Here is a 108550-nt window from a genome sequence, read left to right on the forward strand (position 1 = left end):
GTGATATTTTACAATTTGTTTTCAAAGAGTGTAGAAAAGTCACATCTCTTAAATAACATAATAATACTCAACAATATTAACTGACTATATTTAGTTAAATTTCATATAGAAACAGGAGAACCACATTGAATTTTCAATGTTTAAATGTGATGTTTAAAATCTTGACCAAGATCAGTGTCTTCAAGGCACTGATTATGTAAGGCCAAGAATGTCCTCCATTGTCCTTGTTTAAAATGGCAAACCACTCTTGACTTCCTAATGCTTCCTTTCTGTGTCCCCTTAGCTTTTATGACTGTTTAATGCTTATTTCAGCATCTTTTAAAGGATTTATTTATCCAAAAAGTGGAGTGACAGACTGAGGTGGGGCTTGGAGACTGAAAGTGAGTAATCTTCCATCCACTGATTCACTCTCCACATGGCTGCAATGACAGGGGCTCAGTCAGGTGGAAATCAGGTGCTAGGAACCCCATCTTCTGTTTGAGGGAGAGGGGTTCAAGCACTTGGGCCATCTTCGATTGCTTTCCCAGCCACCTTACTTGGGAGCTGGGTTGGAAGTAGGACAGCTGGGTCTTGAGCTCCAAAATAGGCTGTTGGTGTCACAGGTAATGAAACCTACTGTAGAACAGCACCGGTCCCTTAATTTGGTATCTTATGTTTATTTTCTGTTTCTACCAGAATATGAACTCCATGAAAACACAGATTTTGCACGTTTTGTTCATTGTTGTGTTGCCTTTCTGCACAATAGTACTTGGCATGTAGTTTGCTGAATGAATGAGTTGTAAGGGATCCAGCATTCATCCAGCAGACATCTGTTAAGCTAGACTACAGCATGGGGCCCCAAGATGGCTACTTTGGAAGGCATCACCGCCTTCCCAGGCCACAAGCAGGGAGCTGGATGGGAAGTAGAGCAGCTGGGACACATGGGATCCTGGCATATGCAAAGTGAGGATTTAGCCACTAGGCTACCACACTGGGTCACATAGTTTCAGTATTGAGAGCATCTGGTAATTAGCCTGACTGAATCACATGGTTTGAGAAAGTGGGAAGGAACTCAAGAAAATAAATCTTCATGTCCTACAGGTCATGACACACTTGGGCAAATCAGATGACATCAGTTTTAAGAGGCTGCTAAGGTGATGTTGGGAACGCGTGCCTGGCTTGAATGCTGCCTCTGCTGCTTACTCACTGCTGCACTTTGGGTGTGTTTCTTATCCTTTTTGGGTCTCTGCATATAAAGAACTTCCCAAAGATTGGCGGAAATGCAAGCATGAATTTTCAAAATGTTTTTGCTTCAAAATAAATCACTGTTTTTCCATTTCATTTTCCACAGACTTTTTGAAGTCCCCTTATAATATATGTTCATTGGTATCAGCACTGGTCTTAGTGCTACCAGGCTCAATCAAAACAGTTTTCTGCATCCTGCTTATTCTTGTATGTCATTCACTTGGATTTGGAGAAAGGGTTATGATGTTTTTCTCACAAGTGCTGGACTGAATAGGAACTGTTTCAATGCATAAGCACTCCCTTTTACAGAGTATATATGTGTTCGGCTTTTAAAAATTAAGTGCTGTGTCATTCATCCTCTCTTGTATCTTTGCCTTGTTGCAGAGGAAGAAAGAATGATAATAAAATGTTGTTTAAGTATCTTTAGACTGTTTTCACTCCAGGAGAGCCAGGCATATTGCACACTGTGTACGCTGTATTCCAGAAATTAACAAGCTAAAGAAAAATTAACAAGCTAAAGATTTTTAGTTTCAAAGCAGAATATGGGAACGGGGTACAGTTTTCAGGTACATCACATCCTGGGGACTTGTATCTGGCACAGTCCCCTTGGGGTGAGAGAAGAGAAGCCACCAGGCGCCCTGAAGACTCAATGCTGCAATATGATCCAGCTTCCTGGCCACGTGATCTTGAATTCGTCATCGACTTCCTGGAAAAGCGTGGAGCACAAATGCATGTTGGCAAAGACTTTGCAGGGAATTCCACTGCTCATCAACTGGTTGCGGATTTGGGGCCCGATTGCTGCAGCTGCGGCATTGCTTGTTGCCTGCTCATGAAATGCAAGCTTTAGAGGATACAAGAGGGACCACTAAACAAATACCACACCATTAATCTCCTTGAGAATCTCCACTAAACACATATCCACCTATGCTGCTGCCCTTCTTCCCAAAGACGATTACTCAAGGGCTTAAAAACCCCAGAATCCTTAGGCTAAATAGAATTTAGTGCCACAGTAGCGTCAATGCAACTTAGCAATGTTTTGTTTCTCCTGCTCAGGGTGGACATAGATGCTGTCACAAACATTATCACTTAGTATGAGTAATTCAATTTAAGTCATGCACACATATACACACCCAGACATAGTAACTGCAGGGTGATTTGAACAATTCATGGGGATAAGTATTATGGAAAAATATTCATTTAAAAAATCATTTTTTAAAGATTTGTTTTATTTTTATTGGAAAGGCACAGTTACAGAGAAGGCAGGGCACTGAGATGTTCCTTTTGCTGGTTCACTCCTTAAATTGCTGCCATGGCTGGAACAGAGTTGATCCAAAGCCAGGAGCCAAGAGCTTCTTCAAGTTCTCCCACATGGGTGCAGGTACCCATGAATTGGAAGGATCTTTTGTTGTTTTCCAGGCCATAAACAGGGTCCTAAGTGGGGCAGCTGAGACATGAAATGGCATCCACATGCGATGCTGATACTTCAGGTGGAGGCTTAGCCTACTACACCACAGCACCAGCCCCTCCATAATTTTTGACTCCCAAATAAACGAATCTTTCAGTTCTGTTTGCCATGAAGTGTTTGAAGGTCCTGGACAGCAGGGCAGGTGTCTGATGTTCTGGAAGGCACCTGCTGTGGCCATAGTGTGCTGTGTGTGCATCCAACCCCACCACGGCTTTCCTGTGTTTTTCCTGTGTAGCTTTTTTCTTTTTCTTGCAGCAGCCCACACCTTTCTGTTTGCAGAGAGCACAACTGAAACCAGGCAAAGCCAGTGATTTGATTATAGCTCACACAGTGATTTGGCAACGGAGTGAAGGTACAAATCCTGATGTTTGCATCCCTGGGCTCCTGTTGTTTTTAATCTATTTAGTTGAAATTCAAGGAAAATCATTATTTAGCCAGAGGTAGGTGTTAAGGTTTTTTCTTTGTTTTTTTTTTTTCCCCTGTTCAAGCATCTATCTTTCTCGATAAGATGATGAACAAATGAAACAAATCCACAGGTTTGATCATTTTCTCTTACGCCATTTCCTTCTTCTGTCTGAGGGCCCCCAGCCATGCCCTCTGCACCTGTTCCAATTTTCTAAACAATGTCTAATGACTAATGGGAGACACCATCCATTCAAGGGCAGCAGACACAGAAGGCCTTTGGGAACAAGCAGTTAACTGAATTGTGTGTGTCTGGCTGTGGTGGCCTGGAAGCTATCAACCCTGGAGAAAGAACACACAGCCGACCTTCAATTCCCAGTGGGATTTGGCGTGGGTGGTGGTGGTGGAGGTACAGTGGGCTTGTGGAGGGGGTGGAGGTCCTGGTGGTTTTGGTTTTTAAGAAGCACACAAGTCAGGATTTTCTATGAAATCCGTCCGGCTTTGAATCTGGCCATTAATTTGCATGTGCAAAGCAGACTGCTTCAGGTCAAGAGATCAAAAGCTCAATAGTTCACCCTTCCTGCCAAGAGGAAGCCGAGGAGGAAAAGTCACTCTGGAATATGCAGGGGGGGTCTGTAAAAGGGTCATGGAAAATGCATGTAATGGAAAAACTTTGCATGGATCGCAAACAATTTTTTTGTGTGTGCCAAAATAAACCTATTTTTTTTTCATTCCATAAACTTGTTGATCCAAACTTTGGTAACCCTGGTTGTTGAAGCAGCAGAGAGATGCAGACAGAGCATATGCTGTGAGCTCAGCCAGGCTTGGGTTTAAATTTCCGTCCTACCTCTGCTGCTAAAGTGATGCCTACCAGATTATCTCATCTCTCAGATTTCTGAAAGGCCTTCCTTCATTTTACCTTGGGAGTTGATCAAAAACCCAAGGAAGATCATAGTAACTTTTTTAAAAAGACTGACTTGTTCACTTGGAAGGCAGAGTTGCAGAGAGAGGGAATTTTCCATCTGCTGGTTCACTTTCAAGATGATTGCAATGACCAGAGCTGGGCCAGGCTGAAAGCAGGAGTGGGAACTGCATCTGGGTCTGCCGTGCCGGCGGCACAGGCCCATACATTTGTGCCATTTCTTTTGCCTTCCAAGGCACATTATCAGGTTGCTGGAATTGGAGTGTGATCTGTAAGACTCGTCTACATGGGTAGATGCTGACACAGCAGCAGCATCAGTTGCTGCACCTGCACCTCCCTGCCTATCTCCATAGAGAGAATGTAGGTGTATTGCTTGGTTCAACTCCCCTCTCCTGTTGATGTTGTCATCTTGGCTTTTGCAGGATGATGCGCTGGAATTGAAATCTACGTCCTCATAACTTCATTTCTTCTAGTTCCGTCTCAGAGTTCTGTGAAAATGGTGGTGTGAAGACTGCCCCTACTTTCTTAGTTCTCTCATGCTTGGGCCCTCAGATTCATGACTGAAAATAATCCTTTGGGAAGAGATAAACTGTATTGAATGTTACCCATTGCAATTAAGAGACATTTCAAACAAGATTTTATTTATAGAGTAAGACATGAATCAGTAATTAAATACACTCATAAATGGTATTGCAAGGTAACAATTTACTCTGGTGGTGGGGCGTGTGGCCCATGCCCTATTTCCAGGCAGCAGTTCAATTAAAAAAATATATATATATATATATAAAACTGAACAATCAAGAAATGCCAGAAAATTCAGATTTTCCACTTTATTTTTAGACATATGTTAATACTCATGGGAAAAAGACATTTTATAGCTTTTTTACTCCCGCTAGATTTGGATGAACTTTAAAATAATTCTAAATGTCTTTTAGAAAATTGATTGCTATTTATTTAAAGTGGAGACAAAGAGAAAAAGAGAGAGAGAAAGAGAGAGAGTGAGAAAGGGAGAGATGAGAGAGAGAGAGCGGGAGAGAGGGAGAGAGAGAGAGAGAGAATGAGTCAACTTAGTGGAGAGAGGGATTGCATCCTTTGGTTCCCTACCCACATGCTTACAAAAGCCAGGGCTAGAGCCAAGGAACCTAAAAACAAACTGAGATCTCCTTTGTGGGTGCCAGGAACCCAGCTACTTGAGCCATTGCCTGCTGCCTCCCGGGGTGCATTAATAGGAAGTCGGAACCGGGACCCAGTTCTTGAACCAGCAGCTCCAATATGGGACACTGATACTCCAAGTGCTGTCTTAAGCACTGTACCAAACACTCACCCCTACATGTCTTTTTGAAGAATGAGTGCTGCTAAATGGAGGACGGAAAAATAAATGCCCACCTACTTTCTTAATATCTGCTTTGGTAGCTGAAAGGCCTGGGGCCAGGACTGAGGCATGTAGGGGCAGGACCTTTTCACGAGCTGACTGTTAGACCCTGGCCTGAACTGTTGTCAGCGCAAGGCTTCCTGAAGGCTGAAGGATCTGCTTCCTGGTGGCTCACACCCGCAGAGTAGCTGCTGAGTGTGGAGGTGTGCTGGGGGGGAACTCTTGCACTTCTCCCTGTGATTTTGGGGGCTCAAGGTGAGTGAGTACTGTGCACGGAATTGTGGATCAGAGCCCCACCTGTTGACTGTCATCGTCCAATTAGAAACTCCTAATTGTAAAGTCGTTGAATTGAGAAAGGAAATACGGACCGTCACAAAGAGAGACTTGAAGTCAGGGGTGACCGAGCCAAATGTACCTCAATCCTTCTTCATCTTCTGTCTCTCGCTGTGTCATCTGATTATATGCAATGGGTTTGTTCTTATCAAACAAGGGATACTTCTCCATACGTCCAATTATGTTGGGGGGCTGGAGGTGAAGAATTGTGAGGCTATTGTCAATTTCCTTAGGTATGCCCAAGTTTTAGGGGAAATATTTCCATGATAAAGATAAAAAGCTACTTGATAGAAAAAGTTTTGATATATTTCCCTATAATTTGTGTGTGTGTGTGTGTGTGTGTGTGTGTGTGTGTATGTAGCTTAGAAGTGGTTTAAGAGTTATGTGATGTAACTGTTGCTAGGGAAACTTGCTTTTCAGTGAGCAGCAATTTGGCAGAGCAGATGCTTGTCCTCTAACTAATGAGTGTGTAAATGCTACCTCGATTGCTTTCTGCCTCCGTATTTTGGAAACAACTTGAACTATTTGCTTAGGACAGCAGACATCTGCTTTATAGAATTGGAGTAGATTCTTGCTATGCCTTATTTATATGCAACTTTGCTGCATACTTCAGAAGCGCATTTGCTGTTTGCGCTTTGCTGTGAGAAGGTGCTTTATACCTGTTAATGGTAGAAACAATTGCTTATATATATATATATATGTCATATATATATATTAAAGTCTTCCCTAGAAGGTCTAACTGTATTTGCACTGTGCGTTTCATTCCCACAAATCTACCCATGGCATAGGGAACATGACTGAATTTGAACAGGCAAGTGGGCTGCATAATAGCAACGTGAATATTGTTATGCAAAGTTACGTGGCAGCAAGGCTATTTCAGAGGCAATAACATTTCCTTCCAGTTCACCGATCCACTATTTTCTATTCACTTTAAACCACTCTTGTATTTCTTAGGGAAAAAAAAAAAAAGAAAGAAAAGAAAAGCTATTTTCTACCATTTACACTGCTCTAATCTTTGGCTTTGAAAAAATTTGTCTGGATAACAAGAAGGCATGGTCAGCCTCCCGCCTCTAGGGACAGCTGGCTAAGGGTTCAAACACATGCAAATAAGGAATATAGCTATTTCCATAAAAGGTGGAGCCCCAGGCCCTTTAATTATGCACTGTCTGAATTTAGAAGGAAGAGAAAGACAGATTTAAGAAGTCAGAAAAGGAAAAGACCAGAAAATGAGGGTAGCAGTTTAGTATTGTCTGAACAAAAACAGTGTACTCACACTTAATCTTACTACCATCCTTTTCTGAGTCTTCTAGCAGTTTCTACATTTGGAGGTCTTTTTTTTTATAGTGCCATTGAAATGAAAGAATATTCATCAATTTATTAGTGTAACTTTATAAGCATACTTCTCTTAATGTGACTATGCAAGACTCTATGACTTTTTTCTGTAAAAATATTATTTTTTTAGTTCTATGAAGGAGTTAAAGTTGTGTTGGTGTTAACATCAGGTGTGCTAGTGAATTATTTCAGTTCATTCAAGTTGGAGATGAAAACATTACGCAAATAACACAGTGTCTTAGTGTAATACACTTTTGAGTTGCATTGGTAGGGTACATGCAAGAAGGGAAGTCATTTTTCTCCCTCTAATATGTCTTAGTTGGAATGATGTCCCCAGGGAACTGGGAAAGTCACAAAGCCAAGGACACTGTAGGCTTTCCTGCTCTGCCTAGAAATTCCAATCAACTCCCTGGGAAAATCTGTTGGAACACGTGAAAGCTCGGCCTCAGAAGGTACTGCGCTGACAAGAATACTTTGGCTGCAGTCTCTGAAGTGCACAGCCTGCACCTGCCCCTTTCCAGCGAGTCCAATCAATCAAAAGCTGTCTGCTCTGACCCACTCTTACACATCTCATGCAAGAGGCCTCAAGCGGGTTCTAATGTACGTAATACGAGAGCCAAACTAACAGGTGTCTGAACGACAACAGGGCCTTTCTTTGTGGGTTTGGTGGTGATATATAAGCCCTCTTTCCCATTTGTGTATTGAGAAGATGAATTGTTTAGTTCTAGGGAATAATTTTTTAAAGATTTATTTATCTTTATTGGGATATATATATATATATATATATATATATATATATCTCAGATATGTAGAGAGGAAGAGAGACAGAGAGGAAGACCTGCTGATTCACTCTGCAAGTGGCCACAAGGGTCAGAGCTGAGCTGATCTGAAGCCAGGAGCCAGGAGCCTCCTCTGGGGTCTCCCAAGTGGGTGCAGAGTCACACAGCTTTGGGCCATTCTTGACTGCTTTCCCAGGCCACAAGCAGGGGGCTGGATGGGAAGCAGGTCTGCCTAGATTACGATGGTGCTCATATGGGATTCCAGTGTGTGCAAGGCAAGGACTAAATTTAGCTGCTAGTACGTATCAGAAGTACCTATCAGAATTAATGGAAATTTTGTGTTTTTTAAAATTATTCACGTGAAAGCTCGGCCTCAGAAGGTACTGCGCTGACAAGAATACTTTGGCTGCGGTCTCTGAAGTGCACAGCCTGCACCTGCCCCTTTCCAGCGAGTCCAATCAATCAAAAGCTGTCTGCTCTGACCCACTCTTACACAGAGAGAGAGAGAGAGAGAGAGAGAGAGAGAGAGAGAGAGAGAGAGATATCTCCCATTCAGTGGTTAACCATCCCACTGCCTGAAATAGCCAGGATGGGTTCAGAATGAAGTTAAGCTCCTACAGGGCTCTTAGTCCAAGTCTCCCACGTGGTTGACAGGGACCTAACTACTGTTTGACTCACCACCTGCTGCCCCCTAGGATATGCATTAGCAGAAAGATGGAGTTGGGACTTGAACCCATGCACTGGGACATGAGGTGGGGGATTTCCTAAGTTCCACCATAACTGCCACACCAAATGTCTACACCATGTTTTTTCAAACTGGATCCCAGGCTTTCTCTGAATTCCCCTTCCCATCAGTGTTCTCCTTTCTGTTCCAGGACTAGAGGTAGGATGCTCTGCTCTGTCTCTCAGTCTCCTCCACCTCCTGTTATTTATATATTTATCATTTTTTTTAGATTTTTTTTTTATTATTATTGGAAAGCCGGATATACAGAGAGGAGGAGAGACAGAGAGGAAGATCTTCCATCCGATGTTTCACTCCCCAAGTGAGCCGCAACAGGCCGGTACGCGCCGATCCGATGCCGGGACCAGGAACCTCTTCCGGGTCTCCCATGCGGGTGCAGGGTCCCAAGGCTTTGGACCGTCCTCTACTGCTTTCCCAGGCCACAAGCAGGGAGCTGGATGGGAAGTGGAGCTGCCGGGATTAGAACCGGCGCCCATATGGGATCCTGGGGCTTTCAAGGCGAGGACTTTAGCCGCTAGGCCATGCCGCCGGGCCCTATTATTTTTTTTAAATAAAGAAATTGAAAGTCTTTGGGAATTTTGGCCTGGTATTTGCAAGAACATTACAAATCTGGGTTTGTTCAATTTTATTCTTCCATTATCAGATCAGGATGCTCGGCTTTTGGAAAGACTGTCAGGTTTGAAGTCCCCTTGTCCCATGTTATTAGGGAGAAGTCTGTCCATCTGTCATCACTGATGACCTTAACCTGCATCTTCAGGGTTAGGTTGTGTCTGCCAGGCTTGGACACCATGAACTCTGGGAAGGAGTTGCCTACACCTGGCCAACACCCAAGAGTGTGGAGCAGGAATTAAGCTTCACTCCTTCAAATGGGGAACAGATCTGCATATATGACTTAGAACTCTCCTGTGAGAGCAATTTGTCTCTTCACCCAATATAGTTATTCATGTAAAATTTTGTTTATGTCAATAGAGATTCAAGTTACTTGTTTGATATGTTGAGTTGTAATCCAATACCGCTTTATGTTGTTACTCAAACTGTTCCTTCCACCTTTGGCTGTCAGGAACCCAGACGTCGTTGCTTTTTTGTGCTGTGAGTTATTCTGCCCTGGATTTTGCTTTTTTGTGCTGTGAGTTATTCTGCCCTGGATTCAGCTGAAAGGCATTTTAAGTTAGCTGACTTTTTATTTATGTTAAGAAGTCCAAAATAGGCAGTGTGAGCTTGTAGCAGCATATGCTAATGTCCTGAATGTCACAGAGTGTAGCAGTCGTGACATCATTGTGTTATTTTTAGCTCATCAGTTTTTACTTGGACGATGGTGTGGTATATATCCTGCCCCCTTCTCCCCAGATCCACATCCTGAAGTCTGTGTTTGGAGATAGTTAAAGTAATTAAAGGCACCATGAAGTAAGCCTTTTCCTTAGTCATTGTGGGCAGTTGTAATAAACTATTGCAGATTTAGTAGTTTACACAACAGACATTTATTTTTCATAGTTTCTGAAGCTGAAAATATGCATAACATCTCCTGTATATTAGAAACCTCATGTGGGAGAAAGGCATTTATGCAGTAGCGATGAGGAGATGAACTGAGAGATGAACAATTTGGAAGGACAGAGCATAGCTGGCCAGGGCAGAGTGACCAAGAGGACGTCGACAAGGTAGAAAAGCACTTTACAAAAACAGGCTCCTGTGCACTCAGCAACCTGCTTTTTTCTGGTTGGCATTTAGGATTATATTGTTATTCAGATTTTTCTTAAAACAGTCTTTCAAACAGAGCACCTAGACTCATGTTTGGCCTGGAGTGCACCATGCCATGGCCTGGCCATGCAAGACTGAACCACTTCCAGTTCAACTGCCACCCTGAAACAACGCTTTTGTCTGTGCAATCATGCATGTGATTTCTACGGAAACAAAGTGTTCTTCCCAGAAGGGCGTTTGAAAAATCACTCTTGTCATTCAGGTTTTTTTTTTTTAATGATAAATGCTCATCTATTTTGTGTGTGTGTGTGTTGTATTTGTGCACTGATTTGTGCAATATGATTCTTTCCTCAGACTTCTTTTTCCGTATACTTTGTTCCTAGGAGTGAAATAACCAGTTAAGAGGGTGTATCAGTTACAATGTTATGTGACAAGTCACTCCAAATCTTCATGGATTAAAAATAGTCCTTTATTATTGGGGCAAGAACTGAGGAATATCTGGGTAAGATCTTTCATGAGCCAACTGTTTAGATGTTGGCCAGAGCCGCTGTAGTCAACACAAGACTTGATCAAGGCTGAAGGATCCACTCCATGCTGGCTCACACTCCTAGCTTGTAAATTGGTGCTGAGTGTGTGGTGGGGTGTATACAGTGGGGACCCTTGTTCTTCTGCATATGTGCCTCTCCACAGGGCTGGTTGAGTGTTCTTACATGTAGGGGCTAACTTTCCCAGAACCAGATAATCCAGGGAACAAGACAGAAAATTCAATGCCTTTTATGACCTTGCAGAGGAAATCGCATACTTTCACACCTGCTGTAATCTATTGTCTATATCATAATCTGTGGATATAGTTTCCTAGATGACAAAAGGAGACGGAAGTATAATCTTGAGATGAGGAGCTCATTCCAAATTGTTCAGGTAAGTCAAGGTAATTGTAAGAGTCCTTACAATTTAAAATATAGACTATAGGAGGATGAGTATTAGGGAATGAGATATGACCAGAGCCCTGAAGGGATGGAGAGAGGTCAAGAGGCAAGGAATGCAAGCAGTCCTGAAGGGATGGAGAGAGGTCAAGAGGCAGTCCTGTGGTGATGGACAAGGCCAAGGAGCAGCTTGTTGTTAAACCACAGGAAAAACACACAGCCCAATTGATACACTGATTTTAGCTCAATGTGACCTATTTTGGGTCTATGACCTCTAGAACTCTTAAGATAATACAGCAATGTTATTTTAAGCCACTAAGATGGTGGCAATTTTTAAAGCAGCCATGGAATACTAATGTATTCTAAAGCAGCTATAATTCACTGTGGGAGGGAACTGCACAAAGGCATGAATGCCAGCAGGCAAGGATTTTTTGGGGCAAAGGACATACCTGTCATCAAGCTTATACCTAGCAACCACAGCAAGTCTACCTACCACGAGTGGGATGGCTGTTACTAAAGGCTCACCTATCCGTAAGGGTCTCATATATCTTTAGCCACAAAGTGCCCCTCGAAAGAGGGCATGGACTTCTGCATTGAGAAATTTGAATACATACGGATTCAGTGCCATCAGAGAAGATGTCTTTCGAGTGACCTATCTTTCTGACTCAAGGGTGTCCTTGTGGAGGAAAATATAAAGGGTATAGGTTCCTGAACGGCTTGGTGTCTTGCCTTTCGACATCGTGGGAAGGAAGGTGGACAGTGGGAGGGCTAATAACAAAGACACCGTCTCTCACCACAGCATGTTCTGATGCCCTCCAGAAAAGGGAGTTTTTCCCCCTGTAAATTCCACTAATCTATATTCATCTGAGTGGATTTAAAACTGTGCCAGAGGGTAAAGCCACGAGATTTTTAAGTAAAGCTGGATTTTCTGCCTTCTTTAAGCACTATGGATCTCCAGAAAGTTCATAGAAATGTGAATTAATAATAAAAAATTATGTATAGATTTCACAATTTTTTGCATCAAATTTAAATACATCTTTCATCTCCATTTCGTGACAAAGTTTCTAAAGCCCTTTAGTATAATTCTGAGGTTAGTCTTTCAGTTATGTGAGCAATGTTATTATGCTGTTCCAAAATCAGGAGTGTGAAGCGCAGACATATGTGTATTCAGAAGAAACAAGTGTTTTCTATGACAGCTAAGGTGAGATTATTTTTACAGAACGAAATGTCTGCTTAGGGAAAATTTAAAATGCCTTTGATCCCCTGCTTATTGTGCCTAATATATGAGTATGTGTTTGTAAAAGCTGCCAGTGTAATCTTGGGCCACAGTGAATGAGAAAAGACTTACTTTTCCTACAGAGAATCTACTACTTCACCTAGAGACAAAGAGGGGGAATTTGTTCTCATTTGGAAACGTACATCTTTCTCTGGACGATAAAAAGAAACAAACCAAAAAATGGAGCTGTGCATGTAGGCATGTTATTTCCAATAAGGAATGCCAGATTCCTTCTTCAACACCCCTGCCCACCCCAACCCCGGCCCCTGCCAACACACACCTTCCCAGCCTTTCTCTGATAAACGCATTGACTTCCTCTGTCAAGGGGATTTAGAAACCACTTAGTTTCTCTTGTTGTATAAATGCTGCATCTGAGGCCTCACGGATTGATCTTCCATGAGAACTCAGGATATGTGAGTACCAGACCCAATACGAGACTAAGAAATGTTATATTTTATTTATTATTCAAGAGGTGTGGGGATTTCCTTTTACTCTTTGTGCTTCCCCACTTACCCTATAATCAGACAAGAATCTTCCAGTTGAAAATTCAATCCAAGCTTGGGCAAACCAACCGGATATTTATTGAATAATGTAACTAAAAAAAAAAAAAAATCCGAGAGTGAAAGTCCTTCTGCAAGAAGCAGTTTATTTTAGCTGCTATAGAAACCGCTTGCTTCCCCTTAAACAGACGTATGTCTGTGTTTCAAGCTTCTCACATTGAATCCAGCCCTAGACCAGATCCTAGTGCTTGCCCGGCACCAGATTATCCTCCCCATGCACTGATTTTCATCTCTTTTGTGTCAGATTCACTTTACATATCTTGCCCTTTTGGTAACATTAGCCTCTCATTCTCCAAGTTTGTGTTCAATAAAGTGAGTGTTCATCTTTTATCTGCCCAGCAAGTTTCCTTGCATTGAACTGCTCCTGATTGCATCCAGCATCTATTATTGAAGCAGTTACAGTGGCCAGAATGTTGTGCTGCTTTGCTTTCATTTGTCAGATCCGAGCTGTGTGCCACACTCCTGAATCCAGAGAGGAGAGGAGAGCTTCATTATTGCATCCTTAGAATCGAGGGAAGTTCTAGGGGATGCAATAATGAAGCTCTCCCCTCCTCTCTGGATTGGGAGAAAAATAGGCAAGGTTTTGCCTAGGCCTGTTGGTGCTGCTTTATTAGAATACCCAATACTGCGTAATTGATGAAGGAATAGATTCCCTGAAAGTTCCGACATCTGAGAAGATCAATATCAAAGTGCTGGGTGAGAAACATTGTCCACATGTATTTGGAGAGCAGACATGTGCAAAACCCTCTGGGGCGAGCTCTGTTGGTAGCAGCACCATTAATCCACACACGAGGGACCAGCATTCGATATTATAATTGTTTTGACACCATGAACTTCACCCATGTGAGAGGTCAATTGTAACCCATCCATGTTGTGTGCGTGCTCTGACCACTCTACCAACTGGTTGTTCTCCCACCTTTCTTCCTTTGCTCAGGTCTCTCTATTCTCTGAGACAAGGTGACATTGAAATTAGACTAGCTGATAGCCCTGTAACGGGCTTTGAGAATTTAAACAAGTCAGAGACGCACATCTCTCATTTTAAACAAAGGCAAGAAGTCCTTCCGCATGAGGAAGGCATTTCACAGCTGTGATAGGCCAGAGATAGGTCTGTCTCAGACCAAATAGTTAGCTAACTTGTGAAGGCAAAAAAAAAAAAAAAATTTCTTGGAGGAAATTAAAAGTGGTGTTACAGTGAAGGCAAAACATGATGAGAAAGCAAAACAGCCTTGTTGCTGAAAGGGAGAAAGTCTTAGAGGTTCGGAGAGAAGATCAAACCAGTTCCATAAACCAACACCTAAGCCAAACAAGGCCCCAAATCTCTTCAGTGCTCTGAGGATTGAGAAAGGTAAGGAAGCCGCAGAAAAAAATGTACGAATGTAGCAGAACTCCGTGCCTGAGGTTCAAGGGAAGAGGTCATCTCTAAAACATGAAAATGCAAAGTGAGGCTGCAGGTGCTACTGGAGAAGATTTGCAAGTTACGTAAAAGATCTGAGATCATTGACCAAGGTGGCTGTGCTAAGCAATAGATTGTTCAATGTAGACCATACAGCCTTTGGCCTGAAGAAGAGGTCATCTAGGACTTCACCAGATAGAGAGACGTCAATGCATGACTTCCAAGCCTCTGAGAACAGGGTGGCGTTCCTGAAGGGGACTAACGCATCTAGTGATTTTAAGCTGAAGTCAGTGCTCACTTACCATTTCAAAAATTCCAGGGCCCTTAAAAATTATCCTGAATCTACTCTGCCAGTACTCTATAAATGGAACAGCAAAACTTGGATGACAGTACATCTGTTTCCAACATGGTTTGCTGAATATTTTAAACCTAATGTTGAAACCTACCACTTAGGAGGAAAAAAATGACCTGCGCAGATATTAGTGCTCATTGACAATGCACCTGGTCATCCTGGAGCTCTGATGGGAGATAAGCAATGAGATGAATGTGGTACTCCGCCCTGCTAACGTGGCATCCAGTCTGGGGCCCATAGATCACAGAGCGCTTTCACATTTCAGGTTCTATTATTTAAGGAGTTAATTTTGTCAGGCTTTAACTGCCACAGAGAGTGATTCCTCTGTTGTATCTGGGCAGAGTAAATTGAAATCCTTCTAGAAAGGATTCACCACTCCAGATGTCATTAAGAACATGTATGATTCATGAGAGGAGGTCGAAAGATCAACAGTAACAGGAGATTGGAAGAAGTTGATCCAACCCTCATAGATGCCTTTGGGGAGGCAGTAACTGCAGACATATTGGAAATAGCAAGAAAGTTGGATTAAGAAGTAGAGTCTAAAGATGCGAACAAATTGCTGGGATATCAAAATTAGACTGTAACAGTTGAAGAGTTCCTTCCAATGGGTGAGAAAAAAGGAAGTGGTTTCTTGAGAATGTATCTATTCCTGATGAAGATGCTGTGAATATTGTGAAATGACAGGAAAGGATTTGGGATTTTATATAAGTTTAATAGACAAAGGAGGGATAAGGTGTGGGGCCATAAACTCTAATTTTGAAAGACATTTTACCCTGTGTAAAAGGTGATCAAACAGCACTCAACGTGGAGAAACTTTGTTGCTACATTTTATGAAATTGCCATCACCACCCCAATCTTCAGTCATGACCACCTTATCTGTCAGCAGCCATCAAATATTGACAAGACCCTTCTCCAGCAGAAGGGTTATGATATGCTGAAGGTTCAGGTGCTTGTTAGCATTTTTGATAGCTATAATGAACTTCAAAATTAAGACATGCACAGTTTGTAGGGAAATGAGTATTGCACACCCCATAGGAATCTTTTATATGTATTGTAAACCTCAAAATCTCTGTGACTTGCCTTGTCACAATTTTTGTTTTATTGGGGAGGAGTGGAATCTCTGAGGTATGCTATTTCTAAGGTATGCCTGTAACTGCACAAATGAGTTATGTAAGAAACAAAAAATGGTTAGTGCTTATCTTGAGAAATTCATGCAGCAACAGTCACAGATAAAATGATGTGATGTCTGAGATATTTTCTGCAAAGTTGTCTGGATTTGTGGGTGTAGGGAGTGGAGATGTAGATGAGATAGAATTGGGCGTAGGCAGATAATTGGTGAGGCTGGTTGATGGGTGTGTGTGATCTATCATTGTACTCTCTACACTTACGTGTGTACTTGAGATTTTCTGACATAAAAGTTTAAGAAAACAATCCCTCCGATAAATATGCTATTGGGTAAATGCCATGAAGGAAAAACTACGTAAATATTTGCAATGTATAAGAGTATCCAGCCAAAGGTTTTCAAGGAAGCCATGTGTTCTATTCTGCAGCATGACTAATGCCGAGATATTAGCACTTGGTGCGTTCAATCACTTCTCCAAGCACCCCTGTTTGGTAAGACTCTTCTTCCTGGGACAGAGGAGTGAGTTAGAGTGGAACAAAAGGCAGACACACCGTTCCAGGGACTCTTCAGAAACGCAGGTGTGAAAGATCCGTCACTGGTCCCCTTCTTAACAAGGGAACGTGACTATGTTAAGGAGTTGGGTGGATGGTAAGTGGAAGATTGAAGGTGTTGGGGCAGATGCAATAGTATGTGTGAAGCAGGCACTGTGTCTGCTGAAGGGGTCCCCTTGTATATGGATGGAGGACGTTTAGATCTCAGCCTCAACTTCTTTCTTTATGCAAGCTATAAGCATAGCAAGAACCAACAGTTGTAAGCAAGACACGGACACAGTCAAGTTTAATTTAGAAGCATAAGTATAATACAGATTGACATTACAGAGGAAATCAAGATGAATTCTGTCCACGTCCTACTGTGGAGAGGGAGAAGCAGGAGAGGGAAGGAAGTGAGGGGTTGGAGTAGGGAGGCGTTCCTGGAGAAGTGTGGCCAACCATTCCAGGTGAGTAGACTTCCCATAAAAGGAGGGGATGAGGAGGAACATTGTGAGCAGAGTGCTTCCTCTGTTGTGTGGTTGTCCAGCCTTCCCAGCTGCACAGTTGCCTAGGCACTGCTCCTGCTGGGGCAGGGGCAGGGGCAGGTTCTACCCATCACCTCTTTAGGCTTCAGGGCAACCCCAGAATGAAAACCCGTCTGTCTTCCAGGGATCCACCCAGAGTGACCCCACCCTCAGCCTTCCTGATGCTGTGTAGGAGGGAAGCAATCAACAAGCCAGAATATGTGATGTTTTATTAGTTCTTAGAGGTCAAGGACAAAGGGAAGCAGAATTTTCCTGAGTGGAAGGAAATGCATTTAGGCGAGTGGCAGTTTTCATTGACTGCTACAGCTGACACATCGAATGACGCTATCACCCACTTTTCCTGCCTGCTTTCTAAGGCTTTTACAAGAAATAGGATTGTGAGAGAGCCTCTGTAGAAGTGAGAGGTTTGATGGGAGAAGAGCTCTCTCTCTCCCTCTCTCTCTCTTGGACGAGTGTAGGTTGTTGTTAGCTGTCATTTGCAGAAATCATGGGATGCACACCTTAGAGTCTGATTCTTGGGAATTACACTGTGGCACATAGAGTTAAGCTGCTCTCTGCAACACCAGTATCCATATATACCATGTGGGTGCTGCGCCGAGTCCCAGTTGCTTCACTACTGATCCAGCTCTCTGCTAATGTGCTTGGGAAAACAGTGGAAAGCGGCCTAAGTTCTTGGACCCCTAGACCCATGTAAGAAATATGGATGAAGCTCTTGGCTCTTGGGTTCAGGAAGTAACTTTGTCTTTCAATAAAATAAACTAATATTAAAAATTATTTGTGTGTGTTTGGGGGAGGGAAAGAGAGAGAGAGAGAATGAAAATATTCTCTTCTGCTGGTACATATCTCATATGCCAACAATGTCTGTTACTGGGCAAGGGGCACCAGGGCTTCCGTATGGGCAATTGGGACTCAACTATCTGTACTGTCATGCTGCCTTCCCAAGTCGGCTGTAACAGGAAGCTGGAATATGGAGAGGAGAGTCCCAGCATCTCAATGTGAAACACGCTCAACCTGTGCCCCATCATAAGGTCTAGGCCAAATGCCATCTCCGAGGAGGAAAATTTTTCATGTATTTCATTTTGGAAATTGGTCATGGTCCTAAAACTGTTAGCTTGGGATATCCTTCCCTTTTTAAAGTAAGATATTTTAACACGACCGAAGAGGGAAAATAGATTCCATGAAAACTTTATTTACATGTTTATTAATTTATTAACTCATCTATCAAGTGCTATGTACTTGAGGTAAGTGTTGTGAGGAAAGTAGAGAATGCTGTCCATGTTTTAAGGTACCTACAGCTCACTTAGACAAAAAGGCATTTTGGGGCATTTTGGGGCATTTTGGTGCACTTAGACAAAGTCCAGCCTGCAGACCTAGTATCCCATGTGGGCACCAATTCGTGACCCAGCTGCTCTGCTTCCCATCTAGTTCCTGCTTATAGACTAGGAAAATAGCATTCTTGCGCCAAGGCCTTTGGAGCTTGTGCCCATGTGGGAGATCTGGAAGAGGCTCCTGGCTCCTGGCTTTGGATCAGCTCAGCTCTGGCCATTGCAGCCATTTAGGGAGTGTACCTGTGGGTAGAAGATCTCTTTCCCTCTCTCTCTGTAGCTCTGTCTTTCAAATAATAATAAGATACACTAAAAAATAAGCATTTTATTATCTAAGGGACAGTGGGTCTAATAAGTGCTGTAAAGTTCAGGTAAGGCAGATATTCCTTTTGGCTGACAGGATCCAAGAAAAGCTTGATGGGAGTGACTTTCGAGCTAAGGGTCAAGAATGAATAGGGTGATAATGGGTTAGATAATTACAGACTCATGGTATGGCAAAGCACAGATACTACTGGGGCAATATGCACTCCTACTCGATTGAAGCATATGTGATGATGACTTGATGCTAGCAATTATTGCTGTGTGCTTACTGTCTGCATACATAGCTTCTAATCTATATAGTCCCACAAGATAGACACTGTTATTCCCTTTACAGATGGAAAGGTCTTTATCTCAGAGAAGTCACTGAACTCACTTGTAAGTCTTGAGCTATTCCGTGGTGGTGTTGGAGGTCAGCGCAAAGCTGTGTGGTTCCAAGTCTGTAATCTTGGCTATAATCGCGGCTCATGTTCATGGAGGAGAAAGTGAGAAATGATGCTAGGGGACTAAATTACGAAGGCTGAACTTCATTCAGTGAAAATGTAGGGCAAAGGGCGGGAGGAATGTTAGGAATAGGGGTATCTTTTGAGAGCAGATTTACTCATTAGTTTGGATTCTCAAACCTGAGTTCTATGTCTCACTCAGGAATACAGGAGGGGGCAAAGATTATACTTTACCTGAAAAAAGTCTTGTTAATTGTTTCTCTGGCTAAAGAGTGTTCTTGGGGGGGGAAGGAAATGATGATAGTGACAGTAAATCAGGTGTCATCAACCGAATGCCACTTATTGAATGCTAAAATCAGGCCAAAACTTACACCAGACCTGATACTTTCAATTACATGTAGCATGGTTCCATGGGTTGTCACCTTGAAGTGGTATAATGTACAGACACAAACCCGGAAAGAACTGGTTCAAATCCTACTTCCACCCTTTTGTTATTTTCTTACTATAGGCAAGTTAATAATTTGAATCGCACACTCTTCATCTGTAAAATAAGTATACATACATATGTCACTGAGTTGTGAACGACAGAGAGAATGAACTTAGAATGCATTTTATGGCAACCAAGTAGCAATCATTACATAACAGAAATGACATTTTGCTGTAGAGCTTGGGTATTTTTGAGTCTGCCTAAATTGGGAAGTGTGATAATAATTCAACAAAAATATGAATAGTCATAGTATCAAAATTTAGCTTTTTTTAAAATGAGGATTTTCTTTCCTTTACAGATAGAATAATCTACCCAGAGTGGCAACTCAGTACATAAGCTTAAATCTCAATGTATTCAGAGAACTGAGAGGGTTTGTATTAGTATATTTAATAGCCAAATACATTGAAAATGATTGACTGTGGAGCCTTACGAAAAATACAACTCATTCTTACTACCTTGAAATGAGCTTTTACACCCACTATATTAATGCAGTTCAGTCTGACTCTTTTTAGTGATACTTTTTAATTCTTTTTTTCAGAAAAAAATTCAGCACATCAAAAGTAGGTCACATTGTGCACAGACTTCTTTTCCTAGCATGATATGGGCTTGCATAGTAGATTGTGAGAGAAGCCTTCTTGGAATATAAAACGAATCTATAGCAAGCATCAGACACACTATGAATTCTGCTTATTGAAAGGATTATTTCAGTTGCTTTGAATAGAATATTAGTGCAAAACCACGCTTCTCTGGGAGAACGACTTGGTTTTTTAACACTCTTCTAATTGAGGCTCTGGTTGAGAAATCTCCCAGGGGAAGATCTGAAATTGGTGAAAGAAGCAGCCATGATAGCCTGCCACACAGTTGGATCTTCCTGAAGGCCTCACCCCTCAAGCTTTCATTGGTCTTACATCTTCCTCAGGACACATCCCTCAGTCTAAGACACAGGACATTGATGAACCGATACAAAGAAATATTTGCAATAACTTTTCAGTGTATACAATTAGCATTGATTTTAGGATCTATTTGTGCTCATCCTGTAAAACATGGAATAACTGTATCTAGGATGTATTCTGAAGATCTCTATTGAATTATAAATGACATCACTAGGTTATAAAGCAGAAAAAGCGCATAATGCTTAAATCAGGAGAATATTCTTTGAAAGAATTCTTTTTAGAGTTGGTGTGGTAGCACAGCATGTTAATCCATAACCTACAGTGCTGGCATTCCACATGTGCACCGGTTTGAGTCTCAGCTGCTCTACTTCTAATCCAGTTCCCCGCTTGCGGACTGGGAAAGCAGTGGAGGATGGCTCAAGTTCTTGGGCACCTGCACCCATATGGGTGACCCAGAAGTATTTCCTGGCTTTTGGCTTCAGATCGACTCAGCTCTGGCTGTTGAGGCCATTTGAGGGGTGAACCAATGGATGGAAGGTCTCTCTCTCTCTCTTTCTCTCTCTCTCTGTAAATCTGCCTTTCAAATAAAAATAAATAGCACTTTTTAAAAAAAAGGATTATTTTCAGGCCATTAGGATAAAGTTTTGAAACATCAGTCCATTTCGCAAAATATTTTGTCAGTAATGTCAATGATATTTGAATACAGTATGCTTTTGATACGGGGTGAGTAGCTGGGTGGGATTCCTGTATTCATCATTAGGATGCCTGGTTTGAGTCTTGACTGCTTTTGCTTCCCATCCAGCTGTTTATCCCAGGAGGCAGTAACTAAAGACTCAAGTCTTTTGGATCCTTACCATGCATGTCAAAGATCCTAGATGGGATTTCAAAGCCATGGTTTCCTCTTGGCCCAGCCCTGGCTGTTGTAGAGACTTAGGGAATTACCCAGTGAATGAAAGAACTCTGCAGCTGTTTTTGTGTCTATTTCTCTCTGCCCTTCAAGTAACAATGAAAAGAAATAGAAACCTGAAAACTTCGAAATATTGACTAAATGTGAGCAGTGAAATGACCAGTCGGGTTGACTTTCGATACAGTGTTTGAAGCCACTGCCTGTAGTGCCACACATCATATTTGGGTGCTTGTTTGAGTCCTGGCTGTTCCACTTCTGGTCCAGCTCCTTGCTAATAATGCATCTGGGAGAGCAGCAGAAGATAATCCCAGTGCTTGGGTGCCTGTACCCACACGAGTGACCAGACAAAGCTCCTATCTCCTGGCTTTGGACTGGCCCAGCTCTGGTTGTTGTGGCCATTTGGGGAGTGAATAAGAAGACTGAAGATATGTCTCTGTGTCTCTGCTTTTCTCTCTGCAACTCTGCCTTTCAAGTAAATAAATAAATAAATAATATTTTTTAAAAGAAATGATTACTCAATCCCTACATGTATTCTAAATCTGAGCCATTATCCCTGTTCTGACATATCTATGTGTTAATGATGTCATTCACTCTTCATATTTTCCTGGTATTAGATAGTCTAAAAAACCTTAAGCATTTTAATCCTAGAAATGATCTGATTGTAGAATTATCTCATATTTGGTCATGCATTTGGTTGCATTAAATGTGTAAAAATATTCACTGTGCATTGCTTACAATGGTAAGCATTTTAAGAGGAAGGTTTATACTCATAAATTAGAACATCAGGTAGCTATTTAAATAGATTTTCCAGGAATTGTTAGCAACCTCAAAAACTTCTCAGGATTTGGTGAAAGAATTCTTATTAAGAATATATTCATGATAAGGATATGTTAAGAATATAATTTAAATAAATTTAAGTTATAAAAAGATTAAAATGTTTGCACTAAAATTATTGAAAAGAAAGAAGACATCATTAGGTAACTGTTTATGTTGGAGCAGTGGAATTTTTGGTGATTTATTTTTTTCTTTGTCCATTCACTTGTCCACTAACTCATTTAGCAAAACTGTATCTGGAACTTGGCAGAGACTATCCTACGTTAGCAAGAGGGTGCTAACGTACAGTGTTCTCTGTCATCATCAGGCTTACAAATTCACAGGGAAGACAAATAATAATAACATTAACTCCCACCCAAGTGAACACAAGATTACAAATGTGAACAATGCTGAGGAGAAAAGTGGCCACGATAGTGTACCCTAGGAAACAACGTGATTTGGATTTAGTTCACTGAGGAACTGACAGGTGAAATAAAATCGGACGTGTGGGTAGGAAAGCCAAGCAGGTGTCTGGGGAAGGAGACTTGGGAGTTTGCTTCCTTTCACAGTAGCAGCTCTGCCTGTCCCTCTAGGGGGATGGAGCAAGGTATGTTTGAAGCTAGGAGAAAAGGTTGAGTATGGCGATGTGGAAAAAAGATTTGAGGAGTGATATTAGTTTTGTGTTTTAAACATTTCACTCTTCTGCTGTATGGAACAGAGATGGCGTGAAGGAGGAAAAGCACCAACATGGAAATCAGGGTAAAGTTAGGTCAGTGATGAGCACAAATTGGGTCAAGGAGATGAAGATGGAGATGGCGAGCCAGCTGTGTGGATCCAAGCTGTGCTGCTGTAGTTTGAATGTGGTGTGTATCATTGTAAGTTCAACTCTTGGGTCAGGGAGAAGAGAAAGGGAAATTTTTATTATTTGCAATAGCCAGGATTTTGATTTTGCTTGAATGTCTTTGGGACTGGTGAGTTGAGACTGTGTGTGTGACTTCAAAATACAAGAGTAATAAGAAGTGACTTTTACATAGATTTCTTAGAAATATGAAATTAAACTTCTTTGTAACTTCTGAAGGAATCTTGGGGGTATTATAAATAAAAGCCAGGGTAGGGGGTTTGTTGTTAGGTAGGAGATAGGGCATGGCATTTACTTTATTTTATTATTATTTTTTTTACCAATTGAAAGTGAAGCTTGTAGAAGGAAGAGAGGTGGTAGACAGGGACTCAGTGAATGAAAATGAAGGAATTTTATTGATTTTTATTTACTTAGTTTTCATTTTATATGAAAGATGAAGGAGAGAGGGAGGGAGGGAAGATAGGAAGAGAAATACCTTACATCCACCGGTTCAATTTCCAAATGCCTGCAATTAATTGAACTTGAATCAGGACTAAGCCAGGGCCTAGGAGCTCAGGCCAGGTCTGCTACAGGGGTGGCAGGGATGTAGGTATTTGGGTCATCTTCTGTTGCCTCCCAGCATGTGCAATAGGAAGAAAGTACCATTGGAATGGAATCAGTACTCCACTGTGGAATGCAGGCATCTCATGAGGTGCTGTGCCAAATACATGCATCCATGTGGGCGCATTATAAAGTCACTTGAGTTGGTGAGCAGGATGTTGTCTGGGAAACACTATAGGGAGGCCAGGAGAGAAGATGTCCTACTTGGAATTCATGGTAATGTGTGCATCAGGAGATTATTTTCAGTAACAATTCCCAACTATTCAGGGCAGGGACAGACTAAGAAAAGTTGAATTCCTCCTTTTTTTTTTTTTCCCCAGTACAGACAAATAGCAACATCCTTAGGAAAAAAAAGCAGTGTATAACTATTTTTAAAATATGTTTGAAAGGTCAGCATTTGTTGTAGTGGTTATACTCTGGCTGGGGTACTTGGAGTACATGTCAAATATGATGGGTTTGAGTCCCAAGTTAGCTCTGCCAAAGTTAGTTTCCTGCCAATGTGGACCCTGAGAAGCAGGTGAGATGGCTCAAGTACTGAATCTCTTGCCACCACCTGTGTGGGAGACCTACACTAAGTACTCAACTTTGATCTGGGTAAGGATTTGGGAAAGAGAACCAGTAAGTGAGATGCCTCTCTCTGTCTCTGTGTCTCTCTTTCTTGCCAACTCAAAAAATTTTTGAGGTTAATATTTAAAGAGTTCTTAACCTCTTTAAGTTATGTGATATTTTTGATATAGCAGAATTAGGGTCACGGATTCAAACCAAATCTTATTCCTATTAGGGACTTAGAGATTGTTAAGACCAGCAAATTTATTTTCAGACAAAGAAATCGGGGCTTACAGAATGATTTAATCAGCATGCTAGTTTCTTTCCCCTGCCTCCATCCTGGTGAGGGAGCACGATGTGTTTAAAAAAAAAAAAGAGTGAGTCTATTTCACAATAAAATATATAATCTTAAGGGATTTTCTAACATCTGTTCCCAAATCCACAGCAAAAATGGATATGTTCTCTGCTTTTGTATTTTCTTGTCCTGGTAGAATTCCCTTCCAGGTTCAAAGGCAACACCTCAGAGCACCACTCCTTAATCCATGTTTTCACCGCCAGTGGTAAGAGTCCTTCATTGTTGTGTGACTTATTCTCACTTCTAGAATTTAGGCTAGCACATGAGGAATCACAAGCACCGACAGGAACTTATTTAACACTGTATTTAACATGGCCAAGTTCATGCCAACTTTAAAGAAGTTGTTGTGATGGCTGAGCGGGAACAAACCTCAGGCACTTACTTAGAGTAATGAAGTAGGGACGGCCAGGAACGTACCTGTATGGAGAAACCAATACTAACACTTATTGAACCTTGCCCACCATCCTCCCCAAGGTATTGATTAACCATGGTCTTCTAGGGGTGGGGAGGTGCACCTCAGTACAGCAAGTGGCCTTGGAGAAATTTGGAAACAGGGCAAGTTAAGGCAGGCACAGCAAACAACAGGGTCACATTTACATGCCCCATCAATATAATAGGGCTTCAGCTGACGAACATCGTTCCCTGCAGCAATCTTCGTATTTTTATGATGGCTGTTGTTAAAAATATACTTTTTTAGAATGTAAAGGGTGACAGATTAGGAGGGAATGTTAATGTATGATTGTGCAAAATGGTATTGCTGAATCTTAACGTTTCTTTAATGATTCTTTAACAGTATGTTTCGATAAAGATTAGACCATCCAAGCAAAGCGTTATATAAATAAAATACAGTGCTGTAGCACCTGTTCTTTCAAATAGACTTTATCCAAATACTATGAAATAACTGTTGAAAGTGTGCAACTCAGTGATTTATGGGATTTTAACAAAGCTATGCGATCATTACCAATCTGATTCTAGACACTTTTATTACCCTAAAGTAAAGCCACATTCCTATTAGCAATCACTGCTTTTTCCCAGACTCTGACTACAGCTAATCCTTCTGTCTGAGTGGATTTGCCTGTTCTGAACATTTCCTATAAAAGGAATTGCACAATATATAACTTTTCATGTCTGTCTTCTTCCACTTACCGTAATGTGTGCAAGGTACATCCATGCTACAGTATGTGTCAAGACTTAATTATTATTAATAGCTGAATGATATTCCTTTATATGGATATACTGCATTGTAACTATTCTCCATTCCCTAATGGGCATTTGGATTGTTTTCACCTCTTGGCAATTAAGAATAATGCTATGATGACTATTTCTTCACAAGGGTTTGTGTAGATATATGTGTTCAGTTTTTTTGGGGTTTATCCCTGCAAGTGAAATAGGAGAAGGGTAAATATGTGGAAATTTTGGTGAAATCTCAAAATGCTTTTCAAAGTGGCTATGCCATTTTACACTCCCAGGAGCAATGTAAAAACACTCCAGGGAGAGATGTTTAGACCAGCAGGTAAGGAACTGGCTAGGGACACTTGGGTCTCGTCTAAGGGAGACTGGGTTTATGTCCCAGTTACTTCAGCTTTGAGTTTCTTGCTAAGGTGCATCCTGGGAGACATCAGGTGTGGCTCAAGTGGTTGGTTTCCATCACCCCAAAAAAGGTCTGGATTGAGTTTTAGCTCGCAGCTCCAGCAGCTGCATCCGTTGCGGGTATTTGGTGAGTGGACCAGTGGATTGGGTCTCTTGTCTCTGCGTCTCAAATAAATTAAAGATGTTCTTTTAAGGTTTCAATTGATCCATGTCATTTGTTTGCAGCTGCTCTTGCTTGTTGTTTTGATTCTAGGGATCGCCAGGCAGAGACGTGGGATTTCATCTTCGTTTTCGTTTGTATTTTCCCAATGTTGAGTACCTTGTGCTTATTGGCCAATTGTGCATTTTCTTCAAATAAATGTGGATTTAAGTACATTTCCATTTTGAAATTGGCTATACATATTTTTAAATGTTGAGTTGTATAAATTCTTGATATAGTCCAGATACTGTTAGTTCTTTACTGGATACGAGTTATGGATATTTACTCTTAAGAACTGCATTTTTTTTTAAGAATTATTCATTTTATTACAGCCAGATATACACAGAGGAGGAGAGACAGAGAGGAAGATCTTCTGTCCGATGATTCACTCCCCAAGTGAGCCGCAACGGGCCGATGCGCGCCGATCCGATGCCGGGAACCTGGAACCTCTTCCGGGTCTCCCATGCGGGTGCAGTGTCCAAATGCATTGGGCCGTCCTCAACTGCTTTCCCAGGCCACAAGCAGGGGGCTGGATGGGAAGTGGAGCTGCCGGGATTAGAACCGGCGCCCATATGGGATCCTGGGGCTTTCAAGGCGAGGACTTTAGCCGCTAGGCCACGCCGCCGGGCCCAAGAACTGCATTTATTTTTATATCAGCTATCTTAGATCTCAAAAAACAGAGGCAGTGATGAACAGGGAATAGCAATTTAAAATAAATTTGTTTTAAAATAGATTTGTTTTAAAATCTCAAGAACATAAGGTTTGGGAGGGATTTTTTATCTTCATAAATTCAACCATCTGGAAATATTTTCCCATTCAAACTTTTGAAGTGGGGGATCTGCCTTTTAAACCAAACTCTTGATTTCATTCTGAAGACAGAACATGATGTCCTTGTCTTTGTTCATTTCTCATGGCACTGGCTTTTCATTGTACTCTTTCCTTAATAGGCCATGTGGGAGGAAGCTAATATCACATGTAGGCATTAAGATGTGTACGGAATACTGATAATGCCACTGATGCAGTTAGTGTCCCCACATCCCAAGATCAAAGTGCTCCTAGATGGTTTTCCTAACGCCTTTTAAAAAATTATGCATTAATAAGAATAGAAAAAAATAGATACATATGGCCTTAACAAGAGCATGTTGCCAGAGCCATCTGAGGTCAACACTTTCTGTCTCGAGATTAATATTTCCCCTTTCTAGTGGGAACAATGGCAAAGATAATGGTAAAAATCTTTGCTGCATTAACTCTAATGACCCTAAAATATTCTCTTTCTCAGATGAAAGCAAGTAATATTGGACAGGTTAGATAACTTGCCTTAGATGGCTTATCTAGCTAATGGCCAAATGATGGCATCAAAGTTGGGCTGATCTGAAGCTGACAGCCAGGAGCTTCTGCTCGGTCTCCCACATGGGTGTAGGGGCCCAGGCACTTGGGCCATCCTCCATTGTTTTCCCAGGCCATTAGCAGGGAACTGGGCTGGAAGTTGAGCACCCAGAACTTGAGTCAGCACCCATGTGGGATGCTGATACTGCAGGCAGAGGATTAGCCTGCACACCACTGTGCTGCCTAGTGAGACATAGTAAGCTTTTTTAAAATGCAACTAACTATACTGTGAGAAGACTCATAAACATAGAGAGAAAGCTAAAAGAAAATCTGTTACAGTGGTTCCCCCCGACTGTCTTCCAATTTCTACCTTCACAGCAACACTAGTCCCAGTTTCCATTTGGGAATCAAGTGGATATGTGAAGGTGGCACTGTAGATGGCATGAGTGAATATAAATCAGACAGGATCCAATCCAGTGAGAGATCTGCATTTTCCAATGTGCAGTAACTCTCACTGGCTCACAGATGATCTGATTTACTCCAATCAAAATGAAGTTAGAACATTTTTTAGGGGAAACTGGAACACAGATGCTGCTGTCTGTATGCAGGAATGGAACCTTAAACTGCCACTGCTACCATTTTTGCTGTTGTTATTCTGAGGACTGGCAGGTGGAATGAGGAACTCTAGGTATCCACTCCAGGAAGCTGACCCAAGTCTCTCAACTCCATCACAAACTCTCCTCTGGAAGGATAATTGGCCTTTGGGCCTTTGTGTCATGTAAATCAATAATCTCCATTTATCTAATAAGCCAATTTTGACACATTCTCTTTTCCTCCTTTTTACAAGAAATCTGGCATTATTTTATTTAATTTGAAAGGACAGGTGATAGAGATAGAAATGTTAGAGATATTCCATCTGTTGATTTACCCCCACATGGACAAAAACAGAAGAATTGACTAAGTATCAAATGTATGAAAGCATTTCCCTTCATCAGCCAGTTAAAACCTGGGTTAATTATGAATCATAGGTGGGGATTGTGAAAAAAAAAAAGGATTGAGTAAAGAGATGCTTTTGGTGATGATTCTGATTTGTTTTTGTTTCTTATATTCCTTTTAGAGCACATATGAAGGCTGCATTTTTATAATAGGATTTTGTAATGTGCCTTTTATGAAATGCTGCAGGTGTGTGTGTGTGTATGTGGTGTTTGTTGGTATGTGTAAAGGATTATTATGTATTTGTAGTCTCCCAAAATTCCTGTGCTGAAACTCTCACTTTCAGTGGATGGACGTGAGGTGGTGGGATCTTTTGGTAGTAATCGGATTTAGACGAGCTCATGAGGGTAGGACCATCAGGATATGATTGGTGTTCCTATAAGAAAGGAGAGCAGAGATTCTCCCTCATCTCCATCTCCGTCCCCTCCTTCATCCCCCTTTCCATTTCTATCTCGTCATTTCCAGCTCCATCCACGTATCAACAACATGTTCAGCCCTATGTCCATCTCCACCTCTCTCTGCCGTTTATAAATTAGCAAGAGGTTCCTTCCCAGGGAAGCGATTTGTTTGTAGCCTCCAGAGCTGTGAGAAATAAATGGCTGCTGTTAAAGTCACCCTACATTCTGACACTGGCAGTGAGGGCTTCACCATATGGTTGGTTATATAAACAGCTGCCTGAAGTAACACTACCATGTGGGTGTTAAGAGTGTGTGTTGTGTGTGTCTGTTACCATTGGTGTGTGTGTGTGTGTGTGTGTGTGTGTGTGTGTGTGTGTGTGTGTAGCAGTTGACATGCAGCCTTGTGTGTGGGGGGGTGGTATGGGATGACTGTTGGAGTGTGTGTGTGTGTGTGTGTATGAGTGGTGGGAAGTTTGAGCTGAACTTCTGCCAAGGCATGCCAGTAAATTCTTATCTGACCATTTGAACAAATGAAACTGGGACTTCCTTGCCTTATTGAGAAACACAGGTCTTGCTTTCAATTCTTTATCCCTAAGCAGTGCTGGTTCCAGTGGTATTCTATAGAGAGTTGTTAAGCTCCAGTGAAAATCACCCCTTCAGTTCTGATGGTTGCCAGCCTGCTCCCCTGCCCCCCACCACACATACACACATTCAAAAGATCTCCTCAATCCACTTTAGGAGGAGAGAGTGAATGAAATAGCTGAGTGGGAATGAGAGAATGAAAAGAAGGTGAGGGAGACACAGAGAATAGAACTTGTGCTGGAAGGTTCTCTGTTGCTCATCTTCATATAATGTGTGTTTTTTTTTCTACCTGAAACATTAGTGTGGCTTCCCAGGGCTAAAAGAACATCTATGGCAGATCTTCTGTATTTGTAACTTGTCTAAATTAGCCAAGAATGAATGTACAACTCAATAGCCTCATGTGCTAGCAAAGATCAATTTCACAGCCAACCTCATTGGGGACAAAATGAATCAATGCATCACCCCAACACCTTGGCTAAAATGCCCTTATTTCCACTAAACCACAACATCTTCTTTTGGACACAATCACCTTCCATCCTCAGTGTTTTGGTTTTTTTTTTTCCTAAAGCTAATGTGACAGGGATAGCTATCCTTACCATTTGTTACCTGGTGTCTACATATAGGGACTCCACTTCCATGGCTGCAATTTCCAGAGATACATTATTCCCTCCAGGATTCTATGCCTCTGTTCTGTCCTCAAAAGTGTTTCCAAACACCTCGATGTCACCCAGCTGTGCAGAAAGTGTTTGTAATGGACCTGTGGCTGCCAAGTCTCCCTGGGATGTTTGGTCAATGTCTGCACCAATGACAGAAGCGCTGTGACTTCAGCAGTTTGTCTGTGGTGCTAGTTTCAAGTGCTCAGCCAGGTGTTACAGATGAGTGAAGCAGTTAAGTATGTGGCAATGGTGGATTTGGGAGGCCGTGTGGAACTGAACATCTCTCATAAGAAGGTGGCAGCTACTCTTCATCCAACCTGTTGTTGTCACGATACAGTGAGAGTCTCATGTTGCAAGGACATCTACGTTTCCATGAGAGCATTTCTCATAAGGTTTCTGTTCCAATTATGGATATGAGGGTGGAGATGCCATGCTGCACCCAGTCTGCCTTCTGCTGAGGCTTGCGGCTTGAGTTTCTGTGTTCTAGTCTCCTTCAGACCAGTAGACAAGTATGTATTATCAACAAGGGGGGATAGCACCAACATCACATATGCAGCATTTAATTAATGGTTTTAGCTCATTCTTAGACAATCTCCATAGTAACTTGTGATTAGGACAGATTATAAAGGCTTGCTGGAGACAGTATGCAAATATTTGCTTCTTGCAACAGGATCAACTTTTGCATCAGTGTGAGCCTTGTTGCATTCTGGAGATAATACTGTTCTTAAATAGTAATTGGTACTTCAGAGCAGCACATCTGTGAGGAGAAATGGCAGTACACACTTTCCATGTGTGTTCAGCCACTGTCTCAGGAGTCTAAGATGGAGGCATTCATGTTGATGATGGATGGGACTTCTCCACAGACTGCTTTCTGCTTTATCCTGGAAGTAACAATAAGCTTACTCCTTGTGAAAAACAGCAAAAACAAATAAAAAAGCAGACTAGCAGCAGAATATCTGAAAACACTGCTTGACATCCTTCATTCTACAAAAGTATATGTATTTTGTTGTTTTTGTTGGCTGGACTAAAACCCAACAATATTGAATAAATAATTTGAGACTTTAACTCTGATACACACAACTCTATAGTCAGGAAATAAAGAATTTGTTTGGAAAATGGGCAAAAATCCTGAACAAATTTTTTCAATAAATGATCAACAGGTCTATGAAGCACTGTTCAATACTACTAGTTATCAGAGAAATGCAAATCAGTAGCTCAATGAAGCATAAAAATCACACATATTAGAATGCTTTTTATAAACAAGACAAAAAGTATCATGGGGGTGTGGAGAAAATGGGACCCCAGTGCACTTCCCTGGGAATTAAACCTAGAACTACCATCTATGTTAATTCTGTTTTTGTAAATCTCCGAAGGAAATGAATTAAACATCTTCAGGGTACATAGACAAATTCATGCTCATTGAAGCATTACTCACAATAAGCTGGCTATGAAACCAATTTAAGTGTTGACAGATGATTGTATAAAAAATGTAATATTGCATTGGTCCCTCCGCCTATGGGTTCCACATACTAGGATTCAACCAATATCTGGTTAAAAATATGCATGAGAAAATTGTGTCTTGTCCTGAACTTGTATGATTCATTTTTGTCACTCTTAAAAAATAAAGTAAAACAATTATGTTTGTAGCATTTACATTGTATTAGATATTACAGATAACTCAGCAATGATTTAAAATATACAGGGAGATGTAGCGAGGTGTATTGAAAATGATACCATTCCTGGGGAGAATCCCAGTACCTATGAAACTGTGTCACATAATACAATGTAATTAGTGAATTAAAAATAATAAATAAATAAAAAAAGAAAATGATACCATTCTATATAAGGAACTTGATCATTTGGATCTACAGGGGCAACAAATGCCTTGAGGATTCCAAGGGATAACTCCATGTACAATGTGATATGCTTTCTCCCAGTAACAAAAAAAGAAAATCTTCAATGCACATTATGAATAAATTCAGAACATATTAAGCTAAGTGAAATTAGCCAGACATGGAAAGAGCTTCTGGATGACCTCACTTACATGTGGAATCAAACCCAGAGAAACAGAGTGGGATAGTGACTAGTCAGGGATGTGGGAGGGCAGAGGAGATTGGTAGATTGGTTCAGGATTCAGGGTTCAGATTTCAGTTACAAGATGAACAAACATAGGAAACAGGAAGGGAAACCTGGAAATTATAAACGCATTAATTAACGTGATTGTAGCAGTCATTGTATAGTATCTTGCATATATACTGTCTTTGTCAATGGAATACTGAAAAGACAATTTGACACTGAATAATTTCATTTCATACTAATGTAACTGACTTAATTACTGGATGATTCAAAAATGTTATTGTAAACCCTAAAGCATTTTTTTTGCCATTCTATGGGTAGAAATCAAAATGTGATATCACATGTAGGAAAGAAGATGTGTTAATCCTTTTTTGTTACAACAGAAAAACCAAGAAGGGGAGTTTACAAAGAACTGGTTCCTTTCTTTACAGTTCTAGTGATTGACAATTTGCATTTGTTGAGTGTTTTCTTATTATCTCATACCATAAGAGAAGGCAAAAAGGCAGAGAAGGATGAGAGAAAGAAAGGATAGACTGAATTCCATTTCCATGACACAACCAACCTTGTGACAATGACAATCTATTTATGGAGGCTGACTCCTCACGACTTAACCAGCTCTTGAAAATTTCACCTCTTAATACTGTTGCATTTAATAATGTATTTCTGACACATGGCTTTGGACTCACATTCAAAGCATAGAGTTTTCAGGAAAATTCATAGATGGAAAGCATCTGGGGCTGGATACTTGACGTAAGTTTTTCCACTGAAATAATTGTGGATTTAGATCTAGAGGTTCTAACTCAATCCCATGGGGAGTGAGAGAATAGAAAAACAGCTTGCAGGAGGATTGTCATATTTGGGTTACATGCACCTCAAGGCAGAGAGTTGGTCTGCAGAGAGCAGGAAGGATACGGACAAGGCAAGAAAACTGGATATAATGGCCTCTTCATTCCTACAGCAATGACACGACTGCAAATCCAAACTCCTTATGTCTACTGCTAATATGCCAGGTATAATTTCTGCTCTTAGGTTCAGTGAAGTATCAATGTATTTTCTGGCAATCAAAATACAGTGCAGACCACAAAAAAAGTAATCCATTGTGAGAATCATCTAATTCTGAATAATCATCCCAAATCTTCTGTTTTTTTTTTCTAGAAAATTATCAATTATAATGTTTCCCTCTAATTTGTACTCTGCCCAAGTTTTGAAGAAAAAAAAATATAATCCTTTGTCCTTTGTGTATGTGTTTTTTTTACCTTTGATCAGATTTTCTACAGTTTGGATATTTTATTTCTGAAATATGAAAACCAAGCTATGCTAATTCTACTAATAGAATACTGACAACATTGTTGGCTCACACCTGACCCTCAATAAATACCTGTGGATTGACTCATTTTCAAGTTCTGCTTGAAGTCTTCCTGTGTTGTAAAGATTTCTATCTGGAGTAATGTATCCTGGCCTGGTTTCTAGGTGAATATTGACCTGTTCTGGGTTACAAAATGGCAATATTAACACTAGCACAACTAACCCACTCACCACCTGGAGTGAGGTACTATTAACATATCTCCAATTTTATGTTTCCTTTTATTTGTCTGCTGTGGAATGTACAAAAGTGCTTTCTGAAGGAGTCTAGGATTTGTTAAGATTCATTTTCTGGGATAAACTATGAGATGTGCTGCTTAATTAAATATATGACTTAGATATCTAATGCTCTACAAATACAGTGCTCTAAAATCACCCAGTATAAGAAGCTCATTTGATAATCTGGGCCATTGCTAAAGTAAACTGCTGATCAATATCAAGTGTAAAGCTCACACTCTATTTTTTTTAACATTAAAAAGAGGTACAGTGTGATGCACTTGCTTCTTGGCAAAATGCCTTAAAGTTACTGTGATTTGACAGTTCTGTCTTCGATTCTAGAAGTTGATGTCAGGTAATTAGCGGTGCACTCTTAGGGCAACCCCTGTATAACTGCTATATGCAGTGCAAGCAAGAGCATAGCTTCCCGAAGTCAGAAATTTCTTAATCCTTTTTAACAAACCAAAGACATACATATATGTTTATGCAAAAAGTGACTGTGTATTATAATGCGATTGTACATAACATCACTGAAACATACTCCTAAACATGGTTAAGAGGAAACATTCTGTGCTGTGTGTGTTTTAACACTATTTTAAAGAAAAAAGACAACAAAGACAGCTACTGATGGTATTCTTACTTGTGATTTTTCCTGAGGCTGTGGGTGGAGTGCCTATGTAGGTTAGTATGTCCCTTTGGTTTTAAATCTATATAAAATATTTTCTTGAATTTAACCTTTTCAACTACTCATCCTGAGCATTAGAGCTTCTTGGTGATCTACTAAACACCTATGCCTTCCTCCTGTTCTTTTTCCCTTCATAACTATTTATTCTGAATCTGAGCCCAGATAGAAGCATGAGAAATAGGATTTGTTCTGTGCCCTCAAGGAGCTACAGTGGTTGGGGATGAATTACTGACAAGCAAATACTGGGACGGAACTTCTGAGTCCAAAGTCTTTATGTGAGGCTTAGGGAATCCTGGGAGGGTCATCCAGGCAAGCTGGTATTGAGGGTACAGGGTGGCTACATGGGTTTAACCTGAGGGAGTGAGGTCTGGAGTTAGACTGTGTAGGAGGTAGATACACAAGGAAAGGAGAGCAGTGCACTGGAGACAGAAAAGTTACGTCTGGCCATGGGCAACATAAAGTCCTGCTTGGGATTTTGAATCTTTGTGGACTAGTTGGTATGTGAGAGGGTCTGGGCAGAAATTGGGGAAGGCAGGGAAGTGGCAGGAAATGAGGCCATGAAATGGAATCAGATCCACACTCAGAAGATTGGAGTTTATGCTAAAGCTTCCATGCGATGTTTGGGGAAGAGTCTTAGAAGAAATTTAAATCGGAAATGACATCAGAATAATAATTCACAAAAAAGTTATCCTGACAGTGCTATGGGAATGAATCAAAAGGGAAAAAGCTGGAGAACTGTCTAGTAGGTCAGGTGAGAATTGACAAAGGTCTGAGCCAGAGCTGGAGGGAGGAAAAAAGGGAGATGAGTAATGTAGAAGGTAGATTAGATACAGGAAGGGCAGGGAGGGAGAAGGAAGAGCCAGGAATAAATTGGTAAGTAGCTGCTTGGGTCACTGAAGATTCGTGCATTTCACTCTATGTAAATTCCACCCCCAACCAATTACAGTCGGTAAAAGGCATACCCAAATGGTGAGAGATGAGGTGTACCCATCCCTGCAACCTATTTTGAAATAAGATGGATTGATACAAAAACAGAATGAATTGATAAAAGATAAATGAAATCTAGTACAAATTGTAGTTACTGAATCAAAGTGTGGGTAGATAGGTATTCACTATAGTTTTCCTACAAGATTGACAATTTTATAATAAAATACAAGGTGAAAATGCTGGTCTTAATGTAGGAAACTTATGCCTTATGATGTAAAAAAAAAAGCCTTTTGAAGTGTTTAAGTTTGTAAAAATGCATTCAACAATACAAAACAGCATCACTTACACTGCTTTTGTACTCTGTGGCTCTCCCACATGTCCATATGGATGAATTAGTGGCTATTTTACTTCAATTTGTTTGCTTCTGTGGGCAAAATATCCAGTGCAATGATAAGCAAAAGATTGGAGAAAAATTCATAGACATTTCTTTAAATAAATACATGAATTTCTGTGTCAGCTCGTTTTGGTTCCTGATTTCATATTTAAGCAAGTGAGGAATCTGTGGAAAAAACTAGATCTAGGGTGGGAGGGGACAGGCAACTTAATTTTAGGTTTGGCCATCTAGAATGTGTGCGTTCACAGACAGTTCAACTTATAATGTTGAATTCTGGTAAAGGTGCTGTGTTCAATGTGGGCAGACAATGGGTGAATCCAACTGGTAAAACAGAAAAGCTCCTGGGAGGGTGAGTGGGTGGAGTGCGGGAGAAGAAAACTGGCACTGCTTGCTGGTGTACCAGGTCAAATCCCAGCCTTCAACTGCGGCATCCCATTCTGGAGAATCAGAACAAGTCCAGCTGTTCAGTTTCTAACCCTGCTTCCCGCAAATGCATCTAGGAAAGCCGCAGAGGGTGACTCCATTACTTGGGCCCCTATCAGTCATATGGAAAATGAGGATGGAGCTCCTGGCTCCTGACATCAGCCTGGTTCAAATCAGGGTTTTTGAGAGTGAACCAGTTAATGGAAGAGCTCTTGCTCTCCTACTCTTCCTATTTTTCCTTCTCCCTTCCTTCTCTTTCTCCTTCAGTCACTCTTTCAATTAAATAAAATAAAACTTAAAAAAGATCAATATTAGGATTTTGGGGGACATTTGAAGAAAACAGAAGTGGAAAACAATGACTCCAAAGAAGGCATGGTGGGCAGTAACAGGTGCTCTGCACAGTCTGAGGAGTTCCCTCTGGGTTTTGCAGTGCTAATGATCAGAACCTGTGGTGACAGATGACAACAGTTTTGGTAGAGAAATGGGTTGTAGCATAAAAAGCTGGGGTGCAAATGGGTTCAAAAGGTGGATAGAACAAGTGTATGTTATTCTTTAAATAAGTATAAAGAAGTATAAATGAGTTAAAATTTATTTTGTTGAGATAGAAGGACACAAGCCTGCTTCCTTGGAGCTATATTGAATGAACATGAGAGAAGGGATAATAATGGAACCAAGCTCAGGGATGGCTGTGAAGAGAAAAGAGCCAGAAGTGAGGTGAGGGGATTAGATCTGGAGTGCATAGGAAGCCGTCCTGTCCTCCTGCTGCGAGGGGGAAGGAGGTGAGGACAGGTGTGGATATGTTGGTTTTCAGATCTGCCCTCAGCTGTGACTGCTCCAGGTTCATCTCAGGCCGAGGAGATCTGGGACATCATTTTTTGTGTTTTTTTCCATGTACAAAACTTAAAGCAAATAAATACAAACATACAAGTTTAAACACTTTCCCCAGGAACTTAGTTTGAAATTTAGGCCATTTTCATGTTTTGGTATTAGTTTTCTAAACAGATTGACTCATACCAATAGGACCATGGAACCTGGACATGACCTAGGACTGATATCACAGCTGACAGCTTATCTTCTCAGGTAGGCAGCACACTCTGTTTCTGCAGAACCTGGGTGTTCTTTGTGGCAGGAAGTTGTCACATGGAACCCTACTCCCTCACACCTACAAACGAGTGGGAGTCACGATTTCCCAGACTTTAATCAAGGTTTCACTGTTGACTTTCAGTTTCCCACCGGCCAGCTGGAATCTCAACGTTCCACTTTCTAGAAACACAGCTAAACAAGTCTGATCTTTACTTTTTCAAATAAGGTTACAGGGTAGGAATCAGTAACAGCTGTCACAACCTCTGTGTGTGGCTTCTTGTGTAGCCTTCAGATGCTTCATTTTGACACCTTGGTTCTTGTGCTGACTTTATCACAACCTCTATTTCACACTGAGGTCCTTCTGGCTTCTCTAGTGGCCACATTCCATGTTGCTGCTCACTAGCACTTGGAAATCCCACTGCTGTGTCTTTCCTAAGTCCCAGTGACTCAGACGAGAGGATGCTCTGGGGCACAGCCAGTCCTTGCTTAATTTTCCACAATGGAAGATTTCTCATGTTTTCTGAAGCAGTTTGAGCATTGACCCAATTCATGACTGAACCCAATACAATGTTTTTCTTCTTTTTATAAGATTTAATAGTCTTCTCTGTTCTTTGACCATCATTCAGAGAACTCTACTTCTTTGTCTTCCGCATAAGGGGTTGGGGCGGGCAGTGTTTTTTAGGGTCAAAGTTGACATAGATTTATTGATCATGTACTCAAGCCTGTTATTGATAAAGAGATGAAGAAACTATAGAACCAATGCCCACAATTTGGTGAGAGTTGAAAAATTAAAATCTAGCAGCCATTTTCAAAATACGGCATACAGAATAATCAGCCGTGTGATTCAATAATATTCGAGCCCATTCTTAGTGACATGTATTCTTCAAGTTTGCAAAAATATGTGCACTTTTTGTTATGAAACAGAGAGAGAGCAGATGCTAAGCAGCATGCATGCACTGGCTCACTTCCAAAGTACGTCCAAAGGCCTGGACGAGGCTGGGCTGAAGCCGGGACCAGGAATGCAATCTAAATCTTTCACATGGGTAGCAAGGACCCAAACACTTGACTTACCCCCTTTGTCTCCCAAGGTACAAGTTATCAGGAATCCTGGGTTAGGAGTCAGATCCAGGATGCAAACACAGGCACTCTGATGTTCAACATGAGCATTTTAACTGGTGTGTTAACTATAAAACCAGAGTTCTACCCCCAAGAATCTTCATTTTTAATAAGCCTGTGAGTGGATAGGGTGATTAGTGGGCACTTGATGAGGGTGGAGATGAGTCTGATGCAGAGGGTGTGATAACCACATTCCACCCCTCCCCCCCAAAAACCACCAAGAGACAATGTATGAAGGTTAATGGTCACAGAAAGGTTGATTGACTTAGCCAAGACATGCAGTTCAGGGTCAGAGCGGGCTGAAGTGGGGGTGGTTTGTGACTTCCATGTCTCGACACATGATTTGTGAACATAAGGTCATTTCCACCTCCCTGCCCTTGGTCTTTTATCTCTAAAACCTCCTCTGAATGTTTTTCTACTTCAGATGCATCCTTATCTCATATGTATTTTTGTGTTTTCTTTTTACAAGACTGTTATACTGTCTGCAACTTCATGGGTTTTGTGCTTTCCTTCCCATTTCCAGGCACGTTGTAATTAAGTAGCAGTTTCCTCCAAAAACCACTTTGCCATCCTTGGCGTCTTATTTCTGAATTTAAGTTACTTCATTTTTTTCTTTAGTAAGCATGTTCTTTGTCTTGACCTTGAGCTGAAAATACAGCTCTGCTCTCATCACTGGATGCATCACTTGTGCCTGTCTGGGTGAAAAAAAAAAGGTGTGAATATTGTTTTCTGAAACTGAACTTAGAGGAAAGTGTTCAACAAAGAATGAAACATTTTCTTTCTGGAAATCCACTAGCTTTAATGGATATGAGTCTATAGGCTTTACTCATGGGAATTTTACAGAGAAAATGATACAACTAGGTTGGGTAGAGTATTATGTGTGGTCATTGCTGTATAATTCAGCACCTTCACATCTGTGTCTTTGAATTAATACTTTGAGATGGAGTAAGTGAAAGGTGTATGGTGTGCCAATTGCTATGCAGTTAGTCTCTTAAATAAGTCATTCTTCAGAAATGAGAACACAGATGAATGTTTGATAGAGTGGCTATGATACCACTTATTACACCTGTACCCCACATGGTATACCCTGAGTTCAAGTCCTGGTTGCACTTTGATTCCAGAATTCTTGCTAATGTGTAGTCTTGGAGCCCAGAGGTTAGAGTTTCCATGTGTGAGACTCAGACGATCGAGTCTTGACTCTTGGCTTTGGCCTGACCTAAGACCTAGCCCTGGTGTTGTAGGTATTTAGGAAGTGGGGGAAACAGGGCAGGTGAGGGGAGGAAGATTACTGTGTGCATCTCACTGCCTTTTCAAAATGAAATGAAATAAAATAAAATAAAATAAAATAAGACAGTGTCAAGCTGTAAAGTCATTGAAAGTATTATTTCCATCAAATTAAAAGGGTGAAATATTAGGAAGAAAGTTGGGGGAAAGACGTGGAAAAAGAATTGCCATGCATTTTGTGAGAGCAAACGCTGTAGACTGTTGAAACCCTGCTTTGAGTGGGACTGTATTTTGCTACTCAGATGCTAGGAGGTGGGTAAGATTACATGAGGTCAAAAGGCAGGGAACTTTACCTGAAAGGACTGGTGAGTTAAGGAGAAGAGGAAGATTCGTATCTGTTGATCTATCAGTCTATCTACCTATCTATCGTATCATCAATCTACCATTTCTACCTTTAACTGTCTTTCCTTGTCTTTCTCTCCATAGCTACACACTGGGATAGAAGGCCAAATGGATCCTGGGTTAGAATGCTGCTGACTGCAAGGTGGGAAGTGAGACCTTAGCAGAACCCAGCCCTTCCAACACCCAGATCACCAATTTCCATTCTCCACAACTGTAAGAGAATAAATTGCTGGTGTGTCAGGCACTTGGTTTAGGATATTTTCCATGGTAGTTGGAGCTAGCTAAGACTGAAGACGTCCTTGGCCACAGGAGGATCTCGGAGTCCTGGTTGTTGTTTTGATTTTACCACTCTTAGCCCTTGTGGCTGTAGACAGTTCACGAGACATCACATTCCTCTTGGCAGGATGAGCCAGACTTATGGATTCGTATGAGCTTTTCCAACTTGGGAGATCTTTGATTCTAATTGAATCAAATCAGTTGCTTTGTTGAGAATCACATCAATCATGTTGAGCTTGAAGCAGACTTCGAAGTTTTGTTGCCCAAACCACATCTAGAGGGGGAGGAAAGTAAAACACTTCACAGATTTCCCACACAGATATTTCTAACAACGTGTGACAAGTATTGTCTTCCTTGTACCTCTTGCTGTTGTACCACTGAGTTCTTGTCGGGTATTAAACATGAGTAATACTTTTTTTTACTAGGGACCTGTTTCTCTAGGAAGATGTTAGTAAGCTGGAACGTAATGAGCTTTTCAGACAAAAGGACCTATTATTGCATTGTGTGCTTTAAGATGGCAATATTCCATAAATGGTTTCTTTTGAAATTATCTGTTATTACATGTAAGTACTTTTTGTCAAATGTTATTAATAAGTCATGCCAATATATGTACGTGGCAACATTTTCCTGATTAATTTCCTACTTGAAAGTAATATGTAAATACGGCAAATGTTCCGATAATACCAACAAGCTTATAATGAAAAGGAAATTTTAATTTATTCTTCCTCATTTCCAATTTTACTCTCCAAATGCCACATTTTTTTAGCTGCTACTAAAAAAAATGGGGTGGGTATTTCCTTGGTGATGTTAGATAATATTCTTGTTCCCATGTTCCTCCACAGGTAACATATCACATTCATAGACTTTTCATTTAAAAAGTTAAAATTCGTTGCTTATTTACGTTATTCTCGCATCCCTGTCTTTCACACTTAAGCTCTATCATTAACAATTAGAGCTGTTCTATAGTCCAGTGAAGTGACTGAAAAATCACAATCATGTATTATCTACAATATGAAAACTAGAAGACTAGAGATGGTGGGATCCAAACACAAAGATAAAAAAGAGAATCATGATTGTTTGATTAGTTTGCACTAGGTGTATATGTTGAACTATTGTGCTGTGGCCTGTGAAATAGATGGCTACTGTATGTCAAGCAAAAGTTAAAAACAGTGTGGTTAGCCTAGTGGTTAAGGTGCTCGCATCTCACATCAGAGTATGTGAGTGTATTGCTTGGCTCAGGCTCCCAGCTCCAGCTTCACACTTTTACAGACGCCTGGAGGCAGTGGGGCAGCTCAGGAACTTACAGTTCTGCCTCCTGCGCAGAAGACCTGCATCAGGTTGCTGGTCTTGGCTCTGGCAGGCATTTGGGATGTCATCTCTCTCTCTCGTTCTTCCTGCCCCTCAAAAAATAAACCCAAATAAAACCAAAATGGAAGACCAAATAATTGGAAATTATCTATTTTTATACCTTTATAATTTTAGTTAATATTATAAAGCTGTTCTTTTGACAGTTTCTTGATTTATTGCTTTGGAAAATTAGTACATCTATGCAGTAGGACCCTACTCTATCCTCACTTCCCTTTTCCTGTTTCTGTAGCCTCCTTATAGAAGCTATACTCCTGTGTTGACCATGTTAAGGTTAACGTTTTCATTTCATCCCGCAAGCACAAATGTGTGGCATCTTGGCTCTAAATGTGGAGGGGTGGACATTTGGTTCAACGGTCAGAAGGCTACCTAGGACACTGATGTTCATATTAGTATGCCTGCATTGGACTTTCAGCTCTGCTTCCGAATACATTTCTTGCTAAATGGATAATACTCTTGGAGGCAGCCGTGATGGCTCAAGTACCTGGGGACCTGCTGGCCACGAGGGAAACCTGGGTGGGATCCTGACTCAGGCTTGGATGCCACAGCTGTTTGTTCTTCCATTTCTTTCTCTTTACCTTTCAAAATAAAGGTAAACAACTAAATTAAAATCAAATGCTGCAAGCCAATGAAGCAATATTTAACATATTGGTAATAATACAACTTTCAACCTCAGATATTCTGTGAAAAATACATTTTCTGGAAAACTAAAATAAAAAAAATTTCATTTAGAGTCATGTTGGATTAAAAATAACAATTATTTGAATTATTATGGCATATAAAAATGTCACTACCCTCTGCCTTTTTTGAAATTACTTAGCACAAATATGATGACAGTGTCAAGAACCTAATTTAAATAATTTTTTGAAAAAGTTTTATTTTTTAAATTAAAACACAATTTCTGGTTTGGTTCTAAAAGAGGTTTGATTTGATGCTGCATTAAATTATATTGATTTGGGTATCTTTCACTATAACTGGTTTAGTTACTAAATTGTGTAATTTTCTATCTTTACTGTCATTCTGCCTTGTGATACTCGAAGTTATTTCATCTAACTCAGAACCTCACTGGAAATCATCTCAGAGTCATAGTACAATGACTGTTACTGTTGAAAATGTGTGGTTATGGGGAGGAGACTGTTAACCTTAATCTTTGTACTGAATACTGTAATAGCCAGTGAAGCTTGTTGGAGATTTTTGTGGGCTTTAGGTCAAATGTGTCTGTGTTTTTAATTATGCTAACTCCACTGCCTCGCATTTTTCTAATAGATTTCTTACATGACTGATAGGAAGTCATTTGTACAGCAGTGATTGCAACTCTATGTCTTTTTGCTGAAAACATATTCTTCAACTTCCTTGGCTACTTAACATTTTGTATCTCGTAGACATATATATCTTGGAGCTGAACCGAGCTCACAAAGTTGTATACATTTTCACCTCCCAAAGGAAGCTCTATCACTTTTAAAGTAAGGAGATCGATACAGAATAGAAGTCTCTAAGTAACACCAAATATAGCACTGCTGAAGCATTTAGTGGCTTCCTGCTTGTGATATTTATCCAAGCTAGGCAGCTAATTCCAGGGTTTGCACCCTCTAGGAGAGTTCATGATTGCAAAATATTTGACACATCCTTCAAACTTGTCATGGTGTGTGAAGGTTTCTGCTTTTACAGTAGTCTGCAATGAAATTTCATTCAAAGCCCCTAATTCCTGATTAATTCACATTTCTCTGCATGATGTAGGGCTGCTGTAGTTTTTGCAGTTGTGGCTGGATTATGAACTCCTGAAGAGCATGCATTCTACTGTATTGTTGTATCTTCCAAGTGTGAACAATAGGGTGCTGCTTACACATGAGACCGTTGACAAATGTTTCTTTTCTGCCTGATGGGCACCACAGATTTTTACATATGGTATTTTGTTTTCAAGTTCCACAACCATGTGAGAGAGGCAAACTTGAGCCCTAGTTCTCAGATGAGTAAGTCGAGAAAAAGGAAACAGACATCATTTGCCAAAGACAAACAGCTGGCTACATGATAAAGTGTTGGATCACAAGCATGAATTCTTCCAGAATGTCATCTCTTTGCATTCACACGGTGCATAAAGCATTTTTAGACAGTTTATTTCCATTAGTACATGTGTTTAAGTTTCCTTGATGTACTTTCAAAGCTTCCTGGCTCATCTCTTTTTCATTGCCAAATAATACTCCACTGTCTAGATGTGTCACAATTTATCCATTATCTTACTGTGGGATATCTGGATTGTTTCCAAGGGTTGGAAATTACAAATAAGGTTGCTATAGACACATGCAGGCTTTGGTGTGCACATTAAGTTTTCAATAACTGGGTAAATACCAAGGAGTACAATTGTTAGATTTTGTTGTGAGGCTGTTTGGTATTATAAGAAGTTACCAGCTTGTGCACGGTTTTGCACTCCCATTAGCAATAAATAAGGGTCGGTTGCCCCATTTTCTCATCAGTCTTTGATACTGCAGGTGTTCGTGAGTTTGACCTTTCTAATCAGTTTATACTGGTAGCTTTCTGTTGTTCTAATTCACAATTCTCTAATGACCTACAATGTTGGACATCTCGTCAAATGCTTACTTGCCACCTCTTTATCTTCCTAGGTGTTTATGGAAATATTTGGATTACTTTTATAATGAAGTTGCCTTTTTCCTTATTGTTGAGTCTTAAAAGTTCTTTTATTGACTATGTCAGATGTGTCTTTGGCAAAGTTTGTGACTGGTCTTCTTTTATGTAACTTCTAGGTATTTTGCAGCTCTGTATTTTATGCAAAATTTTTTAACTATCTAAAAATCTTTTATTTTTATTTTCTGTGATACAAGTCCATAGGCTTAGATCCAGATGTCCCCGTTAACTTTCTTCATTGGACTTTCCCCTCCCTGTTTCTCCCCATATTATTATAATAGTGTACTCCTTCAGCGATAGTCATAAAAACATTATGTGTAGTGAAATAAGTCAATCCCAAAAGACCAGATATCATATATTCCCTCTAATATAAAGCAACCTTCATGCAAAATGCAAGATCAATAGATACATAGGTAAACATGTGTACATATATTACCTAGAGGAAATACATAATGGAGATTAGCATACTGAGAAGTGGAGTTGTTGCTTTATGCATCTTTAGTTCCAAACAAAAGAACTCCTAATGAAGCTGTTAAATATATCTTGATAATAGGGTGCTTTCCACCACTGTCCTACCTACAGTGCCATGATACGCTTAAATAGAAGAATTCTTTTGAAATATTTTTTGGTGAAGTGTGTATGATTGGTGTCTAACGTTAACCTTTTGCAGGTAGGTGTTTTTTCCAGCATCAATTGTTGAGAAGGTCCTCTTTGCTCCGTGTAATGCCCTTAGTCTTTTGTTGAAGGTCATTTGACTATGCTTGGCTCTGTTTCTCGGTTTCTGTTTTGTTCCGTTGATCTATGTGTCTGTTCCTTTCTCTAACAGCACGTGGTCTTGATTGCTGTGGCTTCACAGCAGTTGTGAGTAGTGCTAACTAATTTCAGTTATCCAACATTGTCCTCCTCCAATATTATGTGATTTAATTCGAGATCTCTTGCTTCCCATACAAACTTTAGTTACTAGTTAGAGCTATTCCACAAAATAACTTTCTTGAGTTTTTGATTAGTATTGAACTGAAACTACAGATAATGTTGCAAAGAATTGGCTTTCTTGGAAGTATTGAGACTTGCTTACAAATATGCAATATTTCTTTTATATTTTGATTTCTTTCATTAGACTTTTAATGTTTTTTCTCTCATAGATATTATATTGTTTTGTTAGATTTATATTTAAATGCTTCATTTAAAAATTTATTTTATTTTTGTTAGAAAGGCAGATATACAGAGAAGAGGACAGAGAAAGATCCTCTGTCCAAGTATTCACTCCCCAAGCAGCTGCAACTCCCTGAGCTTATAAAGCCAATCTGAAGCCAGGAAACAGGAACCTATTCCTGGTCTCCCATGTGGGTGCATGGTCCCAAGGCTTTGGGCCATCCACGATTGATTTCCCAGGCCACAAGCAGGGAGCTGGATGGGAAGCAGGGCTGCTGGGATTAGAAGTGGCACCCATTTGGGATCCCCGTGCATGCAAGGCAAGGACTTTAGTGGCTAGGCTACCGCATCGGTCCCCTCCATTTTTTTATTTTATTTTATTGCATTAATTACGACTTCAGTAATGTTATAAAAATCAGTGGTAACAGGAACTTTTAAAATGTTTATTCCATTTTTGTTTGAAAGGCAGAGTTACCTAGAGAGAAGGAGAGACAGGGAATAGATCTTCCATTTGCTGACTCATTGCCCAAATGGCCACAATAGTCAGAGCTGAGATGATCTGAAACCAGGACTCAGGAGCCTCATCCAGTTTTCCCATGCAGGCTCAGGGTACCAGTGACTTCAGCTATCCTCCATTGCCTTCCTAGGCCATAAACAGGAAGCTGGATCAGAAGTGGAGCAGCCAGGACACCAATCATTGTCCATGGATGCTTGACATGCTGCGCCACTGCACTGGCCCTGGGACTTTATCTTTTTATTATTTTATTTATTTGAAAGTCAGAGTTAGAGATAGAGAGGGAAAGATGAAGAGAGAGATGGGAATATGTTTCATCCATTGATTCACTCTCTAAATGGCTGCAATGGCCAGGGTTATGTTAGGCCAAATCCCAGAACCTGGAGCTTCTTTGGTAGGGCAGTGATTATCTCACTGAAACAAGTTAGAATGTCCTTTGCTTTTATTGTCTAAAGTGATTGTTTGGTAGAATTCACTAATAAGCTTATCTGGATCTTGTGTTTTCTCTGCTGGCAGGTTATCAATTATTGATTCAATTCCTTTAGTAGACATAAGTCTATTCAGGTTGCTCATTTCTGTGTTTGAATTGGGGCAACTTCTGTTTTTTTAAGAATTAGGCCATTTTGTCTAGATTTTCAAAGTGCATAGAGTTGTATCTGGTTTTCCTTTAACATCCTGTTATTGCCTCTTGAATATTCAGTGGTACATCCCCTTTAATTTCTGATAGTAGGAATTGGTGTCTTCTATTTCTTTCTCATTTAGCCTAGCCAGAGATTTACTAGTTTTACTGATCTTTCAAAAAAGCAGCTTTTGATTTTGCTGATTTTCTCAATTGAGTTTTGCTCTTATCTTTATCATTTATTTTCCTTTCCTTATTCTGTATTGAATTTGTCCTTATTTTTACAGATTGAAAAGGAAGACATTTATTCTATTGATTCTTATTCTAAAAATGCAGCCAAAGATATAAATTCCCTTCCATACATTGCTTTTTGCTCATCACAAAACTTTTGACAGTTATGTCTTCATTTTGGTTTTGTTTGAACTGTTAAAAAAGTTTTTTTTTTATGTCTTTTGCTGCATAGGTCATTTAGAGGTGTGTTGTTTAATCTGCAAAAATTGGGGATTTTCATCCATCTTTCACCATTCTGTTGCTCATTGCTAGATTAAGCCCATTGTAATTTAAAAAATTTGTTACGATGTGTTCTGCAGCCCAGAAGTAATGAATCTGGCTCAGTGAATATTGCATCTGAGCCTGATAAAAATGTTCATTTTTCTGTTGTGGGATGAATTACTTTGGTAGATATGAACTGTATCTGGTTGATTGTTTCATCCAATCAATTGGACTCCGCTGTTTAGTGGACCCGCCTGTTTTTTGACAGAAGTCTGCTAGATTTTCCAACAGTAACAATGGACATTTCTTTCTCCTGGTGGTTACACTGATTTTTCACTTCATGTATCTTAATAATTTTATCCTCTTGTGCCTTTTTATGGAAATGTTAGGTGTATACACATAAACGGTTGTTACATCCTTTCCAATTTGGACTCTAATTTATTATGTGATGCTCTCTTTATTCCTTATAACTTTTCTAGTTCTGAAGTCTAATCTGTTGGAAGTAACGTGATGATGCACTCACTCTCGCTGTTTTTTATTATTGGAGTTGTGTATCTTTCTTCATTCATTCACTTCTAATATATATGTTCTTTTATATAGCACAGAATCTTCTTCCGGACCCAGCACTCTCGTGAACTGGTTAATATTATGACCCAGCCTAACATGGTCCACACTGCTCTGACACTCACAGGCAGCACTATGGTTCAGCCTTGCCTTGTGTGTCAGATGGCAGTGGTTGATACTAACAAGCCCAGCTCAGGTCTCCCACGTGGGCAGACATTGTTTTGGCCTTCAGAGTTCATCCAGTTTCCCTTCTCTGAACCATTTGACCTTGTACCCCTCCTTCACCTGAAAGTGTAGTAGCTTGGTTGGTGGAAATCCCCCAGGGACTCCTCACTTATGACATTCTCCCTCCCACATCCCATACCTGCTTCCTTGAATAATCCACAGTCCCCCATGCCTGTGAGCATGCAGAGCTCCAAGACCCATTCTCCGGCGTTGTGCTGTGGCAGTCTAGGGCCCTGCTTGCCTATCCAGGACCCACGCATGCTTATACCTGGGTCCTCAGACCCTGTCTGCTGGCGTGCCAGCAGCTGCCCTCCACAAACCTTAAAAAAAATAAAATAGACTATGCTGGCACACTAGGATAAATACCACAAATTTGTCACTAACCAGGCCCAGACTGCCTCTCAGCTATTAGCTGTTTTTCTCCCAGCAGTGTAACACTTGTCTAGGTTCAATGCAACCTAGGTAGTTACCTATAGCTGGGGGCTTACCAGTAAATCCTATTCTTAACTTTTTAAGCTTTTGTGGCAGGCTGGAGTTGCAATATCCTTGAGAGTGACTGGGTCTGCTTTCAAATAACACTTTATAATGCTTTGGCATAGGTGGTACAAGTACCTTATTAAAGCAAAATATTACTAATTTTTCCGTTTTGTATACTTGTCATTTCCTCCACGTGTGTGGAGCATATATATGCATACACATATGCTTATGTATATGTTCATCCATTATTGAATACAGAATTAAACTATTGTTATTTTGAGCAAACAATTGTATATCAGAGTAACAGAAAAGGAAAAATAAAAATTTAGCTTTTGTTCACGAATTCCTGTTCTGATCCTATTCTTTTCATTATGTAGATCTGAGTTTCTGATATATACAAGTTGTCCATGTCTGAAAAAAATCTTTTTAAATAGATTTGTTTAGTTTTTATTGCAAAGTCAGATTATACAGAGAGGAAGATTTTTCATCCAATGATTCACTCCTCAAGCGGCTGCAACAGCTGGAGCTGAGCTGATCCAAAGCCAGGAGTCTCTTCCAGGTCTCCCACATGGGTACAGGGCTCATAGCTTTGGGCTGTCCTTGATTACTTTTCCGGGCCACAGACAGGGAGCTGGATGGGAAGTGGAGCTGCCAGGATTAGAACCAGCACTCATAATGGATTCTGGGACTTGCAGGATCCTTGCAGTGGCTGCTAGACTATTGTGCTGGGCCCGGAAAAAAAAAAAACACCCACATCTTTTAACATTGATTACAAGGCAAATCTACTGATAAGATACTCTCAATTTTTATTGTCTGAAAAAGTCTATTTCTGCTTTACTTTTGAAGGGTGATGTCTCACAAACACAATGCTAGATGTGTGTTTCATCTCTAAATTTGTGAAGTACCAGGTGTATGAGAAACCTGCTGTCTCAGCTTTGCTCTTCCATAAGCAAGGCGTTTATTCCCTCTGTCTTTCAAGGTGTTTTCTCTTTTTTTGAGGTTTAATTACAATATGCCACAGTGGGCTGAGTATGTCCTCTTTTTTTTTTTTTTTTGCAATCATATTCCCACTGTGAAGGGTTCAGGTGTTAATAAGGCAACGAAGACAAAGTACTCATGAGAAGCATTAGTGCCTTTGTAAGAAGAGACTGGAGAGAGCCAGGTCTCTTCCTTCTGTCTTAATGCCACCCAAGTACAACAGTGAGAAAGACTGCAGTCTGCAACCCAGAGGGGGCTCTCACTGGAAAGTGACTGTGCTCCGCCCCCATCTTAGACCGGCAACCTCCAGAACTGTGAGAAATAGGTGTTTGCTGTCTAAACTACTCTGCCTATAGAATTTTATTATATGAAGTTGACATCATACGCCTCAATGTGGTTTGGGAGCATATTTGCTGCACATTGTTCTCCGAATTTCCTGTATCTGTGGTTTTGTGTCTGACATTAATTTGGTGGAAATTCTCAGTCATTAATACTTAAGCTATTTCTTAGGCTTCCTTTTTTTTTTTAAACTCCCTTTTTGATCTTCTCATTATGGGTACACTACAACCTTTATGCTTGTTCTTAGATATCCTATTTTCAACCCTGGAAGTTTCTTTTGTTAAATTCTTAAGCTTCAAGATTCTTTTCTCAACTGTGCAGAGTCTGTTAATGAGATCACCAGAGATAGTCTTCAGCCTTGCTTCAGTGATGGCGTTCACTGGCTTTGTTTGCTCTTATTAGAGCTTCTGCCTCTACTTAATACATCTGTCTGTTCTCACATCTGTTCTGTTTCCTCCAAACTTGTGAGTTGGGCATGGTTTCTTAGCTTGGGTTTCTATGAAAGAGGGAGCTAAATGGTTTGCTTGCAAGCAGTTTATTTGGAAATGGAAATGAGAGTTGGTAGGTGGAGGGGAAGGGAAAAAGGCAGCATTTGGGATGCTACCAAGGTCTCTACATCCACAACAGTGGCTCCACTCTCTCTGGAGCTCTGAGTGGCAGACAGAGCAACACTGAGCTTTGCTTCTCCAAAGGATGGGAGGCTAGGCGATCCACCGACTGTCTCCCATTCCCAGTTATTGAAAACTGTCCTTAGGGCTGTCACTCTCTCCCTGTTCTGGGCTAGGCTCAAAAGTGCGTTTTGGTGGTCATGTAGAACTTAGAGGATGATCCTATCTTGAGAAAAGCAGGGAAATTTAATATGGCAGCCTCAGTCTGAGCTTGCATACAACTGCCCACAATACACTGGATCCAGGAGTTGTGGAGTGGGTTATCTGACGCCTCAAGGAACAGGGAAGTCTTGATGTGGGTGGTTAGAGCAGTATTTCTTTTCTGGGATGGTACAGGATTAGGTCCCTGAAATGGCACGGAATTGCTGATTTGGGATGATTCATGCTGTTTATATAATCAGGGGCCTTCCTAATGTGTTTGTCCAGGACTTCACACACCCAATGGAAAACAATGCTGTGATGAAGTAGGTTGGAGCTGGACAAAATGAACTGTAGTCCCTGTAGTAGAAACAGCAGAAAAACAAACGGGGGAAGTTTCATGGTGACAGGAGGCAATTATTCTCCTTGGTTAAGAACTTTAGAAAAGTTTACAATTTTACTATGCATGTAACGTTTATTGAAGAATGTGCTTGGAAAGCCTCATGATGGTATGCACATTCTTCCCATTGGAAGGTAGAATTTACTTTTCCACCTTTTTTTTTTTTTCAAGGATCTACTTATTTATTTGAAAGGCAGTGTGAGAGAGATACAGATGGTAACAGAGATAGAGACATCTCCCATCTGTTGGTTCATTTCCCAAATGGCCTCAAAAGGCAGAGTTGAACCAGGATGAGGCCAGGAACCAAGAACTCCATCCAGGTCCCTCACATGGGTGGCAGGAACCCAGTTCCTGGGCCATTATCCCCCTTTCCCACATGCTTGAACAGGAAGCTTGATGGCAAGCTGAGTATCCATGACTTCAACTGGCCTTCTAAAGTCGAATGCAGGCATCCCAAGCAACAGCTAACCTGCGGCACCATGTTGCCTGTCCCTCTCTACTCCTCGACTTGGGACTGACAGACAACATTTTCCTTTCCTAGTTTTCTCGGAGAGGTTCTACCACTGGAGTTGGCCTTATGGCTTCTTCTGACTGATAGATTGAAGTGGAAATGATATTTTGCACATCCTCTAACCTGTGGCTCAGGAAATTCTGAAAATTCTATCCTTACTTCCTATTGAGTCCACTAGGAATAGAGTCTAATTTAGGTTAGGCTGAGAGGACATGGGGAGGAGAAGATGGCTAGCACCCACTCTGAGACACATGAGGGAACCTTTGTGGGTTGTTCGGTCTGGCTTCCCTTCTCACTCAATGCAGTCACCTAGTGAGTCCAGGAAAAGTGGAGATGTATAGGGAAAGACTGCACAACCAAACTACAGAATCATGAGAAATGATAAATCACATTGTGAGTGGTTTGTTACACAGCAACAGATAATTAATAAGCATGAATCAAATCCTAATAGTGTTTGGAAGAATTTAATGCTCCAACTAAATGGAATACTAAATTAAGTGTGTTAATAACTTGGCAAATACTAATACACTTTCAGGGTGAATTTTGGAGCTGCTTCTTCTGTCTTTTAGCGATACAGAAATCAACACGTAGATGTTACCATTTCATACCAAGAAGTAAACTCAAGCAATTTATTTAGTGAAGTAAAAGAGTGAATGGTACCTCACCTCGGGTAACTACAATTAACCATTCATATTATGAACTCTTCACTTGTCAGGGAAAATTATAGCCCTCTTAGTTACTGTCATTATGTGCAGCTAGGTACCGTGACCCAATTCTATGTGCTTTTGTGGATGATCGTAGTTACTAGTATTTATTGAAAGAATTTCTGGGAGGAGAGCTGTGTGGGCTGAGTGGGAACTGAGTCATTCTTGTGCTGCTCTGAAGGCATTCAGAAATGTCAAGGATTAAATTGAATGGGAAGCCCAAGAAAATAGATTCCTTATCTTCACGCCTTCACTTGGGTCTGCAACATCACAAGTGCTGGAGCCACCAAATTTCTTTGTAATGATGGGAAATCTCACATCCTGCTGTTGTCATTTGCGGCAATGGATACTTGAATCTGACCACAGAATGGAAAAATAGAGGCTGTGAATTTTTCACAGGGAGACTGATGGAAAGAAATTCCTGCTATAGATTATTTGAGACAGAACACTCATTCTTTAACCAAGTGGTAAACTCTATCAAGATTATGAAATTGATAACTACCCTAATTTGGTTGAACATGTGAGTTATGAACACAGTATTTATAAAAATGGAGTTACAACCTGAAAATACAAGGGCTTTCATCATCTATTCAAATGTGGAGCTGGCCACTGGTCTGCAGTGAGGGCCAGCACCCACTTTGCTTTCAACAGAACTATTTGCTTGCAGACTAGCTCCCGTAGGCATATGCCAGTCTGTGTACTCATGTTTCGAAGAGGGAAAGTATCCTGGTGGTGTGAAGTTAATTGACTCTAATACTTTGATTTCCTGTAGGTCCAAAAATGATGAGGAAAAAATGATCTACTCATAAAATGTCCAGTTAAAATCATTTCCACCACAAGAAACCGAACAAAAACCAAAATAAACCCTGACCAGGTAGAAGACACACTACTTAGGTAAAATGCCTTGTTTGTGGTGATGACAAAGAGATTAGCACAGCTGCTCCACTTCTGATTCAGCTCCCTACTTGTGCTCTTGGGAGGTAACAGATTATGGCTCAAATGCTTGAACCTGCTACCCAAATGGAAGACGCAGATATAGTTTCAGTATCCTGGGTTTGGTTTGGCCCAGCCCTGTTGTGGCCATTTAAGGAGGAAATCAGAGAATTAAAATATGCATTTTCTCTCTCTCTCTGCCCCCCATTTGATCACTCTTTCAAATAAATAAATCTTTAAAATATATATATTCCAATAAACACAACAGTACCTCAACATGCTCATGAAAAAACGAGATTCAAAGTATGAGTTTATTTTAAACAAAAACCTTTCAGTGCACACACAGATTTAAAAATTGTTCACTGGTATAAACTAACACTTTAATCTCACGTTTCCATAAACTTTTTGAAGAACTCTGTTACAAGTACAGACAGTTCATTTATTCCAAATATTGTTATATTATCTCACCTAGTAATGTTTAATTTACAAAATATAACCTGAGATTATGTTCTTGATTATTTTGTACTAAATATTATAGTCATGATCTTGAGAGTTAATTGTTCATGTTCAGACATTTGTTGCTAACCATGTCTTTCTTTTTAAGAACATCTTTGGGCCCGGCGGCGTGGCCTAGCGGCTGAAGTCCTCGCCTTGAAAGCCCTGGGATCCCATATGGGCACCGGTTCTAATCCCGGCAGCTCCACTTCCCATCCAGCTCCCTGCTTGTAGCCTGGGAAAGCAATCGAGGACGGCCCAAAGCTGTGGGACCCTGCACCCGCGTGGGAGACCTGGAAGAGGTTCCAGGTTCCCGGCTTCAGATCAGCGCAGCACCGGCCATTGTGGTCACTTGGGGAGTGAATCATCGGATGGAAGACCTTCCTCTCTGTCTCTCCTCTCTGTATATCTGACTTTGTAATAAAAATAAATAAATCTTAAAAAGGAACATCTTTATGTTTGTCCTTCTCACCAGCCAGAAATGTTTGCAACAGCTGTGCACAGGTAATGGGGCTTTAAATTACTGTCATTTGGTCATTTTGCAGACAGGTTTGTTCAAGAGTTAGCAAGCCCTCAGGACCCTCAAGAATTGCTGTACAAACAAATGGATCTTCCCCTGAGCGTGTGGACTCAGAACCCACTGAAAGCCGTCCTACAGTTCCAGGTTTTTATTTCAGGACAGTGAAATATCCTGTTGTTCTTTATTATCCTAAGCTGAGAATGCAGTTGTAAGAGCGGGATAAGTAAAACATTTTTCTGAAAGTCAGGCTGCAAATTAGGAGAGTAGCATTTGGGAAGAAAAGAAAGAGTTGAGAGAAAGAGAAATTTCCAGGAGTGGGTGTTTTGTACGGTGCTTAGTATGTCATGCAGAATATCCACCTACCATAGCAGAGGTGTTGGATTCTAGTCTTAGCTTGGCTTCAGTTCCAGGTTTCTGCTAATTCCTATGCTAGGAAGTGATGGCTCAAGTAGCTGGGTTTCTAACACCCACATCAGAAACATGGATGAGTTCTGGTCTCCAGGCTCTGGGTTTTGTCCGGTTCCTGGCTATTGCAGGCACTTGTGAACAAGTTGATGGAAGATTTTTGTTTGTCCTGTATTTTTCTCTCATTGATACAGAAGAAAAATTAGTTAATTAAAAATAATTCCAGCCATAAACTAAATATATGCCACCTAAACGTATGCTTTCAAGGGCTGGATAGAGGTGCTGCTCGTTTGCCTTTTTTTTTAATCTCAGTGCAATTAATTAAAATCAATTATAATTCTGTTCTGGCAAATGTGTACACAATGTCCAAAGCATGAAGGTGGTCCATGAAAATAACAACATGATTGCAGTCTTATTTAGTGACTCACTGGAAAGTGAGGCAGAAAAAGGAAACGAGTGCAAATTTGTCCACATTATCTTTTCGTAAATATTATGATAGGTGTTCACTTGTTCCTGAAATAAATTGCTTATTCATCTTAACTTTGACAACTCCTATGGCCTCACCTGAAATTACAATGAATGTAAACCTGTTTAGAGTTCCCCGTGGGACGACAAACTTCAGCCATTAGCACTCAGCTACCTACTTCAGTGGCTAAGAACAGTTATGAAACTTACCAGTGCGTCTGTAAAACCGCACAGTGCCATATTTGATGCCAGAGCTCCCACAATCAAGTATCACAGCCCAGGGGGCTTAAACCATAGGCATTTATTTCTTACAATTCTGGACCCAGAAGTCTGAAATTGACAGATTTGTTTTTTTCTGGGGTCTCTTTCCTTGGCTTACAAATGGCCATATAAGGACTCCATGTCGTCACAGGGTCTTTCTTCTGTGTGTGTTTGTGTTCTCTTTATAAACACATACTCATTTTATTAGGTTAGGTTAAGGTACACATTAAAGATTCCATTTTTAATTAAACGGCATGCATGCAGTTTTAAATCAAATCCTATCTCCAAATACAGTCACGCACTGAGATACCAGGGATTTGGATACAGGAATTATAGGAGGACATAATTTCATCCATAACAATTACTCTTAAACATTTTAGAGTAGTGGGTGTTTAGGCTAGTGGTCAAGGGACCTATTTTCTATCTAGGTTCCACTCCTACCTCCACTTCTATGCTCGGCCAATGAAGACCCTGGGAGAGGGTGGTGACAGTGCAAATAATTGAGCTCCTATCACCCATGCAGGGAGACATAGATTGAATTCCTAAACCCTGACTCTGGCTGAGACCCAGTCCCTGCCATTGGGAATTCAGAGAGGGATTTAGAGAGGCAAGCAGCAGAAATGTGTGTGTGTGTGTGTGTGTGTGTGCGCACGCGTTCTCCCTACTTCTCAAATAAATAAAAATATTTAATTTGTATTTATTGAAAGCAAAAGAGATTCTCTTATATTATCATGTTTTCTATTCTTTATATATATATATATATATATATATAGAGAGAGAGAGAGAGAGAGAGAGAGAGACAGAAAGAGAGAGAGAGAGAGAGAGAGAGAGAGAGAGTGGAAGAGAGAAAGATTGCATTGAGATTGCATCAGTAACAGCTGGGGCAAGGCGAGGTTCAAGGCCAGGAGCCAGGAACTCCATCTGAGGCTCCCATGTGGGTAGCAGAAATGCAAGTACTATTTCTATGGTTTGCTGCTTCCAAGACAAATTATTTGGAACCTAAATGAAAGTGTGGAGTAGCCAGGACTGGAACCAGGCACTCTAATACAGAATATGGATATCTTGCTCCAACAACACCTTCCTCTCCATCCAATATTAAGTTTCAAAATGTGTGTATATTTTATTGCAGGAATATTTTTAGCCACTAACAAATGTGGTTAACACATTTCACAGATTCACTGATGGATTCAGTAAAAACAAAAGACGTATTCATGTCAGCCACAAAATCATTGAGAGCCTTCTCACTGATGGGTGGCAGGCAGTCTAATGTCAATATCCTTTTACTTTGAGACTGGAAGGGTCCACTGTCTGCTTAGACCAATAGAATATGGCAAACGTGAGGCTGTCCTGGCTTCCAGCTGCAAGACTGGTGACGTTTGCTTCATGTTGCTTGGAATACTTGCTCCAGAAACTCTTTCCCTGTGAGGAAGACCTCACTGCCCTGAGACTGCCATGCTAGCGAGGCTGTGTGTAGATGGTCTGATCAAATGCCTTTTCAATCTTCTTGGGAATAAACCCAACTAGGTTCTTTGATCCTCCAACCAAATATCACTCAGGAGTCTTGGGTTGTTCCCATAGGGAAAATGACAGTTGCAGACCTATTTTCTAGATTTGTTTCTTACAAATGAAGGCAATAAGTATAGTCATAATTTCAACACATGGAGCTGCTTGGTAATGCATCAATATTCAGGGTGAAAGTATCAGTGCAGACAAACAAACTAGATCTCATTCTTTTAAAAAAGATTTATTTATTTTTCTTGAATGTTAGAGTTACAGAAAGAAGGGGGAGAGAGAGAGAAAATGGGGAGAGAGAGAGAGATTTTTCATCTGCTGGTTCACTCTCTAGATGGCACAACAACCAGTGCTGGACCAGGCCAAAGCCAGGAACCAGAAGCTTCACTGGGATCTCCTACATTGTGGCTTAAGCATTTGGGCATCTTCTGCTGCTTTCCCAAGGCACGAGCAGGGAGCTGGGTTGGTAGTGGTGTAGCTAGAATGTACTGATGGCCATATGGTATGTGGGCATCTTGGGTGGAAAATCCACCGGTTACACCACAATATAAGCACTTTTGATTTCATTTCTTTTAAAGATTTATTTTTTTTTTTAATTGACAGGTTGACTGATATTCTGCTGCCGGTTCACTCTAATGCTTGTGATGATTGTATCTGGGGCTGAAGCCACTAGTCAGGAATTCCATCAGCAGTAGCCTGGAATTCCATCCTGATATCCTTCTTGAGTGGCATGAATGCAAATCCTTAAGCCATCTTCTGCACCCTTGCCAGGCACATTAGCAGGGAGCTGGATCAGAATAGTAAAACTCATCCTGGCACTCTGATGTGGTAAGTTGGCATTGAAGGCTGTGGCTTAACCCCCTGCCATAACACTGGTCTTAGATCTTGTTTTGTTGCATGGAATAATTGTATCCAAACCCAAAGGCAACAATTATATTGTATACGCACATCTTACGCTTACTGTCATTGCATTCCCTAGAGAAAAGGAAGCCAACCTATACCAGATAGAAAATACCAGGCACCCTTGGTTACAGAGAAGTTCATAAATGCCTTAAATTAGGACTAGTGTGCTTGGAGATTCTCCTACTTCATGGAGTGATGTTTGTTCTTTTATATTTAACTGCTAATAATTAATTTAGTAGACATAACTTTTCTAGTTGAGCATCAGAATAATAGTTTCATTTTGGAGTGAACATTATTCTTTTTAGATGCACATCTGAGAACAAGAGACAAGAGCTGAAATTATTACTTTTGCAGTCATCCTTCCATTTACACAAAGGTGGCTTGTAAGTGTGGAATTTGATGGTGATTGTCAATAGCTGTCACCATTCTGGTTCCTAGGATTGGAGCCTGTACATTTCCTGCTACTACATGGATATCTGCGCTGCTACATCCAAGGGTGTCAGGAGCAGGGTGTGCTGCAGGCAGTATTTCCTTTCTAAGACATGGCAGGAAGCCGGCCAGCATTAGGAGTGCTTTGTGGTAAATTCTGAGGATGGGAAAGAGGAGTAGATACAAAACTGTGTGGAGGATGAGTAAATAAAGGAGCAAGTAAAATGCAACAATTTTCATTTCACGTAGTTGTACAACTTATGTGGAAAAGTACAAATGTGATGTGGCAGAATGGGAAGGATTACTTGATCTACTGCGGTTGGGACAGGCTCAGCGCCTGTGCGGTCGGCTGGCGAGAGCCAGGGCTCAGGCTCAGCGCCTGTGCAGTTGGCTGGTAAGAGCCAGGACTCAGCACTTCAGTTGGATGCTTGCCTCAGGAATCTGGCAACTTGTCCTTTTCCTAAACACATGCATGAGCATCTAATTGACTAATGCTTGATTGCCTGCATTCCACGGTCAGATTAGTGACACTCATTACAGAAATCACATCATTAACTGCCCTGTTTGTAGACTCACTTTCTTTATCAATTTATTTTGAAAAACAAATTCCTAAAAGCTCAACTAAGGGTAATGTAACAATTATTTTAAATACATAAAAGATAACTCATATTTAGCCAGCATTTCTTAGATGTTTAACACTGACTCAGATAGTCTAGATGTTTCGTGTTTACAATGATCTATGAAATTGATGACAATGTGTTCATGCTGGGGGTGAAGTTAGGAGAAAAGAAGAAAAGAAGAAAAATTTGGCATCTAATACTCAGCTAGGAAGTGCAGGAGCTGTGAGACAAAACCTTCCATAGCCGGAGTACTTTTGTCAAACTCTGTACGCTGTCTTCATAGACTGGCTACTTGAAATTTTCAAAAATTCAGTGGAATAGTATCAAATTGAGAATTTTGTTTTAATATGATACGTGCTGCTTTTGTGGTTCTGGAGGATGGTACTTTACTTTTTCCAGGGCCATTGATAATCCTTAACTTGATCTTGGGATTCAAAAGAAAATGAAGATGCGTTTTGTCACAAAAAAATTTCCCTGAGGAAATTGAATTATATCCAAGGTGCATTCTGTATAAACAACTAATAGATCTGTAAAAAGCAAATGTGAGCAGTAACCTAGCAGCAACTGGGGTGTTTGGCCTGTGGTTCACAGATTCCCTGAAGATGTGAATAATTTATTTTAGGCAGATGAAATGATATGGTTATGTAATGTGTGGTGAGAAAGTGCAGTCATAATTGGAGAAATAACCTCTCCTTAGCAGGGTCGCCAGTGGAGGCAGGATCTGCTCCCAGGAGATCATTGTCTTTGCTGAGAACCCTGGCGAAAGCGCTCTGTCCAAGTGGTTGAGGCTTATCAGTTAGGGTAGCCGATGTCCACCTCCTCTTCCCAAGGTCTCAGAGACTGTGAGTAGCCATTGTTGGAATGCTATTTTCTTTATTCTTATCTCTAACATGTCATATTGGTACAATACAGTTTTCACAATCAATGAACCATACACACTTTTCTCTATTTTTAATAATCTAAATACACTCTGGTCATCAGTATTGTGTGCTCACACAGAGGGCTTGTTTGGGTGTTTTTATTTCTGTCTCTGGCTTATTTTACCTTTTAATAAAATTGTTTACTTGAGAGGGAGAGGGAGAGAGAAGGAAGTAATAGAGAGGAATGAAGAGAGGGAGAGAGTGCTCCCACCTGCTGGTTCACGACCCAAATGCCTTTAATTGTTGTGAGTAGTATTGGTGAAAATTGGAAGGTGGTAATGCAGTCCAGGTCTCTGCCATCGGTGCCGTCTGCCAGGGTGTGCGTTAGCACGAAGCTGGACTCTTGACCAGTATCTGAACTGCTAGGGCAAATGTTCTCTCTGTTGGTGCAACTTTCTAGAGACTGCTCCAATGGCCCCGTCCCATCCTGGAGCTGCAGTTAAAATTTTCTAGGCTTGTGGAGATGTGAGGTTCTCGGAGAACTAGGAAAAGCTGTCAAATTGTAGAGCAGCTAGATTGCTTCTTGGGATTTGCACCCTAAGGGGCGAGCACTCCATAGAGCACTTTGAAAGCTGACAGCTTGATATTGGCAGCTGAATTCTGACATTCACGCTATTATCAAAACTCTCTCAAACAGCTGGAACTGAAGGCACGTGGCAGTGCAGCCTTCTGTGCAGCACATTCCGGCAGGAAGAATGCTCTCAGCTCACTGCTTCTTCTATGATCTTGTGTTTCAGTTGCTTTAATGCCAATCAGCTAAAATGGGTGACTTGTTGGGGTATCTAAAATGGTAAGACAGGCAGCCACAATTTGGATTTCAGCCTCAAGACCATGCCTGTGCTAAGAGACGACCTTACTGTGGCAAAATATTTCACTGGAAAATTTACTACTGAGTTTCTGAGAAATGTAAATGGCTATACACAAACCCCCACATTCGGTAATCTCTGTAAATCCTACACCTAGAGCTTCCCCTGTCAACTTAGAAGCAAGTAATGGAAAACCATATTTCAACCCTAGCCAGAGATGACATAATTGGAAGCATGGGTGTGAGGAAACATATTTGATCGTATTTAGGATTTGAAAGTTGAGACTCTTTTTTTTCAGATGCAATGTGACTGTGATCAGGTTTAGTTCATTGATGCTGCAAAGTATGTAACATTTGAAAGATGAAAATAGACAGACTTGCATGGACTGTTTGGAGGATGGTGTGTCATAATGACACACCTGTAGCTTTTGTTACTTCCTATGCAAGTTATTTTTATCAGCGAAAATGAAAATGAAATTGCATTATTTATGATAAAAAGCATAGGTCTTTCTGGCTTCTACAAAGCGATTAAACTATAATCTTTTTTTTTTTTCCCTTTGGAATCCTCTTCTGTCCCTCCCTGCCACAGTAACCCACACCTCACTCCTGCCTTCGTGCTAACCGCCAGGTCACACCCACCACTGAGAAACTCGCCTTCAGTCCCCACAGAAGCCTCACAAAAACTGCAGCTTAAATACTGGAGAAGGACAAATTGAAATGTATTATTAAAGTAATTATCCCTATGAAATGCTCAATTGATACAAATCGAATGTGCGCTTGTGCAAATCTTTGTTGTCTTCAGATTTATGAGTGAGAACTGAATTTGATGGAATAGGTTTGAGATGAGTCATGCTCATGTTTTCTGTGAGTGTACTCAACCCCAAACAGGCAAATCCGTTCAGTAAAGAGAAATTTCCTCAAAACAATCCTCAACGGAAAAACAATAAAAAGCAGAAACTCAAAATAGGCTTAGTAAGACTGCCCTCATGCTTAAGATTTTGGGAGGCACAGCTTTTGAACTCATCAATGTTTCGTTTTGATCCACAGGCTCAGCTGTGTGTGGCTTTGTAAAGATGATAATAATATGTATAGGGTTGGCTCTGTGGCACAGTGAGTAAACCTGCTCATTCCATACGGGTAACCATCGAGTCCTGGAAACTTCGCTTCTTGTCCACCTCCCTTCTGGTGTGCCTGTCTGGGAAAGCAGCTGACATAGCCTAGTTTCTTAGGCCCCCGTACCCACGTGGGAGACCCAGGGTAAATTCCTTGCTTCTGATTTCAGTGTGTTTACTGTGGCTATTTGGGGAGTGAACCAGCAGATCTCCCTCTGACTCTTTCTCTCCCTCTGTAACTCTGCCTTCCCAATAAATAAAATAAATCTTTAAAAATAAGACAACAACAATATTTCACACTTGTAGAATGTGTATCATGATCTGGATGTGGCTCTGTGCTTGTTTTTACACATGCATCCATACACATTACCTATATGTACACACATATTTGTGTAGCTTCTAATCCTCTTTGAGTGTTTACATCCTTGGGGTTGGTAGATGCTCTCCCTTTCTCTTGTTTGCAGAGAAGCAAACAGAGGCTCTTCAAATAGAGAGTAATCTGTCCCTGGTCACAAAGTGATGAGAGTGCCATTTACATTGACCTGACTAGCCGACCGGGAAGCCTGTGCTATATGCTGATCACTGAATTCTATTTCCCCTTGCTTGAGTACCCAGAACAACTACCTACTCAAAAACAATCAAGTAAAGTTTATCTACAGCAGAGAGACTTCAAAATTCCAAGTGAGTTCCTTTGCAGTGTGTGGTCAGTAAGGTGAAAAGGAATAACCACACTCGTCATGGGATTCTCAGCTTCCATGCGGAGTCTGGGGGCAGTCTTGATAATGGAAAAATATTGTTTGCCAGGTGAAAGGGTGATGAACTTCAGGACTTAGAACCAAATTTGTATCTTTGGTTTGCCTCCTGTGTTTTCAAATCCCCCTTCCCACATTGGAAAAGTTGGTTTTCTGAGGTGATGACAGAAGTATCACAGAATCAGCCCTAATAACAGCTGTCAGCTCAGATTAGTGCCAGTAAAAAATTCTCTCAGTTTCTGCTACACATCTGTGGTAGGTTTTTTTTTTCCCCTCCTAAATCTGTGGATAGCATGCTGTGGCACGGAGTACAGAATGTTTTTCCATATTTTAAGTATTTGTCTGTCTTTTCTGTTGAACTGCGTTACTTCCTTTTGGGAAAGTCTTTCCATTAGTACAGGGTAAATGCAGCTCGCAGCAGGCACCAGGGAGTTAATGAAAATAGGAATGCTTACTTCAAGTGAAATGTGAATTTATGGGTACTTAAAATGTCTTGGACTTGTTATTCTTACATATAATTTTTTTGTCCTTATCTCGCCATGCACCTGTGAGTTTTAAAAGGCTTTATTACAGCTTTTTGTTGCAAAATTTAAGATAAACTAGATTTGAAATGTAATTTCTCTTACTCTTTCCTGAGACTTCTATGTCTTGGGCCAAAAATTATATGACCTTGTCTCATTTATTTTATCAGTGATTTAAAACAAATCAACCCGTAAGAACAGAAACAATGGGCAAGCTAACAGGGTGACAAAAAGTAAGACTTTTAGACTGCTCAGTTACGTCTTAAGCTGAGGGCTTTGCGTACATACCAGTAAGTGTATTATAAGCATATATAAGGGTACTTCAAGTTCAAGGAGAATTGAATTGAAAGATAGGTTTATTTGGATGCCAAAATAATTTAAATTCACGCATATGCAAGATCTTCACAAAGTTCATGGAAAATGTAAGCTATGTGAAAACTGTGCATGGATTTGGAAATGTTTGCACTGAGATTAATTTGTTTTAATTCCGTTTTTCATGAGCTTTTTGAATTACCTCCAACCTAAGTGTATGAACACGCTTGCAGTTTCCCGTTTGCCTTTCTCACTATTGGAACAGAATAGAGCTTTATTTGCAATTTCTGCCAGAGAAGGGGACTTGGTATCAATCTCCTCCAAATCGCCAAGTTCACTCAGGGTTGGCCACGGCCATTATTTTGCCAAGTGCGAGCTGCCTCGGGTCATATGTGGTCATCAGAGAGGAGAGGAATAACTGTATTAGAGATGGTCCTTCCAATGTTTCAGATACAAAGTTGTCTGTAGACACAACTGGTAACAGGAAAATATTGCTGTCTGAGCTGAACCTCCTCAGGACCAACAATGACCATTGTTACAGGCCAAGAGCTTCCACGAAATCTTTCACTCATGGCCTATTTTGGCTCTGTCTGGTTCTGCCTGGATCTTTGAACAATCGGTGTTAGAATCATTCAGGGTGCTTCATAAAAAGCCAAATTACTTTTCTCTACCACAAAGAACCTAAATCAGATCTCTGAGGTAGGCACCTAGGTAGTCACAACATTCCTAGGAAACTTTTTTCCCCAGCATTAAAGTTAGAGAAGCATGGGCTTACCATAAAATCAGTGCTTTATACATATCAAATCATAAATTACTTTTATGTTTCTGTGGTCACCTGACTGTCAAAACAGCAGATACCAATTCTTTCCTATAGATAGGCAAGTAGATCTGGAGCAGCTTCTGCCCAGAGCCAACAGAGGGTTATGAGGTTGGGTTTAGGGCTGCCTTTTAGGTTTCTACTCCAGTCCTTCCACTGAGTCTCATCTACTCCCTATTACATGGGAGCACGGTCACTGAGGACACTCTGAGTCATGCGGGCCAGTTCCTACAACACTTTATTCCATATGAAATGGAGATACAGCACGGCCTGCTAAATACTAGAGTGATTTCATCAAACATGCATTGCAGGCAGCCTAGAATGATTCGGAAAGCACTGTTCTCTCCAATACATTAGTGATGTTGGCCAGATTATCCAAACCAACAGTGCTGGATTGGAATTCCAGAAGCGATCAGAAATGACATATATTTCATGATGAAAACATATCTATGAAATCCATAAAAATGGCTCTTTATGGCACTCATTGAATTTCAACATTAATCACATTAATATAGCTTCTTAATAGGAACTCTTTCAAGAACTCTCAGCAAAAAAAATAGTCTTGTTCTATTATTTTTTGTTACCTCAGAATTTAATATAATGTCATCAGTGCAGTCTCATTATTGCTTCCATTTGGGTAAAAATATTAAAACATTTATAATGGCAATTGTAAATAATTTTATATACTTAGTTCATAGTTTTCACACTTAATGTATACCAGCCTACAGCTTTAGGTGTCTTTGTTCTTTTGGTCACCAAAGTCACTTGCCGTACCAGTTTTAAAAAAGGACATTTACTTATGTATTTGAAGACAAAGAAGGAGAAACAGAGAAATCAGTCTTTGTTCACTCCCCAAGAACTCCATCCTGGTCTCTGACATGCGTGGTAGGGGTCCAGTGACTGGGACCGTCCTCTGTTGCTTTTCCAGAACATCAGAAGCAAGCTGGATTGGAAGTGGAGCTGTTGGAAACTGAAACAGTGCTCCATTAGAGATGCCAGTTCTTCAGGCCACAGCTTAATCTTTTAGATCACAATGCCAGTCCCCCCCAACACTAGCTCTGTTACTATTAATCACTATTTTCCATGCAAAAATTACAGAGTTGTTAAGTGTATCATCAGAGGTTAGTAATTTGTTGGGAGTCTAGACCTAGGTGAGTTGGGTTTGACTTTGGTCATCTGGTTCCAGTGCTCCACTATGCTGCATAACACATACATTTATTATCATGCTTCAAATGTTTATAATATCTAATATTATATAATGCTATTTAATATGCACACCCTATGCTGATAGTAAACAATTATGGTATTAGTGACTTGGTCCACTAAAAGCTTATTTTGTGCTTTAAGTTTGATGGAGCTGAGGTGACTGCTGTGTGACTGTAATTCAAAATGATAACTCAGCAACTTGGATTTTTTAATCTTCTAACCATGCCAGCTGGAAGAGGTGTCTTTCAGAATTAAGCAGGCAGAGAAGAGAAATAAAGAAGGAATATTAGCTTTCATTGTTCCTGGTCCACAAAATCAGATCTCATTCACGCATACCTCACCTGGCAGCACTGTTCACAAAGCCCAGCTTCACTGTCTGGAGACCTGGGAAAAGTAAAAAAAGAAAAATCTGCAGGTCTTTGGTGAGCACTGATGTTTTCTGCCACAGTAATGAAGAAGATGGCAATACATATAAAATATACAACACCAGGAGTGAGCGTTTGGCTTACAGTTGAAGATGTCACTTAAGACACATCCCATGTGGTAATGTCTGGTTCCTCCCTGGCTGTAACTCCTGACCCCCAGCCTCCAGGAAGTGATCATGGTCCAATTGATTAGGTCCGTGGAGAACCTGCCCTGAGTTGCTGGTCCCTGGTGTTCATCATGGCTCAGCCTTGGCTGTTGAGAATATTTGGGAGTGTGAACTACTGATTGAGAATATGAACATACTCTTCTGCACAAATTCCTCTATGAAAAACAAAATAGAAAAATTGGGAGTAATGCTTTTGCTTTTTCAGGACATAGCTCTATCACTTATCAGCTCAATGGAGTTAAAAGGCAAAGTACACTTGGCCATGAAACTTTCGAAGTCCTTTCATAATTGTGGTTCATTTGTTCTAAATATTATATGGCATGTGACTGTAAGCACTGTTTAAGTGTTTTCCAGAGAAACAGGATGGATAGTATATATAAATATGGATATGAGAACAAATATTACATTTATTTTTATAAAGGAATTAGCTCATATGATTATGGGGGGCTGGAAAGTCCAAAATCTGCACTTTGAATCAAAAGACTGGAAGTTGCTGCAAAATCAAGAAGAACAGATGTTCCACTTCAAAGACAATCAAGTATAATGTTCTCTCCCGCTGAGGTCAGCCTTTGGCTCTGATTGGTCCTCACACTGATTGAATGAGGCTCGTCCACACAGTAGAGGACAATCTGCCTTCCCTCAGTCTATTGATTTCGACGTTAATTTCATCCAAATTCACTGTTTATGAAGTCCCCATAAACAAGATTTGAGCAAATATCTGGGCATTTGGCCCACTCAGGTTGACACACAAAATTAGCCATCATGACTGCCATTATTATTATTATTAGTAGTAGTAGTAGCCATGGCAGGTGAGCATGTAGCCCACCTCTCATGTTAGTGTTTCTGGGTTGGATTCTTGATTTTTGTTTCTGCCTTCCTCTTCCCTCTAATAAACACTGTGGGGGCCACTGGCAGTGACCCTAGGAGTTGGATTCCAGACACCCTGCAGGAAACCTGGATTTTGTTCTTGACTCCAGTCGTAGCCAGGGCCAGCACCAGATGCTGTAGGCAGTGGGAGAATGAGCAGCTGCATGGCAGCTTTCTGTCTTTCAAGTAAATAAATAAAAAGTACACAGTAAATGTTTACCACTTCTTCAGTAAAGTTGATTTTTTTTCCTTCTTGAAGATCCACATTAAACATTATTTTTTTCAGATTAGCAATTGGTTATTCACACGGGTTGAATGACTGTGTGTGCAGACAAGATACTCATGCAGGTAAAGGTGACGACCCTCCCAGCAACAGGATTGCCACCTTGACAGTGAAATAGTCACCAGGAAAAAGCCACACAAGTAGTCTTTTCAAAAGCCATTACTTGCAGACCAGGAGGCATATTCTACAAGGGCTTGTCTTTTTGCGACAATGTCCATGTTGTGTCTAGTTCTATTCTAGCTAGGCTTTTGGAGTGTCGTGGACGCTAATCAGTTGCAGAATCCTCAGTCTTGACCTGAGTGAACTTTTCACTGGTGTCTTCTCTACACAGTCATCCCAGGCATGGAGGAAGACAATCTGCCCAAATCATGTATTTTGTTTAGAGGAACCATCAGCTGGTGAACTGAATCCTCACTTTCCCCTGGTTGATATCCCGGAGGCACACACGGAAAGACAGGTATTCCAGAGCCAACTTCATGTCTGAGGTATGCTGGACAGACACAGAAGCTCTGGACAGATGTTCTTGAAGCCCAGATGTTCTTCATACCCAGACACACAATGTTTTCCTAGAAAATTTCACCAGAAAATTTCCTGTAAGAGAGTTTGTGAGGCCAGCTATGCAGATTCGCATCAGTCAGCCCGAGGGACTGAACTGTGCAATCCATTGGTAATTATTACAGTTGTTTACTTGATCAGCAACTGATGGGGGCAATGTAGGTAGTGTAGCCAATACAGGAGGATTTATTCCTACCAAATCTTGTTTCTTAGCACACTCCCTCCAAACTGCCCATCTGAAGTGGGCCTACCAGCTAGGAGACCTCAAAGTAAAATTTTGGGATCATCCACACTGAACTAAGCTACGTGAACTTTTTTTTTTTAAATGAAAGATATAATTGAAGTGTTTGTGTTCTGTTCTTTTTCCTAAAATGAATTAGAGATGCAAATGCTGAAAGTAGCACAGTGGTGTGTATCCTGGTCAATGTCTGAGAAATCGTTAGGGAATGGCTCAAATCCTTGGGTCCCTGCACCACATGGGAGACCCAGAAGAAGCTTCTGGCTCCCAGCTTCAGACCAGGACAGCTCTGATTGTTGAGGCCATTTGAGGAGTGAAGCAGCAGATGGAAGATCACTCTTTTTGACTCTCCCTCCTCTCAATAATTTGATTTTCAACTAAAATTAAAAAAATATTTAAAAATTACAAAACAAATGCAAATCTTTTCTCTCATTTGAAAATAACATAGCTGTGACATAATAGCTATATACATTGAAGCATTTGATGACATATTCTACAAATTTTAAGCAAAGCAGGTATTTGAAATGTCTTGTCAATTACATGGTCATGTTTTCCTGTTTTTAATAGCCAGCAATCTTTGTTTTATTGTGTTTCATAGTAATTATCATTACCGAGATTATAAACAAGAACTAACCTTAAAAAATCCTAATTCTTGATTTGCACATGGATTCTATAACTCTTATGGCTCGTTGTAGGATCCTACACAATGCAGCAGGAGGAATGGAAAAATGGGAGTGTTACACAATAATACACTATCCACTTATTTTATAGTTCTGTTGGTTTATCTCTGCAAATCTGAATAGAAGACATTATTAACACAGGCAGATAATAAATCACTTCAGGGTAATTCATTCATATTCAACAAAGGAAAATGTATTACTCCAAAGTATTCATTTTCCTTAATATGTGGGCAGTTTATCATATTATGTATTTTCTGAAGTTCGCTATGGACTCCTAGACATGGATGTTTTTAAGTCTCTCACACAGAAAGTTTTGTGCAAATCTGGGTTACAATGTGACTCAGTTTACATGGATGATAGAGGTAGTGTGGGCAGCAATGTGTTACAAATATTGGAGTCAGTCTGTTGAAAAATGCATGCAAGTTTTGATATATGTGAATTTACCAATCTTACTGAGATAAGGGTGTATGTAGCACATTATAAATATTAAAACATGCAATACTCTATCATAAATTCCATGTATCTAGAATACTTTCATTGATTTTTGCCAAACATTAGTATCCTAGGCAAATTATGGTTGTAGTTGAGGAGTAGTTATGTGAAAGATGATTGGCATTTCCTCCCACTGAAGCAACAAAGTTGCATTTTGGAGTTTTGCTCATTTCTCAATGATTTGTAGGCTTCCTCTGCTGACTCAAATAGTAGTTGGCAAACACTGGAGGTGCACTTTGTGTTTTCACAATGTAATGACTGCAGACACGACAATTAATTTTCATTAACACTACTAACATTTCTTCCCACAGTTTCTTATGTCTCAACATCAACAAAACAGTACAGCAAACCCTGATTTGTACCATTTGCTGTATTTCCATGGTGTAAAAATTAACAGCATGGCAGATTTCTGGTCTCGAAAGTGACTTCATAGAATGTGGAGCTGGCAAGAGATAGTACTATCTACATATTTTTAGCCTTTTTTAAAATCCTATCCCCAACTTAATAATAGCCGTAAGTAACTGAGAGCATAAATAATAGTCTAGAAAGTCATTTTAAGTACAATTTAATTAAATTTAAATATTTGATTCTTGATGATTATGCTTAATGATCACTTTGCAAAATTCTTGCAAAATTATTTAATTTTTGTATTTTATGTTGTGGCTCTTATCTATGCTGGGGACAAGCATAAAACCTCTTACCACCAGATAGAGCCTACATCCTCTCTGATTTTGCCACAATTACCTATTCTTTTTTTTTTTTTTTACTTTTGAAGGCTTAAAAATTTCTTTTTAAAATGCCCATTCTGGACACTGCAAACAAGATTACAAATCTCATCACTCAGTACTTCTATTACTCTAGCATTCATAGCTTTAATAGCTCCTACTACAATACTATGGGACAGATACATATATTAGACACTCAGCAAATACTGACTGAATATAAATAAAAAATGCAGGACTATCTAAAGGGAGGTACACTTAACCTCTTGGTGAACAGTGTAATCATTCTAACACGGGTTCAGCGGCAGCGGACCGAAAGCAAGGACCGTAAAGCAAAAATGAGTGGAGCGGGCAGGGGCAGTGCGGGGTCCCCCGACGGAGCTGCCTTCCCCTGTGGTCTCTTTCAATAGTGATCACACAGCAACATTCTCACACGCTTCACATTTAGAGGCATGGAAGCTGGTTAATAAACCAGATTTGGTTTGTTAAAATTCATTATCTAATAGTGCCATTCTGAGCATATTTTAGAATGTTCTAGGCACCAGGGGTATAGCATCAAAAAGCTTAAAGCCAATGCCTTTAAGGTGCTTGAATTTCTGTTGGGGAATGGTAATTAAAAAAAATAACTGGGGCATATACAGTGTATCATATAGTAACAAACACTCCTGGAAAAAATAAGGCAACAAGTGGATTGAGGGTAAGCCAGGGGATTTCTGGAGGCTTTCAAATCAAATCAAATTATCTTTCTAATAATAAGACAGCATTTGCACAGAAGACTGACAGAAGCGAGTGGACTGGTCATACAATTATCTGTGCGGAAGACTCACAGGCACAGGAACCAAGTCCAGGGTAGGAGCAAAGCTGATGTCTGTGAAGTCAAGCAAGAAAAGTCCTGCTATGATTTGGCCCCTTACCACATTCAAGCGTTTAACCCTCAGAGTCAGAAGTTAACGAGTGTACTAACACAGTGGAAACTTCATTAAATTATGGCATGAAGATGTGGGGCCTTTGGGAAATGACTAGATTAAATTATGAGGGTTTAGGTTGAGGGGACCCGGAGAGGGAGGGAGGCGTGAATGAATCATCAAGTTTTTAATGAGACAAAGAGGGAAACCACATAGATGAAGACAATGCACTCCCTTCCTTGTTTCAGGTGATGCTCTGCATTGCCCTACCAGGCTGCTGCTGCTGCGGTTTCCTGAACCTTGTACCTCCAGAAGGATGAGCCAAAATAAGCTCCTGACCTGAAGAGTTAGCCTGCCCAAGGTAAAAACTACTGTGATCACATTCTTTAGCTTTTAATAATCTCCATTCAGTATCTATAAAGATCCTCTGTTCTGTTAGGCTGTGAGATGCCCTGGAGGTTCCAGAAATGCCCATTCACATTCATATTATGCTGTAGAACATGTTTAGCTTTGATCAGTCACATGATGATTAAATTGCCAGAAGGGAACTTAATTTTTTTTTAATTGCAGAAGACTCAAAGTGTTAAGACATGGAATTGACTCACAAGAGTTCACACAAATTTCAGGTGTATTTGATGTGGGGCTCCTATGACAGCCACCTGCCCCTGCCCTGCCTTCCTCTCGTCTTCCCCTACCCTCTATTGATTGCTTAGGACTTTTGAGAATTCTCTCTATACCTACCTTTCTCTTCCTCTTTCTCTCATGTCTTAGAAATTGTCTTGGTATATCTTACCAGCTTCTGAACTAATCACTGTGGTCAGAAAAATCTCAAATTCTGATCAGTTAAGTCTTAGCCACATTCCTTCTGTGGAAGCAGAGACCGCCGAATCCTTCCAAACCACAAGCGTCTACGACAAGGGAAGGGGGCAGGTGTTTGGCCTAGCAGGTAACATGCCTGCATCCCACATTCGGGAGTTACTAACCCTGCTTAGGTGCAGCCCAGACCAGCTGTGGACTTTGGAATATAAACTATTGGATGAGAGTTCTGTTTCTCCTCTCTGCATTCTCAAACAAACAAACAAACAAACAAGGTAAGATGCTACTCAGATAAAAATTGGGCTATGACTACCAGAAGGAGCATGGATTCATTTGATAGGAAAATCAGATAGTTCCTATACCAATTCTATATCAATTCTAATTCCATTCCATTGTTATGAGTTCTTAGTGTTAAGACAGGCAGGGGCTCACAGATTGTAGTCTTTGCACTAACTCCATCAACATTACCTAGGGAAGTCCTGGACCCTACTTTGGGGGGATTCCCAGCAATCCATTTGATCACTCCTTTCAGACAATCCTGAATCATGCTAAAGTTTGAGATTTTCAGTTGCATCTGTGTTTCTGGGTTCCTCTTTATACTTCATCATGTTACTGTCCTGAACTAATGACAGGGCAAAGTCTTTTTTTAAAAAAAGATGTATACATTTTTATTTGAAAAGCAGATTTATAGAGAGAAGCAGAGACAGAGACAGAGACAGAGAGAAGGTCTTCCACCTGCTGCTTTACTCCCCAAAGGGCCACAATGGCTACAGCCAGGCTAACCCATGGCTGAGAGCCAGGAGTTTCTTCTGGGTCTGCCACCATGGTCTCAAGGCTTTGGACCATCCTCTACTGCTTTCCCAGGTCATTAGCAGGGAGCTGGGTGGGAAGTGTAGCAGCTGGGAAATGAACTGGTGCCCATATAGGATCCCGGCATGTGCAAGGTGAGGACTTTAGCTAGTAGGCTTTCGATCTGGGCCCACTGATAACAATTTTTCACAGTATGTTCTGGGAGAGGATGTCCAATAGCTCATTGATTTTGAGAATAATTTCTGTGATATAATTTGTAGCACTGATAATAATTTTCTTGGCTATTTTCTGGAGTACTTTTAGTGCCTGTTCTGCAGTTTACTATGATTTAGTTTAAACTCCTATAAAACACCATAGACTGGATGCATATAAATTTTCTTGAAGTTCTGGGAGTTGGGAAGTCCCAAAGCAAAGTGCATGAAAATATCATGTGTGAAGAGGTCCTACTTTCCGTCTCCTGGACAGCCATCTCTTTATGTGTCCTCGTGCGGTGGAAGGCTGTAAAGCTCTCCAACCCAATCACAAAGCCCTGCTCTTGTGACTTAATCATTTCCCCAAACTCCCACCTTATGCTGAAGGTGTATGAAGTTTTAATCGCTTGGGATCATGTTCTATAACCAAGGAGAACGAGACGTATTGACAACAGTGAGTGAACAGGAAAAAAATGTATATTCAACTAAAACAGAAGGTTCCTGGCAGCAACAGCAGGTGGTATTCTAAGGCAATGGTCTGTGCAGGAACATTGTCTGGGGGTTTATGCGCTCTGTACTGTAAGGTTTATTCAAAGTTTTAGAAATATATAGACTCATCGCTGATGGCCTTCCAGTTGCTGAGGAGTTGGTGTCTGGAGCTGGATGGCTCCAGCTGTAACTGCATCCTGTTTTGTAGTTAGTTTCTGTTTTAGTAATGAGTCACTATGTTCTGGGCATGCCTTCTGTACATTGAGCTTGAATTTTCAAGTGTACATTAGATCTGCCTGTGCACACCAGATTGAGTCATGTGGGTTCTTTGTGCTTGTCTACTTACCTTAGACCTCAGCTATTTGTTCCCTGTTAGGGAATTAGAATCTCCATATTTGAACTTGGAAGATGTACAGACATTAAGTCTATAATGCAATGTACGTCTTAAAGAACCAGAATCAGCTTTATACTAACCCAATTCCAATACCATGGAAATATGACTCCTCTATAGCCCTCTTCCCTTCCCTTCCTATTTGTGGTGTTGGCATATATGTCATTGCTATTTCTGTTTTAGATCCCAAATATAGTTTTAATATCTTGTTATTTTCTAGGCCAATTACAATTATGTAGTCCACTTCCTGTCTGCTATTATTCACGTTTTGTATATATATTACATGACCATGTTATAGACTACAAGTTATGCTATAAACATACTACTTTATTTAATTGCTTTAAAATTAGTTCCTGGGGAATGGTGTGGAGGTTTAGCATGTTAAGATGCCACCTGCAACACTGGCATCTGATAGGAGTGTCTGAGCTGAGGGGAAGTGGTTAAGTGGTTTTTCTTTAGTAGTATAACTTAATTCCTTATTTTAAAAAAATCTATTAAAAGTTTTTGCTTTGTGGCTACTGTGAGACTTACAAAAAACATCTTGCTGTAGCAACCTACTTTTCAATGATAACAATTTATCACTGATTATAAATATAACAAAAATAAAGAGGAAATATACATAAATATCCTAAACTTCTACTCCATTCCTCATCACATTTTGAATTTTTGATGTCATTTTTTACCTCTTTCCATATTACCCATATCTTAGCATTTTATGTAGTAATCATTTTTCATAGTTTTTATACTCAAGATACAAAAGACTTGCATGTCATGACTGGGGCATTTCGAATTTGTACAGTTGCTCTTGCCAGTGAATTTTCTACCTTCTGATATTTTCTTCTTGCTTGATAGTGTCTCTTTCAGCTTGAAAAGTTCCCAATAGTATTTCTTGTACCACAGTCTGCATCACAGAGTCTGTGATGAACTCTTTCAGCTTTTGTTTGTCTGGGGTGGCCTTTGTTTCTTCCTCTTATTTGAGGACATACTCGTGGCTAGCAATTTATTCCCTTCAAGACTGTAAAAGTCATATCCCATTCTTCCTCGTCTGTGAGGTTGTTGCTGAGAAGTCTGTGGTAAGGTTAATTGGGATCCTTTAATTAGTTATTTTTGTCCTGTTTTGCAGCTTTGAGAATCCTCTTTCTGTAACCTGGGAGTTTTGGCTATAACATGTCTTGAGTAGATATGGTTGGGTTCAAACGGACAGATAACCTTTGACCTTCTAAGACCTGGACAGCTGTGTCTTCCTCTAGAGTGAACTTTTTATTTTTTTAAGATCTACTTATTTTTATTGGAAATAGATTTACAGAGAGAAGGAGAGACAGAGAGAAAGATCTTTCATTGCTGGTTCACCCTGAAAGTGGCTTCAATGGCCATAGCTGAGCTGATCTGAAATCAGGAGCCAGAAGCCTCCTCCCGGTCTGCCACACCAGGTAGAGGGTCCCAAGAATTTGGGTCACCCGCGAATGTTTTTCCAGACCACAAGCATGAAGCTGAATGAGAAGTGGAGCAGCTGGGACATGAACCAGTGTCCGTATGGGATCCTGGCGCATGTGCAAGGCAAGGATTTAGCCACTAGGTTATTGCCCTGGGCCCTAGAGTGAACTGTCTAGCCGTTTGATATTCACAAATCCCTCTTGAACTCCAGTAACTCAAGCTTTTTTCATACCACCCCAAAATCTCTTTAAACTTTATTCATTCCTGATGATTTTTTTCCTCCAAGTGATTATTTTTGAAAATTCTTAGAATACATTGATCCTTTCTTCTGCTGCATTTTATTTTGCTGCTAATATTATATTACTAATATATATTATGATATATAAAGCATTACTGCATATATATGCATATATAAAGCATTAATAGGCAGAGTTACAAAGAGAGAAGAAAAGACAGAGAGAGAGAAGAGAAAGAGTTCTTGAATCTGCTGATTCATTCTCTAAATGGTCACAATGGCCACAGTTGGGCCAGTCTGAAGCCCAGAACCAGGATATTCTCCTGGGTCTCCCCTGTAGATCTAGGAGCCCAAGGACTTGAGCCACCCTCTATTGCTTTCCCAGGCAGGGAGCAGGAACAGAAGTGAAGCCTCCAGGACATCAACTGGTTATTAAAAGGGTGTTGACCCCACAGGCAGAGGCTTAACGTGCTACATCACTGTGTTAGACCCTCTAGTGTGTTTTTAATTTCCCTTACTGTGCTTTTCAGTTGAAGGATTTTTGTTCGATTTTAAAAATTATTTCCGTCTCTGAAATCTGTAGGAGAATTAAATTGTTTCTGTGTGTCCCCCCTTGAATTTTATTAAGTTTCTTTAAAATAGCTATTTTGAAATCTCTGTGTGGGAATTTTAATTACTAGATAGTTGTTTATGGCACCTTATTTTTCTTTTTAGGTGAAGCTTTCCCAGATGTTCTTGACACTTACTGGTATATACCATCAACTGTGCATTAAATGTTGGACTCCATGCTTGGGGCCCTGGCCACAGCCACCACTGCCATGTGGTGAGTGAATCCTGGGCTTTGGGTGGTCAGCGTGCCAATTGCCTCTGGGCTTTGCCTGCTGGCCCTCTGGCAGTGAGCTCTGGGGTCATGAATATCCTACAGCTGTGGCCCTCAGAAGGCCCAGAACATGTTAGGCGCCTAACAGATTGTTCACTGGATTACACAATGGGAGGCAGAAGCTGTGCACTTATAATCCAGTCAGTATCAACTGAACAAATACTCAGTGAAGCTCAGGTATGCTGTTATGTCTGAGGACACTGGGGAAACATCACAGGCTCTTCAAGGGAGTTCTAGTCCTGTGGGGGAAGCAGAAAAACCAACAGCAGTAATCAGGTGTTGTGACACTATGATAGTCCTGGGAAAGCGAGGACAGCCTGGTTCAGACACCATCTACTCACAATGGTATCTAGGAAGCCACATTGAGCTTCCAGAGCAGAGAATGGCTGAGAGGCTCTGTGCAGATCCCTGTTCTCATGGCTCCCTGCAAGGCTCCCAGTGAGACGAGGGCTGCAAGAATACAAGCGTGAGTACAGGAAGCTGTTTTCTTCCTCTTTAATTTTCCAACATAAGCAGGAGTAAACAGAGGCTTCTGTCTTCTCCAGGTCATAGCCAAGATCTTGGCAGTGTGACAATGGCTGTGAGCCAATGAGGGACAGTCTCCAGCTCAGGAAGAATTCTCTTTGGCTATGTCTGGCGTCACAGCAGGGAATCTTGACTCTGACTTCCCTTTGCACAAGGCAAGCTAACTATAGACTGTGTAAGTATTGCTACTTGACGAGTTTATATGACAACACTCTTTGAGTAAAGAGAGATGCTGAATCTTGTCTTAGGAAGGAATAAAAGGAGCCTGTTCACCCTGGTCCCCGAAGGCTCCTTAGAGGAAGGGCCGTTTCCTTGTAAGGCTGAAAGGCCTGGCTGTTTTCTTCCTGCAAGGATGGAGACAGTACACTTGTCTGTACATGTGCACGGTCCTAGAATTCACTGTTTACTCCATTAACTATACGATGACCTTGAAGTTGAGCACTTAAGTACTGACTTGGAGAGCTGGGGCAAACTCTTCAAGTGCATTTAGAAATGTGGGCATAAATGGCAATGACCCTGCAGCAGATGACAAAGAAGTCCTTTGAAGTGATTTGACGCAAGAAAAATTGTTGGTAGACATGGCTGTGGGCAGAGTCTCTCCAGGGAAGGGAAGTAAGCCAGTTTCAGGGTGTATTAGATGTGGGTTGATCAGGGCATTGAGGAAATAGGGTCAGGAAAAACTCTGAAGTGCCTGGGGGAGAGCTGCAGAGAGAGTAGAGGGGTGGATGGTACTCAGTCTCTTTCTCCCCTGGAACATTTTGCAACAGCACATAGAGGATTTATCACAGCTGGGTTGATTGTGTACTGTGCACAACCAATAAGGTTTCCAGATGTCACGGTCAGTTTTCTGGCAGTGGAGTGAGTGAGCAAGGGGTCAAGGAATAAAATCAGCTCTCATTGCTATTTCCTTTTAAAATATACTCTTAACTCTTCTCCCTCCATTTAGTTTACTTCCTGCAAGCTCTGCCTCTTCCAAAACAGCTGCTAGGGTAGAATTTGGCCACATCTCTTCCATGCATGGAGATCTCAAGGCTCTGCAATGGGCACTTTCCCAGTTCCTTCACACAGAACCCAGAGCCTACCCCAACCTGGCCTCTCTCAGCTGCCCGCGGCCACGGCTGTTTCCGTTGGGCATACACACTCTGGTTTCCAACAGTAGCAGGCATTCCTCCTTACACCGTTTTACTGTTGCTTTCATCTTTTCCTATGTTTGGCATGCTCCTCTCTTCACCTACCTTTTGTTTTCCAATGCATCACTTCCTTGAGAAAGTCTGCCAGCTATTTCATCTCTAATCATGCACTCAGCACATGGTATTGCAGATGTTTTCATTTCTCTTGCTCACTGGTAAGCTTCTTCAGGCTATGTCTTGTTTATATTTGTACCAACCAGAGCTGAACATAATACCTGGGTCATAGTAGGGACTCCAAGTAGCTTATCATACACATGAATCAAAAGATTCTTACCTGTCTCCTGAAGGACTAGCACTAATTAACATTTATTTGATTTCCAACTGTAATCATGGGTGCCTGCCTTTACCACTGGACCTAGAAATGTAGCAACCCTTAGTCTGCCAGGATGGACATGCCTGAAGCCTCAGGATATCTTGTCACTGTACATTTTATTGTATGACTACAACTTGAGCTGAATAGGGAAAAATGACTCCTGACCAGCTCAGAACATTGTGCCACTAATAGAATAGTGAGGCCCTTGCAGACAGAGGAACAAAAGATTACCATGGTGTTGTCAGGGAGTGTTTGTGAACTGTATCTGGACCATATGCCTCCTTCCGGCTCCATCACTGCTCCATGCCACTAACCCAGAAGGTTGTGGTGTTTCACATCTGTGAAGGAATGTAGTATGGCCTTTGTCTGCCACAGCTGTCCCTGTGCAAAGCAGTTTGTTCTTGCAGGCTCCCTGCATTCAGTGACATCACTCTTCCCCTGCCCTCTGGTTGTTGAGTAAATGTCATCTGATAGACAAGAGTACTTCGTAAAGTTTGTGAAAAATGGAGTGCAAGCATGTTTCTTTGGCTGCAATGAATTGTGAAAATCATGCATGATTTTTAACAGTGCACTTTTTTCCCTACAAACTTTGGAAAGACCATGCATATGTAATGACTTCAAAGGTTTTGTTTTTGGTCAAAAATAAATTTGTCTTTCAATTCTGTTTTCCAGAAACGTTTGCGATACGTTGGTAGCATGGCCAAGTGACATAACGTTGGCTGAAAGCACCCCTGGAGGGGAGCGTCTTCCTCATCATGGTCTGCACAGCACAGCTGACCCCTCCCTTGTGCAGTAGCTCTAACTATGACCTGATTTTCTCTCTGTGCATGTAAACCAGGTTGACCTCACTGAGTACAAATTCAAAGGTGTCAACAGACAAACTGTCAGCATGTGGGATGCTGTATCTTCTTTTTAACCTGTAGAGAGGCTGGATGCTACAACTGGCAATCAGTCAGCAAGATGGGAATTGGAATTAGAAAGACTTTAGATCCTATCCTAGGAGCTTTGATCTGCAAACACTGGACAGCTACTGAAGGCTCTGCAGAGAGAGGGGGCAACATGGAGTGTGCTCCCACAATATGAGTGCCTTGCTGCTGAGATAGAAAATAAGCTCTCCAGGAGGTTGCCATGGTGAAGTGGTGAAGTAATGAGTAAAACTGCATCTGTCATGTCCGCATCTCTTACAGGTGTGCTTGTGTCCAAGCTACTCTACTCTGGATCCATCTTACTGCTGCTAACAGCCTGGGAAAGCTGTAAAGGTTGGTCCAAGTGTTTGGGTTCCTGTTACCATGTTGGAGATCAGGAGTTAAACCCTGGCTCCTGATTTTGAACTGATTTCCAGCTGATGGATGCAGTCATCTGAGGAACGAGCCAGTGGAGGGAAGATCTCTGTATCTTCCTTTCTCTCTGTAACTCTGACTTTCAAAATAAATAAATCAATCTCAAAAAAAGGAAATGATTTAGCCACTTTGCCCATCTATGCATGCCATCTTCTGTTCAGGATGATTTTTTTTAACCTTCATGTAAAGGTATTGATTATTGTGGAATTGAAACACACACACACACACACACACACACACACACACGTTGCTTTTATTGTAAACATTTGGGGATGAAGATGATCTCACAATCTGCAATAAAACAGGTTGTCACTTGATCTTGGGTGGTTCCCAGCCAAGCACCTTCAAGAGCACATTCAAGGTGTCATTGCTGCCAATGGAAAACTCGAGTGCCAGCAGCCTGCACACTGTGATTCAGTGAAGGGAGTGACTGAGTATTTTTGTCAGAGAATCTGGTACTCTGCTTAGCTCTCAATATTTCATAACAGCTCACTGCAGCAAATTTTTCATTTGGCAGCATCTGCTATGCCATCATCTTGATATCTCAGATTAAGTAAGTAACGCTGACACTTCAAGGTCAAATGAAAGTGAGGTTGACATGATGAATATTCAGTTGTCTGCTTCTGTTAGTCCTATATATGTATTTTTAAATTATAAGTTTTTTTTTCTCTCTAAAGATGCAGGCAAAACATGCAATCAGCAGTGTTTGCAGGGAAAGGAAAATTTATGAGAATCTTGAAGGTTCAGGGCAAATAACAAAGGTCAGATTTTAATACCACGGTGTTACGGCAGGGCAGCCATGAGCAGTATTGCACCCAGTTCTGAAACTGAACAGCAGTTAGTTGGCCTGTTTCTCCAGTTGGAAAATTTGCACAATTAGCTGCTGTGTTCTTCACTCATTTTCCTATTTTAAAAGATAGTTTTTCTTAAGGCTACTAGAAGGAATGAAGCTCCAAAATGCTTGCATAGCACTGCAACATGTTGGGAGTGGAATGATGCACATTCTGCCCTGTCCCCATTGGGCACTTGAATGATAGACAGCCATTTCTTAATTGAATAGATGGAATGAAACAGAAATCACTATGAGACTTGTAAGATTACAAAAGGACACTGCCTCTTGCTGTGACTAGGTGAAAAGAAACTTGGCCTGGTTAGATTTACAGTGGAGACCACTGGACGCTGTGTGGGTGATTAGACATTCCTGGGATGGAATTAGAGGTTATGAGATCAGGTGTAACTTGTGGACCTCAGCAACAGGAGGGTGGCACAGCAGGTGAACTGCGCCTTTGCCCGTAGCCAATATTGAAGTGCCTGGGAAGCAGCCACTTCTGTGCAGTGTTAGAAAGGAAGCATTTGCTTCTGGAATTCTGCCCAGTAACCCAGAGCACACTAAAAGGTCTCAGGGTAATTCGATCAGTGCTTCTCTAAAAGGACACCAAAGCCACAGATTCTGTTCCTGGCAAGACAGAAAATGCATTGTAAGGGAAAGCTGCCTTTCCTGGGATGAGGGCTTGGCCTGGAGGGTGCTTGGGTGACTTAACTGGTAGCAATTAGGAGACGTGATTAATGCTAACCTGAACTCCTGGGAACCCTGCCTGACCATGCCTGTCAGGGTGTGTTGGTGTTTGCAGCACTGCCTTTGTTTTGCTGCCCCTGGAGCTAGACAGATTTTGTTTTGCTTGAGGTCTTCCTTATGTGTGTTGGCAGCCTTAGAAACATTTTTTTTTCTAACTTGACCGTTTAGCAGAATACTCACTGCTGCATTCCGAGGTATACTTACCTCTCTGTTTCTCTGACCACATGGGTCATCCTGGATGTTTTAGTGGGGATATTTTGAAGTGGGGAGTAGTTTTCTGACTGGTGACACCTGATAGCCACTGAGCTATAATTATTAGTAGGCTCTCCAGTACTTTCAAGTTCAGCCACTGTGTGTGTTACCTTCCATCTCTTAGGCAAAACTGGCTTGGTTATGTAGAGTGAGTAATGTGGGTGTTGGACTAGGAGTAAAAGACACCATGGGTCTTAACTTTCTGCTTTGGTTGTCTTTGTTGTTGTTATGGTGTCAGGGCCAAGGTGTAGTTCAGAGGTTAACAGATTCATAAACAAAAACCCTAGCCTTCTTTTTGTTTCTGTAAAGCCTAACTGAAACACTCCATGGCTATTTATCATCTAGATGATACACACCATTCATGTGTATTCCATGAGACTATCATATGTCTCTCCCTGTGTTTGCAATCCCTCCTGTCCTCCTGTTCCATCTGTTGGTTCACTCCCCAAATAGTCATAATGGCAGAAGCCGAGCCAATCCGAAGCCAGGATCCAGGAGTTTCTTCTGGGTCTCCCACATGGGTGTAGGGCACCAAGGTTTTGGATCATCTTCAACTGTTTTCCCAGGTCACAAGCAGGGATTTAGATCAGAAGTGGAGCAGTTGGGACTTGAACCAGCACCCACATGGGATAACAGCATTTGCAGGCAGAGGATTAGCCAGTTGTGCCCTCATGCTGGACCTTTATTCTGGAATTTTTATAGATTTGTTTTCTAATTCAATCTGCTTACTTGTCACTTGTCTGTTCACACATTTTTTTCTTCATGACTCAGTCTTTTTTTTGGAAAGATTTATTTAATTTATTGCAAAGGGAGAGGGAGTAAGGAGTGGGAGAGGGAAGAAGATCAATTTTTCGTACGCTGGTTCGTTCCCCAAATCACTTCAACAGCTTGCATGGGCTGAGCCAGGCAAAGCTAGGAGCCTGGAAATCTATCCAGGTCTCACACATGGGTAGCAGAGGCCCAAGAATTGGGTCATCTTTCACCATTTTTCCAGGCACATTAGCAGGGAGCTGGATTGTAAGTGGAGCAGCCAGGACTTGAATTACCGCTCATGGAATGCAGGCACTGAAGGTGGTGGTTTAAAATGCTCAACTGCAGGGCCTGACACAGTAGCCTAGCAGCTGAAGTCCTCACCTTAATGCACTGGGGTCCCATATGGGTGCCAGTTCTAATCTCAGTGCCCAATCCAGTTCCCTGCTTGTGGCCTGGGAAAGCAGTAGAGGATGACCCAAAGCCTTGGAACCCTGCACCCACTTGGGAGATCCGGAAGAGGCTCTAGGCTCCTGGCTTGGGATCGCCCGAGCTCTGGCCATTGCGGCTGCTTGTGGAGTAAATCAACAGATGGAAGATCTTCCTTTCTGTCTCTCCTCTCTCTGTATATCTGACTTTCCAATAAAATAAAATATAGCTTTTTAAAAAATGCTCGGCCGCAACACTGGCCCCGTGATTAAGTCATGATAGATTATACATTTCCAAGGCCTTAATAATTTCCATTAGGTTATTCTACTTCTGCAGGTAATTGCTTGTATTAATCTCTTATGATTCTTTGGATTTCTATGATGTGAATTGTATGTTTCCTGTCTTTTTTCAAAAAAAAAAAAAACCTTTCTCTTAATTGGTCTTTTTCTTGCTTTTCTAGTCTCTATTTCTGCAGGGTAAATATGAAATTCATAGCCAGTCACATTACAATAAAACTGCACAACAAAGCAAGATAGATTTCAGAATTGTCACAGAAATGTATCAGAGTAAGCTCGAAGGAGCAGCAGGTGCTTGATGTCACTTTAGCGCCATCACTGGAAGGGCACCTCCACCTCTGTAAAATCAGAGATCCACATCCACACCAACATTTCTTTCCCTAAGATTAAAATGGTTAAGATCATGTTCAGATGAATGAAGGAAAGTGCGCTTTCTGCCAGCATACTATCATGAAAGAAAATTCTAGAAAATATAGTGAATAAAAAGCCTAAAATGGAAAATGCAAACTGAAAAGAATAGAGAAGAAAACGTTGAATACATTCTTAAGTATAAATGAGCACTTGCTAGATGGAAATTTAAAAAAAAAAGTGTACTGTATAGTTGCCATCTAGTGTTAACACGTGTGGTAGAAGAGAGAAGGGTGCCTTGGCACTGTGAGGAAGGAGAAGCAGAAAATAAAGACGCAATGTCTGAGGAGAATCAAGGCAGCAAGATGGAGAGCCGGGAAGGCAGCTGTGCTGGGACTGTGTGCTTGGCTGGTGCGAGGGATTTGAGGCTGTGAGGACCTGGCGCAAGATGGCAGAAGCATGTCATCAACTAAGAGCATGCAGCCCAGGAGAGGAATACACCGCTTTCACCAAACAGGGGAGATCACAGCAGTAGAGTTTATCGCATTAATCTTGAGCACCTTGTGCTTGATTCAGAACTGGATACTCTTTTGGGGTATTAATAATTCCGCATGGTTATCTTCTCGCACTCCTTAACTGTTTTGGTAAACATGAAAGGGTTAGCTAGTATTTCCACCAAGTTTCTTTTTAAATTTCCATTTTATGTCATTTGTATAGACTTCAAAACAAAATGAAAGAATAGTTTATGAAGCGGAAATGCAAAATAAATTTCCTTTACTCTTTGGAGTACATGAAAGAGAGAAAAAAAACATCCAATTTCATACTCCAGCTGAAGTCTGTCTTATAGCTCAGAAAACTGCCCAAGGTGTCCACAGTGGAGCTTCTGCTTGAGATTCTAATATGTTAAAGTTGATTTCTCAGAAGATGTTATTTCTCTGAAGAGCAACTGAGAAAAAGCTTTGTCAACAGCAAATTAAAATGAAGTTGAAACACAACAATACTCTTATGGTCAAATGTCATGGTTTTATTCTATCTCCGGGAAAAGAACAAGATTCCCGAGCCTGCCTGTGAGAACAGCAGAGCTGATCAGGTGTGCACGCAAACTGAGCACAGAGAGTGACTTTGTGATGGTTTTGCTGGGAGACAGTCTGCCCTTGCCTCCATGGAAGGGAGATTTGTTTCTTCGAATTGTAATACAGCAAAGCCCTTACAAAGAATATGTCTGGTAAAAATGACTTGCAATAAATTCCATTATACGTGTGAGTAGTGCTGCAGCCAGATTTTGGCATCATTTCACACATTGTGTTTTAACTGTGGAAGGATAGGCTGCTGCCAACCTTAAATGATGTGTGTGTGTGTGTGTGTGTATTCGTGTATATTTGTGTGTGTGTGTGGTCTTTGAAAAGAACAATGGTTAGAAAGCAAGGGGTGAGGAGGTGCTGGAAGATCTGGGAAGAAATACGACTGAACAATCTTTACAGACTTGGTAAGCAGGCCATTCTGGGAGACAATTGGCCACGTTGAATTTGGATTTATAAATGGAATGATATCAAATGTGATGAATGTGGGCCTTGGTAGTGTCTTGGTAAATAATGCAATGCTACCTAAGAAATCACACGCTTTAAAAAGCAAAATTAAATTTAAAAGACAATTACTTTCTTTGTAAGTACCCCTCGTACCCACATGGGCAGAATAACCCTTGCATCTCATCAGTGTCTCCTGTTCAAGCCGAGCTGGGGTGAGAGAGGCGAAGAAGCCCAGCTTCCCTGCAGAGTCCGCAGCGGAGCCCTTTGTGTTCGCCAGCTTTTGCTGGGTGCACGGGTTGCCCTAGTGATGAATGTCTTGCTTTGTGTGGTCTAAGCATTTTTCTGGAGAGGCTGTTTTAATGAGAAGGTGAATAGAGGGGACTTCTTTTGAAACCAGGATAAGAGGAGGGCCACTTTTGAAAGTGTAAGCATAATGGCGCAATGCTTTCTCACAGAGATCTGACAATCCCTAGAGCATGGCTCTCTCTCTCCATCTTCCTCCCTCTTCCTGTCTCTCCTTTCATTGCCATGTAGTTTTCAGAAACCTGCTCTGGCTGAGGACTGTTTTGGATTGGCCCATGCTCTCAGGCTTTTAGAACTGAAGAGTAACCAATCAGGTGATGTTTTGTCACTCCGGCCTCATCGTCTTTCCTCCTTTCTCGGAAGGACACACCCCTGCTCTTTTCCTCCTACCTATTTTAAAATGCTGCGGTCTTTCAGATTTACCCACGCACTAAGAATTAGTTTGAACACCCTTTCTCCTTCAGGATCCATTATGCCTGGCAGGAGTGGGAGGAAACCATGTAATTGCTATATTTTAGGACTCGCTTGGGGCTAGCTCTGATTGAACACACACGCTAAACTCTTGGTTATCCATGCTAATGGAAGGAATAGTGATGCAGAGTATGCAGTTGCTTCTATCTGACTTTGAAACGTGTTAATGCGATATTTTTTGAAAGCAGTAGCAGGTGGTACACTTAGAATGGTGATCATGAAGTTAATTTTGTATTGCCAGTGTCTCTGGTTGGCACAGTTATGAGAGCCTTGTTCTGCTTCAGCCAGTCACCTCACCTGGCACAGGCCTTCATCTTGCTTGTTCGTATTTGTTTCTTTTTTTCTCTTATCAAAAAGAACTCTTTGGGAAACTGGTGCTGAGGCTTACTAGATAGGTAACCAACTAAAGGGGCATGCAGTCATGTATTTGCAATTAAGTAGGAATCAAAATGCTGGAGCTAAGAAAGCAAAAATTACCAATATTTGGGTATTATTCAATATCTGCCTTGAAAGGTACTAAGGTTTGTGATGCTAGACACATGTATTGCTATTTTGGTGCTATGTGTTTTGATGCACTTTGTTTACTACTAAATCGCTAGCGTTAAGACTAGTGCTAGGCATATAATATGTACTTAGTGAATGTTTGGAGGAATAAAAAAAGGGAGAAGGTATATAGATGTCTAATCTCTCCATTGTTTTTTTGTTGCATTCCTGCAGCTGCCCTAGAACAAACACCTCACAATTCTCAACATCACTAAAATGACTATGGCTCAGTCCCCTTTTTCTATGTATGCAAATTGTAATTTACTTATCAACATTATATTTGTTGTGTTTTAAGTAAGTTTTAGTTCCTTATAAATTCTCAAATGAGCATGTAATACCAAGGATTTTCCTCCCCGCGTACCGCCCCCCACCCCCCGAACAGTTTAATTTGGGCTATCTTGCATTCTGCTGATTTATGGGGCAAAGCTTGTACCATGGTTATGGAGCCAACTGAGAAGTGACACAGTGGCATGCAGTTCACAGGTTGCTTCTGTATCTAACCTGTCACTGTGGGTTTGTGTGTGATAAGCCATGTATTCTATAGACTAATGTGAATCTCATTCCATTCCAGCTCACTAAATACAGCCAAGCAAAAGACCTCTCAGATTGTGTCATGTTGGCAAAGAGAAAGCCAGACAGAGACATTGAAATGGGAGAACAGTCCTTTCCCTTTATGGCTCTTTCAAAGAAAGTTTGAAGGGCAATGGATGGCTGTGACACCCCCTGAGGAGGCAGAACTTGGCTTGGAATTGCAAGCTCCCTGCATGTAGATGTTGTGCTTGGGAAGTGAGTTATTGCTTGGCTTTGTATCCAAACCTGGCTGGAGTGCCGTCTTTCTCACCGGTTTATTTCACCAATGGAGCTATTGACTGGAAGCCTCTTGGCTCCTGTTCCCTCATTTAAGACAGTGTCAATACTAGTATCTTTGTCACTGGGTAAAATGCATGTTTTAATTGGGTTCATTTTCACACCCAGCACAGACAAAATTATGATTCTGATTAAGATTTCTTGAGTCACATGGTAAACCAACAGCCATGCCAGATATTTTGTAGATATTATGCTATTTAATCACCACAGCAACCTATTTTGCTTCTTGGGAGAAAAGAAAGGTTTGTAGAAGTGGAATAATATGGGTGCCCAGCATCATGGCTCAATGGCTAAATCCTTACCTTGCAAGTACTGGGATCCCATATGGGCACCAGTTCATGTCTTGGCTGCTTGAATTCCCATCCATCTCCCTGCTTATGGCCTGGGAAAGCAGCTGAGGATGGCCCGAAGCCTTGGGACCTTGCAGCAGAGACAAGGAAGAAGCTCCTGGTTTCAGATGCGGCCATCTGAGAAGTGAAGCAGCAAATGGAAGATTTCTTTCTCTGTCTCTCCTTACCTTCATAAATATGATCTACCTTTCCAACAAAATAAAAAAGTAAAAAAAAAAAAACAGAATAGCATGTCCAACATGACACAGCTATTGGAGGCTGTAGTTATCTCTTGGCACAAAGCCATATGATCTGCCTGGCATTTCAGTGTCTAAACAAGTGGAATATATTCAAAAGCTGTGTCCTCCCTGGAGATACTGGGAGATGAAGCTCAGCACCTTGAAGGAAGCTAGGGTGGATTTAACTCTGCATGTCTTTTTTCCTTCACATTCATTGCAGCATGCATGCATGGTTCTGCATCTACGTGCTTGGCAGGGCTCAGCTGCAAGGCCCCTGCCTCGGAGACGCTCTCTGATGTCGTTTGCTCTAGGGTTATACCTCGTCTGTGTCACAGTTGCCATCATGGCACTTATCACGCTCTGAAAGTCTGCTCAATCTTGTTTTGGTTCCTGCTTGTTTAACTCCACTGTCCTGTGGGATCTCTCAGAGTAGGGATTTGTTTCCAGCCATCGTGTCAGCATGTGGCATGGTGTATTGACATGGAGGCAGGGGTTTAGTAAAGATAAGGAGAAGGGCTAGCGTCTTAGCAAAGAAGTTCAGCTGCTACCTGTTGATGCCAGCATCCTGTATGAACAGCAGATTGAGTTTCGGCTTTTCTACTTCTGTTCCAGCACCCTGCTAATATGCCAGGCAAAGCAACAGAAGATGGCCCAAGTATATGGAGTCCTGTGCTCATGTGGGAACACTGGGTGAAATTCCATGGTCCTGGCTCCAGCCTCTCCTTCTCTGGGCCCAGGCAGTCATTTGGGGAAGAAGGCAGAAGATGGATTCTCTCTGTTTCTCTCTTCTTCTCTCTAACCCTGCCTTTCAAATAAATAATTTTTTAAAAAGATGAAGATACTTCAAAATTTAATAAAAAAGTAGATACATTTCATAAAAGGTAAACTTATTTTGTTGGGAAAACATTATGGAACTCACATTTCATTTTTCCGTAATATGCTTTTGAATATGTTTTAGAAAATCTCTCATAAACCTGGAATCCAACACTTTGTTGCACCAAAATAAAATGATCTTTTATTCTTATTGTTTAATTAGCTTTTTCAAGTACCCTTACATGGGATCAGCGCACAAGCGAGGCAGTCCACCTGCTGCTGGAAGGCTGGAGTGCTTGGAGGCGCGGGCAGCAGCGGTCACATTGCCAGGCTTCCAGCATGTGGGAGACAAAGATGAGAGGGTGGAGGCGTCCCAACAGCCAGGACTCTCTGCCCCTGGGTCTGCCTCATGCCTTTTTGATGGCAGGAGGGATCTGTCCTGATTCTTTTGCCAGTGAATGAGGCCTGGAGGTGCAGCCTGCAGTTAAATATGTCCCAGCTCAGCCTCTGCTTCAGCCTCATTAGCTTCACTTCATAGCTGGCCAGAGGGAAAGATTAATTTAGTGACCAAGCTTAATAAATAGCTGCTTCTGGCCTTACACTGTATGCATCGTTCTCAGAGGCTGAGAGCCCACTGATGTGTCAGTTTTAAGATGTCAAGGGCAAGCAGCTGGGCTTGAGGGAAGCACGGAGATATTTCTGTTGAGTCTTTGTTCCCCAGTCCCTCTTACAATCATCTAAACTGCAATGATGTCAGGAAAAGCCTTCCGCAGCTCTTTGCTGGGTAGCCTTAAAGCCATGTTTGTGAGTGGGATCGCCTTGCTGAGACTTGTCCTTCAAAAAGTTCATGGAAAAATAGTGAATTAAAATTGATGCTTAATTGAGTGGAGGAAAAAAAAGTCTCTGAAATGCATATGGATTTTTTATAACATGCATTTTCTATGAACATTAAAAAAGGTTATGGGTTCGCATGGAAGGCAAGGCTGGAAACAGAACTGACCCAGCAATTGCAATGACCGACATGTGCATAAGCTGATTGGGGTGGCGGACAGTGCCAGACCCTGTACTGGCAAGCACACACAAGAATAAGGTCTGGGATCACCTCAGACGAAGTTTCTTTGGAGATCTCTCCAATTGAGCTGCTGATCTCAGAACCCCAACCATGAAGAGACTATATCAGCCAGTGGATTCTGAATAGAATTCATCATGATTGGAATGGTGAGATTGGCAGCAATTCAGAACTGTTGAACTATCAAAACTGCTTGAACAGGACCCTTGGAGCATGCCCCGCATCGGGGACCTTTTGTTTCTCTCTTGACCCCAGATACAGGGGAAAAATGATGATATTAGTGTGGAAAAAATATATGTATACATGTACACCTGAAAAAAAAGCTTATTTCTTTGAAAGTCGGAGTTACCAATTAAAGAAAGAGAGAGAGAGCTTCCATCCACTGGTTCACTCCCTTGATTGCTGCAATGCCCCCAAACAGAGCCAGGTTGAAGCCAAGAAGAAGGAGCATTATCCAGGTCTCCCATGTGTGGCAGGAATCCAAACACTTGGGCCTTCTTCTACTGCTTTTCCCAATTGGTTAGCAGAAAGCTGGATCAGAAGTGGAGTAGCTGGGAAACAAACTGACATCCACACAGGATGCTGTTGTTAAAGATGGTGGTTTTACCCACTACTCCACAGGGCTGCCCCTCCACAGGGCTACCCCCTCCAGCCCTGACTACAGGGCTGCCCCCTCCAGGAAGATTTTTCATATGCATAGATTTCACGATTTTTTTTACCCTAAAACTTACATTTAATTCATCTCTTAAACCTTAGAGATATTCATCTACTTGAGAGACAACAGACGGACACACAGAAAGAGCTTCTATTTGCTGGTTCACTCCCCAGATGTTTGCATCACCCAAGTCTACGGTACATGGAAGCCAGAAGCCAGGAACTCCACCCAGGTCGCCCACCTGGGTGACAGGAACCTACTTACTGGAGTCATCCTTGCTGCCTTCTGGGATCTCTGTTAGCAGGGAAATGGGCCCAGAAGCCAAAGACATGTTGTGAATCCAGGACTCTGACACGGGACATGGACATCTTCACTGCTGGCCTGAATTCCTGCTCCCAAATGCATCTGTGAATTCCATTTTCCATGACCTTTTTGGAGGTCTTCACATGCTTGTCCAAGTACAGCAAGCCACATTTACCTAAGACGCATTGTCCAAAATTGTGATTTTTGTCTCCAGACACACAGTTTTTATTTATTTATTTATTTATTTATTTATTTATTTATTTATGCGATTGCCATGTGACATCTAAAAGAGAAATGTCTTCCCCTTGGAAAGCCTCTGGAAAACCCTCCCATTTTGGAGGGAGCCTGGATCTGGGGGGCTGCCTCTTGAGGAAATCGAGTGTGAGACACAAGACAGTGAACACATTGTATCCCACAGGCTCTAGGGTGACCTATAAATTTCAGATCAAGTCCACAACAGTGCCACAATCATGACCAGTGTGTGTGTGTGTGTGTCTCAATGTGTAAGTGTAATGCATAATTAATACAGAGCTAAAATTAAACACTTGGGTGAGAAGAGATGGCAAGGCTTACAGAGGCGGCTGGGGAAAATCACCCTCTCTGATATAGCTCCTTCACAGCCACTCTGGGGTACTAATGTACCTACCTAGTGTCAACCAATTATGTGTGTGTGTGTGTGTGTGTGTGTGTGTGTGGTGGGGGTTGCTGCCCTTGGCTGTTCATGTGTCAGCCTTGAGCAATAAGGATTTTGCAGTTCGTCAGCCTCCCTAACCCCCAAAGAAACATGTGTTTTATTTATTCTTGTCTTCAGGTCACTGCAGGACTTCAGCTTTTCTATATCATTAAATTGTGAGCAGACTCACAAAAGCAGGCAGAAGCAGAAGATAAATTTTCCCTCTCTGTTGTGATGATGTTTTGCTGTCTGTTGGCAGTGACTTCGTCTGGGAAGGTATGTGAAGATTGGGAAGTCTCGGGCTCTTCTCACAAACGCTACTCCCAGTGCCCATCTGATTCCTTCTGTCCTTGAAGAGAGGTGACCACTGGTCACAACTGATGCCCTTGATATGGAATGGAGGTTTGGCTGTGTAGCAGGTGCTCTTGGCAATGGTGACTAGATAAAGCTGGTTTATTTTTTTGTTTTTCAAATTCAGACACCACTTTCACCTCTGTCCTGAGTTGTGTTACATGTGCCTTCTCAAAAAATATAGAGAGGAGATTGTTGTCATTTCTCGCCTTCCATTCTTGATTGTTTGGGAGCCCTTAGCAGGCATGAACAAGGTCATGGCTCCTTCCCTCCCAGCCTACTGCTGTCCACATGTTGTTAGTCCAAGGCTCTTCCATTCTCTACTAGTTGATAGTCCTGCTATCTACATAGGCAGGTTACATCCTTTGATCTTATTTTTCCTCTTGCTGAGCAATAGCTCTTCATTAATTTTAATAACTTTTAAATCCTGATTTCAAAGGAAGTTTTCTGGTTTACTCTCTAGGTATCTTTCAATAAGGTAAACACACATTGGCTGTGATGTTGTAGGATTCTCCGTGACTTCCAATGAGATGAAGGCAGAAGAGAGGTAGAATGAGAGAGAGCATTGATGGAGAGCCACATTCTGATCCAATTATCGCTTTTCTGTATCAATAGCAGCAGGTTACTAACAAATAATGGTTAGCCTTTGTTTTCCATGTCTGCTTATGACACTGTGAGCCTGAGCAAGCTATGGCTTCTCACCTTTAAATGGGATATGGAAGCAAAGTGTAATCCTCCTTGAATGCTGAAGTTGGCAGAGCACCAAGTCCAGATGCAAGTTTTTTTTTTTTCTGTTCTTTCCTTGCTGGAGTAGAACACCCAATGCTGAAGTTGCAAAAATAGGCATCCTGGAATTGATTAGAATATGCATTAAAATGACTGGAAAGTCCACTTGTCCAAAGTAATTTGAATCCTATATCAAACCTGATCATATTGAATTGCTGATTTTGACAAGAGGATTCTTTTCATATTTTAAAATTATATTAGCAGTTCTGAAAAGGTTAAAGAGCTTCTTGCAGAATGTCACGTAATACTAAGAAGAAATGAAATACTGAAAATGTCATAACATACATCGTTGCCTAAATGTAGTTACTTATGTAATTATTATTTTTATAGTTATCGTTATTAGATTATATTTGTGGTTATGAGTTTTACCCTTATTTATTTAATTATAGATGATTTTTTTAATTTAGAGCATAAAATGATTAATCAGGACATACTTGGAATACTTATATAAGCAGGATTAAGACAGCAATCTGACTGGGCCAGGAGTTGGTTTTGCTGTTCTGTTTGCGCAAAAGATCAACTGTTTTCCACCCAATTCATTACGGATGACTTTACTACTAAGGAAAGTGTGGAACTTGTCTGTAAGTTGTACGTGCACAGAAAATCCAATATGACTCTTTAGCCTGTATACTAGTTGGGGTTTAGTGAACTGGTATAGACAGTAAGTTGCCATTTGATTTTGTTACCACTGTAGATACTTTCTGTCCAAGGTATATGCAGCATTTTGCTTTAATTTGAATTTGTTGAAAATATGGTGTTAAAAATAGACATGTAAAAAATCCAAATGTTGCCAATTTCACTCACCACTAATTCTTAGACTTGGAATGATTTTTCTTTTTTGCAGAAATCAGGTGCTTGAAAAAAAAAAGTTAAGAAATACAGATGTAGTACCAGGACTGTGCACGTGCTATGATTTCCTTCCTAAGACACAATATGTTTATAGGATGTTTGATGCTTGCTCACTTTAAGCTGGGGTGCCTGGATTAGCCCAGGGTTCTCTAACTCTATGCAGAAGATACAGGGAAGTTAGAGAACTTTTTTATGTTTTGGCCTTCTTGGCATTTCCAAGGGATTTTGACGTTAATCAGGGACCAAGGGTTCGTCTTGGACTTGACTGGAGGTCACGTTGTTCCAAAAATCTTCCTCATCTGTTAAACATAATGCCTGAAACCTCACAATTACCTTCATATCCTTGGTTGAAATCACTAAAACAAAATGTAACTGAGAGAAGTTGCAATATCTTCACTAATCTTTCAGATTCAGGTTTATAATATTATTTATATATGGCTCTCGCAGGAACTTCATGCATCTTTAATTGTGTGTATCAAACAGTGAGACTTTTATAGGCAAAAATGAATGAGAGTACAAACTGTATTTCATTTGTTAAATGATTCTTGGTTTTATTCAGTTAGTCAGCTAATAATATATATGTAATATATATATGTATATATAGTGGCCTCATTTTAATCTATTTTAATCATTTATTTGAAAGGCAGATAGAGGGAAGGGAAGACAGACAGCGAACTCCTATTAGCTAGCACACTCCCCAAGTGTGTGCAGAAGCTGGGACATGAGGATGCCAGGAGCTGTGAGACAGTTCGGGTCTCTTGTGTGGATTGCAGGGACGAACCCCCTGAACCATCATCTACTGCCTCCGAGGTTGTGTGTTAGAAGGAAGCTGGAATCAGGAGAGGATCTGGGACTCAACCCAGGCACTCCAGTATGGGAAGTGAGTATCCCATGTCACAGTAACTCCTAAGTCAAATGTGTGCTTCTTCAGCTGTTAGTATTAATTCACCGTTTTGTACTCTCTGTGTATGTGGAAGACTCAAACATGGGGACTAGAGAAGAACTCGGATTTTTCACACTAAACCTCAGCCATTGCAACCCTTATGGACACCACTTTTTCTGATCTGCAATATAGTGACTCTTTAAGACCTTACTTTTAGGGCAAGTGTCCTTCTTGGACATTTACACAAATAGCAGTACATTTAGAAATTGTCAAAATCACTAAACACATGACAACTTGATATTTGTCATTTTGGCAGTCACAGCTACGTTTGGAGAATGCATTCTATCAAGCCTGAGTTCTTTTACTATACTGTCTTTGTGATAAGCAGAGGAAAAATAATCAGCTATGATGACCATTATATTTTCATAGAAAAGGAGATTAACATATGGTGGGAGAATTTTGCCCATAAGCTACAGGTCCCTAACCACTGAATTCAAGATCAGTCTGTGTCCGAAGAAAGTGTTCTTTCCTATCCATGTTTATTCATCTTATATATTTTCAGGCCACTGAGAAAACTCCTTTTCATTTCTTAAAAAGGCCACTACTTTCTGTTGGGTTTGATAATAAACACCATTGTTTCTTCTCATCTAAGTCTGAACCCATATGCAGGGAAAAGTGAGAGATGCAGAGGGAGAGAGAGGTGTATGGCTGAAATGATTTAATGTAGACACAAATGAAACTGCATTGGAAGTGTTATAGGGTATTGAATATAAGTTGATATTCCTCTTGTCCGGATCGATGCTTCTCAATTCTCTCTGTTATTTTCTGAAGTCCTATGAGTTTTCTGAATTTCAATACCTTCTTCGGCTTAAAGAACCGTGAGAGAATGCAGGGGCCAAAGAGCAGAAGAGCACAACTTTGTGAGAGAAGTTGACGTCACAAGCCTGATGTCATCAGTACTGGGAGCTTCCCAGCTCGCCAGCCAGCTCAGGCAGCACCACAGGCCCCTGAGTTCAGTAGCGAGGTTGTGCCTAGATAAAAGGACAGAGTAAATGGACTGTCTCCTTTGCTCGTCTGACTTTGAACAATCTACTTGGCACCTGGTGGTCTTCCCAGAGATACACCCTCTATTAGCATGATGGTTAGTGTCAGGTGTCATGTTGACTGGCTGAAAGAATTCCTAGAGAGCTGATAAAATGTTATCTCTGGGTCTGTCTGTGAAGGCGTGTCTGGAGGAAGCTCAAGTGTGAGTCCATGGATAGAGTGAGGAAGTTTGGGCTTGAACTTGGGGCCATTCTATCTGCTGGTGATTGCAATGGAACAAAAGGATAGAGGAAAGGCAACTTCTCCCCCAACTCTCCTGGAAAGCTAGATTCTCTGGCCCTTGGACTGCAGGACTTGTATATTCATCTATATCGGTCCATCCATTCAATGGAATGCACATGTTTAGCAATCCTTCTAGTGTAAGTAATGCACTGAGTGAACTCTGGGGACACAATGGCAAAGTAAGACATGGTCCTCATCTGCAAGCAACCTGCATTTTATTGAGGAAAAAAATGAGTTCATAAAATCAGTGGGAGTATAGTGACTGTGTAATGGAGACTAGCATATCCAGATGTGAGGATACAATGTAGTATGCATCTCTACTTCCAGACCAAAGATGGACTCCCAATGAAACTGTTTACTATATCTTGATAATAGGATGCTAGACTCTTTGCCATTGTCCATGCCTGCAATGATAGACATACGATTGCTTACGAAGAGCTGTTCTATAGTAATGATATAGGGGAACTCAGTGAGGTGGGAGGAAATTGGGTAGGGGATAAGGGAAATCCCAAGGCCTATGGAGCTGCATCATAAAATGAGAATAATAATAATAGTAAATTAAAAAAAAAACTTTCATTTTTCATCTCCACAAATGTTTCATGAGACCATCAAATATATAAATAAAAATCAATTTGTATCTAGAAAAAAATCAGTGGGAGCCAAGAAAAGCTTCCGATAAACAGTAAAATGTCCAGATATTATTCTTTCTGGAAGACACAAAGGATGAGTTGCATCGGAAGTCACTCAGTGTAGCACATTAGACCTCACAAGCGGGTATTCTAAACAAGACTCAGTAAGAGTTGGGTAGTTTAGGGCTGACGCTGTAGCACAGTAGATTAAATTGTGGTCCACAATGTTGGCACTCCAGTTTGAGTCTTTGTTGCTCCAGTTATGATGTAGCTATCTGCTAAAGTGACTGGGAAGTGCAAAGAGGATGGATCAACTGCTTGGGCTCTTACATTCCTGTGGGAGAGCCAGATAAAGCTGTTGGCACCTGGCTTTGGAGTCCTGGCTGCTGTGGATATTTGGAGAGTTGATCCGTGAATGGAACACATTTAGCTATCTCTCTCTCTCTCTCTCTCACACACACACACACACACACACACACACACACTTGTCTCTTTCTGTATTTCTCTCCCTCTCTCTGTAGCTCAGTGTTTTAAATAAATAAGAGGGTCTGGCGCAACAGCCTAGTGGTTAAACCCTCACCTTGCACCTGCTGGGATCCCCTATGGACCTCTGTTTGTATCTCAGCCACTCCAGTTCCCAACAAGCTCCCTGCTTGTGGCCTGGGAAAGCAGCACAGGATGGCCCAAAGCTTTGGGACCCTGCACCTGTGGAAGACCCAGGAGAAGTTCCTGGCTCCTGGCTTCAGATGGGCTCAGCTCCGGCCATTGCAACCACTTGGGGAGTGAACCAATGCATGGAAGATCTTTTTCTGTGTTTCTCCTTCTTGCTGTAAATCTACCCTCCAATAAAATATTTAAATCTTTAAAAAAATGAAAAGAAAGGGGAAAATAGCTGAATTGTTTGAATACTTGACCAGGAAATCATGGGCTAATTAAGACAACACTTTTGCTCTATAGTCTTATTTTTTTTCAATTGACATTTTATTTTTTTTTGGTTTCACACACACTTCTGAAAAGTTAAGAATGACATGCATAACCATGACCTGGATGTTGCTGATCGTTGCATTTTGGGGCAGCTGTAAAGTCAGCAAATGCCAGAGACAAAATCTATCAAGGGGACAGGGATGAATTAGAGACCACAGACTGACTGCTAGAAACAAGATCCAGGAAGAGTCTTGCTGTATGAGTGGATCGCTTAGGTTTGTATGGGTTGGAGTTTATAATTTTGGCTACTGATGTCACGTTCCAGAATGTCCAGGTGCCCCGTCCTACAGTGCAGGTGCCACTGGAGCCTATTCAACATCACTTGCTACGGAGAGCAGCTTAAGCTTGTATAGGAGATGTCACATTCTGCCTACTGTGGGAAATTCTTCTCAAATGGTCTTTGGCTGGCATCTTGCCTCTACTAAAATCGATGTAGTATAGTCCATTGAAACTGGGCATGAGGCCAGCAAAGCAGGAGTGTAATTCTCCTGTGGCAGTGAAAGATAGACAAGAGGGACCGGCATAACATTATCTCTGTTGTCACTTACACATGCTAAAATGGCAGAATTGTGCTGAAGAATAAATGGCCCTTGTGCTAATACTCTTCCTTTTTGCCTTCATATGGAAAAAAAATACCCTGGTCATATAAGGAAAAAAAAATCCTTCATTATGTGAATTAATCTTGTCATAAATATTTATGAAGTTCCCACCATGTGCCAGGCAGCACAAGGAGGTAGATGGACGAATGGTAGTGAACAAGCTATAGAAGGTCCGTGTTCTCACGGAGATTAGAATCTTCTTGGGGTTGGTGGAGGCATAAAATAAAGTAGGTAAAGTCAAATAAGGAGGCAAAGAAATAAGTTTAGATGATAGGTGTTAGAGAAGTAGAGTAATGTCAGAAGGCGCCCCCATATAGATTTTCTGCAGACTCGGGTGTGGAAAATTGGATCAAATCAGTGTGCTACAAAACAAAGGGAAATAAAACTTTCAATGATGATGGATGAGTCGCCCAGGTGAAAGTGGTTTACTGTGGAGGTAGGGGATAGCTTCCCTGGGAGAAAGTGAGTTATCGGTCTGGTTCACCTGGGTGTTGAACAGGATGTAAAGGGCAGAACCCATAAGTGGAAATTATCTTAGGACTGGGAGCACAAGCCTCCGATTGGCAATGAATTTGTCGCCTGTCAGTAGGTAGCTGGGGGAATCTTTTCCCATGGAGGTGCAGGGTTGTACAGATTGGACTAAATGGCACAAATGCTAATTTTCACTGGAGCAACTGGGTGACAGAACTGAGAGCTTTTCTAATTTTCAGAACAAACTCCCTTCACACACTCTGTCATCACCCTCTCCCAAAGGGATCTATTCTTACAACACTTGGAGCAGCTATGGCTTTATCCCTTAGGGAGGATGCAAGAGCCAAGAGATGTACGATTTTCTACTCTATATATACACCTGCCATGAACTGCAGACTGGAAGGCAAATTTTCTGTCTCCTGTCATGGCAGAGTAGAAAGCAAAATATTCATGCTGTTACTTTAAGAAAAGAATATGTTGTCAAAACCTTAAAATTTTCCATCTTCTGTATTTGTCCAAATGTCATCTCTTTAGAAAGACTGTGTATTACCAGCCTGTCTAAAATAATCACTTCATCCCACACATCTTCTCTTTTCTCTATTATTTACTTTGACTTCTTAAATTTCATGTTGATTTCTTGAATTGGATGCTTAACTTTTTAAAAAACAATTTTTCTCCAATGCATGAATGTGAACCCCTCTAAAGTATGACTTTGGATATGCAGTATTTATTATAATTTTGTTGTTTTCTAATTTGTAAAGGAATTTTTGTTATATGATTTAATATTTGAACCACAAAATTTTTAACACCTGTGTTTTAATATTCTCACATGTGTGGGATCTGAAGGCTGTCTTGTTGCTTTTTTCCAGTTGGACTGCATTCTGGTCTGAGAATGGGGTCTGGATTGTGGCAGTGTTATCATCCTATTGTGTCTCGCTCAGTTGTATCTAACTTGATCAGTTTTTGTACATCTTTGATGTCTAATTATGAATAATACATGCCCTCTAATAATTAAAAATAATATTCAGGGGGTATTCTGAACAGCCATAGAATAAGTGATTTTGGTACAACTGTTTCTTGCAATCTAGCCTTAGTTTTTATAATATACATTTAAATGAATTTTTTGAAGTGCTTCATATTTAACTGTTAGATCACTCTTGTTAACTGTGACATTGAGATCTCTATTCTCGGAAGTTTTTAGTCATTTCATTTATCAGTTTTTGAAAAAGTCATTTGAAATTGATTGTATGTTTCTTCATTTCTCTCAAATATTTTTTTCCTTCATATTTTTGTTCATATATTTTCAAGGTCTGTGCCTACAGATTCAGCATTATTGTATTTGTAATAAATTATTATTTTCATTATCAAATATCTTTGTTTTTCCCTGTTAAATACTTAAACATCTGGATTGTAACAGTTTTTGAGGAGTTTTGGTTAGGACAGTGGTGAATGCCCAAGCAAAAATCTTTAGAAGCAGAATTCATGTTGAGCAGGATAAACCTGACTCTAGTGCACCTGACACTAGTTCACGCCGATGTATTGGGAGTCCAAAGTCTCAGCACCTGCAGCTATCAGCTAACCCTGGTCTCGCCACGGATTCTCTGAAATGGAGAGTCTCTGAATGGCTCTTCCATGTCCTCTATCACTCTGGGCAAATCCTCTTAGGGGCAGTTCCTATTTTTCTAATTATTTCTTGAGTTCTGTTGGATCTGCTCTTTAACTTAGCCATTGAATATTTACTTTCAGTCATTAAGGTTTCACCTTCAGGAGTAGTATTTATTTTAAAATCTGTTTAGTGTTTTTTTTTCAGAGACTTGATATTTTCTGATAGTTTTACTATTCCTTTATCTTTTATTTTAATCATGCATGCTGCATGCTGTTCCGTGCCATCCCCGTTAGTTCCCTAACAAATGTCATGTAGCACTTTATGAGGTGGTTCTGTTTTTGAGGCAATCCGGAAAGGACTGCTTTGCTGCCATCCAGAGAGATTTTGTGCCTAGAACAGTTGCACTCTCTGCTTGAGAATCCTTACATCACTGAAATAGAACTCAAACCTCATGTGTGGTACAACCTTGGGCAACTGAAATATTTATTTTTTTCTTCTCTCTTCAGAACTAAGTTTCTTTGTAGTTTCTGTTGGCAGATGGTGTGGGAGCCTTCCACTAAAAGATACAATCCTGCTGCAGTCCTAACTTCATGTAAGAGTTACAGAGCCAACTTCTGATTCACACAGGCATGTTTTCTTTTCTCCTCTCTCTCTATGCATTTACAACAGGACTCATAGTTACCAAGTTCTAGGTGCAAGTCCAATGATTTCTCATCCTGTGTCAGCTATTACTATTTTGTTTCAATTTCACTTTCATTTATTGAATCTCAAGGTATCTTCTAGTTATCTTCAGATGCTTAGCTATACTTCCAAAATTTATTTTATATGGTTTTTATGAACTTTTGTAGCAAGAAGTTTTTTTGTGTGTTATCTCTTTCTTTTTTTGAAAGATTGATTTATTGTTATTGAGAAGTCAGATATGCAGAGATGAAGAGAGACAGAGAAGGGAAGATGTTCTATCTGATGATTCACTCCCCAAGCAACTGCAGAATCTGAACCCAGGAGCCAGGAGCTTGTTCCAAGTTTCCCATGTGGGTGCAGGGTCCCAAGGCTTTGGGCCATTTTCGACTGCTTTCTCAGGCCACAAACAGGGAGTTGGCTGGGAAGTGGGTCTGCGGAATTAGAACCGACACCCATGTGGGATCCCAGTGCATTCAAGGTGAGGACTTTAACCACCAGGCTATCGCGCCAGGCCCTGTGTTGTCTGTTTCTATTGCGTTGTTATTTCAGACACACTCTCTCTCTAATCTTTCATTTCTTTTTAAAATTGTGTTTAGTTATTTGAAAGATTGACTGTCAGAAGAGAGGGCCAGAAGGTTGGAGAAGGGTAGAGAGAGGGAAAAAGAAAGTATTCCATCTGCTGGTCCATTCCCTAAGTGCCTGCAACATTAAGGGTGGGCTAGCATGAAGCAAGGATTCAGAAACTCTAACTTGGTCTGCCATGTAGAAAGAAGAAACCCAAGTACTCAAGCCACCTTGCCAGGTGCATTAGCAGGAAGATGGATCAGAAGTGGAGGAGCTGGGACTTGAACTCGCACTCCTGTAGGAGATACAGATTCCCAGGTAGTAGCTGAATTCATTGTGCCACAATGTTCTCCTCTGTCTTACTTTTCTTATTATTGTTTATTCCTCCGTCATGTGGTGCTTTCTCCAGAAGCAGTTACCTAAGTAGAATTTGGGGTCCAGATTGCTTATTGGAAATTGTTATAGTTTGAGCAGAATGGATCCTCAAATCATGTAGACATTTAATCCCTGAACTCCCAAAGTCTTGCGCTAATGGGCTACTGGTAGTAGCTGCCAGAGCAAGGGTAGAGGATTTGTGTAATGATGATGCCTCAGGGGTGGTCTTTGTCCTGGGTGTGGTGGTTGCTGTGAGCTTACTTTTGGAAGGCAGTTCACATAAGAGGTTACGTAAACAGACCACGTCTTAAGTCTCTCTGCCTCTCTCTGCATTTATAAAAGGGTAGAGTCGGGTTGGGGAAGAAGTGACCCTGTAAAGTGTGTGAGATAAAGTCCCAGTCAGCCCTCTGGGGAGCTCTGCAAATATGGCTGCTCAGTGTATTTCATGCTCAGTCAAAATGACTGAGCCTCTACGTCTTCTCTTCCCCACTTGACCACTAAGTGTAGATGCCCTTGGCAAGGCCGTGGCCTTGAGCAAGGCAGCCGTTTGCAGCCAGATTGGAACTTGAAAGAACTGATATCTGCTCATGCTCTCAGCAGCTGGACAGTGCATCTCTCAGTCTGAATTTGCATTATTTTCTTACTTCTCCAGTCATGCTTTTTTTTTTCCTCCAAGGAATATAAGCTCTGTATATGAAGCTGAACCTGGCTAAACAGAAAGTCAGCGCCTGTGCTTGTAAGCAGAGGGTCGTGAGTGGCATTGGTTGGATGGGTGCCTGGACTCCAGTGGGTCTTGAGGAAGACAGTTTGGGTGGGTTCACTGGTGCAAGGATTTTCTACTTTTCTTGTAACAAATAACCACACACACACACACACACACAGCACACAAAGCTTTTATTGCAGTTCTGTGGCTCAACAGTCTAATTCCTCAGAGTTTGGTCTCACAAGGTTGAATACCAGGTTTGTGTTGGCTGTGCTTTTTTGGAGGCATTAAGATGGAGTCCCAAGCCCATTCCACTTTTGGTAGGATTCAGTTCCTGCTAATGCAGTGGCTGACGTTTATTTTCATGCAGGTCAGCGTCTGGTTTTGTGTTTCAGCTCCTCGGGCAGCTCTACATTGCTTGTGGCCCTCCCTCTGTCTCTGAGCCAGCCATAGCGAATCTCGATGTGGCCCTCCCTCTGTCTCTGAGCCAGCCATAGCGAGTCTCGAACTTTTCTTGTTCTGCATCTTTCTGACAGTCCCTTCTGTTGTACTTCATCTGCCTCTAGCTGGAGAGAGAACTTTTTTAAAAGATGCGTGTGAGTAGACGGGTCGTATAGGAATATTCCAAGATAGTCACCCTATTTTAAGAGCCGCAGCCTTACTTATGGATGCAAAGCCTGTCTTGCATAACATAACATATCACAAATATCTGGTTTTGGCATGTTTTTGAGTTGCCTACCATTCTGGGGAGCAAAGATTTCAGATGATGTTGAGGTGATCAAGAAAACATTTTAAATAAAAAATTCAGCATTCAAGAAAGAATTGAGTTAAGGTGACAGTGGGCCAGATGCTCATCTCAGAGAAACTAAACCCATGAATCCCTGGAAGAGTGCAGTATTAAGAGAAGTAAGAAGTATTTGGGCTTCAGTTAAAGAATTCTGACAGTTGCAGGGATGGGTTGAAAATAGTGGGTTCCATGAGATACTGTGTTTGAAAGTGACAAACATGAAGTCAGACAGGTTTGGCATTTTCACTCTAGGATCAGTTGCAATATTCAGACTTTGAAAATGTTTGGCAACTTATTGTCTGGACACAGAGGCAGGATTGTATGCAGCAGGATTTTTCACACACATACGCACAGGCACGCACATCTTTTCACTCTTGACACTAGAGAAAAGCATTTAGAATTTCCGGGGACAAGCAGTCAGATCCAATGATCTACCTAGAGAATAATAAAAGCACAGATAATCAAAGATTAAAGTTCTAAATTCTCAATCATGTGGCTTTGACTCAAGAATGCACTGGGCAATGATAACCATGCCCTTGCCTCCTTCTGTGAACTGCACCTGGGCTGATACCGAACTAAGTCTGCATCTTGTATGAGCCAACTGCGAATCAGCGGAATTTCCTTTGGAAGCATGTTCAAAGAAAATTATTTTAAATTATAAGTTTGTTGAAGAATAAAATCTACCCCCAAAATTAAGAAAGGACCATCTTATTCTTACTGCACAAGTAGTGAAAACAAAATGAACCATCCAAAGGCTTAAGGTGATTTGGTCCAGGGATATCTTCCAGTTGTCATCTACTTTTATCAGTAAGTAACACGCAGAACAAAATAAACAAAAACATACAGCAAATAATGTCCCAACACAGAAAGTCATATTTCTTTGTTTCTAGTTCTGGATTCTGCAGTGTTCTGGAGACAGCTAGTTTCTTTCTTTCTTTCTTTCTTTCTTTCTTTCTTTCTTTCTTTCTTTCTTTCTTTCTTTCTTTCTTTCTTTCTTCTAGCTTACTCTCTTTTTAATGCCTACATGACTTCACTCTCAGGTCACTCCAGTTCACACTGTAGAAGGGATAGAGAAATATTTAGGAGTAGAAAAAACAGATGTGAAAAGCACAGGGGAAAATGGGGAGAAATGGGTTGGATTGTTTACTGTACAGAAATGGTGACTTTCTAATAGCTGGTGGATTTGGTTTTTCAGTCACTGCTTCTTTTCTCTCTCATCAGCCAGTGTTGATTCTGTCGATAGCTCAGAGCAGCATGACTTCACTGTGGTGTGCAGGAGAGGTTTGATGGTTCCCAAAATGATGCCATACAACAACCTTGCCTGTCTTTATGGACAGGAATAGTTTATTTTCAGCCGGAGACTGCTGTGTTGAGTGTGCTTGGTGAGAAGTTCCGGAGCTGACAGCAGAGAGTAAGGCTTTAGTGGCAAAGCATGAATGTAATACAGGGACCTGAATCCAGGGTTTCGTGTGGGTTTCAGGAGCTGCAACCAGACTTCTCATGCATCAGTATTGTCACTATGCACCTTTCCTGAGGATTGAAAGTCTGGGTGGAACTGTGGGGTTTTGACTGAGCCCTTAAAGAAGCCATGCATGTAGAGAATTAAATGGAAAACAGCACCTGATCAACCATAGGGTAAGAGATGCAGGGATGTCATGAAAGCCTCTTCGCTTTTCCAAGAACGTCAGAACAAAGTAATAGTGGGAGATAAAGGGCCGTGGGGAGAGAGTGCTGTGCACTGGACAGCCGTGGAGCAGAAGCCTTTTTAGGAGCCTTCTCTGCATGTTTCCTGGAAATATGTCAGGAAGAGTGAGTACACCCTCATAGGCAAAGCATCACCCAGAATAGATCAGCTGAGTGATGAAAATCATGCCTGCCTGTTGACATTTACTTAACTCCTTAGAAGAAAGTACACATTGGCAAGAGCTTAGGGGGAAAGATGTATCTTATCTCCAACCACAAGAAAAGACAACGAATTCAAAGCCAAAGCATATTCTTGGAATGAACGTTCATTGTGCTGAAACCAGCAGGAGACATGCTTCTTTCAAGTATAAAATTATTTAGATTTTCCAAAGAATGCTATTATGCTTCATTTTTATTTTACATATTTCCAATGTGGGATTTACTGTAAAGTCACCCTTCCATTAACTTGTCAAAATAACCTCCATTCAACTATTATTAATTTATTTACATTTGCTTGAAAGGCAGAGGATAGAAGGAATGAGAAAGGAAGGGGGGAGGGAATAAGGAAGAAAGAGAGAGAGAGAGAGAGAGAGAGAGAGAGAGAGAGAGAGATCTCATATACAAGCATACTCTACAAATTCCTGAGAGACTTGGGTCTGAACTAGACTGGAACTGGGTGCTGAGAACTCAATTTAAGTGTCTCGTATGGATTCTGAGAACCCAAGTACTCAAGTATTTGAGCTATGTCAAATATATCACTTGCCATCTGCCAAGGTGAATGTTAGCAAGAATTTGGAACCCAACTGGAGCTGGCACTCACATCCAATCTGTTGATATTGGATGTGTGTCCCAAGCTAACATTTTATCTGTCATGTCAAACATCCACACTGACCTCCATTTTTTAAGTGATGGTGAATGAGGGTGCTGATTGTGGACAAGAGTGCTGAAAATGTTCCTAAATGCTTAACAAATAGTACTGCTTTCTTAGCAAGCACTGGGGACAGTTTTGAGAAAAATGCAGGTGAAAGTACCCTAGGTCCACATAAGTCATCAGGGACATAGCTCATAAACTTAATGTTGAATAGAAAAGTAAGTGACAGAAGGATCTATACAGTGCCGTATTTCCAGATACATATGCAAGTATAAAAGTTTGGAAAACCATTATGCATTTTGTGCTGTGTGTAGCCTGTTATGGGGGAGTTGCTCGTGGGAAGGAATAAAAATGCGAAACAAGGCAGGAGCTTGGTGGTTGTCAGAGGAAACTTTAACTCTTCCCTACTTTCTCTTTTCTTCCCTCTTTCGCTCTTTAAAAAAAGAGCAGGAATAAATGACACCCATGTTCTGTAGAAGAAGATCATTCACTGAAATGCCTGTGTGTGTGTATGTTCCCATTTCAAAAAGTTTAGGGAAGCAGTCAGTGTCGTGCCCAATGCATTAAGCCTTAAGCTACAATGCTGGCATCCCATATAAACACCAGTTTGAGTTCTAGCTTTTCTACTTCTGATTCAATTCCCTCATAACACATCTGGGAAGGCAGCAGAAGAGATGAGACTAGTGCTTGAGCCCCTGCTACCTAAGTTGGAGAGCCAAATGCAGTTCTAGGCTTCTGGCATCAGAATGGCTCAGCACAGCTGGTGTAACCTTTAGGGGAGTGATCCCGGGGGGTGGGGGGAGAAATACATTCTCCCTCGTGTGTGTGTGTGTGTGTGTGTGTGTGTGTGTCTCCCTCTCTCAGTAACTCTGCTTGCCAAGTAAGTAAGATAGACCTTAAAAATAAAATCTGTAGCTATAAAATGTTTGTGGAAAGTGAAATTAAAAGTTAAGTTTATGGCCCAGCATGATGCCTTAGTGGCTCAATCCTTGCCTTATAAGTACCAGGATCCTGGAAGAAGCTCCTGGCTCCTGGCTTTGAATCAGCTCAGCTTTGGCCATTCTGACCATTTAGAGAGTGAACCAGTGTTAGAAGATCTTTCTGTCTATTCTCTGTAAATTTACCCTTCCAATAAAAATAAATAAATATCAAAAGGTAAATTTATGTTGATGCCTTTTGAAAAACATACACATGAGGGTTCGTTAAGAAGTTCATGGGAAATATGCTTTACGAAAATCCTATGCATGAATTTGTGTGCCAAAAGAAACTTTTGAATTTACCTTTCAATGAGCTATTTGAAGTACATATATATGCCATATATGTCCATATTCTGTCCACTAAAATGTCAGTATGATGATCACCCTAAAATGACACAATAGTAGTGAAGAGTTGAATGCTGGCCTAGCAGTTTAAATAGCCATGACACACATTTGGGTTTCATGAAGGCGAGAAAAATTTTTAATCCACTGGTTCATTCTCCAGGTGGCTGCAATGGTTGAAACTGAGCAGACCCAAAGCCAAGAGCTTCTTCTCTGTCTACCATGTGGGAGCAGGATCTCAAGGTTTTAGACCATCCTCTACTGCTTTCCCAAGCCACAAGCAGGGAGCTGGAAGGAAAGTGGAGCAGCTAGCACAGAAACAAGCACCCATCTGGGATCCTGGTGGTTGCAAGGCAAGGATTTAGCCTCTGAGTCATCGCACCCAACCCGTCTAAAATTCTTGACTCCAGCCTCTTGCTAATGCAGGCTCCAAGGCAACAGGTGATAACTAAGGTGAGTGGGTTCTTACCAGCACAGTTGGATCGAGTTTCTAGCCTTCAGCTTGAACCCCAGCCATTATGAGAATTTGGCAAGTTAAGCAGACAGAACCCCTCTCTAAGTTTAGTTCTCCTTGTATGTTTTTGCCTGTGAAATAAACAAGTTTTAAAAAAGATAAATGAAGAAAAGACTAGGAAAAAACCTCACTCCATATTTCAGCCATCAGGTCAAGATTCAGGCTATGGAAACCCTTGGGGCAGAGATTAGAAGGGACAAATGGCACAGGAGGCTACTATACAAAGAGAGTATAATCAGACAAAGTTTGTGCAACAGTCACAGAAGCAGACTATGTGGGGATGTATCTCAAGGTCAATTATATATTTAAATTATTTACTTTTTAAGATTTTTTTGAAAGAGGAGATACAGAGCGAAAAAGAGGAAGAGAGAGAGAGAGAGAGAGAGAGAGAGAGAGAGAGAGAGAGAAAGAGAGAGAGATCATGCATCTTGATGGTCCATTCTCCAAATGGCTGCAACACCAAGGCTGTCAAGGCTGTGGCATGCTGAAGCAAGGAACTGGAAGGAGCTTCTGGGTCACCCACAAATGTGGTGGGATCCCCAAAGCACTTGGAACATCTTCTGCTGCTTTTCCAGGTGCATTTTCAGGGAGCTGGGTTGGAAGCAGAGCAGGCGGGATTGGAACCAGTGCTCTGGTGTGGAATACCAACATCGCAAGGTGGCAGCTCAGCTTGTGCCCTACAGCTTCAGCCCTGACATCATCACATCTTCAAACCGACTGGTCAGTATTTTGTGAAATGAATCATTTGTACCTGTGCAGCTTTAAAATTGTAATTGAAGCAAAAAAAAAGTCATAAAAACTCGTCAGGCTCAATACAGACTGTGAAACTGGGTTGTCGTGAAGTATGTGTGTGTCATAGATTTGACTACTGCGTCCCTATGTGTGCCTGTGTTTTTGTGTCAATGTGAGGACCCTGACCCTGAGAGGGTGTGGGAATATGACCCACCAATAGAGGCTTTGGTGTGAGACCATTGATGTCAGAAACATAGGGCCAGGATCTCCCTTCTGGTTAAAGGCAGCTTTTGTCTGGAAAGTTCCCCTCTAGCAATATGCAGACCAAAAGGGAAACATTCATAGGAGTGGCAAGGACATGGATCCTTGGTGCCTGCAATTGATCCCTGGTCTGTAGCGTCACAGTGTCCCAGGTCTTATAGATAAAGCTATGATTATGAGGCCCCACGAGGATTGCACATCCACACTGGATTGCATTTTATTGCTTGGCTTTGCATTTTCAGTTTTCCTATAGCCTACCAGGACCCTTGCCACTGCATTTCAATACTTTCAATGAAAACCGGTTAGCATTGTCGATTATCCTGCAAGCCTTTCTTTATTTGCTCTCTTATCCTTATAACTGGCCATTTACACTCATGGGGTAATAGAAACATTCGTGTTGGGTGTAGAATCAAGGAAGTTAAAGAAGAGAAAAACCATACTCCAAAGAAAGCGAAAGGACTCAGAGGTGACTCCTAGTTAGAAAATTACCTTGGGTGTGTCAGTGTGGGCTGCAGAAGGCACCAATCTCAAGTGGGTTTGGCTCTGGTGACCTTGAGTCCTACCTTGGCCATAAAGGCAGGGGAATTTTGCTGAGTAGGGCAGAAGCAGCCCCTTCTGGAGAGTAGTGACTGCGCTGAATACATCACAATTTCAGAACCTGACCTGATTTTTTTTTCTTCCTGATGATTCTGTACTCCTATAGTGGAAGGCTTTTTGGAATACAGGGTATATGTGATTTCCTGAAAATAATTCAAGGTTTTGTAATAAAGCACAGCTAATAATAAACATGGGTTCCCAGGCAAAAACAAATCTGAGGTTATATTGATAAGTTGATGCTTGCACAGGAACTCCAGGCCATATCGACTTTAATAAAACATTAAGTGGTTTAATTAAATCATTAATTCTAGCCTCAGATCCATCTTTCAGAAGACACTCAATGTTAAAAATAAAATGGTTTCTTTTTTTAGCT

At 41.0% G+C, this 108550-nt stretch overlaps 1 long non-coding RNA gene across 2 annotated transcripts; it reads left to right on the plus strand.

The window, feature by feature from the left end:
* Positions 1 to 11021: 11021 nt before the first annotated feature.
* LOC131478204 (uncharacterized) lies at positions 11022 to 70930 on the plus strand. Of its 2 annotated transcripts, XR_009244355.1 has the most exons (5): positions 11022 to 11184; positions 12293 to 12390; positions 40251 to 40308; positions 69235 to 69378; positions 70799 to 70930. It is a non-coding gene; the product is annotated as an uncharacterized LOC131478204 (long non-coding RNA). The 2 variants fall into 2 exon arrangements; XR_009244356.1 differs by lacking the exon at positions 12293 to 12390.
* The last annotated feature ends 37620 nt before the right edge of the window (positions 70931 to 108550 follow it).

Source organism: Ochotona princeps, chromosome 28 (genome assembly GCF_030435755.1).
Source record: "Ochotona princeps isolate mOchPri1 chromosome 28, mOchPri1.hap1, whole genome shotgun sequence".
Taxonomy (NCBI): Eukaryota; Metazoa; Chordata; class Mammalia; order Lagomorpha; family Ochotonidae; genus Ochotona; species Ochotona princeps.